The sequence below is a fragment of the Mauremys mutica genome, chromosome 2, assembly GCF_020497125.1.
Source record: "Mauremys mutica isolate MM-2020 ecotype Southern chromosome 2, ASM2049712v1, whole genome shotgun sequence".
NCBI classification, from domain to species: domain Eukaryota; kingdom Metazoa; phylum Chordata; order Testudines; family Geoemydidae; genus Mauremys; species Mauremys mutica.
The window spans coordinates 155,558,363-155,702,541 of NC_059073.1; the positions used below are offsets into that span (position 1 = coordinate 155,558,363).

Below are 144,179 nucleotides of genomic sequence, written 5' to 3' on the forward strand. Positions count from 1 at the left end.
TTTCTAATCCCAGTCTAAAAGGATTTAAGACCCTTGTTCCCCTTTCCTACCCCACTATACTTGTACCCTGCACTTATCCCAGAATATTCAACCCCTGCCTCTTCTACTATTTTTCAGACATGACGATGAGGTTAAATCTTTGCTTTAAATGGAGAACGCAACTCAACTTCATATACAGAGTCACGACCAACACCTCTATAATGGGTGTGTGCAGGGGCAGTGAAGGAGTGCAGGGGAACAAGGATTAATGTGGGTAGCTATGAGTGAGGATGACTGGGGCAGTGTGCAAGCATGTGAGGGAGTGGGTGTTCGGTGTATGTGTGAGGGGAGATGGAGGGGTAAATGTGAGGGGAGATAAAGGGTGGGTACAATGTGTGTTAGGGTGTGGAAGTGGTGAGTGGTTCAGATGGGGAAGGATACAAGGTGTGTGAGGGAGGTGGGGTGAGGGTAGGGATCTTGGGAGTATGAGTGTGAGGTGGAATGAAGTTCATGGTGAATGCAAACAAATAGGTGCTGGGTATGGAAGAGGGTGGTGGGCAATTAGGAGGGGTAGAGGTGTTTGGGTGATTGTATGGTGGGAGTGCAATGGTTGTTATGGATGGGGTGAGGGCAGATTGTTGGGGGACTGAGTTGGGTGTTAAGGATACGAATGTGAGAAGAGGTGGGGTTGAGCGCAGGGGTGACTGGGGTTGAATGTGGAGGGAGTTGGAGGGTGGCTGCAGGTTTCCTGTTGTGGTGAGTGCAGTGGGTGAGACCAGGGACTGAATGTGGTGGGGCTGGAGAGGGCAGGACACGTGGGGATGGAGGACAGAGTTGGGAGTGAGTGCAGAGGGACTGCGAGTGAGACTCAGGTGTGGATGCAGGGTGCGTGAGGGTGTGGGGTGAGGGTGAGATGAGGTGGAAGGGATAACATGGATGTGTTAGTTCGAGAGTGGTGAGTGAGTGGGCTGGGTTCAATGTGGTGGGGTTGGGCTTGAGTGCAGAGAATGAATGTGCAGGCTGGAAAGGAAATGTGCAGGGGCTGGATGTAGAATGGGAGAGAAGTGGGAGAGGGTAAGGGAGTGTGGAGGGTGCTGGAGACATGAGTAGAAAAAGGGACAGATGAGCGTGTGGTGGGGGTTGGGAGCAGAGTGAGTGTGGTGGGGTGAGTACAGGTTGTGAGTGTGAAGAAGTGGGGGGAGTGAGAGTGAGGGGTTTCAGGGTGTGGGGGAGGGCAGAGGGAGTGTTGGGCAGTAGGAAGTGCATGTAGATTATATAGAGAGGGCAGGGAATATGAGTGGGTGGGGAGTGTTGTGGGGATTGCAGGTACAGAGTGTCGGGTGGGAAGTGAATATGAAGGGGTGAATACAGTGGATGAGGGGGGTTGCTATTCAGTGCAGGGGAGAGTGTGGCAGGGAAAGGCAGGGAGTGTGAGACACAGAGGTAGGCATAGGGTGTATGAGGTGGTTGCTGTGAGTGGGGCTTGGGGGATATGAGTGTGAGGGGTGGAGTAAGTACATGGGTGGTGGGGTGGCTGTAGGGCAGTGGTGGGCAACCTGCGGCCCATCAGGGTAATCTGCTGGCGGGCCGTGAGACAGTTTGTTTACATCGACCATCTGCAGGCACGGCCCCTCACAGCTCCCATTGGCCACGGTTCGCTGTTCTCGGCCAATGGGAGCTGCAGGAAGCGGTGTGGGCCAGCCACCGTTTCCCGCAGATCCCATTGGCCAGGAATGGCGAACCACGGCCACTGGGAGCTATGGGTGGCCATGTCTGCAGATGGTCGATGTAAACAAACTGTCTTGCGGCCCACCAGTGGATTACCCTGATGGGCTGTGTGCGGCCCAGGTGTCACAGGTTGCCCACCAATGCTGTGAGGCTGAATGCAGGGAGTCAGTTTGCAGGGGTCTGTGGTGTTAGTGCCAGGGGTCAGTGTGCTGGGGTGGGTGCAGGATATGAATGGGGTTAGGGATGGGTGCAGTGTATGTGAGGAGGAGGTGTGAGTGGGGAATAAGTGTGGAGTGGTTGGGGTCAAGTGTAAAGGCTGAGTGATGGAGTGGGGGGTGAGTACATGGAGTGACTGTGGTGAGAGTGGGATTGCAGAGTGCGAGGGCATGAGTGCAAGTAAAGGGTGTGTAGGTATGGGTGTGAGGGGGTGAATGTGAGGGGCATTAGTATGGGTGTGAAGGGGGGCAGAGGATGAACATAGGGGTTGAGTGGGAGGGCTGGGAAAGTGAGTGCAGTGTAAGACAGACAGGGCAGATTTTCATAGATCTCAGCACCCATTAATTTTCCTTGGTCTCATTCCCCAATTAGGGGCTGTTCTGTGCTGTATCAATGTCACAAATTTCCCAGTACTCGGAGTTCTCAATAATTTATTTTCTCAGAATTTACCCCTAAGATGAAACTTTTTAGCAAAACACAAGTCCACAATCCATTAGAAAAAGCCATTCTCCTGTCTGACAAAGAGGGGCACAGTGACATTAAAAGGTGGGAAATTCCAAACCAGTAAAAGGAAATCTCTTTCCAGACAATGCACAATTAGCCTGTGGAACTCACTCCCATAGAACGGAGTGAACACCAAGAACTAAACAAGATTGAAAAAGGGATTGAACATTTATGGACATCCAGAATTATCATAGCTAATGATAGTTATAACAAAAATGTTCTGGAGGGATCAACAAACCTCCTGCTTCAGGGTTTAAATCAATCTCTCGATACCAGAGATCAGGATAAAACCTAAATTGGCAGGGAGGAGGCAGATTATCTCACATTAATCCTATCTACTATAGTCTGGGACATCTGGTACTGGCCACTGTTGGGAGATGGGATACTAAAGTAGATAGACTCAGATCTTTTCTGATTGGGCAATTCCTATGATCCTGAACAAACACAGAGCTTTAACTCCTACTTATTGTGTTTAAATGAACATTACATTATAGAGGTGTTGGTCGTGACTCTGTATATGAAGTTGAGTTGCGTTCTCCATTTAAAGCAAGGATTTAACCTCATCGTCATGTCTGAAAAATAGTGTATTCTCCCCCAAAGTACACCCCTTTGAGAATTTACAAGCAAATCTTAATGAATTTAGGAGCTACAATTATTTTAAAAGGGGTCTATTAAAATTGCATTTTTCTTTGCTCTGAATTATCTTAATGGAATAATGCAGACACTATAGACTTTCCATATAGTCAAAGTTAATTAAAATCTTGCATAGGCTGTGTTTAAAGAAATTCAGTTGTAATTAATCTGAAAGTATTGATTGTTGAATTTAATTATTATTATAAATGTTACAGAAAGTTCAGATCAGCAGCTCAGATAAAGTTTGGTTTTTGCTCTTACATCACCAATATTAATTGCCCCCAAACTTGATTAATGTGTAGTTAAGGTTGCCCTGTGCAGCCTCGTGTCCCTTCCAGAATGTGGAGAAGGGCTAATCTTGAACCTCAAAGTCAGGAAACATAAAGTGAAAGTACATACCACCTTAACAATGCAGTTCTGTCCCCTAGAGCTCACATGGAAATGGTTCAATAAGGGGGCTGCTTTAATAAGAACCAGGAATGTGTCACTGTTTGTTGTGTTCCACATATTTGAATTCCAGCATTTATCTGTGTACGCTCCACCTGTATTCGGTGTACTAGGTATGGCTGTACCGAATGGGGGAGGGATTAGTTGGAGCAGGTTCACAGAGCTGTCACTGTTCTATGACGAGATGCGCATGTGTACCCTGAAGGATCAAGTATGCCTTATCTCAGCACTAAGCTCTGTAGACTGTGTCAGTAGAGGTGCGCACGGGTGTCTTCTTCTCATGAGGATTGACAGCAGTCTGGTGTCTAGGGCTTAGCAAAGAATAATTTGCTGAGTATGCAAATGCATAGACACAGGAAGCCAGGAAGCAGTAGTCAGACATTTTGCAGAGATGAAAAGCAAGACGGTGCCAGCACACAATGCAGGATCAGCAACACAGCTACCACTAAAAGTTAAGTTACAACTGCTTAATAAAATCCTTTGTATAAAACTGTGTATACCTCATGAGGGGCAAAACAATACATGGTACCAGGAGTTGCCAGATGGGAGAGTGTTGCCTGGAGAACATTTAAAGGCAGCATGTAAAGGAGAGAGGAACTGTTTCAAGCAGCCATTACACCACAGAGCAGACCAGAGGAGCTTCCCTCCCTGATCCAGAAACACACACCATTTAACAACAAAACAACAGCATAAAGCCACCATTGGAACTGAAGTCAGTGGGGAATGTAGAGCAGGGCTGGATTACCCAATAGGCAGACTAAGCACATGCTTAGGGCACCAGCAATACAGCGGGCACCAAAAAAAAAAGATTTAAAACAATTTTTTTTTTGATATTTGATATTTCAAAAAAAGCATCGAAGTAGCAGCCATGGGAAAAATCAGAACTTTGTTAGACTTCCTTACACTCCACTACTCACTCTTCCCCCTTTTTCTGTTCTCTTTTTATTACTTATCCCCACCTAAACCAGGGGGGCGTTCTACTAATGTAGATCGAAATAATGTGAGGAAATCAGAGACTGTAACTGATGATCCTACTCCTGGTGGTAAAACAGACATTGTTCTTGAAGGTGTGGATGTGTCAGAGACTGAACCTGCTCGTGCTGTAAATAATAGGAGAAAAGATCTTGGTGTGTGGGTTGATTTCAGTACCGATGATGTAGCTTACTGGATAGATCGTGGACCAAATGACTGTCAATACCACACTGGGCCATTTAAAAACTCATGTCGGACTTTTACCAATGGCAAACAAACAAGGCAGAAAACATTGCAAACATTGCAAACAAGATGCAAGAATTAGAGTTTGTATTCATGTTGACCATGTGGAATGAAATTTTACAACACTTTTACCACACAAGTCAAGATCTCCAAGAAAAAGAATTGGATTTGAAAACATGTGCGGACCTCTGTCAATCATTAGCAGACCACTTACACACTTTGAGGAATGATTCTGAAAGATTTAAAAACATATAAAAAGATATCTTACCTGATACTAACTACAAAGAAGCCCAGTCCCACAAGCGAATCAGGAAAAAACAAGCAAATTATAGCAGTGCAACAGAAACAGCATTGAATCCTAGAGACAAATTTTGTGTATCTACTTACTATGCTATAATTGATATACTTGAAGCTCATATGAAGAGGACAGGTGATGTGTACAAAGAAGTATCAGGTAGATTTTCTTTTCTAAACAATATGGACTTATCTGATCAACAATATTCACAAGATTCCGAAAAGCTAGTTGACTCATACCCTGTTGACTTGAACGTGAATCTCTGTGGAGAAGTATGGCAGTTCCACTGTTATATGCGCTCAAAGTTTAATGAAACAGGAAAAATGAAATTCAGTCACATTGATCTTCATGACACAATATTGAAAGACGGAATACAATGTGTATTTCCAAATGTAGAAATCGCACTATGTATTTTTCTAACATTGATGATTACTAACTGCTCCGCAGAAAACTCTTTTTCTCAGCTGAAAAGAATTTAAAAAAAAAACCCAGAGAACAACAACGTGTCAGACTTGATTCACTTTCCCTGTTGTGTATGGAAGTGGACATGCTTCGTTGAGTCAGCTTTGATGAAATTATCCAGAATTTTGCAATCAGAAAATCTAGAAAGAAGCTATTTTAATTTCAGCATGCATGTAAGTTTTGTGTCATTTCAAAAAATAAAATTTTATTATATGGTATAGTATTGTTTTTATTTTGAATTACATATGGGGTGGGGGGACCACAATCTTTTCATTGCTTAGGGCCTCTAAATGCCCTGATGTAGAGGAATCCTGGAAGAGGTTTAAACAGTGTTTTTTTGCTATACATGGTGACAACAGATGAAGGCTCCTTTAGCAGGACCATAAAGTAGCCTTTACTGCTATCTGTAGTTGGCGGGGAAGCGCTCCCCGACAACAGTGAAGATTTTGATAAATTCTTAGCAATTTGAGACTCATTTCATCCCTAGAAAGACTGAAACTTATGAAAGGTTTATTTTCCACACAAGAGTGGAAAAGGACCACAAAGATGTTGAGTATTACATCACAGACTTGAAGCACAATACCCACTCTTGCAACTTTGTGCCCATAAGCAATTCCTTGATTAGAGAAAGGCTGGTGGTAGGCTGTAATGATGCAGAGGATGACAGGGACACTGTGCAGGAAGTCACTGCACAGCAAGACAAGAAGGAAATACACACAAGAAAGCAATACATGGATAACAGTCTATATAAGGAAGGGGAAAAATTGGGGAAAGCCAAGCCCAGACAACTGCGTGGGAAGCGTGGAACCAAACTTGCTTGTAGACAATGCCCAGCATTTGGACAAAAGTACAGCATGTGTCACAAGTACAACTATTTTGCAAACCAATGCAAACAACAGAGAACCCTGGACACAATCCAGAAATATGATGATAACTGCAATGAGGCGGTGGTATACGTTGATGACATAGAGCAACTGCTGTCAGTAGACAAGCACTGGTTCATTACTCTGAACACTAATGGCTCACAAATTACATATAATATAGAAATATGTGTTGACTGCAATATAATTATCAGCATGAGTGTGGCAAACTTTAAAATACGAGCCCCCGCTGGAGAAACAGGCAAGTGTACTGACAGGTTACAATGGACTCAGTATGTCTGTGGTGGCTCAGACTGACACATAAGAAAAGACTAAGTTTAGGAGAGAACACCTATTTTGGACCTGGAATCAAGTCAACAATTGGGACTGACATGCAAGCTGTTTAATATAGAACACAACTTGTTGCAAGGCATCAAAACTTTAGTAATGAACCATACAAACATCAGAAAAATAATCTGACATAGGTATTCACGTTATCATGGTAAAATATTCAGGACCCATTTCACCTTGCATGTGGGCATAGTTGAAAAGAGCTACAGAGGAGGATAAGATGCTGTAGTCCATGATTCACGCTTTATATTCGGGATGAGAAAAACAATTCATGCCTAAACAGTATGTTTCTTTCAGTGTCTATGGTTGATGGTGTCCTTCTCAAGCATAAGCATATTGTGATCCAGCTGAACTCAGAAACAAACATGCTAAAGACCATTCATGAAGGGCACATGGGTATAGAGAAGTTCTAAAGAAGGGCACAGAAAACAATCTATTTGCCAGGCATGAATGTCAACATCACTGCTATGTTAAATTCCTGTAGCACATCCAAATCTATAGGCCAGCCATACCCAAAGACCAACAAATAAATATGGATGTGATAGCTTAAGTTTAGGACACAGTGGGAGAAGATATTTTTACCATAGAGGACAGAGATTATTTGGATATATTTGATGTATACTTAAACTACTCAGAGATAGAAATATTGATGGAAGCCACATGAAACCAGGTCATCAGGAAACTCAAAGCTATTTTTTGCTAGATTTGGGATTCCAGAAGTAGTGAGGACCAAGAATGGACCTCAGTTTGCTAGTAGAGACTTCAAGATCTTTGCAGATGAATATGGATTTGAATATATTACTTCTAGTCCTAGGTATCCAGAGGGTAATGGGATTGCATATTGTGGTGTAAAACTGTTGAGACTTTTTTTAAAAGCAATACATGTGTGGAAGAAACGAACTCCACTCTCAGGTCAGAAGCAACAAAATCAGAGACAGCTTTATTCAGGACACGCAATTGCATGGGAAGAACGCAGCTTACAGAGAGCATCTCTGCCTCAGTTTCTCCAAAGTACAAGCAAAATCACACAAGCATTTATACCTCTTTGTGATGTGCATGAATTAAAAACATCTGTATTTTATTTAGGCTATTTGCTAGCTATTCCAGCATTTTCTCATTTTCTCTTCTCAAAACATCGTTATCTCACGGCTAGGTCACACTGAGTATTCTGCTGTTTTCCACTCACTTCTGATGTGAGCCCTGCTTCTACAGATCTCACGATATTAGGCTAACACTTGACAGAACAGTTGCTCTGTCTCTGACACTTAAATGGCTGCACTTAAACCCTCTCTTTCTTTCCCTGCTTCCACACATGTGATGGAGGACCCTGTTACTGCATTAGAAGGTGGCAAGTCACCTGTGGAGCTTCTGCTAGGGCATCAGATATGAACTAAACATCATCAGCTAGAGATCAGACAGGGTTTAACTCAGGCATAAATGGTTGCAGAAGGAAAGGAAAAGATGTAAAGAGGGAACTATACACTGGAGAATCTGTTAAAATTTAGAATAATGGTTCTTGAGAAGGTAAGACTGAGGTGATTCATCTGTTTGCTCCAAAATCATATGAGATCAAAACAAAATAAGAATTTTTGTTGAGATGGAATTGTAAGCATCTCTGTAATAAATGTCCCAGCTACCTTCACAGGTAATACAGGATTTACCAGTAAGACCACCTACACATCAAATTTGGGACATTACAGTAATAACACCAACACATACTGAAATGATACAGCCTGTTGAGACTACAAGGATTGTGGATCTATCAGACACAAGATCATCAGATACCCAGGTTGATTATCTGGGAATCACACCACCTCGACCACAAGAAACTGATGTTGTCTCAAAGCACCCAGTGGAAGAGACTTGTCTCAATGGCAGAATCATCAAAAGACTAACTGAAAGTTACTGAGCAGAAGTGAAATCATGTTTCACCTCTTCATGATTGAATAGGTTTTTGTTTTGTTCTTTGGTTGTTAAAAGAAGGATGTGCTGAGAATGCTAATATACTAATTCATATGCATAAGTAGGGTCATGAACCCAGGAAGCAGTAGTCAGACATGCTGTTTTCTAAACCTAACTTAAACCCAAGTTTTGCCTTGGGAAAGACTTTCTTCAGCTATACTCGTGTGTTCTGTTCCTGAAGTGTTCTGTAGTATCTGTAAAGACAGAATGCTAGTATGTGTGTTATTGATGTGTTGGGCATCACTAAAAGAGGGCAGCATCTCTTGAAATTGACTTTACAATTTCAAACAAAATTCAGACTGTGGAATATTGTAATAGGACTAGACACACACGCATCTTTAGCATGATATCCATTTTGGCAGAGGGACCACATGTGAGGAGCTCACAACCTGGTAACTGATTCTCTCTTCAGCAGCTTGGTGTAACTTTCTGCTAAGGATATCGTCAGGCGGATAGCTAGATTTTTGAAACCACCAAGAAGCAGGCATGATAACCTAAACTACCCTGACAAACACAATGTTAAAGTCCACTAAAAAGCCAGTAAGACATAAACTCCAGATTCTTCAACTCTTAATTTGTTCTTTTTTCTTGGAAAGGAAGGAGCAAAAAGAGATTAAATTGAGATGGGGAAGAGGAAGGACACACCTTTGTTTTATTATAAATCAAGCTCTCAGGAACTTCATCATGTTAAGATTCCTCCCACACCATTATCTTAGCCACACTGCATAGCATCTTATATATTCTATTCCTGTTTCCCTGTTAAATTTAAAATATAATGCACTGAATTATTGTTTGTTATTAATGTATACCATAAAATAGAGATGATCTGGAATGTGGTTGAGCTGGTTTTGCAGGAGAAATTCTAATGTTTATAATTTCCTGAGTGCTTGAGATCTCAATATTAATGATGCATTGGTGCTATGGTATTTTTGTCCTCTTTTTGCACTTGGCATAATATATTGTGGTGCATATACCTGCAATCCCAGAGCTAGGTAATATAAGCAGGCAGTATTGTGTAATAGCTAGAACAGGGGACTGGGCATCAGAAGTGCTGTGTTCTAGTTCTGGACTTGCCATTGACTCATTGTATAACTCTTGGCCACTTGCTTATTCTCTCTGTGCCTAAGGTTCCTTGTACTCAAAATGGGGATAATACTACCACCTCCGTAAAAAGCTGTGAACCCCTGATATAAGGTCTAATATAATATGATGATTTACTGATTGGTTGCAAGACATCTTGAGGGCAAGGGAATTCAAACAAACCATTCCAGACATGATTCACCAGAGCCCTGCACTTTGTATATAAAATGCTATCATTCTGAATGCATAGCCTTTGACAGGATGCAGGCTAACTGGACCATCAATGCCTAGGTACTACCAGGAAGAAAAGATATTAAACCACAGGTGGAAAAGATCAATGCCTTACAAATTACTTTTCCCAATTTATTTGTAATCCCAGGGTGAGAAAGGGTTACATATTTGATTTACGTCTTCCGTGGATGACACTTTTATTAAGTGGTCTTCTAGGTACAGGTACACATACAACCATGCCTTCTTAGGTATGCTGTCACTACAGACAGGCATTTTGTAAACACCCTGAATGCTATAGACAACCCAAAAGGGAGGACCTTGTACTGAAAGTGGTTCTCTCCTACCATGAAACCCAGATGTTTCCGATGACATTATCGTAATGAAATAAGGAAATATGTGTCTTTTACATGCAGAGCTGGAAACCAATCCTGAAGGGAAAGAGAAAGGATAATAGAAGTTAGAGATATGAAAAGAAATTTCATTTCATCATGTTAGGTGTTTAATTTCCTTAAATCCAATATAGGGCAAAGGCCACCATCTTTTTTTGACATTATATAATAACATGAATAAAAACTCCTCCCTCTGTGATTTCACAATCATAGGATAAGATGTAAGTTCCTCTTGTGGATCAGTAACTGGTTGAAAGACAGAAAACAAAGGGTAGAAATAAACGGTCAGTTTTCAGAAAGGAGAGAGGTGTAAATAGTGGTGTCCCCCAGGGTTCTGAACTGGGACCAGTGCTATTCAAAATATTCATAAATGATCTGGAAAAGGGGATATGCAGTGAGATGGCAAAATTTGCAGATGATACAGAATTACTCAAGATAGTTAAGTCCAAAGCAGACTGTGAAGAGTTACAAAGGAATCACACAAAACTGGATGACTGGGCAACAAAGTGGCAGATGAAACTCAACGTTGATAAATGCAAAGAAATGCACATTGGAAAACATAATCCTAGCTAAGCATAAAAATGAAGGGATCTAAATGAACTGTTACCACTCAAGAAAGAGATCTTGTAGTCATTGTGGATAGTTCTCTGTAAACACCTGCCCAGTGTGGAGTGGCTGTCAAAAAAGCAAACAGAATGATAGGAACCATTAGGAAGGGGATAGATAATAAAACAGTAAATATAATAATGCCTCTATATAAATCCATCGTATGCCCACACCTTGAATACTGCACACAGTTCTGGTCACACCATTTCAAAAAAAGATCTATTAGAATTGGAACAGGTACAGAGAAGGGCAACAAAAATGATTAGGGGAATGGAACAGCTTCTGTGTGAGAAGAGATTAAAAAGATCTGAATTTTTCATCTTGGAAAAGAGACTATTAAGAAGGGATATGATAGAGGTCTATAAAATCTTGACTGTTGTAGAGAAAGTGCATAAGGAAGTGTTCTTTACTCTTTCACATAACACGAGAACCAAGGGTCACTCAATGAAAGTAATAGGAAGAAGGTTTAAAACAAACAAAAGGAAGTATTTCTTCACACAATGCATTGTCAACCTGTGGAACGCATTCCCAAAGGATGATGTGAAGGCCAAAACTATAACAGGATTAAGAAAAGAACTAGATACGTTCATAGAGGATAGGTCCACCAATGGCTGTTAGCCAATATGGTCAGGGATTCAAACCCATGCTCTGAGTGTCCCTAGGCTCTCTTAGCCAGAAACTGAGAGTGGACAACAGGGGATGGATCACTTGATTGCCTGTTCTGTTCATTCCCTCTGAAGCATCTGGCCTTGGCCTCTGTTGGAAGACATGATACTGAGCTAGATGGACCATTGGTCTGACCCAGTACGGCCATTCTTATATCCATCTGATCATCCACTGCTCCAAAGTGCCTGGCTGAGTTATCGAAGGAACATAGTAAAAGTTGAGCAAATAAAACATTTTGGGGGAAAATGCCCCTCCCCTAAACATCTGATATCCTAATCAACTTAATTATAACTGAACTAAGTAATCCTATGCAAAACCGAGTCTCTAAAGCTTACCTAAACTATCTAACTAATATATGTCCAATGGGATCTTGAAGCAACTTCCTAACCATTCCACTGGTGACATTTGAAGGAACATACTAGGTTACTGTACCATTCTTAATTAGTCCTCAAATCAACATAATTTAATACAATTTGAATATCATTTCCCCCTTGCTTTATGCCTTTGCTATGCTTCCCTTTGTGTGTGTGTGTGTGTGTGTGTGTAAGTAACATGTTGAGCATCAGCATTGTTTGGAGATGACACATAAATTAAGTACGCAAAGAAAACAAAGACAGCTGCAAAAGAATCTCAGATCTGAATGGACCCAATCTTTGAGGAGATTTGGATTCATATTCTGATCCACATTTTTGTCTCCCTTCTATATGATGGACTGAACTGAAACCCCAGAAACTTTGGGAATGTTCAATTCCATCTCTATTATATTTATAATAGCTTGACCAGCTCAATGATATATGACTCACACTTCAAACCATCAAATCTGAGTCCCAGAGTCTTTTTAGTTTATGCTACAGAAAAAAATTTGCATTTTAAAATTATGTCTAAGCTGCTTCTTTACATTTAACAGGGCATGCACTAATGTCAGTATGGAGCTGCTAAAAAGGAATGATGTGCCTCACTATCAATAAAACAGTCACTCCTCCACATTCACTCCTCACTGTTTGTCACAGCATTACAGCTTGTTTTGCATGAATGATTTCTGTAATATTGACTCAATTTGTGTCAATCTGCATTTTCACACATCCTTGAACAGCTTGTACATTTTTTTCTAAACACTAGAGTGCTGTCAGTCTCATTTACTTTCCACAGAAAGCACTAGTTCTGCACATAAACTTCAGAGACAATAGCATAGAAGCTTATTTAAAATGTTTTTGTGAAAATTACCAAAGAAGTATATTTGTTTGAAGTTTTGAATGATCAATCATGAGCAATATAATAGACAATCACTTCCCAAATGACAGGAGTTTTAGTCACTTCTGGGAAAGCAACTGAGCATAACATGGTGGAGTGATATTGCCCTCGCAGTAAATATTTTCTGTCACAAGAAGTGCAGAGGTGAGGTGCTCATTAATTCATTCCTTTGCTCTTAAAAATTCCATCACCTTCTTCAAAGATTAAGGCAATTGGTTACTAGGGGCTAAATTTATCTAAATATCTAACCTGGTCTCAAAGGCAGCTGGGAAGGGGGCAAGTGGTGGTGCAGGAAATTGGCATCACATTCCTCAACAATGGCAGGTCAAACCACCTAAGTAGCCCATGTAAGCTAAGAAGGGGCTCAGCACATGCCCTCAGCATTCTCCCCAATAAGAGCTCCTATGGGACTCCAGGCCCCCTCCCCCCCCAAGCAGAAAACCCAAAGGGAGAGCAGTAGTGGAAATACCTTCTTTCCCTTGAGTGAAACTCACCAAAGCACAGGTGGCCTAATCAGTGAAGATGGAAAGTATATTTCCATCCACCACATTTAGTGAATCTGGCCCTAGAATTCTAATACATTGAAAGAGCCACAGAGATATCTCCAGCACAGGATTCCTTTTATTTCTTCTATCATTCCACATTCTTTATTAAAGCTAAAGCTATGAAAGTAGGTTTCTGCAGGGCGGGTGCAAGGATGTTTCGCGCCCTAAGTGAAACTTCCACCTTGTGCCCCCTCACCCCACCCTGTGGCAGCCCTCCGCCCTAAGGCACCCCCCCCTTAGCAGCTCCCCCCCCTCTGCCATGAGGTGGCTCCCCCTGCGGCAGCTCCCCCCGGCCCGAGGAGCCGTGTGGCAGCTCACCTCTGCTCCACCTCCTCCCCGAGCACGCCGTTGCCGCTCCACTTCTCCCACCTCCCAGGCTTGCAGCGCCAATCAGTCGTTTGGCGCTGCAAGCCTGGGAGGGAGAGAAGCAGAGCAGGGCTCAGAAGCTCAGAGGAGAAGGCGGAGCAGAGGTGAGCTGGGGCGGGGTGCGTTTCCCCTGCGTGCCGCGCCCCCTCTTACTTGCTGCAGGCGGCTCTCCCCGCGCCCCCTGCCCCAGGTCTCTTCGCCTAAATGTATTCATAAAATAATTGGGAATTTTCCAGATGGAGTCACCAGGAACCAGACCGACTATCTAAGTATTGGAAGGAAATGTAGGTCAACCATTCAGGAGGTCACAGCACACAGAGTAGCTGATGTTGGCAAGACTGGAGGTCAGACTCAAGAAAAATAACCCCTCCATGCCAAAAGACAGGGGAGAGAGCCATGAACAGAGGCAGCTAACAGGAGAGCTTCGGAGGGTGTAGTTGCAGACTTTGTGCTTGGAGATAGCTGGACTTGGTGAGTGGCATGTTTGGTCCATCTATGAGTTGTTTGTTTGACTGTTTGTTTGGTCTCTGTGTATGGGCTGCATGGCTGGGCCATGGTCCCCTGAGTAAGCACTCCAGGCAGGTCTGTTTATTGGTGCCTTGGAAAAGTCCACAAAGCTCTGGCCCTTGGAGCTTTGATCAACCCTACCTTTTGAAGTCTGAGTGGTTAATTACTCCCTGGTCCTGAGGGGCAAAGCTGAGCTGAACAGGGAGATTTGGTATAAAAAGTCAGTTGCTAGTTGAACTTGAGAGCTGTGAAGAGAGGCAGCTAACAGGAAAGTTATGGAGGGCACTGAGAGAGGGAGTGGGAGAGGTTTTCCTTTCTGGGTCACCTCTATGTGTAATTGCAAGGTGGCCAGCAATAGAACAATGGTGGTGATTTGCAACAGATGATGCCATGGTCTCTTTCCAGCCTGAAGCCTGAATGAATTTCCTCTGCTTGGATTTTGTTGTATGTACCGATATTGAGGTAATATGCGGATGTGCACCGCTAGTAAAAACAAAACAAAAAACCCTAGGTAAAAACTTTAAAAAAGTTACCAGAGGGATAATTACCCCAGTAAGGGTAGGTTAGGCATTCTAGAACTCACTACTCAAAGAATTAAATTTCAGCATACGAAAAAAAATAAATTATGAAATGCACAGAGCAGTCAAAAAACTAAAATAACAGCACTTTGAAAGAATAAAATTATAGAGAATATATGTGCATTGCAGGAAGTACCAAGAAGTAACAATAACAATAATACAAGTGTGTGTGTGTGTGTGTGTGTGTGTGTGTGCTGGGGGAGTGTATGAGAGACAGGCACTGCCCCTTTAAGTAGATCAGCATTCACCAGTCTGAATGCTCCTTGTGCTCTGTGGAGATGGGGTACATGGGCGGGAAGGGGTGGAAGGACAGGAACACCCTGACATTAGCCCCCCCATCCCTCTCCCCACTCTGCACAGCAAGCAGGAGGCTCCCAGAAGGAGCTGGCCAGGGGCTCCAAGGCAGAGGGCAGGAACAGTGCGGCAGTGGGGGGAGAGGTACCTGAATTGCCCGGCACTTGATTGACAGCTGAGTGGCTGTGCAGGCACGCAGCTTAGAGGGAACATTGATCAATACCCCAGGTTCAAGGAAGAAAGGAGCTGGCCACCACGGAGTTGGAGAGAGAGGAAGTCAGAGAGGAGGGCAGGCAGTTTGTAACCATCAGAGGCAGAAGATCATGGCAGAATTCTGCAAGCCTGCAGACAAATGAAGATGGGTAGTCTGTGGCCACTAGAGAAAAAAGGACAAGGAGGAATTCCAAACAACTAGAAGTTTCCAATCAATATCACCTTGTCAACATCAAAATTGTGAATGTTAACACTCAAGATCCATCTGGTTCAAGGGAATGGAGAAATGTATGGGAAACACCTGTAGATGGCAGCTTGGCCTAACATGTAAGAAAAATCAAACTGACCCACAAATTGTTCTCCAACTGTCCAAGGAAGACAGGCCATCTTTGTTGGGGATTCAATAGTCAGAAGAATTGAAAGAACATTCTTCAATGGCCAGGCAGACAACAGGACAGTGTTTTGCCTTCCCAGAGCCAAGACATGAGATAAGATTGGATATTTTTCTAAAGTTGACAAGCAAGATGCATTGGTGATGATTAGGTCCCTAGCAAATTCACGGCCATGAAAAACACATCAAAGACTGTGAAATCTGGTCTCGCTCCATGACATCTGGTCTTCTGTGTGCTTTTACCTTATACTATACAGATTTCATGGGGGAGACCAACATTTCTCAAATTGGAAGTACTGAACCAAAGGGGAGCACAGCAGAGGGGTCGCGATATTGTCACCCTCGCTTCTGCACTGCCTTCAGAGTTGGGTGGCCAGAGAGAGGCAGCTCTTGGCCGGTGCCCAGCTCTGCAGGCAGCACCCCGCCAGCAACAGCGCAGAAGTAAGGGTGGCAATACCATTCCAGGCCACCCTTACTTCTGCACTGCTGCCGTCAGAGCTGGGCGGCCGGAGAGTGACAGCTGCTGACTAAGGTACCAGCTCTGCACGCAGCAGCACAGAAGTAAGGGTGGCAATACCATACCATGCCATCCTTACTTCTGCGCTGATACTGGCAGCGGCTCTACCTTCAGAGCTGGGCTCCCGGCCAGCAGCCATCACTCTCCAGCTGCCCAGCTCTGAAGGCAGCACTGCCACCAGCAGCAGCGCAGAAGTAAGGGTAGCAATACCGCACAGCCCCTACAATAACCATCCGACCCCCCCCAAAGCTCCTTTTGGGTCAGGACCCCTACAATTACAACACCATGACATTTCAGATTTAAATAGCTGAAATAATAAAATTTATTATTTTTAAACTCCTATGACCATGAAATTGACCAAAATGGACAATGACTTTGGTAGGGCCCTAGTGATGATTCATATCTGCACTAATGACACTGCATTGAAGGATATGTCACAGATAATAGATGACTTCAAGGAAAGTGGAAGCATGCTGAACAGGAAGAATATTCAAACAGCGTTTTCTGAGATCCTCCCTGACCCACAAGCAAAGGAAGACAGAAGGCAGAAGATACTGGAAGTGAATTGCTGGTTAGGTAAGCGGAGTAGGTTTTGGTTTTGTGGAGGATTGGTCCACTTTCTGTGGACAGAAGGAGCTGTGTATTTTGGATGGTCTCCATCTCAGGAGAAAGAGAATCAATCTCCTCAAGGACAGGCTGCTTTGAGTAGTCTAAAGAGCGTTAAACTAACAAAAAGGGGAGGGTAAAAAGGAGATATGAGCATTACTGATACCTGGTGGGATGATTCACATAACAGGAATGTTAAAAGTCAACGGTTATAAACTATTTAAGAAGGATCAAGAGAGAAAAAGGGGTGGGGGAGTGGCACTCTATACAAAAATGGCATTAGCAGTTTTTGAGTCACTAATCATTCAAAAGAACAGGGTGTTGAATACTTACGGATCAATGTCCTAACAGATAAAGCATAAGTTGGGGTATGCTACAGACCACCAATTCACCATAAAGAACACATTCCTTTCGCTCCTATCTATATTGTGTAGGGAAAAAAAATTGTGAGATCCTGGGGGACTTCAATCAGACAGACTCACTGGAGGTCTAAATGGTGGAGTACTGAATCATCCTTGAAATGTCTAAATATTATAGACAATTTCCTAACTTAGAAAGTGTTTCATCCAACACTAGGAATTCTGTATTAGACTTTGTCTTGACAGATAAAGAAGAATTGAATACAGAACTAAAGAATAGTGGTAACTTAGATATAAGTGTTCTTGATGTAAGGATATCTGTAATGTGGAAACAGAATAAAGTCCAAACCAGTAATAAATATGCTTGCTGCTTTTAAAGGGCCAATTTCAAAAAGCTGAAAACAATTATGATTCAAATCAGCTTGGATGAACTTAATCAGAAAAATGTGATTATTTAAGAACATTTTACTAGGTGCCCCAAAAGCCACAATCAAGGAACAGAACTGTATTGGTTACAAAAATGACACACACAAAAACAAATGGAAGAAAGGGGAAGTTGATAGTAATACATGCAAATCAGAAACTAGGAACTGTAAGAAAATGATAAGGGGAGCAAAGGGGCACAAGGAGAAATCTATGGCAAGGAAAGTTAAGGAGGAGGAGGAGATTTTTAAGCAACAAAAAGAATCATAACTATGGTATTGGTCCATTACTAAATGGAAATGGTAGAATTATCAATAAGAATATGGAAAAGGCAGAAGTGCTCAATAAATATATCTGTTTTGTCTTTCAGAAAAACAGATGATGTAGTCATAACATCATCATATAATACTCTTTCAATTCCACAAGTATCTCAGGAGGATGTTAAACAGCAGCCACTAAAGTTAGACATTTTTAAATCAGCAGTCCAGAGAACTTGTATCCAAGAGTTTTAAAAGAGTTGACTCAGGAACTCACTGGACTGTTAATTCTGATTTTCAATAAGTCTTGGAACACTAGAGAAGTTCCAGGAGTCTGAAAGAAAGCTAATGGGCAATATACAAAAAGGGTAAATAGGATGACTTGGTTATTTTAAGTCTATCACTCTGACATCTATTAGGGGCAAGGGCTGACAAGGAACTCAATTAATAAAGAATTAAATGAGGCTAATATAATTAATGGCAATCAAAATTGGTTTATGGAAAATAGATCCTGCCAAACTAATTTGATCTCTTTTTATGAGCTTAAAAGTTTGGTTGATAAAAGTAATGGTGCTGATTAAATATACTTAGACTTCTGTAAGGCACTTGCCTTAGTACCACATGACGTTTTGATTAAAAAAATAAAATTATACAAAATTAACATGGCACACAAATAGATTAAAAGCTGGCTAGCTGATATCTCAAAATGTAATTGTATATGGGGAAGCATCATCAAATGCATTTCTACAGGAATTGGTTCTTGACCCTGCACTATTTAATATTTTTTCAGTGACCTGGAAAAAAAACTTAAATAATCACTGATAAAGTTTGAAGGTGACATAAAAATTGGGGGAATGGTAAATAATGAAGAGGACAGGTCATTGATACAGAGTGATCTGGATTGCTTGGTAATCTGAACAAACAAACAAACAATACGTGTTTTAATACAGCTAAATGTAAATGGATATATTTAGGAACAAAGAATGTAGACCATAGTTACAGGATAGGGGACTCTATCATGCGAATCCGGAACTCTGGAGAAGATTCGGGGTGATGGTGTATAATCAGCTCAACATGAACTCCCAGTGCAACACTGTGCACAAAAGAGTTGATGTGGTCATGGGATGCATAAACAGGGGAATCTTGAGTAGAAAAAATGAGGTTATTTTGCTTCTATATTTGGCCTGGATGCAACCACTGTTGGAATACTGTGTGCAGTTCTGTGTCCACAATTCAAGAAGGATGTTGATAAATTGGAAAGAGTTTAGAGAAGAGTCATGAAAATGAATAAATGATTCAAAAACGTGCCTTATAGTGATAGATTCAAAGTATTCAAACTATTCAGCTTTAAAAAGAAAAGTTTAAGGAGTAATTTGATTGCAGTCTGTAAGTACCCACATGGGGAATATTTGATAATGGGCTCTTCGGTCTAGCAGAGAAAGATATGACATGATCCAAAGGCTGGAAATTGAAGCTAGACAAGTTCAGACTGGAAATAAGGCATACATTTTTAATGGTGATGGTAATTAGCTATTGCAATAATTGACCAAGGGTTAAATCAACATTGGATTCATTCATGCACACGTCAGATCACCTGAAATGTCAATCTCCTGCCAATGTTACAGCCTACTGTATATTAAGGGTGAAGTGTTCAATGTTGGAAGCCACATCTCTCCAGCGTGTGCGGGGCCATCTGCATGGTGTTCTCCATCCAGCTTTTGTTGGATCAAACTAGTAAAGTTGGCATGCTGGTATAGACCCCAGTATACAGAGCAGATGGCCAAGTCACCAGAGCCTGCACTGAGTCACTTGGTAAGACACCGGAGGCTAGCTGGTCCACAGCATGACCTTCTAATTCATAACATGATGAAACTACCATGTGCCTTCAAAATGTCCTTACTGTTTCCTGCTGAAAGTGTCCAGCTGGCACAGTTGCATCTCTATGCTGGCCAAGATTTCATAGCCATATAAAGGGACAGAAGCTACTGCTTCCATTGGAATGTTTCCACTCCAATTCTATTCCAAGCAAACTCTTCATGCTGTTGCTTCTTGAGCTTATTAAGACATAAGGAATCTATGCTACCTACAGCAAGCTGGATTTTTCTCTTGACATTGAACCAGATTTTTAGCATTAGACAAATTATTGAAAAAGCCCAAGAGTTTGGATTCAGGAAAAATGCCTTAGACTCTGTTGATCACTGTTCCTTTTGGCTCTGCTTGCAATCTTCTGGTGTGTCTGGCAAGCTCCTCAACCTTTGCATAGAAATGTGTCGCCAAAGTGAGAGCTGTGTTTTCATAGGTAGAATCATAGAATATCAGGGTTGGAAGGGACATCAGGAGGTCATCTAGTCCAAACCCCTGCTCAAAGCAGGACCAATCCCCAAGTAAATCTCAGATACTAGGATGTCCAATGGGTTGTGCACAACCGTGGCAGCCGTTACAAGTGCATGGCTGCCTCTGATCTGTTCAACACCATTATTGGCCAAATGATGGAAGCCATGACAAGACACATACCAGAGGTGGTACTGCATGACTTCTATATAACAGAACTGGAATGTGTGGATGACCCAGCTATATCTGCATCCTCACAAACTAATCTCATCAATGGTCTCAATATATTTAAAGAAGTAAGTAAGTAAGCTCGTTCCTTAAGTCAACTGGAAGAAGACCAAACTGATGAAAGTGGCTGATGGCTCTTTACCCCTACCCATTGTAACTAATGGGCAAGAAGTTGGATTAGTCATCTCATTGTCCCCAAGGAGAGATGTTATCTTGCTGACATGAAAAACAATCAGCAAGGCTACAGGTGTTATGCACACTCTTTGGAAGTCTCTTTGGCATCAATGCCATATATATCAACTCAGACTAATGTGTATTTATCAAGACTGATTTTTTTTCTAAAATATATGTTCTAGGAATTAATTTGGGGAAGTTCTATGTCCTGTGTTATACAGCTGGTCAGGCTAAATGATCACAATTGGCCCTTCTGGCCTTGGAATCTACGAAAATGTATTAAGAAAATAGACAGTAAAAGGCTAATAAGCAACACATTACAACAGCAATTTCAAACTGAAGAACAGACTCCAGGTGCTATAAGACTTGGAGACAGTACAAGAAGCCATATTGATATATCATGGTCTTTTCTGGTTGACAATATCACATAACTGTAGCTGGTTTCCAGACAAGTGGACCTAAAGCCTGGATAAGTGAGGATACATGGAATTGTGTGAAACAAGGAAACAAGTCAAAGCAAACAACTCCTCTTCAAAAACAGCCCTGGAAAAAGAAGCAGCAAAACAATCTGTATAAAACAGAAATCAGAGCAATAAAAGCAGCATGTGAAGAGACAAGAAGAAGTACTTGGATTACATTGCCAAAGAAACTGAAGCAGCTGCTAAAAGATGTAACAATAAACTCTATCCATTCAACAAGCTCCTATCTGGAACGTTTACACCAGGTGCAGGTCCTGTCAGGGATAAACTAGGACAAACTTATCAACAGAAAAACAACAAAGAGTGATGCACAGAGCACTTCCAAAAAGAGCTACACAGATTAACACCAGAAGAAAATATTGATTTTCGAGAAAGAAATTAAAGACCCAAAATTAGACATCTTAACGTCTTACATAAAATCCACCAAAAGTGAAAAAGGCAGTAAAAACTTGGAAAAGCTGCAGGTAAAGAGTTAATCATTGGGGAAATGCTAAAAGTCTGTGATGATGAGACTTTTGATAAAATCACAGAACTCTTCAACAAACTATGGGAGCAGGAAAAGCTTCCAGAAAAATGGAAAATACCATTATATTCAAAAAAGAAAAAACCTGATCTAAATGATTGCAACAATTGGAAAGGTGTTACATTCCTTTCAGTGATAGGTAAAGTCTTCTGCAGTATCATCTTAAGGAGAATAAGAGAAGCAGTCAAGGCATGCCTAAATGAATAGCCGGATGGATTTTGAACCAGAAGATTATATGTCTACCAAATTTTCACAGTAAAAGTAAATAATGAAGAGAGCATTGAATGGTAGAACTCACCCATTATAACCTTCATATATTTCAATAATGCATTTGACAGCCTCCATTGTAATTCACTCGGGAGAATCTTGAAGTGTTATGGTATGCCTACAAAATTAATTAACATAATGCGGGCTTTATATCAAAGTGCAGCATACATAGTTAAAATAAATGAAGGCTAGAGTGAATGGTTCAACATAGATACCAACGTCAAACAAGAATGCATTCTGTTTCCTATCAGAGAAAACACAGATGGTACAATGCAGGCATTGACTGACTCAAACAAGAAAGTAGAAAATCTTAAATTTGTTGACAACATATTCTTAAGCGACAGCCCAACCAACATTCAAATAAAGACAAAAAAAAGAAAAAAGAAAAAAACAACAACCCTATCCAGCATTTAAAAAAAAAGATGGGGTCAATAATCATTTATGGAAAAACAAATCTAATGAAAATCCCAGCAACTGTCAACTCAAACATTACTTTAGAAGGCAAAGGAATAGAGAAAATGAGTCAATTCATATATTTTGGCAGTAACATGCAAGCCAATGGGGAAGCTCAGGAGAAAATAACATCATAAATTGGCAAAGCAGCAGCTGGATTTATCACCTTAAACAAGGCTTGGTCATAGAAAATCTACAACTTAAAGATCAAACTGCAAATCTTCAACTCAAATGTTATTTCTATCTTAACATATGGATGTGAACGTTGGAAATCCATCAAAAGTAAAGAGATGTTTAAATGTCTTTGAAAACCAATGCCTCAGGAAAATACTAGGTATTAAATGGAATGAATTTATAAAATAAAAAGATTTGTCAGAGAATTCAACAACTTCTTATCGCTAAGGATATCCAGAAAAGGAGATTGAACTACTTGGGACATGCACTAATAATGAAGCCAGAGCATCTGCCATAGCAGGTGTGCCATTGGGCAGCTAGAGGAAAATGCAAAGGGGAAAAACAAAAGAATTCCTCCATCAAACACTACTCAGAGACAGTAAACTTGTGGGACTTAGTCACATAACTGACATGCAAGAGTGGACCATGATGGAGAGGATGGTGAGCCTTGTTCACACCTTAAGCAATGTCTGATGGCACGAAAACAATTCAAATTTGACTTAATACAGCCAGCAGGAAGAAGTTATATTCATGGTTCACCTAAAAGGCCAACCCCTCTAATGGAAAGATCATTACACCCTGAGACAAATAATGTATCTTAACAAATGAATTCAGGGTACACTTCAAGGTGTACACTTCAACTTATGGACCTTATTTGCTCTTGAAAGCCATCTAGCCTTTTTGTATCACTCTGACTGTTCAAAGAGGCTGGAAATTGATTAGCACTTCCCAGCTGAGAATCTCCCCAGCATAAGGGAGTTGTCAGAAATCATAGAGCCAGCATAGCTGGCTCGAATGTCCCCTCTATTTCTTCCAGCCCTGGCCGAGGAGAGAGAGAAGACATACCCAAGTCCTGATGTTCTTTGCTAGTCACAGCTAGCAAAGGCCCTATGTAGGCTGTTACTAGATGGCACAGGCTAGAGTAGGACCAACTAAAACAGTTCAGAGTAGTCTAAACTCAAACCACTGCCATAGACCCAGCCTGTGAACCTGGAAATAACCATTGGCCCTGTACCCTGCAGCAGAAGAACTGGCCCTATCTCTCTACCTAAGAGGTGGTATAAACAGTATACTTGCCATATAATTGCAGTTTAACTGATGTGTCTAACTTCTACTAAAATCAGATGGAGTGTGTTCACCATAATGGTGTCACATCAAGATTCAGAATTCACTGAAAAAATATCAGTCAGTTGTATCATTACAGATGGCCTAGTATTGAAATTCCCAGTCCATTTTGGTACATACAAAATGCCTGTGGATTATCAGGTCATCTGAACCTCCTAGAAACTGAAAATGTAGAACATCTCTCCAGTGATCTGTATCTACAGTGAACGGGAGGGTGACCTCAGTCTCGCTGCTCTGGATATTACATTAAAAACAATGGCATCTAGACCTGGTATCTCATTTTATCTCCTCCTAAATCTGCCTACAGTATGTATCAGCATTTACTATATAAAGCTGATTGAAGCTTTTCACCTCAGATTCAAATAACTTCCTCTATTTCTGCAACCTGAGTACTCATTAACCATTATGACACTGCTTTTCTCATCTTAATTTTTATTCAGATTTGGAGACAGGGTTTGCGATTTCAGAATGTCATTCCTCATACATTGACTGTTTATCCTTACATTTCCCATCCCTGACTAAATAGTCATGAACCCACTCTAAGTATTAGAGGCATATTTCAAAATACATCTGTCTATTGCATCTTTGCCTACTACTATACATTTAATATCTGGAACTAGTGTCATGCACAAATAAGACACACTGCTATGATAGTGCCAATAAAAAATGAGACCCAAATTCTGGTCAAAATACCTAGGTACTCGAGTATACACTGTTCTGAATCAGGACCCTAGAATGCTACCATTTTCCCACAACCTCCAGTCCTCGTAGCTCAACAATGCTGTACGTTCCTGCACATTTTCATCTTATTACATTTGATTTTTAGTGAAAGACCCAGTCACCATATTTCATCTAGAAACACCTCCTCCCTAAGGGGAAATAACAGGGCTCTATTGATTTTACTGATATGCCACATGGGCTGATACAATTAACCTATAGGATCTCTTTGCTCAGGCTCACAGTAGTTTAGTACAGGATAATTGCTGTAAGTAAGCACACATGCAACATTAGATTTTTACAGCAGTGTCATTTCCCTGTGCCTAAAGACTTTAGCATAACTGGTGTATTAAGGACACATAATGCTTCTTTACTTACAGATTGGATTACTTATCAATGATAACCTATATAGCAGCTTTAGCATAGTTTGGCCTCTATGCTCAGCTTTTTGTTGAAAAATTGCCTGAATCAAATGTTTGTATACAGACATCCCCAAGCTTCCTGGAAACTGGATTATGACTTCAGATTCACATCCAAACTTCACAGGTAACTCCTGTCTCTGGAATAGGCTGTAGCAAAATCCCATTTCCACCACTGATTTATTAAGGATTTTGGATCTGGATCCAGTTCTAGTCTTTGTGGCTTGGGTTCCTCTCCTCTTTGTTTATAAAGTTGTCATAGCTCTGTGTGTTCCAAGAGCAGAAAGTGCGACTCAAACAAATCCTTCATTAACTGTTTAGTAGAGCAGCTAAGCAAACTCAGTGGTTGTGCCTTTTTTAGTTGCCATGTCAGCTCTTATATTCTCAATTTCATTTCAACAAAGACATGTTTAAAATGATAGTGATAAATACCAAATGATTTCTATGAAAAAAACAGATGATCTCCAGGACGTTTCCCAAAAATTTTCATACATGCAGTACTACAAAAGATATGTAGACTTTCATTTAGCAGTTTGATTGACTCAAAGCATGTATCTAGTGGAGATAGGACTGAGTGTATTTGTTACTTTAATGAAATGAGAAAATTGAGAAAATTCTGAAACAAGATTAAACATTTTTCTACATCACAATCAAATCAGTTAGTGTTGGTTTTTATTATTAAGTCAAAATGGCCCTGGTGCAGAAGATTAATGTTCTGAGTTATGTAGTTAGAAGATGAGTGCCTGTTAAGAATGACTAAATCTGCCAGCCAATGTTCTTTTTATATGTTGGTTTATAATGCTAGCGTGAATTTATATCAGTTTTTCAATTTCATGGGTCACATCATGTTATGTGCTTTTTTATTTAATATTTTTTTAATATCCGTTAGTTTATTGTTGTGTGCGCAGATTTCCCTGATTGGGTGACAGTGAGATATGACACTCAGGATTTCAAATTAAGCTAGAAAGCACTTCTAGGTGCTAGAGGAAACCCTAAGACAGACTTATATACATACAGTTCTGGAGAGTGCAGGAACTGTTTCTTTTCTACTGTCCTGGGCACCCTGCTCTGCAGACAGGACAGAAAGAAGGAAGGACTGAGGCAGGGCCAGCAAGGAAGAGACCATACAGCAGCAATGCTCTGTATTTTTTGTATTAAATTACATAAACATTGTTAACCAAAAATACCTAGGAGTTGCTAAATACGGTAACTCTTAATATTCTCAAATGTACAGTAGCTTTTAAAATAAAATATTTAGATATTGAAATCCAGACTGAATAACCACTTTCAAAATAATCCATGGGACAGAGTTAAGGTGTTCTGTGAGGTGACATACTATGCATTCCTTTGAAATCAGGGGCGGCTCTAGCCATTTCGCCGCCCCAAGCATGGCGGCACGCCACAGGGGGCATTCTGCCAGTCCCACAGCTCCAGTGGACCTCCCGCAGGCATGCCTGCGGATGCTCCACCAAAGCCGCGGGACCAACGGACCCTCCACAGGCACGTCTGCGGGAGGTCCACCGGAGCCGCCTGCCGCCCTCCCGGTGACCGACAGAGCACCCCCTGCAGCATGCCGCCCCAAGCACGCGCTTGGCGTGCTGGGACCTGGAGCCGCCCCTGTTTGAAATCATGTGCTTATGTTAGCTGTGTGAGCAGTATGATGCTGTGACTGAAGGCACTATTGTAATAAACTTTGTACCAAATATGCCTTGGGTGGTATCAATTAAAAACTAAACTCAAGGGCCAATAATATCATTGTGAAATATATGAAGCAACATTATATGTAAAGTTATAAATTCCCCCTGAATTATGTTGGCAGCACATGTTCAAACCCAGGTAGCCTCAATTAGGCTGAACTGCTCAAGCACATAAGCTAAGCACCCACCAGCAGCCCCACATCAGAACGTCTCCTTCCCCCTAGTGCCTCCCACCTGCCAGCAGACCTCATGGATCAGTGCCTCCTCCTCCCTCCCCACACCTCCTGCCCACTGCAAACAGCTGTTTCACAGCATACAGGAGGCTGGGAGGGAGACGGGAGGAGCAAGGACATGGTGTGCTCAGGGGTGGGGGGGCAGAACTGGGCAGGGGTAGAGCAGGGGTGGGAAGAGGTGGGGCGGGGCCTTGGGGGAACGGGTGGACTGGGGGTGGGACCTGGGGCAGAGCCAGGGGTTGAGCACCCTCCAGTACTTTTGAAAGTCGGCACCTGTGGTCAAGCAGGTCTTAAAGGAGTGTGTGTTTACCTGAATATATATATAAGTTGTAAACAGGGTCCTCAGCAAGAGGAGGAAGACAGGAGATAAGAAAAATCTGCATTTCAGGATAGAGAGATGAGAAGAAACAGCATGCAACCTCTTTCACTACCAGACCCCTGGCTCCATCCTCACAGGTGGAAGGAACTTTATCTAGGGGTAACCCTCAGGAAAATGCATTTCAAAGGGTAACTGAACTATAAGGGTGAGAGGCAAAAAACACACCAAATTGTCTTTGCCTACCTATCTCTCTATTTTAACCTAAGACAACAAAAAGCCATTGGAGCAAAGCCTGATCTGAAATTTGGTCAGCATGTGATATGAACTTCACTTTGAACGAAGGCTAGTTTGCTATGTTTCGGAAGTGTTTTATCTTTATTTCTCTTGTAACCATTTCTGACTTTACTGCCTTATACTGGTACTCATGTAAAACCTACCTCTTTGTATGTAAATAAACTTGTTTTATTCTTTAATTAAAACTAATCCAGTGTTGTCAACTGTTTGAGTAACTTCATTTAAGGTAGCAGACAGTTGTATATTAGTCCCTTTAGAGGAGCAATGGACCTGATATATTTAGACTGTCCAGAAGAGGGCTAGGCAGTGCAGAACACACATTTTTGGGGGTGGGGGGGTGAAATCCAGGACTGGTACTATGTTGGGGTCTCCCTGCAAGTAGTAACCAAGGCTACTGGAAACCATAGTGTGACTGGTGTGTTGCTGACAGGCTGCTGGACCAGGGCTGTGGCTATACACAAACACTCAGGGTGTGACCTTCATGCTGTTTGTTTGTTTGTGAGAAGCCCATGTTAGGAGCTACAACAACAAAGCATTGTAAGGCACCCCAAGTTATAGGGCAAGTGATGACAGCCCCTCACTGCTCTGGATTGCACCCTGGAATATCATAGATGCCCTAAACTATTCCTTTATTTATAACATCTGGAGCTTCTTTAATAATGTGATATGTTACTATATTGTTTTCACTTAGCAACCTGAACTGATTTTTTAAATGAAGTTCTATATGTTTGTTTTATATAAGTTGCAGTACTTTATGATTTTGACCTGATAACATCTATGTCCAAAGTATAGCAATATAATTGCAATGTTTATTTCCTTTAAATAAATGTACATTCCCTGATAATTTATTGTTATAGTGTGTATTAAACATTTCTGAAAATTAGAAAAAATAAAATTAATGATGTCCTCTAATATAAAAATCCAAAGATGGTTACAGTTTTGTGTGTGTGTGTGTGTGTGTGTGGGTGGGTGAGTTTTTAACAGAAGTCTCCGGTGATATCAATTGTCTCCTACCTTTAAAAAAATCATTGGCATAAATATGGCCTATGACTTTTAAAACCCACAGATTATGTAAGGCTTTACGTGTTTTAGTATGAGCAGTTAGTTATAGCTGAAATGATAAAAGATTTTACATTTCAGTGAGAATATAAAAAAGTGATATTTTATTCTGATTTGCCTACCTGCCTGCCTGCCTGCCTGCCTGCCTTCATTCTGGAAAGAATGGGCAATATTCCATTCTCAATTCTTATTCATATCAGTGTCAAACCAAAGCACATCTACTGAATTCACTAGAATTATTCTGCCGTTACATTACCCTAACAGAGACTAGAATCTGATCAAATATCTGTAACTCTTGCATACTGCAGCAACCTGGTAGAGAGGAATCAATTTATCGATCTGTTGGTATCAGAAAATTATCTGTCAACATCAGAGATTTAATGATTCATCAAGCAAAGAAAATTCATTTTAAAAACCAACGTGCACTTCTTAAGGTCATCTTCCAATCTGTTTTTAAAAGTATGAAGCTTTTTTCCCTAGTATGACGTTTTCCTTTCATTTATTACCTGCATCAAGTAGTATAGTGCATACTTTTAATAGTTTAATAAATAGTACAAATAATATGTTATGTTCACCTAATGAGGATAAGCTTGACGAATGAGCCACGGTTAGTATAACAGAAGATGATACATTTCTGAAACAATAGCTGCAAGTGTTGTTTTTTCCTATAATACAGTTAGACTTTATTGCTGCTGTGGATTTACTGTGAGTACTATATTCTTTAATTTGGGGAGTTGATGATAGCATAAAGCAAAAGCATTTTCCAAGTCCTTTCCATCTTTCTGCAACCTTGTTTGATCATTAATTCACAGACTCATCCAATATGTGATACTGCTCCACCAACATTTTATCAGTTCATCTGCTGATTGCTTTCCTAACACTTTGCCCTCTAGTAATACTTCCTTGGGATTGTCATCAGATCTTTTCACTAAAATAGAATAAGAGTTCTTGAGTTTCATCTCTTGGCTTTGTCTGAAGAATGCCTGCTGCACATCAGCTGTTGCAGTATCTTCTCACTAGCAGTTCCATATTCTGTCTATTACAAAAAAGAAAATATACACCAAAGATGATAATTTTGTTCCATTACTGTAGTTCATTTCTCTCTGTTATGTGAATCATGGACCAAGCCAATGCCCAGAGATATTTCAGTAAACCATTGTTCATATAGCTACTTTTGAAATGTAGTATTGTTTCCACACCTAATCACATAAAATCCCAGGTAATTTTGAGGTGTACATTTTCAAAGCAATACAAAGGAAGTTGCATCTTCTCCCCTCACTATTAGAGCTAGGTGAACTCATCAAACCATTTTTCTGTGGATATTCATGTAAATTAAGTTGATTCATGTTTGCACTGCTTTTGTTCCCTTTCAGCAACTGTTCATGCCAATAGAAAGCAATTTTATAAATATTTGAGGAAAGAAGTTTTGCAAGTAATGTGTGTGTAGTCTCTGAAAGAGAATATTAAATTTGCAAGCTCCAGTATTTGTGTTCAGCACTCATGCAGTCAGAAAAACAATAGCATATAACTAATTAGAAATGAACAGCTTAAAGACTGAAATTCACACCCAAGCAGGGATGGCCCATCCATATAGGTGAACTAGGCAGTCGCCTAGGGTGCCAAGTTAAATGGGACAAGGAAAAAAATCAAATTTTAAAAAAATGAAAAAGATAAAAAAAACAAATAAAATAATGAAGATTTCATTATTTCAATTCTCCCGCATGTACGGAGGAGATATGAATTATAATTTATTTATCTACATTTCTGAGAATGTATTAATATGTCAAATCTTTTATTTACTGCAAAAATAAATAATATTTCAGCGTTTTTTTTCCAATTTGTGACGTAGGGTCAAGACGACCCACTCCGCAATTTTGATAAGCAATAACTCAGCCACAATTAAACACATTTGCCAACGGCAAGATCTGCAATGCTAGTGACACCTAACTCAAATATACATCAAGGTCGCATAACCGGAAATCATTTTAACAGGTCCCAGGTAGATGATTAAGAATCAAGCTAATACTGTGGAAAATTGTGTTTCTTGGTGCCGAAGAATAAAGAATAACGTCCTTCAGCGTTATAAATCCAAAATGTGAGTATCTTTAAGTGTTATTAAACTTTAGTGTTATTATCGGGCTGTATAATTATTAACTTTTTTTTGTTATAACTGGTTCACATGGAATAAATAAGGTCTATAGGAGAAAAGTAACAGCGTTAACGCTTAATAGACTATGAAAGTGATGACATCACACTCCAAGTGGGTAACCATGAGGAAGGGGATTACTTTCCAAACAACGGGTGTTGGGTTATAATGATGAAAAAGACCATTTTGTTTCCATGTAAATGATGCAACTAACTGTTTTAATAGGCAAGCGAGTGTATGTTACTAATCATTGAACCTTTAAGCAGTGAAAAGATGTGTTGGGATGGCTGCAATGTGGTTTAGATCACCAACCATGTGATGGGCGTGTCAGCCATCCTTAATGCTATAATGCTTGCAGTCAGGAGCACAGTACATAACAATATCCAAATGTCCCATGGAAGAAAGAGGAAAAAGAAAATACACAGGAGCTGAGTATCGTAAACAAAAGGCTGAGAAGGAAAAGGCGGAAGCAAAACAGCAGGGATACTTCCTGAATGGAAGCAATTCACAGCATCCAGATGAAGGAATTTTATGTGAAGAGGAGGTTAGCTCACATCCACATGAAAGCAGTTTGGAACATCAAGATGAAGATATATTACTTCGAGATGAAGGTAGCTCATAACCACAAAAAAGCAGTTTGGAAACTCAAGATGATGGAAACTTATTTCTAGATGAAGGCAGCTCAAAGCATCAGACTGATATGGAAGTGGAGAAAATGTATTCACCTTCAGAGACACATGCAGAAATTGAAGTAAATGAAGTAGAAGGAAGAAAGGATGAGGAAGTTACAAACAAGTGACAGTATGGAGACCCAGCTTCATGGCCCAGATGTGATGACAGTGTGCGGCAAATTCTCATGGAACATGGACCCGAAAAAGTTCAGGAATTTCCCTTCCCTTAGGAAGGAAATAAAAGAAAATTCTCTGCTCAGCATTACAAGAGGAAACTCATTAATGGGGAAGAAATTCATCAACACTGGTTACAATATTCAGTGTCAAAGGACTCTGTTTTGCTTTTGCTGCAAGCTGCTTAGAAATCAAGCAATTCGTACATGACTTATTGAAAATGGTTCGAAGGACTGGAAAAACATATCTTCAATTCTCTCTTCACATGAAAGAAGTACAAAAAATTTGGAATGTTTTCAACATTGGAAAGAACTTGAATTATGATTGAAAAAAGGAAAAAACTATCGATGAAGAAAATTTACGTGTGATCAAGGAAAAAGAATATTGTCAACAAATATTAAAGCATCTGATTGCTTTAGTGAGAGTTCTCAGTGAGCAAAATTTAGCATTCTGTGGCCACGATAGAAATTAAAAATTATACACTACAGGTAACAGAAACTTTCTAAAATTTGTTGAATACCTAGCTTTGTTTGATGCAGTCATGAAGGAGCATCTACATAAAATAACTGATCATGAAACACACATTCATTACTTATGAAAAAATATGCAGAATGAACTGATTCAAATCCTAGGAAACGCCATTAAAAATGAAATTATAGAAGCCGCCCATTCTGCAAAATACATTTCAATAATACTGGACTGTACACCAGATGTGAGTCATGTTGAACAAATGATGATGATATGAAAAAGTGGATATGAAAAAGTATGCAGATGAAGATAATGTTGAAGTGCTCATAAAGGAACATTTTTGGGGTTTCTTACCACTGAAGGAGATGACTGGAGCATTTGTGACTCAAACTATCCTACAAGAGCTTGAAACAATGTCATTATCTGTTGAAAACTTATGTGGCCAAGGCTATGATAATGGAAGTAATATGAAAGGTAAAGATAATGGTGTGCAAAGGAAAATGATAAAAATCAATCCTAGGGCCTTTTTCATTCCTTGCAGTGCGCATTCTCTGAATTTGGTTGTCAATGATGCTATTAGATGCTGGTTTTAGGCAAGCAGTTTCTTTGACCTGGTGCAATGTGTTTGTGTGTTTTTCTCAGGCTCAACACGCCATTGGGAGATTCTGACTCACCATGTGAATTCTCTAACTATGAAACCACATAGTTAGACAAGATGGGAGAGTCACATTGATGCTTTGAAGACTCTTCGCTATGAACTTGGAAACATTTATGATGCCCTAATTGAAATTTCTGATGATATTACCTTTACTGGATGATCTAGCAACATGGCACGTTCAGATGCAGAAGCTCTTGAAAATGGCCTTTCCAAGTTCAAATTTGTGACTTCACTCATTTTGTGGTATGATTTCCTTTTCGAGATTATCCTCACTAGTAAGCAGCTTCAGGAAAAGAACTTGAACATACATTCTGCTATTCAAAAACTGCAGCAAACTAAAAATATTCTGGAGGAATTCAGAAGTGATTAAGGGTTCAAAAGAACACTGGTAGATTCTCTCTAGCTTGCTGAAGAAAAAGACTTTCCAACAAAATTTGAACCAGAGCCAGTTCACATTCGGCAAAAGAAACAGCAGCTTTCGTATGAAAGATGAGCCACACCCATTTAGAACCCAAAACAAAAATTCAAAGTGAATTTCTACTTTGCATTCCTTGATACAGGTATTCACTTGGTTGATGAAAGATTTCATTAGATGCAGCAGCTAGAGTCAGTATTTGGATTTCTATATGATATCCACACCTTGCAAAAGAAAACAGCAAAACAGATAAGAGAATTTTGTATAAAATTGGAGTAGGCATTAACTCATGAAAATTCAAGACATTGATGCTACATTTTTGTGTAGTGAGGTTCAGGCTTTTTCAAGACAACTTAAGAAACATTCCACTCCTGAAGAAGTACTGAAGTTTGTTTGTGAAAATAAACTCACAGACAGTTTTCCAACCCTTTTTATAGCGCTACACATTCTTTTAACTTTGCCAGTTTCCGTAGCTAGTAGGGAACAGCTTCTGGGACAGAATTTGTAGCTGAATGGATCCTCCTGCCACATGTGGAGCGCCACTGGCTGTTGTGCTGGTTAGTTTCTGTGATACTGTTCTGCCATCAATCTGCTGCTAGAAAGGGAAGATTTCCTTCCCATTTCCAAAGTATCTGTCAAACATTACATTCATAAATTATAAGGCCAGAAGGGACCACTGTGTCCATCTACTCTGACCCCCTTCATGATACAGGCCATAGGACTTCTCTGAACTAATTCCTGATTCAACTAGACCAGGGATCTCAAACTCAAAACACCAAGAGTGCCACATGAGGATTAGTACATTGGCCCGAGGGCCACAGCACTGACACCTTTTTCATATAAAGATACAAATGCCCCCCACCACACCTCTGGCCCCACCCCTACTCCATCCCTTCCATGAGGCCCCTCCCCGCCCCGCCTCTTCCCACTCCTTCCCCGACCCCATTCCAACCTCTCCCTCAAAGTACCCACCCCAACAGCACCCCCTCCCTTCCCCAAATCCCCGCCCCTGCCCTGCCTCTTCTCCGCCTCCTCCCCTGAGCGTGCAGCTCCCCGCTCCTCCCACCTCCCTCCTGGAAAACACTAAGCACCGCCAAACAGTTGTTTGGCAGTGGGAAGCGCCTGGAGATATGCAGAGGAGCGGGGACATGGTGCGCTGGGGGGGGCAGTGGGCAGCAGGGGAGGGGAGCTTGGCGGCCACAGGAAATAACTCTGCGGGCCACGTGTTTGAGACCCCTGAACTAGACCATATCTGTTAGAAAAACATCCAATCTTGATTGAAAAGTTTCCAGTGATGTAGAATCCACCTCAACCTTTGATAAGTTGTTCCAGTGGTTAATTACTATCACTGTTAATTATTTATATCTTATTCCATTCTGAATTTGTCTAACTACAACTTCCAGCCACTGGATTTTGTTACACCATTTGCTGCTAGATTGAATAGACCATTATGAAATATTTATTCCCCATGTAGAATACTTCTAGATAGTGATCAAGTCAGCACTTAAACTTCTATTTGTTAAATTAAGCACATTGAGCTCCTTGAATCTATTAGTCTAAGGGCATGTTTTCCAATCCTTTAATTATTCTTGTGTGGTCAGCTGATTATCCACCATGTCCCTCAAGTCCTTTTTCACTATCACTGCTTCCTGGGATAAAGGCACCCCCGCCTACTAGTCATGCCAGACTGAGCAGAGGATTTGTCCCTTTGTTTTTTAATTCCAGCTGGAAAAAATGCCACGCTCGTTGGTATATAAGAAGTGATGACATTCGCAGCTTTCCCAAGCTGTCAGTAGGTTGATTTCCCTTCAGATGGAAACTGACATTTTAATATTCAACATAATTACTGGAAGAGACAGAAACATGAAATGCCAGTATCTTACTGAAACATTTCATAAAGCCAGGACTGGCAGACAATGCTTGTTTACAAGGCATCATATCACAGGGAGAATAAACTGGTATGTTGTGGAGGCGAAATAGTTAAGCTTTTGTGAAGATTAAAGCAGGGATTAATTCTTTTTTACGTATGGCTAACATTTCAACACAAAGTATGTTCCTTTCATGTTTCTGCTGCTTTTCTTCCTGTCCATGATGTGAAGCGTTTACATAAATGAGATTTTGCCTTCTCAGGGTAACAAGCGTTATTGGCTCAAAGTAAGATACTGTTGAAACAGTAGCAAATGTCTATAGGTATCATACTGCTTATTTAATAAAGTAACATTATTTAAACACTATTTGAGGCAGTGCTTTCTGTTTGCATTGGGTGCCACAGCCTTTTATTTTTTAATCTTGTAAAAATATTGTTATGCAGGGGTCACCAGATGTGGTTACACAGTTTTGTAAATTGAGCTGGCTGGGAATTTTCTATCAAAATGTTCTTGACAGAAATTATGGTCTTTGCTAGATCTCTGTTACACAAGAAAATATTGCTTTTACCAGATTTTTTTTTTTAATTTTCTATGAGGTTAATTTTATAATAAACATTTTGTTTCAGCTCATGTCAACATTAATTTCCGTAGCCACCTGAGATGAAGTTCAGGTGCCTCATTTGCCCATTGTCATGATGTACTGTGATCATGAGGTGCCCACAATGCACTACAACAGCTCAGCCCAGCCAAAAGAAGACCCTACAATGCATTTTGGGATCCTGGGAGCCCAGCCTATATAGGAGAATGGGGACAAGAGAGCACATTACAACTTCCCATGTGGCACCATGGCAGATCAGGCAGACACGGAAACAATCTTTCAACATTCTAAATTCATTTTTTTCAGAACTTTTCACTCTACAAAAAGTGTTGATATATCAACTTTATCCTGTTTTAGGATGAAAATAAATGTTGAAATACTAGAATTTCCCAGCAGATTAGAAATTCCATTATCTGATCAGTTCTATGAACAATTTCTTTTTCTTAGCATCACAGCACTGTTCTATCTTTGAAGAAATGCAAAAGTAAATTATTAAGGCAGAATTGCTCCCTAAGAACACAGCATTAGGATTGGGGTAAGGTTTCTGAAAGAAGAGAGTGCCCTGCATGCTGTTTGACGAACTCTTTTCCAGAGCTGGTGTATATGTGGAAATAAAACAAGTTGCATTAAGAATACACCCATACTCCATGTAACTTATTTCTCCTCCAGAGAGAAACCAGCCTACAAGTCCTGAACACCGGCTACTACTTGGCAGAAGGCATGTAATAGAACAGGGGTCGGCAACCTCTGGTAAGCCGCTCGCCAGGGTAAGCAGGTTCGGCTGATCATGGTTCCCACCGGCCGTGGTTTGCTGCTCCAGGCCAATGGGAGTGGCGGGAAGACACGGCCAGTGCATCCCTCGGCCCGTGCCGCTTCCCGCCACCCCCATTGGCCTGGGATGGTGAACTGCAGCCAGTGGGAGCCACAATCGGCCTAACCTGCCGACACAGCAGGTAAACAAACTGGCCTGGCCCGCCAGGGTGCTTACCCTGGTGAGCCGTGTGCCAGAGGTTGCCAACCCCTGTAATAGAAGTTCTTGGTGTTGATAACCCTGATAAGGCAAGCCATAAGATAAGCATATAGAAGTTCATGGTTTTGATAAGGTAAGCAATTTTCACTATATAATAAATTTTAAATTATGTTTGAGTGGCATGGGACTACTCACAGTGTGCCAAGATTATCAAATACCTTATTCTTTACAGGATTGAGGCCTTAAATTGTTGGCAAAGCTCTGCAGAGAATTTTTCTATTTTAATGGAAGATGCATAGCTAAATCTATTACAAAACTGTGAAAATCTCAACCATATTGTTTGAATTATAGTTGTCATGACTTAATAACGCAACATTGGACAGAAGGAAGTAACACTGTATTGCAGTGTGATTTTCAGAGCTTTGTGTGGACTAAGGGAGAAGGTATTTTTCCCCCTATGTGAACAGAAACAATACCCTGTCACTTTGAATTGTTAGGCTGTGATGACAAGCATGTTCTCTGACATAGTGTAAGGAAAAAGATAGTACTCTCCCTTAAAAATATTACACCTGACTTCCAGGTGTTCATCAGCCATGAAAAAAACACAACTGAAGCAAATCTGACTCATCATAAATGAATAGGCCACACTCTCCGTCTTTCTTAGGGTTTTATACTGGCACCTATTAGCTTAGTATCTGAGCACTTTCTACATATAACCAATAGCAATCCCTAGTGGATTTCATGGAGTTTCCAACACCTCAAGGCAAGGTGGAGACAACACCCCTGCCGATTCTTTGAAGAGTTCCCTTTTTACAGCTAGCATCTCTTTGGTTCTACCTGGATCCAGCTTCAGCCAGCTGACTCGTCAACCAAGAGCTGATTTCTTGCAGGCACTCTCGTATTTCAGTAGAGGCTGTGGCTGCATCAGTTTAGAATGCAATATATATTTGAGTATGCAGTGTTGTTGTAGCCATCTCAGTCCCTGGAGTGACTTTGAGCAGACTGAGCTGCTGTTCCTCCTGTGGGACTTGTATATCTGGTCTGGGAGCCACCTGGCCAGACAATTCACAAGCCAGGTGCTGGAGCCTATCACAGAAGTGACTCCTCACCCCCACATGAAAAAGGCAACAGTTTGCCCTATTCAAGAAGTTTGGCATGTGTGCTTCTCTGAATGATGTGTGCTTCTCTAAATGATCTATGACAAGTTCAATTAGTTGTGGACACTTATTCTTTATTGGATTTTACCAGCTAGGAGGTGCATGGTCCATTTCACATGTTGCAGCTCAAATATTTTTCAGGGCTTCTTGATTTTCAACATATGTGGTGGGGCCAAACTCAGTCAGAAGTGGTGAGGTAGATAATTCAATCTGGTCAAGGTGGAATTTTCTTTCAGTTAGGAGCCATACATATTTGGTTAATCGTATCACCAAATACGCTAGCAACTCTTCACAGTGGTCATTGCTCGAGTGTGATGTCTGAGCTACATGCTGGTGTTTGGAATCCCTTTAAAAAAAAAACAGATATCAAGTGCCTTAATCATATTTGTTTTGTGACATTCCAAAAATAAAAGATTAGAATTTAGAAACTAGAAAACTCAAAAGTTACAGTCAAAATCAACAAATATGAATTTAAATTGTATACATGTTTTCCTCTAGTATGTCACATTTTCTAACTTGTTCTCTTCATGATGTTCTCAGTGGGTATTTCATCTTTCTCTGATTTAACCTTACCTCTGCTCCTAACACCTAGTGCAAATAAATAAAAATGTAACAATGAAAAAATGTATTACTAAAGTACTATTCAGTTGGTTATTCTGAAGTGTTTTGTCATCATGGGTGCAGATCCTGCAAACTCTTACTCATTCAAATAGTCTTATAGTGTCCATGGATAAAATCTTGAGCACCAGTGCGACTTAAGCTTTTAGTAACTATTTTTTTTTACTCATTGGCTCTAATAGGACTACTTGCAAGAGTGAAGGTTGGCAGAACCAGGCATGGAATTAAAGGAGCCTTGGGACAACCTGGTGGCATAGATGTTCTTTTTCTTATTTTTCCTGTTTGGGTGTGTTAAATAAATAATGTGACAGTTTGATATCATCCAAAAGCATACTAAGTGCTTCACAGGAATCAATAGAAAACAATTCCTGGCTCAAATAGCTTCCATTATGGGAGGCCATTGCCACAAACAATTATACATATGATTATCTTTACTCGGGTTAGTAGTTCAATGTAAGCTAACAGGCCTTTACTCACATATATAAATGATGGCAGAATTGGACCCTAAAGCCAGACATGACCTGTAAGGATCACCAGGCACAAACACTCACACATGGGACAATAGAACATTTATTTTCTGTGAACATTTTGGCAATAGAATTCAGTTGCTCAAATATTCACATAACAGAAAAGCGGGCAAACAGAACCAAAGCAAATTTATTTTTAATTCAAATCAATATTAATAGAAAAATATTTGTGCTCACCCAGATCCCATTCTACTTTTAAATTAAAATCAACCTGTAGAAACAAAGAAAATAGGAGGAAAAAGAGAAGGAAGGGAAATTTAAAAGGAAGGACAACTTAAATTTTATAGCCTATTCAAGGAAGAAAACAGAGTAAAGAATATGAAAATATTCAGTGAAGACGACTGCAAAGATAGTTATAAATAAATGATAAAATCAGTTTCCCAAAACTGAGGAAATGTTTCTCTATCCTAGAATGAAATGCTTTCACTTAACCCATAGAAATAGAAAAAACAGTCTTTAGAAATATCCAGGAGCTGATCAAAATTCTGCCTGTGATGATGATGGATTTCCCAAGACTGAGTGGCCTGAGAGACAAATATATATATGTTCATGGCTCCTCTGAAATAAAGACCCAAAACTTCTCAAATGTAATTTTTGGCCCCACATCTATAGCTGGTCAAACCTGATTTCTAGACTGATGTTGATTTAGGAAACACAAAGAAGCAGTGCCATTCTCCCCATTTCTTATGCTGATCAACAACTCTTTCAGGCTGAGATCAAAACTCTCTGTCCCCAGACAAGAAAGAGCAATCATAAACAGTCTGCTTTTGAAAGTTCATAGATCCAGCAAATTCCACGATTTCCATAGGTAACTCCATTCCAGTAAAACACCATGAAATAGAAGACCTAGTGAGTTATTAGGAATACTCATTAACTTCAGCCAGTGAGGTACTGGCATGGAAGTGTCTACTCTCTCCCTGTTGCACCCATAGATCTCTGCAAGTGTCTGACAGTCTATGACAGGAGCAGCAGAAAGGAAAGAAAATTAGTGTCAGTCTCACTTCTAGGAGCAAAGCCACATGCAAGAAATAGCTGTAACTGGTATAAAATACAGTAGCCTGTCACAAGTCACTATGAACACAAATCTACCTGAAAGATTGCATGTCCCTCCCACAAGAATTATGGTAATAGGATACGGAATAGCGGGAGCCTGGGACATTCAATTTAGGAGCTGGATTGTGGAACTCACTCCCAGATGAGGCAAGAATGGTTACAGGCCTCAAGACATTCAGAAATAAATCCAAAACTTATCTCCTTGACCTAGCTCTCATCTCTTTGACCTATCTTTCTCATGATAAATATTTCTCCCATATAAGGGAAAAAACAGATCTTTTTTAAACTCTTGGGAAGATGCATCACTTTATGGAGGCAAGTATAAGCACAGAGAGATTTTAGACTGCAAAACTGGGAGGTTAGGGTATGTGAGCATATATGAGCAACAGTGCATGATCAGGGAGGGTGCACTTTTGTAGGAAGCTATGTTTCTTATGCCTCTAGATGAATAATGTAAACCAGTATATTACAGTAAATTGGAATTAGATGAAAGACAGTTTCTACACATATTTAAAGGTGTCAGTCATTATTTCTGGGTGCTGTTATATACATTTAGATATAAATGTCCTCAACTAAGGGAACAAAAGCTCTCATATCCACTCGCATAGACTGGGGTCACATACTTAAGAGGAATCAAATCTACATGGTTTATTTCTTAGAGCATGTAGACAGCACCATAACAATATTTCCTTCTTCTACCATTTTATACTTTACTTCCACAAACTTCACACTGAAATTAGCCAGATATCTTTTCCACAGACATTCATAAAGAGATGGTGTCAAAACAAGACTTTTTACCAATGACAAGAATGCCAAAAATGCTTATCCACTGTATTTATTTTTACATCATTGCTATGAAATACATGGCCAAAAGACACTCCCTCAGTTACCTGGTGTGCTGTTCTGTGCTGTGCTGCCTGGCTTATTTGCAGGGTCTCTTATTCCCAACATACACACAGCCCGTTTCTTTTCCGGGGGTGTTCCTTTAATCTTTAGATGTCAAGCACTGCAGAACATAGCACAGGCGTGAGTTGGGAGGAACCTTCTACAGCTTTCTCCATCACACCCAACTCGTTCTAATCTCTCCCTTTACTTCTGGTTCCTGCCAATTAAATATCTTCCCTTTATTGAACTAACTACCTCATTAAGACAACCATTGTCCCCAGCAGTCAATAACGAGATTAATTGATTCCCACCATAACAAGATTAATTGATTCCTATTAAGACTGTAATCTTCTCTGTTATGCAATTACCTAAGTGACTAGGGTGCTGCTGCTAGGACTTTGTCATATGCACCTAATGCATGTTTACACAGCAATTTTCACCTTGATAATATGCAGATAATGGACTTTTTTAGTTACAAACAGAAAGCAAGTTGCATAACACCTTCAATTTCAAGCCATTCTTTATTGCTGAAGGAGTAGCCTGAACTATTTTTTTTTCAGTGCCTGAATGTTATTCAGTTATTTTTTCTTTCAAACACAAGTCACAATTTTGAAATGTAGGTGCTTAAGGAGATGAGTTGTGCCTAATATGGATTTTGGTGCCTAAACATAGAATTTAGTGTGCAACTTTAGGCTCAAAGTTTAAAAAGCTGGACACCATTTGGGTTAAAAAAGCTGTATTTTCCTTTTACATGCATCCGACGAAGTGGGTATTCACCCAGGAAAGCTCATGCGCCAATACGTCTGTTAGTCTATAAGGTGCCACAGGACTCTTTGCTGCTTTTACAGATCCAGACTAACAGGGCTACCCCTCTGATACTTCCTTTTATAGTGATGGATCCTTACATTAGTGATACAAACAAAAAAATTAGCCCTTTGCCATCTGAGACAGCAAAGATGACAGAATCTAGGTACGAGAGGGGAAACAAGAACTTGTAGCACTACATTTGAAAATTCTTGAGCTAATAAAAGCTTTTTCCTGATTCACTGTTATAGTTTTAATTTAAGAACTAAAACAGAAACAAAACATAGACAAGACAATGACATATCCTTTGTGGTTTTAAAGTGTTCCATAGCCACCTACATTTTTTTTTATTGTTTTGCAATTAATTTTTAACTGATATTACAGTCATCTGAGATTGTCAGTGGAAGTACATATTTCACATTAGTACAATGCATATAAATCAATTCATTTTATACCCTTCAGGTATACTATTGCCCATGGCACAATTTCTTTATTTTCCACTCAATATGACATCAGGCCTTTCAAGCCGGATCTCTTTTTGAACACAGCAGCTGTCACTTAGTATTTAGAATTTCAACTGAAATCATTTCACGTGCCAGCATTGTACCCAAACTTTCTAGTTCAAACTTGCAGCTGTATTAAACAAATTACAAGAAACCTCACTCATGGGGGGGGGAAGCAAAATGCAGGAATGTGAGGGTAGCATTCATATTTATTTTATTTGCTACAATGTTCTTTTTGCTTATTTGTTAGTAAGGTGCTTATTAATTCTGGAAATAATGGACTCTATTCCTTAAAGGTGCATTTTGATGTATTCTCTCCCCCCCCAAAAAATGCCTATACATGAAGAGGGAACAGTATAAAACTGCACCTATACAACAGATTTTAAATTGATTTTAAGAAAAAACTAAATTGTGCCCTTAAATATACCTGTGTATCTTCATTAACTTCAAGTATTACAGAGTGGAATTAGGACCAGATAATATTGTGTGTGTGTGTGTGTGTGTGCGCGCGCACACACACGCACACAAGTGTGTACATATTTGTTTGGGGTGGGAGGGATAAAGATGTGTTTTTCTATTTTTCAGTAGTCACTTTGCTTTCCAGCATGACATCTGGTGCATACAAGCAATTGTTCATGCCACTGTACTTGTAATTGGAGTCCTCTGTTTAAAAGGAAAAAAAAGAGAAAGCCTTTCCATCCTCTCATATTTATGGCCATAAATACTTCATCATGCTATCTCGTATTGCATATGCCTAATATATATTCAGTGTTAGAAAGCTGTCAAAAATTTACTAGCACTGGCACAAAATCTACTTTCCTGCCTTTTACCATATAACGGTTAAGCATAATACAATAATAACCTACCTATCTGACATATATACTTATAAAATAATTATCTTAGTAAGAAAGTGGGCAAGTAGAATTATGTCCGGTTCATATAAACAGCCTATATTTGCAAATGTCATGTCTAATTTCAATTTGTAGAGAGTGATGGGAGTACCTGGGTGCAGAGATAATGTTGCCCCTTTTAGCCCAAGCAGCTAGTCCAAGTTTGGCGTCCTAGGGGTGTTCCAGTTGGAAGCAGCAATTGGTGATAGGTATTTCTTTTATGCAGTTTTGCTTATGTACGAAGAATGTTTAACATCCTGTATCTCCAACTGTGGGAGGAACCAAGAACAAAACAAGCAGTTTCTTAGCTTACAGCCACCAAGCCTTCTTATCCAACACCAGACCCAGAAGCTTTTTCCCAGGGTCATACTGTGTTCATAGGCTACTACTTGGCTTTTCTTGCCTTGTTTCCTTTGCTTCTCTCCCTGTTCTTGTCCATGATCTCAGTATCCCTATGTTCTCTCATCTGCCTACATTCACCTAACCAAAACAATACTCAGCCCAAAAGCTCCTTCATGGCTTCACACACACCTTTTGTCTTAGGTAGAGCTTATGCAGAGCCATCCTTGGGTAGGGCGAATCAGGGCAACTGCCCTAAGCCCCGTGCTTTGTGGGGCCCCGCACTTTGATAAAATCAGGACTGTCCCAATATTTAGCCCTTTTTCCCGACCGATGTACGTTCGGGATGCCATTTGTCCCAATATTCAGATGAGGAGGTGGCGGGAAAGTGAGGCAGGATGCGTGCGGGTGAGTGGGGTGAGGAGGCAAACAGGGAGGCGAGTGGCAGGTGGGCAGGCAGGAGGAGGGTGAGGAAGCAGGTGGGTGGGCAGAGGGTGAAGATGAGAGCTGCAGTTGGTCAGACGGGGTGGGTGTGCCAGATGGACAGTGAGGAGACTAGCGTGCAGGCGAGGGGCAGCCAGGCGGATGGACGATAAGGAAGAGAGCAGTACGTGGATGAGTGGCGAGGAGACTAGCAGGGAGGCTGATTTGTCCCGGGCCCTGCACTCCCTTAGGGATGGCCCTGAGCTTATGTTTACAATTATGTTAATTGAAGGGTGTGTACACACCTATTGACTTCCAGGAGTCTTCTAACCCAACCCATAACAAAGTTCTACCCAGCTCATAATGACATAGAAAAAAATCAGTCCTTGCCCAAGTGTTTTTTTTTCAAAAATAAGTTTATATACACATACAGTACATGCCAGCCCATGTATTTCTACAAATGCATTCTTGTTGAAATTAAGACTTGTTACTTTAAAATGTTACTAGAGGCATAGCATCAAAATAGGTCATATAAATTCTTCAATGATACGAACAAAACCAGCAAATGTTTCATATAGCAGTGTCACCTTTTAATTGCTATGAAATGAATGTAGCGCATGTTAACATAGAAATGTCATCTTTTCAGTAATATTTTTTTCAGTCTATGAAAGTGTCGTGTCAGTTGTTTTTTCTATGAAGCATAATATCTGTTCTTAAATGGGGAAAAGAACCTCTATTTTTTTCTTAACATATACATTTCAGTTAGTGATAATACAGAATCATAACCAGGTTAGTCAAGCGAATGTCATCATTTGGAAAAGAGGGGGGAAATAACTCCTACCATTATATTCCCAAGAGTCTGTGTTAGAAATCCTTGTCTTAGCAACAGGGCTCCTTTTATTTGGTAAATTCTTTTCCTTTTTTCACATTTGGAATTTACTGGAAATAAATGGAAAAAAATTACTGGAAATAAATGGAAAGGTACAGATGATAAAAAATGTTTGATTCTTTGTAAATCTGACCCCTGACCCTTTATGCTCATATTACAAAGATTTGTTTTGTTTGTTTTATTTTTTTCCCCAAACGACTATTGGGATTACCATGGGACATGACTTCAAAAAGCAACTATACAGCAGCACAGGTTGCACTATATTGTATAAAGGATATACTTTTTACATTAATAGATTCATAAATTTTAAGGCCAGAAGGGAAAATTGTGATGATCCAGACTGACCTCCTGCATATCACAAGCCATAGTGATTGCTGAATGTAGACTTATATGCATTTCAGGGCCGCCCGGGAGAGGCGGGGGGAGGGCGTGGAAAGTGGGGCAATTTGCCTCAGGCCCCGGGCCCCACAGGGGCCCTGAGAGCTGCTCCGGGTTTGCGGCGGTACTTCGGCAGTGGGCCCTTCACTCACTCCAGGTCTTCAGCGGCGGGTCTTTCAGTGCAGCGGAAGACTCAGAGCGAGTGAAGGGCCCGCTACTGAACCGCTGCCGAAGCCTCAGAAGTGCTGCCCGATTATTAGAAGCACTGCAAATGGGGGCAGGGGGGGAAAGCCACGATCGGCGGCACTTAGGCTGCTCTACTGCCGTCGCTTCATTCTTTGGCAGCAATTCGGCGACGGGTCCTTCCCTCCGAGAGAGACCCGCGGCTGAATTGCCACCGAAGACCCAGCCCTGCCCCAGGCCCCCTAAATCCTCTGGGTGGCCCTGATGCATTTTCTGGTGCAAATGCAAGAGTGCCAGAACCTTTGTAGAAATGAGGGGGCAAGGCCAAAGTGCCCCCTCCTGCTCCATGGCTGACTGCTCCAGCAGTGAGCCAGCTGCCTTGTCTTCTGGTGCCACAGCAGCCCCTGGTGGTTGAAAGGTGTAATTGCAGCTCTTCCCCAATGATCTACTATTTGGTGGGGTGTGGGGTGGTGGGAGAGAATATGCAGGGGACATGAAATCTGCACTTATGTTTCCGTTTCTGGTAGCGGAGACTAAAAGCATGACTTTTTTAAAGACCTCCAAATTGATTTATAGACTTCAGTTTATTACAACTCTTGGTAATCTGCTCCAGGATTAAAAAAAATATTCTTATCTCCCTTCTACATTTTGCTGAGGTCAATTTCAAATCCATGATTTATCAGACATATCGGATACATCCTATGTAGGGGATTATAAGACTGAGATCAAGTCAGATCAATCTGCTCCTTGATGAACTATTTTGGTCTCATTTTAAGGTATTCTTTCAAGACCCTGAATCATTCTTGTAGCTCTTCTCTGAACCCTCAATGCTTTTTAAATATTATTTTTAAAGTATGGACACTATTAATTGCATTCTAGTAATGGTCATATGCCATATATATAGTGGTAATATCCCTTTCCAATTTCAAATCAATATTCCCCTATTAATACTTCCAAGTATTGTGTTAACCTTTTTTGCCACAGCATCACATTTCATTATAAACATAGTACACATTCAGTACAATAGCAGAAATAAGATGTGCAGTAAAAATGATTTTCATATTGAGCATCAAAAGAGGTCAGAAATAGGGAAACAAATCCATGAAGTCTAAAAGTGAGCAGCACCAGACAAGCAAGAACTTATCTAATCACTAGTCGGCAGATCACTATAATAAGCACTTCAAACACCATCCTGCCTCTACCATACATTCATTAATTTTTTTAATATTATTTGACCAGCCTAAGTTTTGATTCAGACTTGGACTGCCAAACTGACTGAAACACTTAATGGCCTTTCTGGGTGAGGTTGTATAAACTGACACTCAAGTAATCAGAATTTTCCAAAAATCAGACAAAAAATAGCTCATGCAAATAATACCTTTGTCAAAATGAGATACATATGGACAGCAGAAAAACAAGCAGTATAAACATTGAATCACTGTTGGTGCGAGAGACAAGCTACACAGAGCTCTTCTTCAGGTCACAGAACTCTGTGTAACTCAAAAGCTTGCCATCCACTTAGCCAAAGAACGTACACATGCCCTGATCCCTATGTTCCCCTCTCCTTGTTATTTAGCTACACTGCAGACATTTGTTCTATGTTCTGTTGTCAGGACATGATGAAAGCATCTATGAGCCAGAAATCTGCTGCTTCTGGAGCAATCTTCTTGCTGCTCCTGGCTTCCATTGCTTCCTCACTGTGGCCAATGCCGATTCTAACTACTGTGACTAGTGATCTCTGGCCTTCTGAGGGCTTGTCTTCACTAAAGAGCTAAATCGGTGCTGCAGCATCCGAGGCAGAAGCAATGTCAATGGGAGTTGACATAGCATAGTGTGGACCCCATGGTAAGTAGATCTAAGCTACGTTGACTTGAGTTACGCTACTAATGTCACTCAAATTGCATAGCTTAGATTAAGCAACTGTGGTAGTGTAGACCTGCCCTTAGTCTTGACACTCTCATCCAGAAAGCCATCATGTGGTGGACAAAGCATGATATCACTTTTTTGGTACAAATAACAGTAACCGAATATGTATAACCCTAATCACACAACAACATGATCACTCACAGATCAATAACCTCCTATTCATTGGAATAAAAACTCCTCCCCAAAAGGTTTGATAATCATAAAAGGGTCACTGCCCTGGACAAATAGTAGAACAAAATGGATTTAACAAATATGTTCACACATATTATTTCCCCAGCTTTATGATAGTTGAACACTAAAAATGTTCACTGCTGCAAGTACATGGGTTTTAGTTTTGAAAGTAAATGTCTTTAAATGTTTACAGTGGTAACTAGAAAATTCATAAAATAATGGATTTGTGGTCGTATTGTGTCACTGATTTTTATGCAGAACTCTTTATTGAACTCAGTGGATAATTCCATTTTAAAAAACAATGGCACAATGATGCTAGAATAATAAAAATAATACAAATGTAATCCTTCATTATCAAAACAACAAATAATTCAGGAAAACAAAGGATCTTTTAGTTTTACTATGAGAAAAAAAATCATTTGTTTGTTCAGTTCTAAATATTGCTTCTGTTGTATTAAACTTTTTTATGTGCACAGTTTGAGAAAGTTATGAACTATTGTAAGCATAGCCTGCTGTTGCATAAGGGCTAAATTCTCCTGTCATTGGCCTTGCTCTGGATTTATACTAGTGTAACTATGAAAAGAATTTTGTTCTGTATAATGAAACAGAGTTTTCTTTGGGATCTGAATAGGAATTAAACTAGCTGATGATTTACAGTTCTTTTGGTTAAATTATTTATGTGCTATCTTCTGACTATTGCAATCAAAACTGTAAATCTTAGATCACTGTTCACCAAGAATATTATAAGACATTGATTGTAAAACTAACATAACATATAATACAACATTGTGAAATATAATCTATCATGCAATTGAGGCACTGATGACAAAATTATACAAAAGGTGATAGATTCATGACTTAGCTGCTGAAGTAGGATTTCTTGAGTATAGTAAATATATCAGACAACCCAGTCTATTTTCATGTCACTTGTGATATTACCCTTCCTATTCTTCATAAATACAACCTACCATCATAAAGAAGAATAAGACACAAAATCAACTAAAAGCAGCATAAAAAATTTCTACTAAAATATATGGCTCTTCTCCTTATTCATTAGGAGTGGGGTAGAGGGTGTGCGAGAGACTTTAACCTGGTGGTTAGGGGACTCACCTGGGAGAGGGAATACCCAGGTTGCAGTCCCTGCTCCAATGTATAGTTTCAACACGAGAGAGAGTCAGAGAAACCCGCTCCAGAATACTCTATATCCTGGTGGTTAGGGCACTTACCTGTAATATAGAAAATCCATGTTCAAATCCCTACTTTGAATCAGGCAGTGTGGGGATTTGAATCTGGGTTTTCCACATCCAATGTGAATGCTCTAAACACAGGAGTATGGGGTAGGGGAAGCACCATCCCCAATGGTTTTGTGAAGGTTGCCTAGTAAGTCCCCGTGTGATATATATATATATATATATATATATATACACACACACACACACACACAGAGTCATAGTGTGACTGGTCTTTAAGGGGAGATATATCTTCCAAACTAGGGTCCCTACCTGGAAGCTCCCCTTAAAGACCAGTCACACTTTGACAGTCCTCCTCTACCCCACAACCTTGCCAGTCATGAGGAAAATTCTTGGTATCCACCAGATCCTTTGACTTCAGACAGTTTGCCTCTCTGCCCACAGTATTTGTAGCTCACCTTCTGACATTACTGGTTAACTGAACTCTTTATGGAAGGTGTTATGTCCTAGGGGCAGCCGGTGTAGGAAGCAATCACTTGAGGCCAGAGAGTAGACAGCTAACCAAAACCTCCATTTTATTTACAGGAACAGAGAGCTCACTCAGCCGGTTGAAACCAGCTGAGCTATCCCTTAATAGTCTAACTCAGTTGCCATAGTAACAAAACCCATGACAACCAAATACACAACATATTCCTCCCCCCCTAATAAGAACATCCCCAAAATAAAACACACACTAAACTAGAGAAGGAGGGTAGACTGCCTCCATTCCCGGCTAAACCCTGGGGATTATTTTGCCCCATAACCGTGGGTTCGCCCTAACTAAAGATCCAGCCGATGAGGAGGCCTTCTGTCTCTAGGTGGATTACGGCGAACTTCTGGTGTTGTTGCACCCGAAAGTACTAGGGGCTCAGGGTCCGCAGCACGAATAGGTGAGGAGGTGGTATCAGCTCGTGCTGGGCAAAGGGGTATCTCAGCTGCCGGCGGTAATGGAGGAGAACAGTCAGGAACAGGTGACTCATGATTCGGTGTCTCACCAGGAGGGGTGAAGTCAGACCCCTCAACTGCAGATGCGTCCTGAAGACTGGCATGACCTGGCAACAGCTGATCTACATGTCGCCGCCAGGTAAGATTCTCTGCAGTCCGGACTGTATAGGAAACAGGTCCTGTTTAAGTGATGACTGTGGCCGGGACCCATTTAGCTCTGGAAGTATAATTCTGAGCCAAAACTGGCTGTCCTGGGCTAAAGGTTCGGTCTTTTGCTCTGGGTGCCCATCTGATGACTTGATATTGCTGCTGACGTTGCACAGTTTGTCTGGGTTCAGAAGGTTTCAGCAGATCAAAGCAAGTGCGCAGCTGTCGTCCCATCATTAGAAAGGCTGGGGAAGCCTGGGTCGTAGCATGAGGTGTGTTTCTATAGGAAAGTAAGAAGGTATCCAGACGCTTTTGAATGGAGTGTTGTCCCTTTGCTGATTTCAAAGCGTTTTTCATTGTCTGCACAAATCTTTCAGCTAATCCGTTGGTGGACGGATGATATGGTGCTGACGTGATGTGGTGTATCCCATTTGCCTTCATAAAATTTTGAAACTCCTGAGAGACGAACTGCAGTCCGTTGTCGCTCACAAGTTGTTCTGGCAGACCAAAACGACTAAAGAGTCCTCGTAGTTTTTGAATAGTACTCTCTGCAGTAGTGGACTGCATTATAGAGACTTCTGGCCATTTAGAATGGGCATCTACTGCCACCAAGAACATGCTTCCTTCAAGGGGGCCAGCAAAGTCAACGTGAATACGTTGCCACGGGTTTTCAGGCCAGTCCCATGGGTGTAGGGGTGCCAACTGGGGCGCATTTCTTACACCCTGACATGACATACAAGCTTTTGCCTTCTCTTCAATAGCACTGTCCAATCTAGGCCACCAAAAATAGCTTCGTGCAATTTCCTTCATGCGCACTATTCCACAGTGACCGGAATGTAGCTGTTCTAACATCTGTGATCTCAGGGGTGGTGGAATAATGACACGCCTCCCCCACAACAAACAACCAGATTGGACCGATAACTCCGTCCGCCTGGACATATAGGGAACAAGGTCGGGTGAGACCGGAGAGGTTTGTCGAGATTTTCCATGCATCACCAGGTCCATAACTTGGGATAATACTGGGTCAACGTGGGTTGCCTTCTTTATCTGAGTAGCAGTGATGGGTGTATTCTCTACCTGTTCAAAGTAGAAGATTTCCTTTTGGGCACTATCTTGATGTTTGACCGGTAAAGGCAACCTTGAGAGGCCATCTGCATTGCCGTGCAGAGTGGATTTCCGATATTTGATTTCATATGTGTGTGCAGAAAGTATCAATGCCCAACGTTGCATACGACTAGCAGCTAATGGGGGAATGCCTGTGTAGGGTCCAAAAATTGATGTCAGAGGTCGATGGTCTGTAAGAAGAGTAAACTTTCGCCCAAACAGGTACTGATGAAACTTCCTAATTCCAAAAACAATTCCTAATGCCTCACGTTCGATTTGGGCGTAGTTAGTTTCTGCTTTGCTTAGAGTGCGTGAAGCAAAAGCAATAGGTCTTTCTTCTCCCGAAGGCATAATGTGTGACACGACCGCTCCCACTCCATAAGGGGAAGCATCGCAGGCCAATTGCAGGGGTAAGGATGGATCAAAGTGCGTTAGAACTTCAGAATTTAACAATGCATCCTTAGCTTTGTTAAATGCAACATCACAGGCTTCAGTCCACTTCCAGGCCTTGTTCTGCCCAAGGAGCTCATGAAGTGGTTTTAGCAGTGTGGCTAACTGTGAGATGAACTTTCCATAATAGTTCAGTAGTCCTAGAAATGAGCGCAGCTGGCTTACATTTCGAGGTGGGGGAGCCTCCACAATAGCTTTAACTTTTGCAGGGGCCTTATGAAGACCTGCAGAATCGATGATGTGTCCCAAATATTCAACAGAGGGCTTGAAGAATTCACACTTGTCTTTGCGAACTCGTAGGCCATACTCTTCCAGTCTTTGTAGGGTAGCCTCTAAATTCTTTAAGTGATCCTCTTCATTTCTTCCAGTGACCAGGATATCATCCAGATAGCACTGAACTCCTGACAAGCCACACAAGATCTGGTCCATAGCCCTCTGGAACAGGGCAGGAGCCGATGTGATTCCGAAGGGTAGGCGACAGTATCGATAAAGCCCCTTATGAGTCACAATAGTCAACAGCTCTTGGGACTTTTCATCGATGTGCATCTGTAAATATGCTTGACTCAGATCAATCTTACTGAACTTTTGTCCCCCAGCCAGGCCTGCGAAGAGGTCATCGATGCGGGGAAGCGGGTATTGCTCTGCACACAACACTGGGTTGACAGTGACTTTAAAATCACCGCAAATCTGGAGAGAGCCATCTTTCTTCACTATTGGAACGATAGGAGTGGCCCATGAGCTATGGGTAACTGGTATTAGGACTCCATTGGTGACCAGGCGCTCCAGGTCTGCTTCAACTTTTGGCCTGATGGCATATGGCACAGTTCGGGCTTTCAGATATTTTGGTGGACTGCCAGGTTTAATGTTCAATGTCACAGTGATTCCCTTCATACTTCCCAAATCATCTCCAAAAACAGCAGCATGTTTCCTTAGTATAGGGGTTAGACTGGTTTCTTCTTTAGTCATCCGGTGCACTTCTGCCCAGTTCAGCTGAACCTTCCCAAGCCAAGACCTACCCATTAAGGCTGGGTAGTTACCTCTCACCACAAACAGTGGCAATTTAGCTGCCTGTCCATTGAGCTCCACCTTAACATCAATAGTGCCCAACATGGGCACAGCTTCACCTGTATACGTCTTCAGAACAGTTTTTGTTGCCTTAAGCGGAAGATGCTGTAGCTTTTCCTTATACACAGTCTCAGGAACCAGCGAGACAGCTGCACCGGTGTCTAGTTCCATGCGTATAGGTTTGCCCTCCAATAAGGGGGTTACCCAGTATTCATGTGAGCCCGCTGCCAAAGACAAAACATGCAGTGGCACTTCCTCTTGTGAGGCGGTGTCACCTTGATCATCCTGGGTCTGCTCTAGGGTATGCAAGGTTCCTCTTTTTGTCGGCCAGACCACAGGCCTCTTTTTCTTTTGTTTACAGGCACACTCAATGTGTCCCTTTTTGCCACAGTGTCGACACACCAGGTCCTTACACCAGCATTCTGATGCCTGGTGTCCTGGCTTACCACAGCGGTAACATTCTTGACTCTGCACCGTTTTATGGGTCGGTTCTTGTGATACTTTTTGCACCCTAGGGGGTGCACCGATGTATTGTGCCTCCCTTGTAGCCAGTTCCATGGAGACAGCAATATCAACAGCCTTATGTAATGTAAGCTGAGCCTCTGTCAGTAGGCGCTTCCGTATAACTTCACTGCAGAGGCCACACACTAACCTGTCACGCAGGGCATCATTTAACATCTCTTTAAATTCACAGTGTTCTGCTAGCTTTTTTAAAATGGCTACAAATTGTACAACTGTTTCATCTTCCTTTTGGTCTCTTTTGTGGAACCTATATCTTTCAGCAATTACCAGTGGTTTTGGGGAGAAATGAGACCCCAGGATTTCCACAATGTCACTGTAAGATTTAGTCTCAGGCTTAACAGGGTGTAGTAAGCTGCGTAGCAGAGAGTAGGTTTTAGCCCCTACAACAGTTAAGAATATTGGCACCTTCTTCGCTTCTGTAATGTCATTTGCAATACCAAAAAGCTCAAAACGCTCAGTATACACATGCCACTGCTCTGTATTCTCATCAAAAGGCTCCAGGGGCCTGGTCAGAGTAGCCATGATTTTTAGTTTCACTTTCACAGTCAGTGCAAACAAGCAGCTTTTTTTCTTTGTTTGGTCTTTACCTTGACTTCTACTTCCTTCTGTTACTGGAGCAGCACCAGGATCCCACCCTCGTCGCCAGTGTTATGTCCTAGGGGCAGCCGGTGTAGGAAGCAATCACTTGAGGCCAGAGAGGAGACAGCTAACCAAAACCTCCATTTTATTTACAGGAACAGAGAGCTCACTCAGCCAGTTGAAACCGGCTGAGCTATCCCTTAATAGTGTAACTCAGTTGCCATAGTAACAAAACCCATGACAACCAAATACACAACAGAAGGCCTGCTGTCTGGCTTCTTCCAACACAGCAAATTCCTTCTGGCACCTATTTATCACTACAATCTGGCTGACCATAGCTATCTCCCCCTTTTTGGGGGGGCGGGTTACTTGTGCCGACAGGTTTAGCATGCACTATGTTTTGGAATGTACTGTTCATGCAGAAACATAAAACTGCTTTCAAGTTTTAGCAGTTTAAGCATGTTCCACTAGTTGGCGATAAATTATAGAATGACTGAAACTGTAGGTAGAGATAGTAGCAGCTGATTATTACTATTTTATTTTAATTATACAACTTTAATGTTTAAAATAAGAAATAAAATAGGAAATAATTGGAGGTATTTCACTTACTTTGTGGCAACTGCTGGTAAATGTTGACTTTTTAATGGTGACCACTGTACATTTGTTAGTTAATAATTTGTAGTTGTTTTTTGATAGTTTACTCTTTCCTGACACAAGAAGGTGAATAGAGCTCACAGTTAAGTTTCTTCCTAAACTGAATAACTGAAACGTACACTCCTTAATTTTTGATATTTTTGTACTTTATACATGGAAAATGTGCATAGAATTCGCTCAGTTAGAGCTATCTATGAATTTTTGTTTGCTGTCTTCCCTGTCCTAGCAGGATGAGCACTCCCCACAACCATACAAAATGCAAACAAAGATCCAGAGGATATTTGAATAGCCAAGCATGATGACATGTGTATATATTTATTGTGTTAATTTATTTCAAGTTATTTCCATGGTAGAAGGTTATCTTCTCTTATTTGAATCATGCCAAAAGCTGACACGTATGCAGTGTTATAGCCATGTTGGTCCCAGAATATTGGAGAGACAAGGCGGGTGAGGTGATAGCTCTTATTGTACCAACTTCTATTGGTGAGAGAGACAAGCTTTCGAACTTACACAGAGTTCTTCTTCAGTGCTGGAAAATGTATTCCGAGAGACGCAGCTAAATACAAGGTGGAACAGATTGTTCAGCATAAGTAGCTAACACATATTTCAAGTGTCCATTCAAGGCTAAATGGCCAGCTAACACCTCCACCAGTCATAGAGAGGAAAGGAGAAAAAAGAGCTGGGGATGGGGGATAATGACTGTTGTAATATGTTATAAATCCAGTATCTCTATTCAGTCCGTGATTTTTAGTGTCTAGCAAAGTTATGAATTTAAGCTCCCAGGCTTGTATTTTGAAGATGTTATGCAAGTTTCCATTGAGGGTGAGGACTGAGAGGTCAGATATAGTGATCACTTTGTGAAAAGTGCTCACTCACAGGTGATATGGTGTTTTTGTCTTTTATAACTTTTCTGTGTGAGTTCATGTGAGAGCATAGTGATATCTCATTTCACCCACATAACTTTTATTGGGGCATTTTGTACAGTGGTTCTCAACCAGGGGTGCACATAGTCCAGGGGTACGCAGAAGTCTTTCAGAGGGTACGTCAATTCATCTAGATAGTATCTTTGTTTTATAACAGGCAACATAAGAAACACTAATGAAGTCAGTACAAGCTAAAATTTCATAGAGATGACTCATTATACTGCTGTATATACTATATCCAGAAAGGTAAGTATAATATTTATATTCCAATTGATTTATTTTATAATTATACAGGTAAATGAGAAAGTATGCAATTTTTCAGTAATAATGCGCTGTGACACTTTTGCATTTTTATGTCTGATTTTGTAAGCAAGTAGTTTTTAAGTGAGGTGAAACTTGGGAGTACACAAGACAAATCAGAATCCTGAAAAGTTGAGAGCCATTGCTTTAGTGCACTGTATGAGGTACACCACATGTTGCAATAGGCATGGGTGAAGACCCATTTCTCTTGAAAGGTGTGTTGGGGAGGGGGAGCAGTTGAGCAACATAGCAATGGAGATATGTTAGGATATGCACAGAGTATCATATAATGATAAGAGAACAGGGGGCATTAAAGTACATTTTGGCATATATTTTAGCTTAGAATTAAGCAAAGCTACTTCACACATTGCCATCAGCAAAATCAGGAAATTCCCTTTCCAGAGAAATAGCCTAAACATTTAACCTAGATGTCTCTTCATCATTCTCTTTCCCAGAATATTTTAAGAATTTTTTGAAGTACATCTCTTTGGAAAATTTAGATTCCTATTTTGAGAAGTTAGTTGTATACCACCTTTTATCCCAAGGCGGCTATTATTACAATGAAATATCCTTCTGCCTTTTCTGTACAACTCCTATAGATTTGAAGTTATCAGTTATATGAATTTTTTCCTTCTTCCTCTCTATCAAGTACAGTATGATAGCCAGCCATATCTGTCAGATACAGTATATAACAATTCATTTTTCCTATTGCAGCGTGATGGAAGCAACAGTATAATCAGCTATACAAACATACAATTACATTCTATTATCTGCAATTAGATAGCAGGCACATTCTAACAGCTCTATTTAAACTTGATTAATTAGCAATTTTCAACTACTATTAACATAAAGAATGCTGCTTTACACACTATCAGTTCTTTTTTGCCTTAAACATAAACCTAATTGTTTAAAAAAATATATTATTGGAGATTTGATTTTTAGACCGCACAAATAAGTGTATCAAAACTATGGCCTGAATCCTGCAATGAGCTCAGATGATGTTCACAGGATCTCTATATACTTGCAGTTCATTGCTGGAACAGGGCCAACATTCTACCAGCCAAGCTATTGCTGAGATATGGCTTTACAAAACAACATTTCAAGGCTTCAGCAGAAGGTAAAAATACTTCAATTTTCACAAATGCCATATCACAAAAAACATCTTGCTCATTTAACTTCCAGCTTTGGATCAAATATTTTCCTCTGGCAGGCAACCAAAGGTATATAATTCCAGGTGAAAAGCATTTTTAATAAAAGCATTTTGGTTTTGAAGGGTGTCTGCATCAGGCTTAAAATGGAAAACATGTTACAAACTTAATGATGTAGTGTTCTGGCTCTATTAAAAGCAATTATAAGCAATGGCTGACTTCAGGGTATTTTTTTATTACTTTTGCAAATTTAAATCAATTTAGTCTGAAGGTTGGAGAATAAGAACAGTTGCTGAGCATTTTATATTTTTGAAGACATCTGAAAGAAAAATGTCTGAGTTCATAAAAAGGCCTGCCAAAATCTTTGTTACTCACAGGGCAAAAATAAATGAGAAGTAAAGTACCCTTAAAACTATTTTCTCAATTAGGAGGCCTCTGTAGTTATTAAAAGAACATATCATAAACTGAACTTTTCATGGGAAATACATTGAGTAACATGGATTGTATATTAAATAGTATCTAAAATGGGGAAGGCACTCAAACTTATACATGTACAGCAAAATCTGACAAGTTATTGGCCGAGCAAAGCAAGGCCCTACATTCAACTTGATAACATTTCTCTGTTTACCTGTCTGTAAAAGAACACCTAGTACTTACTAACTAGAAGAGCGAAATCTGCAACAGATAGCTTCAAAGTAGCCATTTTAGGGTTGCAGCTGTGTGTCTCTGCCAAATGTATAGGTTCAGCCCTTAGAAATGCATGATAGGTGGAAAAAATCCTATAAGAGGGCCTTCCTCCTCTAAGGAAAGTCAATAGCTGTGACACAGTTCTGAAAGGTGCCTTGGTGGAGGGGGAAAAGGGTTATTTCTACATTCTTAGTGTGTGAAGTAAGATCAAAGCCATTTTGCAGCTAATTACTGCTTACTAATTTCTTTCTCTTTAGCTATTCAGTTTCTATTATTTATGTTTGGTGCTGTGTGAATAACTGATTGTGTTGGCAGATCTGAAAAATGAAAGAAATTTGTTTGGAGTTTACCCAAAACAAAAGTTGAATTTTTTTGGCAAGCTGGGGGGTGTGCGGGGAGGAAGGTCATACAGATTTTGTTTCTAGCAAAGCAAGATGTTTTGTTTGTGTTAATGGCTTTTTAAAGAAAACTGAAAAAAGATTTTAAAAGTCACTTTGAATGGAAAAATCAAAGATGTTCTGATTTACTTTGATCTGCCAAAAAAAAAAGTGAATTTGACAGAAATTTGCAAAATATTTCAGTTCACCCGAATCTGCGTTTTTGGACAATTTTTTGTTTGTTTGAAAATTTCCCCCCAGCTTTAAATATATTGTTCCAAATAGGAACATACATGAATTGCTCATGGCAGCATCAACGGTACCTAGAACACCTAGCACTAGGTGGCTAAATATGGATATAGTGATATCTGACTGCTGCTTTAACTTAAAGCTATTGTAACATAATGAGGGAACTGTTCTGAATTGTTCTTAAAATAGGTATACATAAGAATACTGTCTGGGGACATGTGACTGTTTAAGGATCAGAACAAAGAGTTGCTTCTAACAGTAAATATCAACACTTCTAAGAATAAAGATTACAATACTGTCCCTAATCCCACTTTTGCTCTTTGCTTAACTGTAGAGTTTCTCCCTGGAATCTTTCTTAGCTGTGTCCTGCCAAGCTTCCCACTTTAATAAATATAATACATAGTCCTACACAATATTACTGATATTGTTGTAGTGCCTACGAGCCCTAGTCATGGGCTAGGACCTGACTGTGCCAGACACTGTACGAACGCTGCACCAAACAGCTTAAAATCTAAGTATGAGACAGCAGATGGACAAAGGGATGTTATTTTGGCCTTCAGACAATGCCCCAACATCTCCAAACTCATAATCAGAATCAAGCCCCCTCCCCCAGACTAGGACACACCAACTGAAAGCGGCACCAGACCCTGCCGGAGCAGATGCAAAATTTGCAGACGTATCTCCACAGCTACAATGATCAACAACACCTCTCACAAGACACCTTTCAAGATCCAGGGATCCTATACCTCCCTATCACAACATGTTGTGTACCTCACCCAGAGCACTGAATGCCCAAGCAATAACTGTGTGTGAAACCAGACAATCACTACACACACACAAACTCACACAGGAAAATGATAAAAGACAATATATATATCAGCTGTGAGTGAGCACATGAAGCGAACACTATATCTGACCTATCAGTCCTCATCCTCAAAGGAAACCTGCACAAAAACCTTCAAATGATAACGCTGGAAGCTTGAATTCATAACTTTGCTAGACACTAAAAATCATGAATGAATAGAGACACTGGATTTATGACTTATTACATCAATCTATAACCCACTAAAACCACCCCAGCAGCTACCCACCCCACCACCTCCACTTTGCCCCCTGTGACTGGAAGGATGGTAACAGGCCACATCACCTCGAATGGCTCCTTGAAATTTGTGTTAAACTATTTATGCTAAACAATCTGCTCCACCTTGTAGTTAGCTATGACTCTAAGTAAGTGTCCCAGAGCTCACAAAGAGCTCTGTGTAAGCTCAGAAGCTTGTTTCTCTCTCTCTCTCTCACACCACAGAAGTTGGTCCAATGAAAGATATTACTCACTCATCTTGCCAGAAAGTGGTCTATTGTAAATTTATGTGAGTTTAATAAATAAAGAAAGCATGTTGTGATAAATGAAGGGGGGGCTCACTTTTATAGACACCCCGCCAGCTAGTTAGCTATAAAGTCCTTCTTGATGGCTGTTTGTTCATCCTTTACAGGTAAAGCAAGCAGCAAAGTCTCCCAGGTAAAGGAAAGGGAGTGGGCACCTGACCAAAAGAGCCAATGGGAAGGCTAGAACTTTTTAAAATGGGGAAAAAATGTCCCCTTTGTCTCTATTGTTTCTCCAGGAAAGAGGGAAACAGGGAGCAAGTTATGCTATGAGAAGCTTTAAGCCAGGTGTAGCGGCCTAGTAAAGGGCAAAGAGGTACTGGGGGTTGCAAGGGACAACCCAGGGGTAGGACAAAGCAGCAGGTCCAAACCCCTTTTGCCTGTGATGAGTGGGCTGATACTGCAGTCTGCCCCAGGGTGTGGGGCTAGACCATGACTGTCAGTGGCCACTACTGAGGCGAAGTGGGGATAGTAGGGTGGGGGTTCCCCTGGGAGGGGGAGACCCAATTATAGTTAAAGGGGCACCGGGTCCTGGGAGGGACACGGGGCCGATAGGAAAAAGGGGGATCACCGGCCTGCAGAGGGCGCCCCGGGCTGAAAGAGAGCTAATTCCCTGGAAAAACCAGCAGGAGGCGCCACGGCGGTGAGTAGCGCGTTTACACCAGGTATGATCATAAATCATCAGATCATACCTAGAACTACTTATTTGGAACCCTAAATGTGTAAGTAGATCAGGAATATTTAGAAAGATGCAATTAGGTTTATTTCTGTTTCTTTCTTATGGCTAGTGGATTCCCGTGTGATAATCCCAGATACTTTTGTTTGCTTGTAATCTTTAAGCTGAATGCCCAAGAAAGCTATTTGGGGTGCTTAAATTTTGGAATTGATCTTTTAAAATCTAGCAAAAGCCTAAGTTCCAGATGTATTTTCTTTTTTGTTTTTAATAAAGTTTACCTTTTTTTAAGAAGAGGATTGGATTTTTGATGTCCTAAGAGGCGTACATATATTGTTTGTTTAGCTGGTGGCAACAGCTAATTGCCTTTGTTTTCTTTCTCAGCTCTTCCCGGGGTGTGTGTGTGTGTGAAAGGGCTTGATGGTACCCCTACAGGAAGTAATTCCCAAGTGTGTCTTTCTGGGTTACAAAAGGGGTTTTACATTTGGGTGGTGGCAGTGTTTACCAAGTCAAGGTAAGAGAAAAGCTTTAACCTTGGGTGTTTAATATAAGTCTGGAGTGGCCAGAATTAATTTTTAGAATCCTTGCGGGCCCCCACCTTCTGCACTCAAAGTGCCAGAGTGGGGAATCAGCTTTGACACATGTAAACTACATTTTGACAGTCAAACAACTTGCAACATAAAAGTAACAGAGGTCTCCAATTCCTTATAGCCAAATTATTAATTGCACTTGGAAAAAAAGAGAATGATATACGTTGGAGAATAATCCTGCTCATGTACAGCAATTTTACCGTGTCAGATTACCATTGAAACTGGTGCAGTCTGCCTGTTTCATATATTTATCTTTGTGTAAACACCAGGCATTGCTCGAACATCTTAAGTTCAAAACATGTCAATATCTCTCAGATTCTTACCGGTCCAGTTGCAACATCGGGATTTGTTAGCATCAGATTAAGTACAGTATGGTTACATAGATTCAGAAGTAGATTGTTGGAGTTTTCCTCGGTTTTTAGCATACTGAACTGTAAGTTGTTTATGGTATTGTAACAAGTATACATATTGTACTGGAATGTCTATAATTTGGAATTCTATCTTAAATGCAAACTATATACAAGTGCCAAGTATTACTTATATCCCTGATAGTAATAAGAACATAACAATGGTCATACTGGGTCAGACCAAAGGTCCATCCAGCCCAGTATCCTGTCTACCGACAGTGGCCAATGCCAGGTGCCCCAGAGGGAGTGAACCTAACAGGTAATAATCAAGTGATCTCTCTCCTGCCATCCACCTCCACCCTATGACAAACAGAAGATAGGGACACCATCCCTTACCCATCATGGCCATTAATGGACTTAACCTCCATGAATTTATCCGGTTCTCTTTTAAACCCTGTTATAGTCCTAGCCTTCACAACCTCCTCAGGCAAGGGGTTCCATGGGTTGACTGTACACTGTGTGAAGAAGAACTTCCTTTTATTTGTTTTAAACCTGCTGCCCATTACTTTCATTGGTGGCCTCTAGTTCTTATATTATGGGAACAAGTAAATAACTTTTCCTTATTCACTTTCTCCACACCATTCATGATTTTATATACCTCTATCATATCCCCCCTTAGTCTCCTGTTTCCAAGCTGAAAAGTCCTAGTCTTTTTAATCTCTCCTCATATGGGACCCGTTCTAAACCCCTAATCATTTTAGTTGCCCTTCTCTGAACCTTTTCTAATGCCAATAGATCTTTTTTGAGATGAGGAGACCACATCTGTATGCAGTATTCAAGATGTGAGTGTACCATGGATTTATATAAGGGAAATAAGATATTGTCCATCTTATTCTCTATCCCTTTTTTAATGATTCCTAACATCCTGTTTGCTTTTTTGACTGCCACTGCACACTGCCTGGATGTCTTCAGAGAACTATCCATGATGATTCCAAGATCTCTTTCCTGATTAGTTGTAGCTAAATTAGCCCCCATCATATTGTATGTATAGTTGGGCTTATTTTTCCAATGTCCATTACTTTACATTTATCCACATTAAATTTCATTTGCCATTTTGTTGCCCAATCACTTAGTTTTGTGAGATCTTTTTGAAGTTCTTCACAGTCTGCTTTGGTCTTAACTATCTTGAGCAGTTTAGTATCATCTGCAAACTTTGCCACCTCACTGTTTACCTCTTTCTCCAGATCATTTATGAATAAGTTGAATAGGATTGGTCCTAGGACTGACCTTTGGGGAACACCATTAGTTACTCCTCTCCATTCTGAAAATTTACCATTTATTCCATTCATAATAATATGAACAAACTTATTTTCAACTGATAAGCTTCTTATTTCCTTGTGGCAATCTTAACCTTCCTCCACGGTTCTATCAAGCCTGATCGTCATTCAATTTCTCATTTATACCTTCTGAAATCTAACTACGGTGTTTCAATTTCACTCCTTACAAGAGTGTTTCCAGTGAGAAAATACTTAACCAGCCCAGTGTACTTCCTGAGGCAATTTGTTCAAGACACTTTTAACATCTTTATTTAAAACTGAAATCCATTCTACCATTTGTTTTATGGCCTTTGTTCCTCTAAAATGTTCTTTTGATGGAGCCTTTCTATGGATTTCCCAGTGAGCACCTGAGTTATTCATGCTGAGTGATGATGCAGAACACACCTGAGCATAAGACTTGATCCTGCAACATGGATAGACCCCTGTAGATAATGAGTTCTTTTGATTATTTATTGATAGAGACATCAACTGGTCAAGCTCAGGTTTGCTTTCTATTAATCAAAGCCTAGGCATCTCAGAACAAACAGCACAAACAGAAAATGTTAACTCACCAATTCCGGGATACCAGGCCTGTCTTCCCACACTGGTGTGCATTACAACAGTTTCAATGGACTTTTGTAGACATGATGTTTATCCCCATATTATAATTTGTGGCTATTGACATGATTGTCATTTATCAGTGAAGAAATGGTACCAATCTAATTAGAAATGGCTGATATGTTCCATTTGTGCTAAATTTCCAGCATAAATGTAACTTGTGTGTACCCTTTTAACCCCAGAGCTTAGCATGTATTTAAAACAAAAGCGTTTTAAACAATTAAATATTAGTTACCTGTATAATCAATATTGCCCATTGTAGCGAGTCGGTGTGGCTTCCCTCCGGGCCAGCAGAGGGCGCTCCCTGCCAGACGCCCAAGTGGGCTGAGACACCACTTCCTGGTCCCGCCCCCCGGAAGTCAAGGGGCGGGACAGGAAGTATAAAGGGAGGGCGCCAGAGCTCAGTCAGGAGCCAGCAGCCGCCGGGAGCAGACGTGCCGGCGGGAGCTCCTGCCTGGGAGCCCCCTAGGAACCAAGGCAGCTGTCCCGACTGGCCCCCGGTTCCCCGCGCCCACTACGAGGAGGAACCACCAGGACTACCCCAGGACCGGTACTGGGACGAGCCGCCGGATCGCCCCTGCGCCCCCCCGAAGAGGAGCCGCCGGGGCCTCCCCGGGCCTACTACCCGGAGGAGCCGCCGGAGCAGACCGGGCCGGACTTCCCGGAGGTGCTACCAGACCTCCCACCAAGCCCGGACCCGGAGGAGCCGAGGACCTTTGACTGGCCCGAACCTGGTACAAGTGTGCAGGTAGGCCCTGAGGGGGATATGGAGTGTAGCCCGGGGATAGCCGACCCCTGTCAGGCTACGGACACTGAGGTCCCCATGTCAGTGTGTTGCGGTCAGGACCCCACTGACCAGCGGCCGTGAGAGCCGCTAATAGGGCCCCGGGCTGGAACACAGTGGAGTGGGCGGGCCTGTGTTCCCCCTGCCACCCCACTCGCGGGTGGCAGTTTCCCCCTCACATCAGCGCTCAGGCACAGAAGCCTGCGATATTGCCTTTGCTGTTGCCCAGCCCCTGCTCCAGAGGCCTGGGCCTATATTGACTTTGCTGTTGCCCAGCCCCTGCTCCAGAGGCCTGGGCCTATATTGACTTTGCTGTTGCCCAGCCCCTGCTCCAGAGGCCTGGGCTTATATTGACTTTGCTGTTGCCCAGCCCCTGCTCCAGAGGCCTGGGCTTATATTGACTTTGCTGTTGCCCAGCCCCTGCTCCGGGGGGCCTGGGCCGAATTGACTTTGCTGGTGCCCAGCTCCCGCTAGAAGGGTCTGGGCCCAAGGACTGCTGTCCTGCTGCCCGCCCTGACTGAGGGCCGGGGCGTATACTTATAGACTGTGTGCCTTGAGGTCAGCCCCTGCCTGAGGGTCTGAACCCCTGAAACCTTCGGGAGACTGATTGCCACCCGGCCCCTGGATCCAGAGGGCCCGAGGCGTAGGGTTGAGCTAACCCCTGATTCTTGTCGCCCATCATTTAGAGGGGACAAGGGGCGAGTCGGTGTGGCTCCCCTCCGGGTCTGCAGGAGGGTTGAGCCCCGACTCGCCAGCTTACACTGGTGCCTTCTCTGAGGACCGACGACCTCCTACCCTGTGAGTAAGGGTAATAAAGCAGAGGGGAGGGGTATACCTACCCCTCCGAGGACCAAGAATGGACATGGAGCGCCTGATTCAGCGCCTTGTGGAAAGCCAAGAGCGGCAGCAGGCTGCTCAGCTGCAACAGCAACAGCACCAGCAGGCCGCTCAGCATGAGCAACAGCAGCAACGGGATGCCGCCCACCTCCGGCTCACCCAGGAGCTACACGCGGCCCAGATGGAGCAGCAGCAGCAGTTGCTACAACAGCTGGGGACCCAGCTCCAACAGCTCTGGGTTACCCCCCCTCGCCCCACGGGAGGACCGGCTGGCGAGGGGCCAGGAGCCCCCCGGATGGCGGCTCCCCTCCGCTTGACTAAGATGGGCCCGGATGATGACCCCAAAGCTTTCCTGGTCACTTTCGAGCGCGTGGCCCTAGTCGCAGGGTGGGCCCGGGAGCATTGGGCCACACTGCTGGCCCCGTACCTGACCGGGGCGGCCCAGATGGCTTACCGAGACCTAGCGACTGAGGACGCGCGCGACTATGACCAGGTAAAAGCGGCTATCCTAGACGCACTGGACATCAGCCCCGAGACATTCCGGCAAAGATTCAGATGCCAGGCGTATCCACCGGGCGCCCGGCCGCGGGCAGTGGCACAGATGTTAAAGGAGGCCGGCCGCCGCTGGCTCCTCCCCGAGCTCCGGACCGCAGAACAAGTGACCGAACAAGTCATTTTAGAACAGTTTGTTAACATCCTGCCCTCCCGAGGAAGGGCCTGGGTGCTTCGCCATCGCCCGGCGACGCTCGGGGCGGCGGTGTCGCTTATGGAAGACTTCCTGGCCGCCGAGACAGCGACGGGGCCAACCCTTCCGCGACCCAGCACCAGGCCCGAAGCTGCCCACCCGGAGAAAAGGGGGAGCCCCGCGAGCGCCGTGCGACGTCCCGGCCGCGGGCTTGCCTCGCACCCAGAGTCTCGAACCCGGTCGCGGGAAGCCGAACCCCGAACAAGACCTGCCGGCCCCAGCCCCGGAACCCCGGGAGTCCGGCAAAGCCCGCCCCGGAGCCCAAGCCGAGGGACCGCTCGGAGTAACCGGCCTGAGCTCGGTCCGTGTTTTCGTTGCGGGAAGTTGGGGCACCTCCAGAGGGATTGCCCCGACATGGACTGCAGCTACGGACAAGTTTGGGCTGGACACAACCGGGCCCGGCCGGCCCTGCATCCCAAACTCACCGTCGCCGCGGTCGTTGGGGGCCGGAGCGTCGAGGCCCTGATCGACTCCGGCTGTGGCCAGACACTAGTCCGCCAGGGCTTGGGACCCCGAGCAGACCCCAGCTTGCAACCAATACACTTGCAGTGCATCCACGGGGATGTCCGCCCGTATCCCAGCGCCCGAGTCTCCCTGACGGTTGCGGGAGTCACCCGGAGCTTAACCGTCGGCCTTGCCCCCCACTTGGCGTATCCCGTTGTCCTCGGTCGGGACTGGACCGCCTTTGAAGAAGTCCTTCGAGCTACGCCAACTCTGGAAGCGGAACCCCGGGAGCCCCTACCCGAGTCCACCGGGGACACCATCGAGGGGGAACCCGCAGCCGCAGACGACGCGGAGAGGCCAACGGGACCCTCCCGGGACCCCCGCCTCTACACCGACTTCTGCCGCGACCAACGAGCCGACCCCACGCTCGGCCACTGTTATAAACAGCTCGCGGCGGTGGATGGGGCCATCCTGGACCCCCAACGGGCGGCCCAATGGCCCCACTTCGAGCTCCGCCGAGACCGACTCTATCGGATAGACCGAGACTCCCGCACTCGCGAACCCCAGGTTCAGCTATTAGTTCCCCAGTGCCACCGGCGGGCCGTACTGAAGTTGGCCCACGATGTGCCGGCCGCCGGGCATCTGGGGCAGGAGAAGACTTTGGCAAGGATCCTGGGGCGGTTCTTCTGGCCAGGGATCCATCCCGACGTCCAGAAGTACTGCAGCTCATGCCCACAATGCCAACTCGCCGCTCCACCAGGGGTACCTCGAGCGCCCCTAGTCCCTCTGCCACTCAATTCAAATGGAGCCCGGAAAGGTGGTCCGAGAGACAACCCGTCCGCTGCCCTACAGGATGCGGAAGGCCGTTGAGGAAGAGGTACAAGCGATGCTGGCTCTGGGGGTCATTGAGCCCTCCCTAAGCGAGTGGCGTAGCCCCATAGTCCTGGTGCCCAAGCCCGATGGCACCCGTCGGTTCTGCATCGACTTCCGGGGGGTGAATGCCATCTCCCGTTTCGATGCCTACCCGATGCCCCGAGTGGACGAGCTATTGGACCGACTGGGAGAGGCCCGATTTATTACCACCCTGGACCTCAGCAAGGGGTATTGGCAAATCCCCCTTGAGGAGACTTCTAAAGAGAAGACAGCCTTTGCCACCCCGACGGGACTGTACCAGTTCACCAGGATGCCCTTCGGTCTCCACGGGGCCCCCGCGACCTTCCAGAGGCTGATGGATCGCCTGCTTCAAACCCATCACGACTATGCTGCCGCGTACCTGGACGACTTGGTCGTCTATAGTCGTCGGTGGGAAGACCATCTGCCCCGGGTCGCGGCCGTCCTGAGGTCCCTAAGACAGGCGGGGTTGACGGCTAACCCCAAGAAGTGCCGGATCGCCTGGCAGGAGACTACATACCTAGGGTACACTGTTGGCAGGGGGCAGGTAAAACCCCTGGTGGGAAAGGTCCAGGCCCTAATGGAGTGCCCGACCCCAACCACCAAACGGCATGTCTGGCAGTTCTTAGGCCTGGTCGGGTATTACAGGAGGTTTGTTCCCCAGTTTGCCTCCATAGCGGCACCCCTCACCGGCCTACTAACAAAGGACAGTCCCCGGCAACTGAAGTGGACCCCAGAATGCGAGTCAGCCTTCCGGCGCCTCCAGGAATGCCTCTGTCGGGAACCGGTCCTGTATAGCCCGGACTTCGATCGAGGGTTCATCCTACAGACCGACGCCTCTGAGGTAGGACTGGGGGCCGTCCTGTCCCAGGAGGTGGAGGGACAGGACCACCCCGTGCTGTATTTAAGCCGTAAGCTGTTCCCCCGTGAGCGAAATTACGCAGTGGTGGAGAAGGAGGCGCTGGCCATAAAATGGGCCTGCGAAGCCCTCCGTTTCTACCTCTTGGGGGCGCCCTTCACCCTGGTCACAGACCATGCCCCCCTCACCTGGCTGACGTGGATGAAAGACAAGAATGCCCGCATCATGAGGTGGTACTTGGCCTTGCAGCCGTATGCTTTTACTATTCTGCATCGGGCTGGCAAGGACCATGCGAACGCCGACTTCATGTCTCGCATTGGGGGAATGGAAGGGCCTGGCCCCGATCAGCGGGAGCCAGACTTGAGGGGGGGGGGGGTGTAGCGAGTCAGTGTGGCTTCCCTCCGGGCCAGCAGAGGGCGCTCCCTGCCAGACGCCCAAGTGGGCTGAGACACCACTTCCTGGTCCCGCCCCCCGGAAGTCAAGGGGCGGGACAGGAAGTATAAAGGGAGGGCGCCAGAGCTCAGTCAGGAGCCAGCAGCTGCCGGGAGCAGACGTGCCGGCGGGAGCTCCTGCCTGGGAGCCCCCTAGGAACCAAGGCAGCTGTCCCGACTGGCCCCCGCTTCCCCGCGCCCACTACGAGGAGGAACCACCAGGACTACCCCAGGACCGGTACTGGGACGAGCCGCCGGATCGCCCCTGCGCCCCCCCGAAGAGGAGCCGCCGGGGCCTCCCCGGGCCTGCTACCCGGAGGAGCCGCCGGAGCAGACCGGGCCGGACTTCCCGGAGGTGCTACCAGACCTCCCACCAAGCCCGGACCCGGAGGAGCCGAGGACCTTTGACTGGCCCGAACCTGGTACAAGTGTGCAGGTAGGCCCCGAGGGGGATATGGAGTGTAGCCCGGGGATAGCCGACCCCTGTCAGGCTACAGACACTGAGGTCCCCATGTCAGTGTGTTGCGGTCAGGACCCCACTGACCAGCGGCCGTGAGAGCCGCTAATAGGGCCCCGGGCTGGAACACAGTGGAGTGGGCGGGCCTGTGTTCCCCCTGCCACCCCACTCGCGGGTGGCAGTTTCCCCCTCACATCAGCGCTCAGGCACAGAAGCCTGCGATATTGCCTTTGCTGTTGCCCAGCCCCTGCTCCAGAGGCCTGGGCTTATACTGACTTTGCTGTTGCCCAGCCCCTGCTCCAGAGGCCTGGGCCTATATTGACTTTGCTGTTGCCCAGCCCCTGCTCCAGAGGCCTGGGCCTATATTGACTTTGCTGTTGCCCAGCCCCTGCTCCAGAGGCCTGGGCCTATATTGACTTTGCTGTTGCCCAGCCCCTGCTCCAGAGGCCTGGGCTTATACTGACTTTGCTGTTGCCCAGCCCCTGCTCCAGAGGCCTGGGCTTATATTGACTCTGTTGTTGCCCAGCCCCTGCTCCGGGGAGCCTGGGCCGAATTGACTTTGCTGGTGCCCAGCTCCCGCTAGAAGGGTCTGGGCCCAAGGACTGCTGTCCTGCTGCCCGCCCTGACTGAGGGCCGGGGCGTATACTTATAGACTGTGTGCCTTGAGGTCAGCCCCTGCCTGAGGGTCTGAACCCCTGAAACCTTCGGGAGACTGATTGCCACCCGGCCCCTGGATCCAGAGGGCCCGAGGCGTAGGGTTGAGCTAACCCCTGATTCTTGTCGCCCATCATTTAGAGGGGACAAGGGGCGAGTCGGTGTGGCTCCCCTCCGGGTCTGCAGGAGGGTTGAGCCCCGACTCGCCAGCTTACACTGGTGCCTTCTCTGAGGACCGACGACCTCCTACCCTGTGAGTAAGGGTAATAAAGCAGAGGGGAGGGGTATACCTACCCCTCCGAGGACCAAGAATGGACATGGAGCGCCTGATTCAGCGCCTTGTGGAAAGCCAAGAGCGGCAGCAGGCTGCTCAGCTGCAACAGCAACAGCACCAGCAGGCCGCTCAGCATGAGCAACAGCAGCAACGGGATGCCGCCCACCTCCGGCTCACCCAGGAGCTACACGCGGCCCAGATGGAGCAGCAGCAGCAGTTGCTACAACAGCTGGGGACCCAGCTCCAACAGCTCTGGGTTACCCCCCCTCGCCCCACGGGAGGACCGGCTGGCGAGGGGCCAGGAGCCCCCCGGATGGCGGCTCCCCTCCGCTTGACTAAGATGGGCCCGGATGATGACCCCAAAGCTTTCCTGGTCACTTTCGAGCGCGTGGCCCTAGTCGCAGGGTGGGCCCGGGAGCATTGGGCCACACTGCTGGCCCCGTACCTGACCGGGGCGGCCCAGATGGCTTACCGAGACCTAGCGACTGAGGACGCGCGCGACTATGACCAGGTAAAAGCGGCTATCCTAGACGCACTGGACATCAGCCCCGAGACATTCCGGCAAAGATTCAGATGCCAGGCGTATCCACCGGGCGCCCGGCCGCGGGCAGTGGCACAGATGTTAAAGGAGGCCGGCCGCCGCTGGCTCCTCCCCGAGCTCCGGACCGCAGAACAAGTGACCGAACAAGTCATTTTAGAACAGTTTGTTAACATCCTGCCCTCCCGAGGAAGGGCCTGGGTGCTTCGCCATCGCCCGGCGACGCTCGGGGCGGCGGTGTCGCTTATGGAAGACTTCCTGGCCGCCGAGACAGCGACGGGGCCAACCCTTCCGCGACCCAGCACCAGGCCCGAAGCCGCCCACCCGGAGAAAAGGGGGAGCCCCGCGAGCGCCGTGCGACGTCCCGGCCGCGGGCTTGCCTCGCACCCAGAGTCTCGAACCCGGTCGCGGGAAGCCGAACCCCGAACAAGACCTGCCGGCCCCAGCCCCGGAACCCCGGGAGTCCGGCAAAGCCCGCCCCGGAGCCCAAGCCGAGGGACCGCTCGGAGTAACCGGCCTGAGCTCGGTCCGTGTTTTCGTTGCGGGAAGTTGGGGCACCTCCAGAGGGATTGCCCCGACATGGACTGCAGCTACGGACAAGTTTGGGCTGGACACAACCGGGCCCGGCCGGCCCTGCATCCCAAACTCACCGTCGCCGCGGTCGTTGGGGGCCGGAGCGTCGAGGCCCTGATCGACTCCGGCTGTGGCCAGACACTAGTCCGCCAGGGCTTGGGACCCCGAGCAGACCCCAGCTTGCAACCAATACACTTGCAGTGCATCCACGGGGATGTCCGCCCGTATCCCAGCGCCCGAGTCTCCCTGACGGTTGCGGGAGTCACCCGGAGCTTAACCGTCGGCCTTGCCCCCCACTTGGCGTATCCCGTTGTCCTCGGTCGGGACTGGACCGCCTTTGAAGAAGTCCTTCGAGCTACGCCAACTCTGGAAGCGGAACCCCGGGAGCCCCTACCCGAGTCCACCGGGGACACCATCGAGGGGGAACCCGCAGCCGCAGACGACGCGGAGAGGCCAACGGGACCCTCCCGGGACCCCCGCCTCTACACCGACTTCTGCCGCGACCAACGAGCCGACCCCACGCTCGGCCACTGTTATAAACAGCTCGCGGCGGTGGATGGGGCCATCCTGGACCCCCAACGGGCGGCCCAATGGCCCCACTTCGAGCTCCGCCGAGACCGACTCTATCGGATAGACCGAGACTCCCGCACTCGCGAACCCCAGGTTCAGCTATTAGTTCCCCAGTGCCACCGGCGGGCCGTACTGAAGTTGGCCCACGATGTGCCGGCCGCCGGGCATCTGGGGCAGGAGAAGACTTTGGCAAGGATCCTGGGGCGGTTCTTCTGGCCAGGGATCCATCCCGACGTCCAGAAGTACTGCAGCTCATGCCCACAATGCCAACTCGCCGCTCCACCAGGGGTACCTCGAGCGCCCCTAGTCCCTCTGCCACTCAATTCAAATGGAGCCCGGAAAGGTGGTCCGAGAGACAACCCGTCCGCTGCCCTACAGGATGCGGAAGGCCGTTGAGGAAGAGGTACAAGCGATGCTGGCTCTGGGGGTCATTGAGCCCTCCCTAAGCGAGTGGCGTAGCCCCATAGTCCTGGTGCCCAAGCCCGATGGCACCCGTCGGTTCTGCATCGACTTCCGGGGGTGAATGCCATCTCCCGTTTCGATGCCTACCCGATGCCCCGAGTGGACGAGCTATTGGACCGACTGGGAGAGGCCCGATTTATTACCACCCTGGACCTCAGCAAGGGGTATTGGCAAATCCCCCTTGAGGAGACTTCTAAAGAGAAGACAGCCTTTGCCACCCCGACGGGACTGTACCAGTTCACCAGGATGCCCTTCGGTCTCCACGGGGCCCCCGCGACCTTCCAGAGGCTGATGGATCGCCTGCTTCAAACCCATCACGACTATGCTGCCGCGTACCTGGACGACTTGGTCGTCTATAGTCGTCGGTGGGAAGACCATCTGCCCCGGGTCGCGGCCGTCCTGAGGTCCCTAAGACAGGCGGGGTTGACGGCTAACCCCAAGAAGTGCCGGATCGCCTGGCAGGAGACTACATACCTAGGGTACACTGTTGGCAGGGGGCAGGTAAAACCCCTGGTGGGAAAGGTCCAGGCCCTAATGGAGTGCCCGACCCCAACCACCAAACGGCATGTCTGGCAGTTCTTAGGCCTGGTCGGGTATTACAGGAGGTTTGTTCCCCAGTTTGCCTCCATAGCGGCACCCCTCACCGGCCTACTAACAAAGGACAGTCCCCGGCAACTGAAGTGGACCCCAGAATGCGAGTCAGCCTTCCGGCGCCTCCAGGAATGCCTCTGTCGGGAACCGGTCCTGTATAGCCCGGACTTCGATCGAGGGTTCATCCTACAGACCGACGCCTCTGAGGTAGGACTGGGGGCCGTCCTGTCCCAGGAGGTGGAGGGACAGGACCACCCCGTGCTGTATTTAAGCCGTAAGCTGTTCCCCCGTGAGCGAAATTACGCAGTGGTGGAGAAGGAGGCGCTGGCCATAAAATGGGCCTGCGAAGCCCTCCGTTTCTACCTCTTGGGGGCGCCCTTCACCCTGGTCACAGACCATGCCCCCCTCACCTGGCTGACGTGGATGAAAGACAAGAATGCCCGCATCATGAGGTGGTACTTGGCCTTGCAGCCGTATGCTTTTACTATTCTGCATCGGGCTGGCAAGGACCATGCGAACGCCGACTTCATGTCTCGCATTGGGGGAATGGAAGGGCCTGGCCCCGATCAGCGGGAGCCAGACTTGAGGGGGGGGGGGGGTGTAGCGAGTCAGTGTGGCTTCCCTCCGGGCCAGCAGAGGGCGCTCCCTGCCAGACGCCCAAGTGGGCTGAGACACCACTTCCTGGTCCCGCCCCCCGGAAGTCAAGGGGCGGGACAGGAAGTATAAAGGGAGGGCGCCAGAGCTCAGTCAGGAGCCAGCAGCTGCCGGGAGCAGACGTGCCGGCGGGAGCTCCTGCCTGGGAGCCCCCTAGGAACCAAGGCAGCTGTCCCGACTGGCCCCCGCTTCCCCGCGCCCACTACGAGGAGGAACCACCAGGACTACCCCAGGACCGGTACTGGGACGAGCCGCCGGATCGCCCCTGCGCCCCCCCGAAGAGGAGCCGCCGGGGCCTCCCCGGGCCTGCTACCCGGAGGAGCCGCCGGAGCAGACCGGGCCGGACTTCCCGGAGGTGCTACCAGACCTCCCACCAAGCCCGGACCCGGAGGAGCCGAGGACCTTTGACTGGCCCGAACCTGGTACAAGTGTGCAGGTAGGCCCCGAGGGGGATATGGAGTGTAGCCCGGGGATAGCCGACCCCTGTCAGGCTACAGACACTGAGGTCCCCATGTCAGTGTGTTGCGGTCAGGACCCCACTGACCAGCGGCCGTGAGAGCCGCTAATAGGGCCCCGGGCTGGAACACAGTGGAGTGGGCGGGCCTGTGTTCCCCCTGCCACCCCACTCGCGGGTGGCAGTTTCCCCCTCACATCAGCGCTCAGGCACAGAAGCCTGCGATATTGCCTTTGCTGTTGCCCAGCCCCTGCTCCAGAGGCCTGGGCTTATACTGACTTTGCTGTTGCCCAGCCCCTGCTCCAGAGGCCTGGGCCTATATTGACTTTGCTGTTGCCCAGCCCCTGCTCCAGAGGCCTGGGCCTATATTGACTTTGCTGTTGCCCAGCCCCTGCTCCAGAGGCCTGGGCCTATATTGACTTTGCTGTTGCCCAGCCCCTGCTCCAGAGGCCTGGGCTTATACTGACTTTGCTGTTGCCCAGCCCCTGCTCCAGAGGCCTGGGCTTATATTGACTCTGTTGTTGCCCAGCCCTGCTCCGGGGAGCCTGGGCCGAATTGACTTTGCTGGTGCCCAGCTCCCGCTAGAAGGGTCTGGGCCCAAGGACTGCTGTCCTGCTGCCCGCCCTGACTGAGGGCCGGGGCGTATACTTATAGACTGTGTGCCTTGAGGTCAGCCCCTGCCTGAGGGTCTGAACCCCTGAAACCTTCGGGAGACTGATTGCCACCCGGCCCCTGGATCCAGAGGGCCCGAGGCGTAGGGTTGAGCTAACCCCTGATTCTTGTCGCCCATCATTTAGAGGGGACAAGGGGCGAGTCGGTGTGGCTCCCCTCCGGGTCTGCAGGAGGGTTGAGCCCCGACTCGCCAGCTTACACTGGTGCCTTCTCTGAGGACCGACGACCTCCTACCCTGTGAGTAAGGGTAATAAAGCAGAGGGGAGGGGTATACCTACCCCTCCGAGGACCAAGAATGGACATGGAGCGCCTGATTCAGCGCCTTGTGGAAAGCCAAGAGCGGCAGCAGGCTGCTCAGCTGCAACAGCAACAGCACCAGCAGGCCGCTCAGCATGAGCAACAGCAGCAACGGGATGCCGCCCACCTCCGGCTCACCCAGGAGCTACACGCGGCCCAGATGGAGCAGCAGCAGCAGTTGCTACAACAGCTGGGGACCCAGCTCCAACAGCTCTGGGTTACCCCCCCTCGCCCCACGGGAGGACCGGCTGGCGAGGGGCCAGGAGCCCCCCGGATGGCGGCTCCCCTCCGCTTGACTAAGATGGGCCCGGATGATGACCCCAAAGCTTTCCTGGTCACTTTCGAGCGCGTGGCCCTAGTCGCAGGGTGGGCCCGGGAGCATTGGGCCACACTGCTGGCCCCGTACCTGACCGGGGCGGCCCAGATGGCTTACCGAGACCTAGCGACTGAGGACGCGCGCGACTATGACCAGGTAAAAGCGGCTATCCTAGACGCACTGGACATCAGCCCCGAGACATTCCGGCAAAGATTCAGATGCCAGGCGTATCCACCGGGCGCCCGGCCGCGGGCAGTGGCACAGATGTTAAAGGAGGCCGGCCGCCGCTGGCTCCTCCCCGAGCTCCGGACCGCAGAACAAGTGACCGAACAAGTCATTTTAGAACAGTTTGTTAACATCCTGCCCTCCCGAGGAAGGGCCTGGGTGCTTCGCCATCGCCCGGCGACGCTCGGGGCGGCGGTGTCGCTTATGGAAGACTTCCTGGCCGCCGAGACAGCGACGGGGCCAACCCTTCCGCGACCCAGCACCAGGCCCGAAGCCGCCCACCCGGAGAAAAGGGGGAGCCCCGCGAGCGCCGTGCGACGTCCCGGCCGCGGGCTTGCCTCGCACCCAGAGTCTCGAACCCGGTCGCGGGAAGCCGAACCCCGAACAAGACCTGCCGGCCCCAGCCCCGGAACCCCGGGAGTCCGGCAAAGCCCGCCCCGGAGCCCAAGCCGAGGGACCGCTCGGAGTAACCGGCCTGAGCTCGGTCCGTGTTTTCGTTGCGGGAAGTTGGGGCACCTCCAGAGGGATTGCCCCGACATGGACTGCAGCTACGGACAAGTTTGGGCTGGACACAACCGGGCCCGGCCGGCCCTGCATCCCAAACTCACCGTCGCCGCGGTCGTTGGGGGCCGGAGCGTCGAGGCCCTGATCGACTCCGGCTGTGGCCAGACACTAGTCCGCCAGGGCTTGGGACCCCGAGCAGACCCCAGCTTGCAACCAATACACTTGCAGTGCATCCACGGGGATGTCCGCCCGTATCCCAGCGCCCGAGTCTCCCTGACGGTTGCGGGAGTCACCCGGAGCTTAACCGTCGGCCTTGCCCCCCACTTGGCGTATCCCGTTGTCCTCGGTCGGGACTGGACCGCCTTTGAAGAAGTCCTTCGAGCTACGCCAACTCTGGAAGCGGAACCCCGGGAGCCCCTACCCGAGTCCACCGGGGACACCATCGAGGGGGAACCCGCAGCCGCAGACGACGCGGAGAGGCCAACGGGACCCTCCCGGGACCCCCGCCTCTACACCGACTTCTGCCGCGACCAACGAGCCGACCCCACGCTCGGCCACTGTTATAAACAGCTCGCGGCGGTGGATGGGGCCATCCTGGACCCCCAACGGGCGGCCCAATGGCCCCACTTCGAGCTCCGCCGAGACCGACTCTATCGGATAGACCGAGACTCCCGCACTCGCGAACCCCAGGTTCAGCTATTAGTTCCCCAGTGCCACCGGCGGGCCGTACTGAAGTTGGCCCACGATGTGCCGGCCGCCGGGCATCTGGGGCAGGAGAAGACTTTGGCAAGGATCCTGGGGCGGTTCTTCTGGCCAGGGATCCATCCCGACGTCCAGAAGTACTGCAGCTCATGCCCACAATGCCAACTCGCCGCTCCACCAGGGGTACCTCGAGCGCCCCTAGTCCCTCTGCCACTCAATTCAAATGGAGCCCGGAAAGGTGGTCCGAGAGACAACCCGTCCGCTGCCCTACAGGATGCGGAAGGCCGTTGAGGAAGAGGTACAAGCGATGCTGGCTCTGGGGGTCATTGAGCCCTCCCTAAGCGAGTGGCGTAGCCCCATAGTCCTGGTGCCCAAGCCCGATGGCACCCGTCGGTTCTGCATCGACTTCCGGGGGGTGAATGCCATCTCCCGTTTCGATGCCTACCCGATGCCCCGAGTGGACGAGCTATTGGACCGACTGGGAGAGGCCCGATTTATTACCACCCTGGACCTCAGCAAGGGGTATTGGCAAATCCCCCTTGAGGAGACTTCTAAAGAGAAGACAGCCTTTGCCACCCCGACGGGACTGTACCAGTTCACCAGGATGCCCTTCGGTCTCCACGGGGCCCCCGCGACCTTCCAGAGGCTGATGGATCGCCTGCTTCAAACCCATCACGACTATGCTGCCGCGTACCTGGACGACTTGGTCGTCTATAGTCGTCGGTGGGAAGACCATCTGCCCCGGGTCGCGGCCGTCCTGAGGTCCCTAAGACAGGCGGGGTTGACGGCTAACCCCAAGAAGTGCCGGATCGCCTGGCAGGAGACTACATACCTAGGGTACACTGTTGGCAGGGGGCAGGTAAAACCCCTGGTGGGAAAGGTCCAGGCCCTAATGGAGTGCCCGACCCCAACCACCAAACGGCATGTCTGGCAGTTCTTAGGCCTGGTCGGGTATTACAGGAGGTTTGTTCCCCAGTTTGCCTCCATAGCGGCACCCCTCACCGGCCTACTAACAAAGGACAGTCCCCGGCAACTGAAGTGGACCCCAGAATGCGAGTCAGCCTTCCGGCGCCTCCAGGAATGCCTCTGTCGGGAACCGGTCCTGTATAGCCCGGACTTCGATCGAGGGTTCATCCTACAGACCGACGCCTCTGAGGTAGGACTGGGGGCCGTCCTGTCCCAGGAGGTGGAGGGACAGGACCACCCCGTGCTGTATTTAAGCCGTAAGCTGTTCCCCCGTGAGCGAAATTACGCAGTGGTGGAGAAGGAGGCGCTGGCCATAAAATGGGCCTGCGAAGCCCTCCGTTTCTACCTCTTGGGGGCGCCCTTCACCCTGGTCACAGACCATGCCCCCCTCACCTGGCTGACGTGGATGAAAGACAAGAATGCCCGCATCATGAGGTGGTACTTGGCCTTGCAGCCGTATGCTTTTACTATTCTGCATCGGGCTGGCAAGGACCATGCGAACGCCGACTTCATGTCTCGCATTGGGGGAATGGAAGGGCCTGGCCCCGATCAGCGGGAGCCAGACTTGAGGGGGGGGGGGGGGTGTAGCGAGTCAGTGTGGCTTCCCTCCGGGCCAGCAGAGGGCGCTCCCTGCCAGACGCCCAAGTGGGCTGAGACACCACTTCCTGGTCCCGCCCCCCGGAAGTCAAGGGGCGGGACAGGAAGTATAAAGGGAGGGCGCCAGAGCTCAGTCAGGAGCCAGCAGCTGCCGGGAGCAGACGTGCCGGCGGGAGCTCCTGCCTGGGAGCCCCCTAGGAACCAAGGCAGCTGTCCCGACTGGCCCCCGCTTCCCCGCGCCCACTACGAGGAGGAACCACCAGGACTACCCCAGGACCGGTACTGGGACGAGCCGCCGGATCGCCCCTGCGCCCCCCCGAAGAGGAGCCGCCGGGGCCTCCCCGGGCCTGCTACCCGGAGGAGCCGCCGGAGCAGACCGGGCCGGACTTCCCGGAGGTGCTACCAGACCTCCCACCAAGCCCGGACCCGGAGGAGCCGAGGACCTTTGACTGGCCCGAACCTGGTACAAGTGTGCAGGTAGGCCCCGAGGGGGATATGGAGTGTAGCCCGGGGATAGCCGACCCCTGTCAGGCTACAGACACTGAGGTCCCCATGTCAGTGTGTTGCGGTCAGGACCCCACTGACCAGCGGCCGTGAGAGCCGCTAATAGGGCCCCGGGCTGGAACACAGTGGAGTGGGCGGGCCTGTGTTCCCCCTGCCACCCCACTCGCGGGTGGCAGTTTCCCCCTCACATCAGCGCTCAGGCACAGAAGCCTGCGATATTGCCTTTGCTGTTGCCCAGCCCCTGCTCCAGAGGCCTGGGCTTATACTGACTTTGCTGTTGCCCAGCCCCTGCTCCAGAGGCCTGGGCCTATATTGACTTTGCTGTTGCCCAGCCCCTGCTCCAGAGGCCTGGGCCTATATTGACTTTGCTGTTGCCCAGCCCCTGCTCCAGAGGCCTGGGCCTATATTGACTTTGCTGTTGCCCAGCCCCTGCTCCAGAGGCCTGGGCTTATACTGACTTTGCTGTTGCCCAGCCCCTGCTCCAGAGGCCTGGGCTTATATTGACTCTGTTGTTGCCCAGCCCCTGCTCCGGGGAGCCTGGGCCGAATTGACTTTGCTGGTGCCCAGCTCCCGCTAGAAGGGTCTGGGCCCAAGGACTGCTGTCCTGCTGCCCGCCCTGACTGAGGGCCGGGGCGTATACTTATAGACTGTGTGCCTTGAGGTCAGCCCCTGCCTGAGGGTCTGAACCCCTGAAACCTTCGGGAGACTGATTGCCACCCGGCCCCTGGATCCAGAGGGCCCGAGGCGTAGGGTTGAGCTAACCCCTGATTCTTGTCGCCCATCATTTAGAGGGGACAAGGGGCGAGTCGGTGTGGCTCCCCTCCGGGTCTGCAGGAGGGTTGAGCCCCGACTCGCCAGCTTACACCCATGCACTTGTGAGATGAGCTATGTTTCCCATATACTCCTTTCTTGCCATTTCATTTATTATCAGAGTTAAGCACAAACATGTTTTTTGGCAAGGCACAACCAATCAGAAATCACAAAACAATTTTAAACAGCTTTAAGAAATAGGCTGTAACCCCTTGCTATATTTTCTCTTCTATAAGAGTATAAAATCTGCTTGATAACAATTCTTTTTCTCTTAGCCTAACTTTCCAAAGCTTCTTGGTGAGTGTTGCTGTATAATTCTTTAGCATAGCCATGAGAAAGGCTTCGGTTTAGGTCTATCTGGCAACACCCCTACTGCAGTATTGCCACTCCCGAATGTTTGAAAATTATTGAATTTTAGGAAAGGGCAAGGAATGTGCCCATTTGGTTCTTTTCCCAGGACTGGAGCCCAAGTTTTCATGAAATGATTCAATAAAATGCTGAACTTCACCCTCCTGTCTCAATATTTTAGTTTATCTGAATTACATTCTCCAAAATAAAGCTAAAAATATATAATGTTAAGTGTAGATTGAATCTGAAATAACCAAATCCTTCTGGGTTCCTAAACTATCTTCCAGTTGAAAAAGGCTACATTGTGATGTTTTTCCTAGAAATATAATTGGGTTGGCCACTGAAACTAACTACCTCACCCAAAAGATGTTTTGTTCGGCAGCAAATGCAGAGCTCAGAAATGGTTCAAGTGATCTTATTTTCTAAAATTGTCTTGGTTGTGACCAAGCATGGAAATTTCCAACCCAAAGGATTACTTCTGAAGTCTGAGGGCAAAAAAACCAAGGATATAAAAAGAGTGGCTTTATTAATTGTAGCAAAGAAACCAGAATTTCAGCTGCTCAGATGTCTCATTCTTATGAAGCGTTTATCAAATTAATGTGCAGCACCAATTATATTTTACACAACCAAACACTGTACTTTTTCCTTTTCAAGTATTTTTACAAACAAGTTTCCAATTTTAAGCAAAAACTTTGCAGTTGACCTTTGTTGGATCATTGGGACCTCCCCTGAAATATTTTGAACTACAAAAAGGCATATTTCAAACAAAACTTAATCACAGCATGACAACAAAACAGCATGAGATCTTTTAGGGGAATTTGATGATAAAGCTCTGAATGTAATCTGCATAAAATATTTTTAAAAATCAACAATGACAAAGTACGTGATGAAAATGGCTGTGTAAAATTGTGCCTTTAAATATATCACTGGGATAAACATCAATGGAATAATTGACTTTTCTCTGAGATACATTTAAGCTATGAAAGAATAGTTTCTAAAATCTGGCAAGAACTAGATTTGATTTTAATACCCTTTATCCTTGAGAAATCCCCAAACACTTTACAAATCAAATGAGGTAGGTATTAGTAATTAAGTGAATACATAGGAAAATGAAGCAGCCATTACATGTTCAGCAATAGCTCAAAACAGAACTTTGAACATTGCCGCTTATTTTATTTTTGAAAGAATTGATATCAAGGTTTGTCCTGACTTTCTGAAAAATGCAAAATCACTTTTAAAGTGCATTTCTACTCTGAAAATTGTAAAATGGCTTTATGGGTTCCATATTGTTTCACTGTCTTTCAGATCAAATCTGCTCTATTTTCCAAGTGGTGGGGATTTTTGTTTTTGACAGCTCTCCAAGCTCATTTTGAATCTCAAAACATTAGATTCTTTCTTTGAGAGGTATCTTCCTGAACTGCCAGGTTTTAAGGGACAATCTTGATCTAGCTAAAGCAGAATAGAATATTCTGAATAGTATTGATAATGCCTGAGCTTAAGTAAAAAATCTCCATGCATAAAAGACAAGATTCTGCAAGCAAAACATATTCTGTTAATGGTGCACAACTTAAACCAGTTTTCTCTGAGCCACAGTGCCAAGAAGTCTAAAATGCAGTGAATGTATTTTAGTCAGTAGGGTATCTGATTGGATCTCCAGTCCTAAAAAGACTACTGAGTAAAGAGAAGATTCTTTTTTATAGTTGCTCTTCAAAACAGAACTACACTTTGACATTCACCTGAAGAGCTACCAGAAATTAGTCAGACTTAACAACAGTCTTCCATATATTTTCTTTTGCCTAATGTACTCAATCTGCTTTAACAGACCTCTGCTGTCACCACTGAAACTGGACTGGCAGTCCCAGTTTCTTATATAAATCAGTATATTGGGTTGTCACTCATTTCTCTGTCTCAGGAAAGAAATCAAGAGAGACTTTTCCCAGAGACAGACAGCCAATACTCCTCAAATGCTAGTAATGGCAGTAACTTCACCATTTAATAGCTATTTATTATATCATTTACACAATGGGAAAATATACAAAGAAGGCCCAAATTATATGACATAAGTCCATGCAAAGTATTGGGAATCTTGCATATCTAAAATAGTTGATTAAACATAATCTGTAAAACTGTATAGCCAAATACATTGTTATAAATAAAAACTGTAAATTCAGATTTCAGTGGTGCTTTCTCAGTGTAACGGAGAGGACATTTTGGCCCCCTCACTAAAAGTTCCTTTCTTAGATTCAGCAAGTCACTCACTTCTCAAAATGCAGAATCAATCTGGTCTGAGACTTGTTTTGTTAACAGTTCTACCACCTTTTCTTCTGAAGGACACTGCCTAGGAACATATCTCTGCATTGCAGAAGCAGAAACATACTGTGCAAGATTAGCTTCAAGAAACCTGTTCAGTTTTAACAATTTGTCTGGTAGGTTTAGTAGATTCAACAACAAGGTAATTACTTCCAGATTTAGGGCCCATTCTGAGAATTTTTACTTGGGGTTACGAGCATTATTCAGACTGCAGGCTTTAGCCCAAAATCAGATCACAGTTGCTGTTCTTAGAAAGGAGAATGGTCAGAAACTAGGGGCACAAACCTAGAACTACACAGCTTAAACTCTGGTTTAGCTAGATCAGGACTGTCAATAAAATGCGGCAGAGATGATATCTCTCAAACACATGCAGATATTTGTGACCTTTTTTATTTGATTGCTACACCACACCTTATTTGAAATGGGAACCACAAACACTGGAAGCTCTGGCTGCTGCAGAAGTAACACAGATTATTATGACCACTGCACCAGCTCCCTGTCAAATAGATTAATTTTAAGAGCTTGATCTTCAATTGGCTAGAAGCAGGGTCATCAACAAAAATACTAAATATTGCACTCAGACTCTTTTCAGTATCTAAATTGGTTTAGAATAGCATGCCACACTGAGAAATACTGTTGGAGAGACAGTGAGCATTTGCAGTAAATTTCTAGTGTATTATGATTCTAATTGCAAAGACATACACTATTTTTTACCTTGCATAGATTTCAATAATATATGAAATTTTCTAAGATATCTTGTTTTTATTTTTAGTGACCAGTAAACTATTTCTTGAATTGTAGACTACTATATCTTCATAGTCGCCTGATGTATGTGTTTCATGGGGACCATTGCATTTAAATGGCATTTCAATTTACCCTTTTTGTATGAAAATCAAGAGTATTTATGGCATAATTTAAGGAGAAAAAACACTAAGGACTTCCTAGTTCACACTGTTATAACAGGAAAGCTCAAAAGAGTCAACACAATGATTTGTTAAATGTCCACTGTTAACAGCTTCATAATGCATATTCATATAATACATTATGTCGGAAAGAATCATGTTCATTTACAGATATATTATATGCAATTACAAGATACACCATAAAAAAAATTTGCATCCATAGTGTTTCATTGAAGACATTGACATGATGCATTGTCACAAACATCTCTGCTGGAGTTGTTTGAAGGATGCATTTAAGCTTTTCCCACTTTAACGCAGCTCAAAGCAGAATAACATGTGCCTGGGAAATGGAGTGATAAAATACTATTTTTCTTTTGCATCAACTTTTTCTTACTAATTGAAGATTATTTCATATAGCCAATAGACATGAACCAGAAGCCTAGGGTTAACTGAAAGCTGAGGGAAAAGAACTCAGAGCTAAAAATATCTTTAATTTAGGATCTCTCACTAAATACATACCTCATCTTGATGGCCTGAGGAACCATTAGGTCAGAGAAAATGAATGATCTCATGGAAGGCATACAGACTGCTTCAATATTTAGGCACAATGGGATCACTTAACAATGAAGTGAGAACTTTCAGCTGGAAATGTCTCACTTATGAGGCTTGGAGGCTGGCTTTCAAGATAATTTTGACATTGATTTGAAAGCTTACGGAAAGTGTTGGGGGAGAGGGAAAGTAGGGATGGAAATTAAGATCCTGTCTCCATCAAAGATGCAGAATCTCCCTTTATGGGGGAAAAAAATCTAATATTAAGAATGAGTGAACTAGCTAGAATAAAATAACTCCCAACCTCACATTTTTAATTTTGAAAACTAAGATCAAACTTTTAAAGCATTTTTTTCCACTTTTGTGATAGGTTTTCACTTCCAGGTTCTGAATGGGGAAAAATAAATGTCAATAAATGTCTCCAAGAATGTATCAGGACAATTTAGCTATTGTTACCCTGGAAGAACCAAGGTCAACAAACAATAATCATGTAGGAGTATGGAAGGTTAAGAAGGGTTAAGTGACTAAGGACTAAATACAAGTGGGACTCATTATATTAGAGCACAGCTGATTACAAAGGGAATAGCTGGGAGGGGAAGGAAAGCCTATCCTGTTCCCAGTATCATGACTTCACAAAAGTATTTTTACCGTTTTTCTAGCCTGCACTATAAGTGGGAATGCCAAAATACCCCACAGGCTGTTCTTGCAACACTTCTAAAACGCATATAAATGCCAAATGCATTTGGAGTTTAGTAAGAAATTTCTGTCCCAGTTTGACAGATTCAAGACTTAGGCTTTATACATCAAGCTTTGGAAGGTCAGAGTTAACTCTTAGGGCTTATCTATACATAGTTGTTCCTAACCAACGTCATGTGTGGACATTCTTATTCTGAATCAACGGGCTTGGCTATACTTGCAAGTTGCAGCGCTAGTAGAGGCTTTCCAGCGCTGCAATTAGTAACCGTCCACACCTGCAAGGCACATCCAGCGCTGCAACTCCCTGGCTGCAGCGCTGGCTGTACACCTGGCCAGGTTGGGGTGTAGCGAATGCAGCGCTGGTGATCCAGCGCTGCTTATCAAGTGTGGACACACACCAGCGCTTTTATTGGCCTCCAGGGAATAAGGAGATATCCCAGAAAGCTTTTAACTAAATTACTCTTTGTTTTGTTATGCAGCCTCTCTTTGTTTTGTTGTGAACTCCGATCGGAGCTCCGTTGAACTGCTTATCTAAAAAACAAACACTGATCACAGCAAACAGGAGCTATCTGTACCTGGCTGTGAACGATCAAATGAGAGGCAGGGAGTGAATGTTTGCTTGACAGAGAAACAGCGTTGGAGGCAGGCTGTTTGCAATTAAGACCAAGGGTTCGTGAACATTTTGTGATTTTTCAGTCCAGGAAGCTAAACTGTTGGCTTCAAAAATCCACTCTCTCTCTCTTCCCCGCTCCCTGTCACAGTACACCACAGGGAGTGAGTGAAACAGCGGGGAGTCCGTGTTCGAGGCAGGCTGTTTGCAATTAAGAGTTAAGACTAAGGGTTCGCGAACATTTTGTGATTTTTCAATCCAGGAAACTAACACACAGTGTTGGCTCCAAAAATCCACTCTCTCTCTCTTCCCCGCTCCCTGTCACAGTACACCACCCTCCACCCCCCTCTTTTGAAAAGCACGTTGTTGCCACTTGAATGCTGGGATAGCTGCCCATAATGCAGCACTCCCAACAGTGCTGCAAATGTGGCCACACACCAGCACTGGTAGCTGTGAGTGTGGCCACACACCAGCGCTGCTCCTACACAGCTGGACGACCAGCGCTGCAAACCGTAAGTGTAGCCAAGCCCAACAGTGCTTTATCCAGAGGTTAAGCTAAAGAGGAACACGGCAGTCTTGTTCCAAAGTAATAATGTCTACATGTGGGGGTGGTCAGGAGCAACTATTGCACTTTAAATTCATGTGCTACCCTAAGCTGCTTTAAAGTTCAAGTAAAGTAAACCCTTAGTTTAGCAATAGCAAGCCTTTCCCTGAACCCAACTTCTAGCAGGCTCCAGGTGTATGTTTCTGGAAAGCAAGGCTCTTCTGGGTTGGAGCTACAGCAGAACAATAATGTTGTGGTTGCACTACAATTCAGTGTATATCATACTGAGCTCACAATAGTCAGGGTAGGTTTGGGAGAATTGGGTAAAGTGGTTTCAATTCACACCCAACCCTTCCTTACCCTTACTGTAAACAAATTGACTCAGACTGGCTTACATGGAACATTCCCAATGTTATTAACTGGAGATTATGGCTTATGGGAGAATTAGTCTTTAAAGTATTATATTTAGAGAATCAGAAATTTTACAGAGCTTCATTTTTTCCCATTGGAAAAAGTAATGGCATAAGGACACAAAATTACTTTAATTCTTAGAGCAGCCAGCCTACTCTGGTCAGTCAAGAACATTGGGAAGATAGTAAAAAGTAGCCAAGCATAAGGGAAAACATCAGATTTCTTAACTGTCAGTCCGTTCATGACCCCACATGTTAACAAAAGAAGTTTTGAAAAGGGAAAAAAACCCTTTCCCTCTTTTTCATTTAATCTGACCTTTAAAGTTTAGGCTTCTTTTTTTCATTTTGAAAAGGGGAAAAATAGTATTTGGGAGACTTCAAATTCTGTTTTTTCCTGTGTAGCACTCAAACTCATATTCTCAAATACCCTGAATGCTTTTAACTGTGTTGTATCTGAATTTGTTGGCAGATTTCAGAAGAGCAAATTTAGGTGCTGAAATAAGAACATGCTGGTGCAGGAGGTGGTGGTAAATATTGAGCTTTTATAAAACTTGACCTTCGTGTGGGCTAAAAACTTCTTATGTTGTCCCTCAGTGTAAAAAAAAAAAATGCTTGGGGAGCAAACTAAAATGGATGCAATTTAAAATCATAAGTGTTTTTTTGAATCATTTAAGAAAAATGTATGTATTCTCATACCTTTTTGGAGCATGAGTGGTCTCACTGACTTTATTGGCACTACTCACATACTTAAAATTGTGCATATGTATAAGTACCCCACTGAGCAAGGGCTTACACAAACACAGAATGAATTACTCTGCTGCAGGTGGTTCTTCCACACCGTGGTTCAGCTTAATCCCCTGGTAGTTGGGGCAATCTAGTAAAATTTACAGGGTTAACACACCCATGCTTGATCTGTGGATGGGATAAAACAGAAGGTGGAAGCCCCCATAGCTGTCATTCTGGCATTCACAAGTCCCCAGGATTCAAACAGGCTGGCATTCACAAGAACCATATGTTCTAAAGTAATATTTTAATCAATTAGAATATTCAAAAAAGTATTCCAAGAAGCAAACTTTATAACTATCAACACAAAAACAATAACTAACACTTACTGATGTGTCAGTGAAGTTCCTCTCATTCCAGGCTAAGCAGTAGCCTCTTATAAATTATTTACCTCTCTGAATATTAAGGCTCAGTCCTTGATTTCCAGGTTCCCTTCCTCCCCATATTTGTCTTTTAATGTAAGGCCAGTAACAGGGCTTAGCAGTAGGGCAGCACTAGAGTGACATCTACAGTTCAGAAAAATAAAATCAGGGAAAGCAGAAATTGTAAGTCTCCATCCTGCTTTAAAATAGGAAACAATTGTCTGCTAATGAATTGATGGACTGCATGTAGCTATGAAAAAGGAAAGTACTGTTCTACTGTTCTCAAAGTGTAAGCGTCCAGCAAGTAGCATTACCATTTCCAATAGCTTTTAACCAACCCATCGCCTCTCCTTCCACCCTTCCTCACTCCAGTAGCCCCTGGAGTGGGAGGGAAGGAGAACTCAGTCTTGCAGTGGAAAGATGAGTGGGTCCCAGAGCAGTCAAACCGGAGGTGGAGGTATCAGCTGAAATTCTGTGAGCAGGGAGAAGGAAGTTTCGGGAAAATCTATTTATCCTGGGCTGGTCACACACTATCATCTATCTTTCTAGGGGATGTGGTAGGGAGTAAGGGGAAGAGTGTGGACATAGATCTGATTGATTATTTCATATAATACAAGGATATTGAATCAGACTTTGAATTACTGATGCACCTATAATTCCATCAAAGTTCTGCTGACTGTACAAACAATAATATTTGTTTTCATTGTGATGGATAGCTCTAGAATTCTATGATAGAAATATAGCCCCATAATGCAGAGCTCTCTTTATATTCTAAATGAGCCATACTGCCTGAATACTTTAAAGATACTTATATTTTAGGGTGATTTCTCAATTTTCAATACAGAATGAAGATATGAACATGAAGCCTAAAAGTTAGCAGACATTACTGAAAAGAGAGAACATTTAATACTTATATAAATTATTCTGACTTGCTTTCTGCATTTTGAGCCTTTAGAGTTCATGTGTCAAACTTCTCTCTACACTCATAAGGGCTAACTATTTTTTCTAAATGAAAGCGCAGAGGGTCATGTAATCACATGACTCCAGAAGCTATGGAATTATGAAAAAAGAAATACCCTGAGACTTGTTGGCATTGGCAACATTGTTACACCTCTTTGTCAAAGAGCTGGAAGGCCTCCTAGAACTCTTCAATTGTAATAATTTGTGCCTCCTTATTTGTATATCTCTAAGGTAAACATATTCTCCCTGCCCCAGCACAGCTAGCCAGCTCTGTATGGCTCTACCTGCTTGCCTCCTGCCCCTTTTCTGTTAGTCCTGGCATTTCTGTGTCTTACTATAGGCTATGTGGACAGGGGAGGAGGGGAAAGGGAGGTTTTTACAATCTAGCCCTTTGTAATCTGCCATAAATAGCATAATAAAGCATAATAAAGGGTTGCAGGTCTATATTTTTATATAGGATCACTATAGATTACAAAGTGCTTTCAAATGGGTTTAATATTCAATTAGCAGTCAAAGTAAAAAGGCAACCCCATCACCCACTATCCACATCTAAGTGCTATTGTAGTGACATTTGACTATTTGCTTTAAAAAAGGGAGCAACCCAAGAATATTTCAATTGGTATTTTCAATAATCATCTAGATTAGGAGTATTCTATGAGGCGGTACTTCTGGGAATGGCATGGAAGAATGTCTTCACAAACAGGTACAAATGCTAAGCAAAGGTGTTCCAACTGAAATAAGTGCCAGACGCTTTGAAAAATGCTGAACCCTTTAGCTCCTGTTGATTTCAATAGGATATGTGACTCCTCAACACCAAAGTTCATCAGTTTTGTTTATGATGTATTACTCAGCAACATTCCCACAAGCGTGACATCCAACACAAACTCTCTATCCAGGGAAAGTTGAATGTGTTACAGAGACTCATAAGGCTGATATCTACTTTATATAGCCGAATCCAATAGAGAAATGCTTCCTCAAAATACAGAGAACCCTGCATGGCTGAATAACTGAAGAGGCTTTTTAAGACTCCATTGAGGTAATTCTGAGCTCAACAGACATAACTGAATTTACCTTGGAATCTTACAAGCCAGAGGCAGCTTTACATTTTAGTAATGGTGAAAAAATATAGCGTATGTACCATAACCACCACACTGTTGGTCATTCTGGGTTCTCTCATAGTTTTCATGGACTCCCCCCCGCCCCCACCAAAAAAAATAAAAGGCCTCATTTTTTTCTAGTGAGGAATGAAAACAAATTTTGAAACCTCAATCTTTCACAAATTAGAATTCTTATTTTCTGGGCAGCCCTATACCTGACTCCTTTTCTCCCCTCCAATGTTAACTAACCCATTTGCCTTAGAGAGGTAGGTGGGCCAAAAGCTAAAGCGGAATATAGGTAAAGTTGACTGTTGCATGTGAAGCTAAAACTCCCTATGAGAGGTTCATAAAACATGAAGACAATTGTTCTCCAGCTGAATTGATGTCAGAGACATTAAAAACTTCATTATGGGAATGGCTGTTAAGGTAGAATTTAGGGTTGCATTCTGAACTGTGGCTTCTAGTTGAGTGCTTTGTTTTTAGAATGCTTGGGCCCTAGGAAGAAGATGGAGCAGAGTCCTTAGCTACCTTGTTTCCTAGGAGATCTATTATCCCAGTTGGAAGCAGACAATATATTGGAGTATTCATACTCTGCTGTTTCAATTGGTCAGAGAAAGAAGAGATTATCAACAGCCTTGGTTATGACATGGCATTTAATTCCAAGGTGTAAGCTAGGCTAGAGATCTCTGCCAAAGATGTGTATGTGTTTGTTTTTAAATGTAGCATTGATCCAGCGCTTCAAAATTTTGTCCCATGTGGGGACCCATGACATACGGGGTCAGTCTATAGCAAAGCTTGCTTGAAGAATGCAGATGGTTTTCCTGTAGTATCTCCTCTGTCTCTCATGCCACTTGATGTACTCAACCAACCAGTTGTATGTCCCTCCTACTATTGAAACAACTGCCAAGTCCTGTAAGCAGTCTTTATATTTCCTTTTGAGTTAAGGGGTCTTTAGATTTTATTTTATTTAAATTTATTTTCATTTAAAGGTGACTCTCATGGTACCCCTATGTGTAGTCAAATGAGCTTTTCCCCAGTGGATACCTAGTGGTAAATACTACTGACTTTTCCTGCAGACTTGCTTTCCATGGTCTCAGGCAAAGCTGGTGTTGTGACTACAGCTAGACAAATAACTGATTTTTTTATTTCAGTGGGCAAACCAAACATATAAAAAAATCATTTTGGATAAAACAAATGAAAAGTTTTCAGTTTTTGTCAGTGAAACAAAAACATATCATTAATTATAAAGTTTAGTCTAGAAATTCATAGCTAACTAGCACAGCCTTCAGTGGAGCCAGAGAAGACTTCACAAGAACTATTAAAAGCAAGCTAGAAAATTCCCTGATAGAGGGTATACAGCCAAGCCCCTTGGTGAGCTGTATACTTCAGATGTTCCGCACAATGGTTTTAGGCGTATGACTTGAGATAGCAGAGGAACATGGAGAGAAGAGTTCAGAATTCCCTCCCACTTGCCTTTGGCATTTTCAGTAGGAGCTCTCTTTTTTCGTACAACATAAAAGATAAAATGGCAAAGAAGAAATATAAATTGAGAAGGCTTCCTCTGCTTTAGTATTACCAGTGTCCATGTTCATTCAGCTTAATGCCAAGCACTAGCACCCATCCTCCTGTTTCCCTTACCTTAAAATGCATTCTTTACCATTTTAAAGCACATAGAGTTGAATGATCAGAAATCAAACCCTTCACCAGTCTACAGCTATGATTTTGTTGAGTGGGTTCATGGTCCTTTTCACAATTATATTCAAAAGTGCAACTTGCTACTAATGTCCTCAAAGTGAGTTTTGAGTTCCTGCAAAAAAAAGCATTTAGTACAATATGCACTGATTCTGCAAGGTTCTGAGCACCTCCTGTGATGTGCTGTGATCATTAGGAAGACAATATATTTGAAATGGGATACAGATCCAAATGTTATGGCCTGGGACTAAAAGAGCCTCAAACATTGGGGGTGTTTAAAATCTGGGACTTGGGCTCAGGCAAATATACCTAAAAAGCCAACTTGATACTTGGCTTTTACTAAGGCCTAACATACCTCCTAACCTCAAATAGAAGTGTGGATTGGCATTATAAAATAAAAACAACTCTTATAAACTGCCCCATCCAAGGAGCTCTGAGTAATTCATAATTAAATCATAAAATGATTTAACTGTTAGCAAAATAAATGGATATATAGGCAATCATATACAGAAAGGGAAGGATTCTAAATATTAGTTTACTACTGTAGTACCAAAACAGTTCAGAGGACACTTTTCAAATTTAAAGGGAGGGGAAGGGATGGGATGGTACAGAGATGCAGGGTAGTGAATTTTACTATGTAGGCGGTCACCAAAGAAAAAGCACAATCTCCTGCCAACTGCAGTTTAATAGAATTCCTAAAAGGTGTGTGTATGGGGAGGGAGTATAGACACGCATAAAAGTAAACATCAGGGAGTTCTTGAGCTGTCAGTCCCTTGGTTGAAATAGTATTGGCTCAGGCTATGGGTCTGGCTACATTCAAATGCCTTTGTTGGTCACAACTGTCCTTGTATCATCCATGGAGAAGAGTAATCCTCTTTTGTTGCAAGATGATCATGGATATAGATAAGGGAGCAGCCTGACCAAACATGCAACTGTGGGGGAAAATGCTTTTTTATCATGTCAGATGAGCACTTCCACTGAAAAGCAATATCAGAACTGATGTCAACAGTTGTCACCTGGCTCATGACCTCCAACCTAGTCTCCATTGGAAGTAGTAAGTCAGACAAGGAAAGACTAGAACCTCCAATAACTGAAGGCAGTTTCTTTCCATGGCTTCTTCAGGATATCCTATCTCATAATTAACCAACCTCTTTGTGCTGGTGCACAGGAAGCTGCTATACAGCTGAGCTGTGCAACACACCTGTCTTGCCTCTGGTCCCTTTGCACAACTGAACCTCACCATGGAAACCTATGGCAGGGCAGGGACTTACCCAGCAATGAGATTAATTCTATTATCAGATACAGCTAAAAAGCTAAACCCTACTGCTATACGTGTGCACTTCGGAGGGATGACGGCCCTGTGATTAAGTTGCTAGCCTGGGATTTGGCAATCAGTTTAATTCCTGGTGCTGCCACAGACAGGACCGGCTCCAGACCCCAGTGCGCCAAGCGCGCGCTTGCGGCGGCGTCCCGCGGGAGGGCAGCAGGCGGCTCCGGTGGACCTCCCGCAGACGTGCCTGCGGAGGGTCCACCGGTCCCGTGGCTCCGGCGGAGCATCCGCAGGCACGTCTGCGGGAGGTCCACTGGAGCCGCAGGACCGGCGACCGCCAGAGCGCCCCCCGCGGCATGCTGCCCTGCTTGGGGCGGCACAAATCCTAGAGCCGCCCCTGGCCACAGACATTGTGTGACCTTGGGCAAATCACTTAATATGGCCCAAATTCCCATCTGTATAAAAGGGAATAATGCCTGGGGAAAAAAAGAACAGGTAAAGAGTATAAGTTCTTCATGGACAGGACTCCCTCACTATGTTTATACAATGACTAGTGCAATGGGGCCCTGATCTTGGTTGTGACATCTAGTTGCTCCCATGATATAACAGAGTAACCAAAGACATAGTGGATTTTACAAGATACCTGTGCTCAGTGGTGCATGATTGCTGTTTATTTGCTGTGCCACCTATGCATAGAGTGAAATCCAACAGACTTAATTCTTAGGCAAAACGTCCATTGATTCGAATGGGAGAGTCTTGCCTGAATAAAGACTGATGTGATTAACACTAACTGGAAGCAGAACTGAGCAATTTAAAGAGAGCAGGCATAAGTTCCTTTGTGTTTTTTGCTAATGATTTCAGGTAGCAGTTGTGCATGATAGCCACAGGATGGTAGTCTTGCTTTAAAAGTCACAAGAAAATGCTAATGAAAACTTCATAACCCATTATTAAAACATAGTGGTTTAGGGATTGGCTGGCTTTTCTACATCATCACCGCCCATCAGCTCCCACCCCATTTACAATACTCTTCTGAGCATGAATTCTCTTGTTTTTGCTTTCTTTGATTATAGCTTTGTTCCCCTCACTTTTATCATTAAAGCATTACATACTTTTAGAAAACTGAAGAAAATGCATAATATATTGGTAGTAACTTTAAAAATTCCAGAATATAGATAGCTCATAATATGACATTATTTATATTTTTAAAGTCTCAATCCTGATCTCTTAAAATACACAAAGTGATTTTAACTTGTCTATTAAAAAACAACAAAAACAACAACAACAACAAAACAGTAGAAATAATGAACTATTGAGGCTTCTAGACTTTATAAAGACCAAAAACATATTGGCCCTTGACCAATACTTAAGAATCCAGGTTGAAGCTTTGTAATTGTAGTGTGCCTTTGGTGACTAACTCTGCCAAAGTTGAGTGGGGGTTTCTGAAAGTCTCCCCCCCAACACTGTACACCCTTATTCATCCAAGCAGTTCTTCATACAAAGCTGGTGGAGGAAAACAATGTGCAGCCTGTAGGCACTAGATGCCTCAGTTTTCTATGAAGAAGGATATTTTAAAATATACCAAGTAGCTCTTCAACTTGTAAACTCAATCTCCACTCTTGGCCATCTTCAAATCTGGATCCTAATTTATAACACCACAAAGTTGGATGTAGGGTGAGGGTTTGTTTTGGGGTTTTAGGTGTTTGTTTTTGTTTTAGTTTTTTTTTAAACTAAAAGTACCACGAAACTTGAATTTGGGTACGGATTCTAAATCCCACAGCCATAGCTAAGTGGGAGTTTCTGAGTCTCTCTTCATCCCTATCTAAAAAAGGGACTTTGTTCTGCCACTTTTTTTAAGAAACAGAACGTATTCTGGGGTTATAAAATAATATGACAAAGGTGGAGTTGAGAGAGAATAAATAGCCCCCACCAGTCTTGCAATACTGATTTTGGCATGAACGTGCGTAACCTTTCTCTCAGCTACTTTGCTAAAGCAACTCCTTCTCAACTTCTAATTGGCAAATCCAGTTTTGTAACCATTATGGTCATGTTGAAATGACACAGGGGAAAGAGCTCTCTCTCTCTCTCTCTCTCTCTCCTGTCCATGTATTCTCTCCCTATCCAATTGCATGGTGGGCCTCACCTGGAGTGACCAGTGCTTCATCCTTTCCAAAAGAAAATCAGGATCCCCTCTAAATTTTCAGGTAGACCTGAGTGAATCTTAGAAATAAAAGTCAAGTTTACAGGAGAAACTACCAGCAGGTAGGTGAAGGGTTCCACTGGGGGGTGGGCAGAGAACAAACAGACTCCAGGGAGAAGAAGAAAGCCAGCAGCCTTGTAAGCACAGTGTGACCCTGGGAGAAACCTAGAGGTAACATCTGGGTCCAGTGCTGGCTAAGGACGCTTGGGTTTGTAAGGAAAGGAGTTATCCCCATTTTCTGTTCATACTGTATTCAAAGAGCTAGGACTTTGAACATTCCTTGTTAATAAACAAGATTACATCAAAGAAAATTCTACACTCCATCATCAATTTCTACCCTCAATTGGAGCACCATGAAGGCTCCAAACTTTGGCTAGCTACTTGGGTAAAAAGGGATCACTATGATTTGGAATTCCATAGTTTCCAGAATTGCTCTTCCATCTTTGTATAGACAGAGGTTGGAAGAGCAGAGTTTCCATTTGTTTCTTTCCTTAGATTTTTTTTTTGCCTTTAGCAAAAATTCCAGCATTAATTTGTTAATCTTTTGTAATGCTCTTTGCAACCTATAGGTGAAGGGAGCTGTTCTACTGAAGACTGTGGGTTGAGACTGAGGTCTATGAATGCAGTACCTCAGCCAGGGTACTACTATTTAATTTTGTCTTGAGACAGGCAAAACCCTAAAATCAAAATTCCCTTAAAGCAAAAGTCACTACCCTACAAGAGACAGCATTTTTAAGGGGCCATAGCTGGGCCCATAGCTGCCGAAAGTGTTTGGCAGAGGGGAGAGGCAGAAAAAGCACACAATTTATTTATAGGACTTTTTGTAGTACTCGTGTAATCAAAATGCTTCATATACACTAACTTCATAGCCTGCCTGGGAGGGGGAGCTGAGGCACTGACAGCAAGTTATTGATGGAAGGTCATACATGGTGTCTGTGACAGATGAAAACTGGATCCTGGTCCCCTGAATCCAACTTCAGTGTCCTAACCACAAGACAATCTAACCTCTCATTGGCAGTTTCTCATATTTCTCTAAGCTGGGTTTGTTTCTGGTATCCTTCACAGAGTCAGAGTGCAGGCAGCCCTTACAAGTACAGAAGTAGCCAGGGACTATACTGAAACACTGGTTGAAAAGGATGCTTCTGACTGAAAGTGCATCAGATCATCATTATAGACCAGGTAAAATGAGCTGTACATTTGCCTATGGTCATAGTTAATCTTTTCTTTACTATTCTGTGGCACAGCTACTCAAATCCAATAGAGTTAGAGGAAAGGGGGATGAAGATGAGGGGGATGATCAACAAAAAGAAAAGGAGAGCATCGGAGTGTGGTGGTGCTAACTTTAGTCCCTGTTGTGAGCCCTCAGGGCATAGGTGCTGGAACTAGGAGTGAGGGGGGTGCTGCAGCACCCCCTGGTTTGAAGTGGTTTCTATTGTATACAGGGTTTACAGTTTGGTTCAGTGGCTCTCAGCACCCCCATCATACAAATTGTTAAAGCACCCCTACCTCAGGGTCCCTTGCCTAGTGGCGCATGATCACGAGTGAGTTCTCCCAGACCTGTCAAATCTATTAAGTCCAAGCTGCAAGATCCAACATGAAACAAAGCCCCAAATTGAGGATGACAGTTATTCATGCAGAAATCTTAAAATATTATTGCATCCATTCCTTTGGTGTAAACTCTAGAATCCCCATTTTGTGATTGTTTTTATCAAAGTCATTTTCACCACCAAACATCGTTTTGTGAACCAGATGTGTGTGAAATACAGGTAACTTTGGAATTCAAATGAGTGGCATCCCTTGAAATGACAAATTTCAGAGGCAATAGTTCTCCAGATATCAAAACCAAAATGGCATGCTGGATTGTTAAATTACAGTTGAGTAGGCGTATCTCTTAACCACAGACAATGTCAGTGTGAGACGGTGGTAATTCAAAGGTCCAATTATTGAAGAATTTCATGACAGGTAGATCTCTTCTCCCTCTCCAGAAGATCTTTACTGGGGAGGTGGAAAGACAGCAGGCCTAACTTGCTGGATCCCCCAGAAGACAGAGCAATCAGGAAGTGGGTCAGCTAGATTTCCCCTAATGAGTTTGTAAAGGGGGAGTATGCCATGAGAGAGACATCCAAACTCCTTGAGAGCAAGGGAGCATGTGAACTCCAGACATCTCCAAGAAGACTCCAAGAAGTAAGGAGGAAGTCCCTGCTTTTTGTGGAGAGGAGGAGAACCTAGCTTATAGTTCCAGAGAAACTCTACAGCAGGGATCGGCAACCTTTGGCATGCGGCTTGCCAGGGGAAGCACCCTGGCAGGCTGGGACAGTTTGTTTACCTGCCGCATCCACAGGTTCAGCCGATCGCGGCTCACACTGGCCGCGGTTCATTGGTCCAGGCCAATGGGGACTGCGGGAAGTGTCGCAGGACAAGGGATGTGCTGGCCACCCTTCCCACAGCCCCCATTGGCCTGGAGTGGTGAACCGCGGACAGTGGAAGCCACGATCGGCCAAATCTGCGGACATGGCAGGTAAACAAACTGGCCCAGGTGCTTACCCTGGTGAGCCGCATGCCAAGGGTTGCCGATCCCTGCTCTACAGTTTTGTATGCTTTCAGCTTCCATTTCTAAACCAAGCAAAAAACATAGTTTGGCCTGGGTTGCATTTCAGGTTTGAGTTCATTCAAACAGGACTAAATGAATCTTGTATGAAACAAGAGAAATGAATGCTTCCAGAAACTAATCACCCCTATCTTGGGAAGCCTTCCTTTGTCCCAAATCTAGTTAACTCAAGTTGTGCTCACTCTTTTTGCTCCAGTTAATATCATGCACTCTTTCTCAGCTACTTATAATTTCTGCAGCCAAATGCACTGTTGTAATAGTATTAAAAAAATGTCCCAGGTTTTGACATCTCATACACTGGTGTTTATGCCCTCTGAAATGTTGGTTTACATATACCACTGCTAGTTCTGCTTGTCTGTTTAATCCTTTTTAAAACTGAACAATTCTGCCAGGGTAAGCCCTGTTCCTGGATTTCTCATTACTTAATTGATAGCAGGTTTAGCACATTCCTTACTTATGACTTCAAACATATTGCTAGAACGCTAAAATCTCAGCACCTTAGGGCCTTTTTATAAGACTTAAAAAAAACTTTAAAGATTTTAAAGATAAAACTTTGTAATGAGGACGGAGCATGCCAGTTCCAGAGGGCTAACTTGCCACGTGAATCTAAAAGGGAACTCATTATTTCTAATGTGTTTCTGAAAGTGCATTTAAACCATTCATTTTGGCTGCTTTTAGCACAGTTTTCACATATTTCATAGTGCAGTTTCCACAGCAAAATGGAACAGCGGGTCTTCAGTTTCACACAACTGGTAGTGTCTATTGTATGAGGTGTGTGGAAGTTGGGCAGATTTTTCTCTCTCAATTTGCAATTATGTAAAGGAAATGAAAAACTTACTACTGAACAGAAGCTTCAGAACAATCAGTTCAGTCTACTCCTTTTTCCCGTCTCTTAAGGCCTGATCCAGAAATCCTGGTCCTAGAGAAGTTACTGGGAGGTCCAGATGCAAAGTAGTTCTCGGGATCAGGCCCTTTAAAACTGAATTTCTGTGCAAGTTCTTGTGCCTAAGGAATGTGGCCTTGTTTGGGGTATAAAGAAACAAACAAAGTCTAAAGCATGTTGATTAAGTGACTTCCTATTACTTACCTGCCAATACTTGCAGATATAACACCGGACAGTGGTTCCAGCTGCAATCCTGTTCAGACAGAGCAACAAAGTCATGAATAAAGACACAAGACTGTTTCAGTATAACAGAGTGGAGAGAGGCACACTGTATCCATTCACTGAGGAAATACCATGGGGCGCTGAGGGATTTCATGAGCGTTTGAATCCTGGTTCCTGTGAAGCCAACCAATTCTGCAACAGACTGAACTTCGGGGGTAGGAAACATACTTTATTAGATAGGAAAGGTAAATAGTAACTGAAGGCCCTAATTTGCATGTATGATTTTCTTTTGTATTGTAACCATTTGTTTCTATCTATTGTTTCCAGTGGAATCTCTATTTTCTCAAATAAACCTTCTTTTGTTTTATTATAAGTGCTCAAAAGTGCTGTGTGTGTTATACAGGAGTGGAGTTTTAAGGTAAAAAATAGTAAATTGGTGTATACTGCTCCTTTAGGGACAGAGCATCTGGGACTTCTGTGAGTAGCCAGTGTCAGGGCCTGCATATGACAGAAGAACTTTCAAAAGGGACTTGGGGCCTGGGGTGCACCTATTGTTAATTTGCAAGGCAGAGACAGGGCTGGCATAGCCCAAAGGAGAATGCTTGAGTGGCTGAAAGGTTAGTGCTGTAGCAGGAGCTAACACCCAGCTATCACAAGCAAGACTCCCTCTGGCTGGAGGCAGTAATAATGGGGACTCTCAGTCCTCGGTATCCTGAGAACCATAACAGCTGCTATTCTGCTATTATAGTGGTGTGACAGAGAACATTTATGATTATATCATATGTTAATATTTTGAAACATTCACCATGGCTGGGTCAAAGGGAGGTAGGTGCCATTAGGCCTCCACTGAAAATTCCAGCCTATAATACTTGTATAATAATTCACATCTTTAAAGCACCATGCTTACATTGGCTAGTTACCCCAGTGCCCTGTGAGGAAGAAAGGTAAGTATAGTAAAACATACTGAACATGTTGCTGTTGGTTCATTTGGGATCTATTTAATTTAATTTTATTTGCTTATTTTAGAACCTCCTTTTCCTAAGACAGTTTTCAAGGGGAGTTGAGAAAAAAGAAAAAACTAGTAACACAGAAGCTTGGACTGAAGATATAAATTGAATTTATATTATCACTGCCTCCAGTAGTTTCACATATGAAAGAACATAAGTTGAGGCAGGGGAAAAAAAGATTTGACAGCTACAGGGAAAGATTATTTAACATGAAGGTATAAGCACAATGATTTGTGCAGGAGGAGGGCAAGGGTCTTGCCACTGCTTCTGTAAGGATAGTTTCTGGTACTGGGCTGGCCAGTCTCGCCTCCTTTTACTGAGCTAGGTGGGATCCCTGCTGCTGAGTGAGCCCTTGTTTGCAAGGGAGGGTGGATTTTACCTCAGAGACTCAGCATGTGGCAGAGAAGGAGAGGCTGTTGCAGGGTGGCTGAGCTCACCAGACCCCTATTCTCTGTGAGGTACCCCCTGGAGCAAGGAGCCAGCCACAGGCTGTCAGGTCCCTCCACAGCCAAAGCCTCCCTTCACACCCAGAAGTATGTGATTAACACCATTAATTAACAATACATTAATTTTGTTTTCAGTTAATCACAGGCATTAACTGTGATTAATTGACAGCCCTAATATATACATTTGTTCCAGAAGTAGGTGACAGCAGACCAATTGAAAACCTCTTGGTGAAGAAGAAATGGGGGGAGGGAACACAGGGGTCACATCATGGTAGGGGGTCTACTATGGAACATAAAATCAGGAGGAAGAGGAGGCATCAGCATTTCTAGAACAAAAACCAGGAATATCCAGAATACAAGACTGGGTAGTAATGGGGGATTTTGATTACCCAGATATCTGTTGGAAAAGTAATATAGCAAAACACAAGACATCCAGTAAATTCTTGGAATGTATTTCACATATTTTTTGTTTCAGAAGGTGGAGGAAGTAACCACCAGAGAGCCATTTTAGACTTGATTCTCACTAACAGATCATGAAATGGCAGAATTCAAGATATCTAAGGAAAAGAAAGAGCGAAAGCAGCAGAATAAGAATAATAGCCATCAAAATATTTGGAATTGGTAGACAATCCCATTGAAAGAAAATGTAAGTGGAAAAGGAGTTCATCAGAATTGTATGCAGCGTTGTTTTAACTGTGTTGGTCCCAGGATATTGGAGAGACAAGGTGGCTGAGGTAATATCTTTTATTGGATAACTCCTCTTGGTGAGAGAGAGAGAGAAGCTTTTGAACTACACAGAGCTCTTCTCCAGGTCTGGAAAAGATACTGAGAGCATCACAGCTAAATACAAGACTGAACAGATAGCTATCACATGCTTTAAGGGAACATTCAAAGTGAAGGGGCCTGTTAACAACTTTGTAGTCTTGAGGGGAAATAAATTGGGGAAGGGGGTTTGTTAATGGGTTATAGATTGCTGTAATAAGCCATAAATCCAGTGTCTTTATTAAGATCATGATTTTTAGTGTCTAGCAAAGTTATGAATTTAAGCTCTTAGGCTTATCTTTTGAACATGTTGTGAAGGTTTCCTTTGAGGATGAGGACTGAGAGGTCAGATATAGATTGATTGCTTTGTGAAAGTATTCACTTACAGGTGATATGGTGTTTTGTCTTTTACCATTTTCTTGTGTGAGTTCATTCGAGGGCATAGTGATTGCCTGATTTCACCCACATAGTTGCTATTGGGGCATCTGGACACTGAATGAGATAAATCACATGTTGTGACAGGCATGTGTAGGACCCATCGATTTTAAAAGGCGTGTTGTGGGGGGTGTTGATCATTGTAGCAGTGGAGATATGTCTGCAGTTTTTGCACCTGTTTTTCTGGCAGGGTCTGGTACTGCTGTGAGTTGTTGTGTCCTGGTCTCTGGGGATGTCATAGGTCTTCTCCCCCACTTGGAGCTTTTGGGTTCCAAGATGGGGACCTGCATGGGCTCCTCTAAACTAATCCTAGTCTATATCCGGTTCTGCTGCCACCAGTTAAGTTTAAAGTGGGTAACACACTGCCTGTCCCCCAAACTTCCCCTGGGGAACCCAGATTCAAACCCCTTGAATCTAACCAGAGAGAGAGAAACAGCCAGTTCCCCTCCCCCCCTTCCCTCTCTCCAGCCTACTCCGGAGAGATACACACCGAGTCAAATCCTCGACTCAACACAAAGAGGGACTCACCTCCCCCTCCCCTTCCCTTGAAAATGCAAACAAGAGAAGAATCAATCAAGTCCTAAAAAGAAAAGAATTTATTTAAAAAGAAAGTACACTATCTCTGTAATACCAGGATGGAACAATACACAAAGTCTAACCTATAAACCTGGAGAGAATTCCCCCTCCCCCTTTCTTTCTCAGTAAAAGCAAAGTAACAGCAATAGAAATAAAGAGATTCCTTCAGCAAAACACACAATTGCAAATGTAGAAATAAACTTATAATACTAGTACGCCTTTCTAATACTCACTAGACTGAATAGATGAAAAATACTGCAGAAACCTGGGAGGACTTGATTAAGATGTCTGGACTCCCTTAGCTCCAAAGAGAGACTCTCCTCAAAACAAAGAACACAGAAAAAAACTTCCCTCCACAGAGATTTGAAATTATCTTGTCCCTGATTGGTCCTCTGGTCAGGTGTTCATCAGGTACTGCTTGTTAACCCTTTACAGGTAAAAGAGACCTTAACCCTTAACTAACTGTTTATGACAGGGGAGCTTGCTTCTGATGAGATTGGAGGGTTGTTTGAGTCTAGAAGAGGGGTTCAAGAAAGATTTATTTCAGGATGGGGTCCCCATGGAGTATGGATTGTAGCTGTTTGATAATAGATACCACATACGGGTTCCAGTGTGGGGTTGTAGGTGACCTAGAAATTTCTGAATCAGGCATGACAAAAAACTATCCTGATGTGAAGGAAAGGTAGGAAGAATAGTATGAGACCAATATGCCTCCATCAGGAGCTCTTTAATGACCTGAAAAAATAAAAAAAAGGAATCTTACAGAAAGTGGAAACAGACAAATTGCTACGGATAAGTGCAAAAGAATAGCTCAAGCATGTAGGGACAAAAATCAGAAAGACTAAGGCACAAAATCAGTTATACCAAACAAAGGACACAGAATGTAATAAGGAGAGTGTCTATAAAATACATTAGGAGCAAGAGAAAGATGAAGGAAAGTGTGGGACCACTACTTAGTGGGGTAGGGAGAGCACATGATAACAAGACCAAGAACTCTGAGCTGCTTAAAATCAATTTTACTTCAATCTCCAATAAAAAGGTTAATTTTGACTAGATGCTTAAGATAATTAATATTAAACAACAAGGGGACAGAATGCAAGCCAGAACAAGGAGAGAACAGGTTACAGAATATGTAGTTAAATTAGATGTACACAACTTATCAGGGCAGATTAAATTCACCTCAGGATATTGAAAGAACTAGCTGAAGTAATCTCAGAACCACTAGTGATAATCTTTGAAAACTCATGGAGGACGTCTCAAGTCCTGAAGTAATGGAGAAGGGCAAACATAGTACCTATCTTTGAAAGGGAGAACAAAGAGGACCCCAGTCAGCCTAATTTAGATACCTGGAAAGATATTGGAACAAATTATTAGACAATCAGTTTGTAAGCATGAGAGCATAATAGGATTATAAGGAACAACCACCATGGATTTGTCAAGAACAAATCAAGACAGAGCAATCTAATTTCTTTCTTTGACAGAATCACTGGCCCAGTGGATAGCACAGAAGCAATATTTGTGGTATTTAGATTATAGATGCCAGTTTCAAGAAGCTGTCTCTGCAGCATTGTTAAATTCACCTTACAAAGAAGGTGTGCTCCCAAAGTTACACATTTCAGCTGGTAGTATTTATAGGATGATTTTACAAAGTTACACAATTATTTACATATCATTAAAATCCAACTCAGTTTGTCTCCATTCCTTAACTTGTTGTTCTGTACCACCCCTTGTCTGTTTTGGATACTAGCATTCCAGGTACTGGTCTCTGAAGGTACCTCCCCAGCTTGTATCAGGACAGAACATTAATGTATTTTATTCTTCATAAATTTCTTACTTCCTAATGCCAAAGCTGAATTGTACTAGTGCAGCGTATTGTGGGATATAGCTTATCATGAGTGAACAGAACTCTGGGAAAAACAGGCTGGTTCAGCTTTTATATCTGCTAGGCATTTGTATAATCTGGTATATATTGGTTTACCATACATATGTTGACTAACAATTGTCAAACTGGGAGGACATATCTAGACCCCTGTAGGGGTCTGTCCTGGGTCTGGTACTATTTAATATTTTTATTAAGGATCTTAGATAATGGAGTGGAGTGTATGCTTATAACATTTGTAGATGATAAACAAGCACTTTAGAGGCCAGGATTAAAATTCAAAAGGATCTTGGTAAATTGGAGAATTGGTATGAAAACAACAAGATGAAATTCAATAAAGAGAAATGCAAAGTACTACACTTGGGAAGGATAAATAATTAAATGCACAAATACAAAGTGGAGAACAACTGGCTAGTCAGCAGTCTGAAGAGGATCTAGGGTTATAGCTGATCATGAATTAAATGCAAGTCAATAGTGAGATATAATTGCAAAAAGGCTAACAACATTCTGAGGTGTTACCCTGATATCTTACATACAACACTCCAGTTAATGGTCCTACATTTCTATGATTGTCACTAGTGATTCCAAAATCAATGCTTCTAATTTTATCCACAATGAAACATGATAATCACCTTACAACCACCACCAATTTCTTTCTTTCATAGGGAAAATGCTAGCTTCTCAGAGTTGATTATGTCATTAGTTTAATATAGAGCAGGGGTCAGCAACCTCAGGCACATGGCTCGCCAGGGTAAGCATCCTGGCGGGCCGGGACAGTTTGTTTACCTGCCGCATCCGCAGGTTCGGCTGATCGCGGCTCCCACTGGCTGTGGTTTGCCACTCCAAACCAATGGGAGCGGCGGGAAGCCACGGCCAGCTCATCCCACGGCCCGCACCACTTCCCGCTGCCCCCATTGGCCTGGGAAGGCGAACCGCAGCCAGTGGTAAACAAACTGGCCCGGCCCGCCAGGGTGCTTACCCTGGCGAGCCGCATGCCAGAGGTTGCCGACCGCTGATATAGAAAAATTACACCACTTTCTACTGTTCAATCTCAAAGTATTGCTAAATATTTTAGGACCTAATACTGCAGTGTAAATTGTAAAATCTTCCAAGCAGGGGCTACATCTTCATATCCGTGTGGAGTATGTAATATGTTATCTGCAATAGGGTAGAACTCTCATTTAAGTCAATGCATGTTTTTTTTTCCCTCTGTTTCGCTGCCCATTCTGTATCCTGTACTTTGACCTTTTCTTTTATGACTCGCTCACTGAGGACTGTTTCATGCCATAGAAGTTTAGGCTGAATTCTCCACTGAAATTGAGTTCTGCTTAAAAAATAATGGCATGACTTGGCCCTGTGTCAGTTTGTATTCAATGCACTGTTTCACCCATTTGTCTCTTATTGGATATGTTATAAAAATATTGTTAAAATAGGTTCATCCAACAGAATTTAAATCTCATTGGGCTGCCATTAGACTGCTGAAAGCTAACTTACTGTATACCCAGGACTTTAGGAGGTTCAAGATTAAAAGATCAGTTACATTTTATCCAAAAGTTAAAGCTTCTGTTTTGAAGCTGCAAATTTTCTAAATTCATGGCTTGCAACAGAGCTATGTTTTGTATAACCTTTCTTTGCCTTTTGTCATGAGGGTTGCAAAGATGGATTTTCAATGCTTCTACATTATGGTAGCAAAATGATAAACCTTTCAAACCTAAAGCCCTCCCAAATAAGCATCTTATGTGTTACAGCAAAACAAAATGGGCCAAACTCTCTCATTTGCACTGGTGCAAATCCAGAGTAGAGTCCACACACACCTTACAGTGTTATGACTTAAGGGAATTGTTTTCTCTTTAAGAACCATTACTCTGATACTGCATTCTTTATGCACTTAATATCTCACTGATTTAGGGTTCAATCCAAAGCTGGATCCATTAACACAGGCCTGTGGATCTTATTGCATGGGATGCAGTGATGGATAAAATTGCAGAATTGGAGTCTTAAACTGAAGTTGTGGGGGGTGCAAAGAATACAAAACTGTCCTTCCGTTTAAAGACCAAGAAATCCAAAATGCAGACCTAGACCAAGAAATTTATACCAAGAAAAGCTTAGAATGCTAAGCAAGGTGCAATAAAGGGTACTATTTGGGGGTTCAATAGCACAGACAAATGGGGAGCTCCTTGTAAGAAATTTGATTCCTGTGGCTTACTGAATAGTTTTGAATAGTGCTAACACTCACAGCTTAACAGTTTTATTTTGGCCTTTGTGTATATTCATTTAGCTCTCAATAAAGCTTGAAGCATTTGAAAAGGGAAGGGCTAGAAGTCTAAGATTTATTTTTAAAAAATCCTGCTTGTTTTTGAAATACCATTATTCACTTTGGTAAGTATTTCCATGTTTAAATATTTAAGCTATTTTAATAATGCAGAATTTAACTCTGTAATCTTTCCAATGCTATTTTATAAGCTTTTATGACAAATCAGTAATAAGGTAATATTTTACATTACCCATAAAAGGTTCATCTACACTGCAGCCAGGGGTGCAAAGGACAGCTCATGTAGACATACACACAAGATGTAATCTATGTAGCTCACTAAAAATAGAAGGATGCCACAGTGCAGGCTGCAAAAGCCCACCTGATCCTTTGGATATATACTCACTTGTGCAGCCTGTGCTGAAACCATGGTAACCTCACTTTTGTGTAGTGAGCTAGCTAGATTACAGCTCATGGTGGTACATGTACATGAATTGCCATTCACATGCCCAGCTGCAAAGCAGCTATACTCTTGCACTGTAAGTTCTCCAGGGCAGGTATTATTTACTAGTCTGTGCTTATACAGTGCCTAGCATAGTAGGGCCCGTTCTTGATGGATGCCTGGTACTAGGGTAATAAACATGATTGTTTTTATTCCTATAGTTAAATGTGAGGAACATAGCATAGTGACGGTATAATATTTGTGTTTTCCCAACTTTGCAGTTAATTACAGCTTCTAAATTAAATTGATTTGGAAACAAAGTTGCCAGAGTAAAAGGTTAATATTGCTGAATCATGGTAATTTACTGTTAGCAAAAGGGTTATGGAGAGAGATGCTAATATGTGGATTTTAGAGTGGGATGATTATTAAAATCTGCTTCTTCTTGGAGGGAGGTGGAGGAACTTTATCTGAGAAACCCCCTTAATCAAATGATCCCAGTTTACACAGCTAACTAACCCTGGCTTTAATGTGGCACAGCAATATTGTGATGGGTAGAGCTGGTTGGGAATTTTCTGATTAGAGTTTTTTGTAGGAAAATGCTTATTCATGAAAACAAAGAAGTTTTGCAGACACGGTTCAGTTTCAACTATCTTCCTTCTAAACAGGCCTGGAGCCGCCCCTGCTTATTGCAGAGGGAGGTTGGCAGGGGAGCCTGGGCCCTCCCACTCCATCAGGCTCCAACCCAGGGCCTTGTGAGGGTTAGCAATGGCCAGGTACCCAAATATGCCTTATAGCTGCCCTTACTGGACCACTTCCTGCTCCTCACTCTATGGTCCAAGCTTTGCTGTGTGTAGCATAAGGTACTGAAGAAAAGGTATCAACTGCACCTTTAGTCTGTCTGACCCTAGCCAGTAGGCTCCTCCCCCTCCCCCCCCGGAGGAGCTACTGCAGCGTCCCTTCTCAAGAGCTCCCAGGGCAGGTCTTTATCCCTACCTTATTAACTCCCTTCTGAGTGATCTGGCTACCTTTTGAGCTCCACTTCTCTCTGGGGCATGCTCTTCAGGTGCTGCTAGGTGGGATCATCTGGGCCCAGAATTGCTGTTTAATCCCATCAGTCCTAGTGCAGGGTTTATACTCCCAATTACACTGAGATCAAATCAAAGTGGTGATATCAGTACAGCTGAGGTAATTGATTTTTTGATTGTTTGGTGGTTGAACCAAGAAATCCTTCCCCAAATTTTGGTTAGTTTGGAATCAAAATGGATTTTTTTTTTAATTTTTGCTTTTTCTCTGCAAAACAATAAAATAATGAAAATTATATTCATGTCAAACAAAATATTCTGAAAATGTCAATTCAAAATGAAGGTCAAACCAGCTCATTTAGAAAATGCCCCAAAGGTTCATTTTTGACACTTCCATTTTTTGATTAAATTATTCTCTTAATTCAACCCAATTACATTAATAGTTTAAGTGCTCTGAAAAATGCATTCTTTAGGAAATTTACTATTAGCTGAAAAATCATAATTCAGAGCCATAGTTTGAGCCCAAGCATGTACAAAAATTGTAAGAACCATAATATTTTGGTGTTGTGATTTTTTTTTTTTTAGGGAGGCATTGTATCTGTGGAACCCCTTGCTCAAACATCTCAAATTTGGACCACTTACCTTACCCTGCAACCCATGAGGAAAAGTAATTTTCAAGACAATCTGAATAATCACATGCTTTTTAGAGCACTTAGAAAAAATGGCTATTTAATAGGGAGACTGTTTTACTGTTTGAAGGATTATAATGAGGCTAAAGCATCACTACAGTCATGTAGAGCATTACTTACTACAAACTGAAACACATTTAGACACTTAGGCCTTGTCTACACTACCGGGGGAGATCGATCTCAGTTACGCAACTTCAGCTACATGAAGAATGAAGTCGACATACTTAGATTTACTTACCATGGGGTCCACAATACACAATGTCAACTGGAGACTCTCTCCTGTCGACCCCCCTTGACCTCATTCAGGTGGAATACATTAGTCAACGGGAGACCAATTGGTGGTCGATTTAGCGGGTCTTCACTAGACCCGCTAAATCGACCGCTGATGCATCGATCGCAGCACGTTGAATCCCTGGTAAGAGTAGACAAGTCCTTAGATCAGTGGTCAGCAACCTGCAGCCTGTGGGCCACATGCGGCCCATCACGGTAATCTGCTGGCGGGCTGCGAGACAGTGTTTACATTGACCATCCACAGGCATGGCTGCCCACAGTTCCCAGTGGCCACAGTTCGCCATTCCCAGCCAATGGGAGCTGCAGGAAGAGGCAGCCAGCACCTCCCTGCAGCCTGCGCTGCTTCCCAGAGCTCTCATTGGCTGGGAATCTGCACCGCAGTCACTGGGAGTTGCGGGCAGCTGTGCCTGCAGACGGTCAAGGTAAACACTGCTTCCCAGCTCGCCAGTGGATTACCCTCATAGGCCACAGGTTGCTCACCACTGCCTTAGATGCTGATGCCATGATGTGTATTAAGTCGTAGAACTTATTAGTTTGGTCTAATCACTTCTCTCACCTTTCTATTACAGATGTGAGCACATAAGCGAAATATAAAATCAAGACAGTATATTCAAATTTTAAAATGTTCTAATAAAATCTGATAAACTAAACAAATAATCAGGCAGTAATAATTATGGTTAATTCCAATCCTGGAAGACAATTTTGTTTAACAATATACTTTACACCACATACATATTACCAACAACAAAACTATTCAGTAGCTCAATTTAATATAAAACTTTATGGATAGAAACTCACCATTTATACTGACAATGTCAGCTGTTCCATTTTAAAATTTAACCAGTATACTATTATTTAGGGCCATATTGTTCCACTGAGTGGATTACTCCCACAGAGGGGATGGAAATTCCATAAAATGAGACTCGTGATGTATCCCTAGCATTCTTCTACTGGGGATGTGGGTTAGATTGGCTTCTGATTGGTGTTTCCACTCTCCACACATGTAGGGTGACCAGACAGCAAATGTGAAAAATCGGGACGGGGTAATAGGAGCCTATATAAGAAAAAGACCCCAAAATTGGGACCGCCCCTATAAAATCAGGACATCTGATCACCTACACACGTGAATTGCCCCTTTCACATTTGGATACTGGACAGGATGATCTTCACCTCATCAGGGTAAAACTCTCAAGATCTGGCCAGGGTTTGCACGGTGATTGTAGGAAGTGAAAATAAACTATTGTGGAGCCATACTTGTGACAAGTTCCCTGGATATATTGATATATGAAGTGGCAGAAAATACAGTGTTGCAAAGGTGAAATTTTTCAGTACTGCCCTTTCCCCAAGCAAATGCAGAGGGCTTTAAAGCAGTGAAAAACATATTTCTCACCGATTCAATTAAATTGGAAGCTAATCTAGTTTTAGCTAAACTTTTGAAAAAGTCAGAGTGAAGATCTCATGAAATTTGAGAATAACAGAAAATGCCTGTACACAAATGGGAAAAATATCATCTGTAGAAACACAAATGGAGGAAAGATGAAAGCAGTCAAACAAGCATCAAAGATATGGTCTCAGAGGAAGTATTGCTTATAAAAATGAAGGAATTCCTCGGTTTCTTAGCTGACATAATTATCTGCACAGAAAAAGCTAATAAAAAGATGAAAAGATAAAGTTAGCATCAAAAGCAGCTGAATGACATTTAGAAATAGAAGGAATGGAATAGAATGCACATTTAAAATGCTTAAAAGTAACAACCAGTATTTCCTTTGTACAGTTCACAGTAGTATTTAAAAAAAATGTATAAAATCCACTGAAGAATAAGTCAAATTCTCCCCTACACATATTAAATACATGATACTATCTATTCGAGATGCCTTTCTAAATAAATGTCTCTGAATACTTTAGAAAATAGGACTGATGTCGTCCCTGTCCTACTTCCCCTGACCAATGCTACTGTTTTAGGAAAATTAATAAGCAGGAGATCACTGTAAAGATCTTGATTGAAGGATTATAAGTGAGATTTCAAAGAAATTGCTGGTGTTGTATCTTATATGTGAATTTTACTGTCCAGATTCACATTACTGCTTAAACCTCAGAAAATCGTAAATTTGCATGCAAATTATTTTCTAGATATTAAGTATTGGCTATTATTCCATATATTTTAGATACCACTAGTAATATTAGATACTAATTTTATAGAGGCTTTTATGTGGAAGTGCTGCAACTTCTGAAGGTTATTTTAATATAAAGCTACTATAATCTGTATAAACACTTTTATAGCTATAATCAATAATGCAATTCACATGTGCCATTTCACTGTTTTAAGTATCAAATAAAAGCATCCACCTTCTGCCTCAGACAACTTCACTGAAATAAGCAAGGAGCACTTTTTGGCCATGAATTCCTTAACCCCTCTCCCCCAACACACAAAATAAATCAGTGACCCGGGTGTGTGTTTGACCTTGGTTAACCCTCCCATGATGTATTAAAGCACAGGTGAAAAATCATGCCTTTATGCAATTGTTCTTTACTATACTTCATAATAAAAACTGAAATGAAGCCAAGAGAAGGACTGAGCAATAGTGATGAGCATCTTTAGGCTATCATCAGAAATTAAGGGCTTGTTCACATAAGAAAGTTGCACTGGTTTAACCTAAGGAGTGTATTTAGTTAAATCAGTGCATCTCCAATGAGGACTTTCTTATTTGGCATAGGAGTGGTTTATATTGGATTAATCATCTGCAAGCTAAATCAGAAAGAACTGAAAAATGAATATTCACACAAGGATTTCCAGTGGCTTCACCAAAACAAAATTAAAACCGAAAAAGGGTTCATTTTTCCCTGGTGGGCAAGGACTAAGTCAATGAAACATAAAAAGAGCCTAAGATGTTGTGGCCATATGTACAGAAAATAAAACCTATTCATATGACCTATAGTTCTCTGGGATTTTTTTCATGTTTCAATTTCCTTCTGTGAAGTTTCTTTCCTCTGAGTCTTCATCTCAGGGGACCCTTTTGTAATCAGATATGACTGAAAACCTTTTAGGCTGCAACACAGGTCTAAGCTGGAGATCAGAACACAATATAAGAGAAGGCAATTGCAGGAGTCTAAACTACTCATAGTTATTTTTCTTTGTTTGTTTTTCCTTTAATTTTGTGGCTAATTAATATTTACCTCAGGCTTATTTAAAGAAACAATTTTCCCCCTCTTTAAATTTTGGAGTCATGTTTGTACTCAGCAGAAGGGCCAGAGAATGTCAGCTCTTGCCTCTGCTTGTTATTTGCGATGGCTGCAGTCAACAATACTGCATCACATCCATCAACATACTCAGCTGATGGCTGCTTTAGGTCTTGTATTCACTCACATTTTTTAACTGAGTGGGTAAAGAGTTACTCGTATATTTGACACTAAACATTGATTTTTTGCACATGATGCAACTGCTAGCTAACTGTGTTTAATTGCCAAATACCTATGCAAAGTTGTCTTCCTTTAGCAAATTCATCACACTTTTTTTTCCAGTGTGGACAGGATAGCTTAAGCATGTTTGCATAACCTGAATAGGAGTTCATAGAAGCAACCCCATTTGGGACTTAAACTTCTTTCCCTGGCTTTACAAACCCAAAGAGTCCATACACAGTGAAGAAACATGCATTTGAGGTCAATTTCCTAATGCCTTTAGTGTTAATGCTTAATTAATTTTATTGAATGATCAATTATTGCTGTAGCAATTCAATTTAAAAAAAAATCTTCCTTTCTTTGCACTACAAGATAAATTTTGGTAGTTTCAATGTAAGCATCTCCTTTCTTCACTCCTATTCCTTTTCTCTAGGAGACAGAACTTCCTAAACTTCTGTGAGCAGAGGAGAGGTAGTCTGCTAGTGGATAGGTGGAACAGGTGCCACAGTTCCCCCATCATTTTCCATCCTTCCCTGTTTCCACTATCCCCTGGAAGGCCTTTTGTGTGAGCTTCATAAGGATCAGTCTCCACGGGTGGCGAGAAGATGGACTGGAAGATCTGTGGAGACCAATTCTCCTACAAACAAACTGTGCCCCACTCAGGGAACAATCTACAATGCCACTCTCACTCATGGCATTTGCTGATCTGGTCTAAGATGAGTTTTTCCTCTTCTCTTTACATTTCCTTCTGACAGTTCCCAGCCCACGTTAGCTTTCCCAAACAAGTGTTAGGTTGTCTCGAAGCAGAAATTCTTGAGGTGGAAGTTATTGGTTTGCCTCATTATATTTGTCCTACACATTGTCTATTGAGCTATTAATTGTTAAATTAGCTTACCTAGGAATTTGAAAGTTTTCTCCCAACTTACTGGTATACATACATACATTATCTCAAAGTAAAAGAATGAAAACCACGGTTTTCCAATTGTTATGTCACTTAGAGGTTCAGAAAGTTAAACGCTCATGGGAAGATTTCCAAAGGCCCAAAAGGGATTTTAGGCACCCAACTCCCATTGACTTTCATTTGGGACCAATGTCAAGCTAGTCGGCCTATAGTTATCTGGGTAATTCTGTTTACCTTTTAAAAATATTGGCACAATATTAGCTGTTTTTCCCAGTCCTCTAGCACTTCCCCAGTATTCTAAGACTTGTTAAATGTCAACATCAGTGACTCGAGTTCCTCAGTTAATCCTTTAATAATCTTGGGTTTAAGTTATCTGACCCCGTAGATTTGAAGACTTAACAGTTGCTGTTTAACATCCTCCCTGGTTGCTGTCGGAATAGAAAGTATTTCATTATCAGTGTGAGCTGTGAATGTCATCCAGCTTCTTCCTGAATATCAAAAAGAAATATTTACTGAATACTTCTGATTTTTCTGCACCCACTACTGACAATTTCACTGTTTCTCTCTCTCTAATAACAGTCCTATGCTATGACAGATTTCTTTTGTTCCCATTATATTTTTTAAAAGTTCCTTTTTTTTTTATTAATGCTACTGGCCATAGATTTCTCTTAAAACCTTTTAGCTTTTCTCATCAAAAAATGGCATTTCATGACTTATATTCATTGTTATCAACTTTCCCCTTTTCCACATATATATAATTATTCTGTTTTCACTTCCTTCCTCAATCATGATGGGTTTTTAACTAATAAAGCCTGCTTTTGTGATTGTGGAATTGCAGTGCCTTGAGTTTCTAGTAAAGTTTTTTTAAACATCTCCCAATTACCATTCACATTATTTTGTTTATTTTTTTCTCATCCAATCAGTTTTGCTCATAAACTGTATTCAGGTTTGGGAAATTGTCCCTTTTAAGATGCCTATATATAAACTAATTGGGACTATATTCTGTTTGCACATAAATGTAATTGGGTCATGATCACTTTAGTTCAGTATCAATTCATCTTTGTATGTCAGAATGAGGTCTAACAGAGAATTATCTGGAGTAGAGTGTAGTACTTTTTGTGCTAGAAAATCATCATAAACAACTTTTAGAAATTCAAGGGAAGTTTTACTAGTGACAGCATGAGACTTCCAGCATATGTCCACTGGGCTGAAATCCTGCACAAGTTTTTCCTTCCACATGTTGATAGATGTTTCAAGAGCTGTTCATAGTGTTCTGTCATCTGATTTAGTGGTCTAAAACAGACTCCCACTACTACTACAAATTACTGTATCTTGTTAGTTGTCACTTAAAATGTTGATCCATTCACATTGTTGATCCAATCTTTCTGAATTGTCAATTACTCTAAGGCAAGTAATTGTATCTTGGGTATCATGACACCTTCCTCCTTCCTGCCCACGCCACCCTTCCTCTGTAGGGTGTGTTCAGTGATTTTAACACTGCAGTCTTGTAAATCCTTTCATATGATGACCTCCTGGGAATGCTACAAAAACTATTTGACAGGGTTTTGGGGGGAAGATTAGAGTTATGTTCCTGGTGGATGGAAAGATTATCTGTTGCTTTGATTTGCTGGCTGAGTTAAATTTGATTGTTTAATGCTAGTTGTGGGTTGAATTTGTGTTATCCATATATGATTATTCAATGCTGCTAAGTGGTAATTAAAAAAAAAATGTACTGAGTACCTAGAGCTTTTTGTATGGCACCACTACAATATTTGCATTTCTTTTTAGTGTATCTTGTTTTTCATAGTTGTTTCACTGCCTTTGTGACCTCTTACCCTTGGGATGAAATTCACCCCCATTTAGGGATGCTGTGCAACACTAAAGTTTCACCTCAGTGTTAGGTTAAGAGCCTAAGCCCCACATCAGTGGTCATAGATCTTGTGATGGCCCTTTGTGCGGGGGGTGAAGAAAGTGAAATGTTTCATTTGTTGAAATTAATGAAACAAACTTAACATAAGCATGAAAGAGTCTACAAAGAAGATGATCTGTAGCGCTTCACGGCCTTTTTTGTTCTTGATGCTGTTTCTTCTCTTCCTTAGTGGTTATCTAAGGCCTGGTTTACACTAGGAAAATTAAGTCTACATAACTAGGCCACTCAGGAATGTGAAAAATCCACACCCTTGAGTGAGGAAGTTAAGTGAACATAAGTTGCCATATAGACAGCACTAGGTCAACAAAACACTTTTTTCTGTCAACCTAGGCACCAGCTCTTGGAGAGGTGGATTACCTACACCAGTGGAAGAACCCCTCCCATGGGTGCAGGTAGCATCTAAACTGAAGCACTACAGCTTTCCAAGTGTAGACAAGCTTTACTAGAAAATGAAAATTACTTACCAGTAACCAATGGACCCTGCATATTCACACTCTTGGGATATATGCTAACTGATGCCATTGAATGATACAGGCTTCTATCAGTAGTGCCTATTAGAGCACTTATGTACCCCCTTCTAACTCTTCGCCCCAGAGTCCATACACATCTATCTCAGAGGACCCTGGTTACAAGTATATAATCTTTCTTTTTTAATTTGAGTATCTTCTGCATAGTCCCACTCTTGGGACAGTTCACTCAGCAGTGTATATATCTCAGATGATATGGATGGTAGCTGTGATATCTAATGCTTAGTAAACATTTGTATTGAACTCTATGTGGCTGCTTTACAAATGTCAATTACTGGAACAAGCCCTAAACATGTTACAGAAGCAGCCATCACTCTAGTGGGATGAGCTGAGCAGGGGGAGATTATGAGGCACTTTTTTAACTTTCTACTATTCATAATCTGACCCATCTAGATAGTGTTTGAGCAGAAATGGGATTTATTTTACAGTTAGCTGCATATGAACCAAACCATTTGCATGAAGATCTAAAATCCTTGGGCCTATCCAGAAAGAAACACCCTTCTAACATCCAAACAATGTAACAGACTCATTCTCATGTAAATGTAAAGGTCTGAGGGGAAAAAAAACTGGTAGAGTAATGGATTGATTGACATGGAATTAGTAATTAGAAAATACTTTTGGTATAAGTTGAGGAAAAAGAGCTACTTTATCTTTATGAAAAATTGTAAAAGGAGGGTCAGTCACTAAGGCATGAAGTTCATGAACACGCCAGGCTGACACGATTGCTATAATAAATGCCATCTTAATCAAAAGCTGAAACTGAGGCCAAGATAAAGGTACAAAGGGTGAAGACACAAGCTGTGATAGCACTAAGTTTAAATTCATTGAGGGAATAGGTTCTCACAAGGGGATAAACATTTTGTAAACCTTTCAGAAACCTCCTAATACTACCATGCAAGAATATAGATTTACCATCCATCAGTTTATGAAATCCACAGTTGCAGCTATATGCTCTGAGTGATGTAATAGATAAACCCTTATTCTTCAGAAACAGCAAATAGTTTAATATGGATCGAATAGGAGCTGACCCAGGATCAATACCCTTATTAGATATTGATGTGAAAATCTTTTGCATTTTAAATCGTAACATTTCTTAATTGATTATCTTCTAGCATTAATAAAAACATGTACATCTATAGATAAAGATTTCTCTAATTCAGTTAGAGTCCTGTTGCCTGCAGGGTCAGATGCAACAAAAGTGTATCTGGATGATACACTTTTCCTTGCTGCTGTGACAGAAGGTCTGGTGACACACACATCTGTTATTCCCTTTGGAAAAAAGAAGCAAGTCCATGTACCACTGTTGTCTTGGCCATGGCTGAGTTATGTCTGGCCTTCTTCACAACCTTCAACATTAAAGGGAATGGTGGAAAAGCACACATTAGATCTGCTAGCAAGCAAGCATCCATTCCTGCCCTTGAATTATGATCTATCTGGAAAGTATCAGAGGGAGAGCTGTGTTAGTCTGTATACACAAAAACAATGAGGAGTCTGGTGGCACCTTAAAAACTAACAGGTTTATTTATGCATAAGCTTTTGTGGGTAAAAAGACCCACTTCTTCAGATGCATATAGTGAAAATTACAGATTCAGGCATAAGTATACTGGCACATGAAGAGAAGGGAGTTACCTTACAAGTGGAGAACCAGTGTTGAGAAGGCTAATTCAGTCAGGGTGGATGTGGTCCGCTCCCAATAATTGATGAGGAGGTGTCAATTCCAGGAGAGGGAAAATTGCTTTTGTAGTGAGCCAGCCACTTCCAGTCCCTATTCAAGCCCAAACTAATGGTGTTAAGTTTGCAAATGAACCTGCACATCTACTAATGTGATGTATGCCATCATGTGTCCCTCTGTCATGTACAGTGGCCAAACCGGACAGTCTCTATGTAAAAGAATAAATAGACACATCAGGAATGGTAACATACAAAAGCCAATAGGAGAACATTTCAATCTCCCTGAACATTCAATAACAGATTTAAAAGTAGCCATCCTTCAACCAAAAAACCTTCAAAAACAGACTTTAAAGAGAAACTGCATGGCTACAATTGGTGACCACACTCTGAGGCCATCAAAAAAAAAATTGTGAGAACCCCTGACCTAACATAAGGAGATAGAGTTGTTAGGGGCTTTCCCATCACCCCTCCCCTGATTCTTGCTATGCAGACAGAAAGCAGAAGACCAGAAATCTGAAGTGAAGGCAATTCAGTGTTTATTGAGGTTATTTTCCAGCAAGTATATCCATAGCTCTGATGCCACATAGCCTTTTCCCCCAGTGTTCCTGTTTCCACTTCCTCTTTCTTAGAAGGCATAAATTATACCTGTAGTGCATGTCCTTGGTCCCACCCTTATAATTTGTGGTCGTGTTCTGTTTTGGAGGGTCATGAGTTTTGTATCCCATGGGAGCGATAGGGAGTGAGGTTGGTTACTGGCCAAGGCCAGGCTTTGTTTTGGGGTGGGTTTTCCTCCAGGTTGCAGTCATTTTTTTATCATCAAAATGATATCATTTCAGATAAACTGCCCATAATACAAGTATTTGTGGCTGTATCTGAAGATGTTGATAAGTATGCATAAGTGTCAGTATGCTGAAATTATGCAATTAATTCCTTTGGAAAACACTAATGTAGTTGGAGACATGATTAAAGATATAAAAGCTGTGCTATTAGACTAAGGTTGACTAACTGACCAATGCCATGAGTGTCAGAATTAGTGCTGCTACTTTGCCTTTAAGCCTCTCTATGTACTGTTGGTATTGCACAACTAATACACAGCAAAATCAGGACACAACCAGCTGAATGAAAAATCTGCTACTGTGCTTTCATCGTATATGTAATAGTAAGATCTGGAGTGGACCTTACATCATTCCAATATAAATATTCCCACAGCCTCGGTCCCACGCCATATGCAACCCAGATGATTGGGTCTTAAACACACTGAAGAACAAGCCTTTCTCTGAGGTTCTTGCTATTTCAAAATCTGCTTTTGTTCTATTTCAGAGTACGGCTACACATCAAATAGGAGATGTAATTCCCAGCTCAAGGAAACATAGCCCAAGCTAGCTCTGATTGAGCTAGCATGCTAAAAATAGAATGTAGCCACAGCAGTGCTAGCAGTGGGAGGTGCTAGCCATTCTGAGTACATGCCTATTGTCTTGAATGGTGTGATTGGGCACTCCACTCACTGCTAGGATGGCACCTCCTCCCAGTCACTCTGGGAAATAGCTCATCAGATCAATGCCCCTTTCCTATGGTTGCATGCTCTCTCTCCACCTCTCTCACTCCATGAGCTGCTGCTGCCTCATTGTGACCTTCCCTCTGGCCAGGTCACTGTACACATTTCCCCCTTCTGGGGTACCAAAGTCTTCCTTTAGCAGCCCTAGGCATTCATTGCCTTGTAGTGCCACTCCTTCAGTAGCTGGCAGGGGAACTCAGACTCACCCTCTACTCCAGGTTCTGGCTCACAGTCCCTCTAATCAACAGTCAAGGTCTGTTCCCTATTAGACCTTACTGCCTTTCCCTGAGCCCTGCCCTACCTTTCAAGCTCTGGCTGCTCCTCCTGGGTTTGCCAGCCCAAACACACCTCTCGTCTCCCGGAGAGTGGTTGAAAACTTTCCCACCAGTCCCTGTTTACTGCCAATTTCTTGCCTTTATAATCCCAGCCCAGCTTGTTTCTCCTCAGATGGGCTACCTCAGCCAATCAGGGGATTGCTTACCCACCTGATTCCTCTCAGCTGTGGCCCGTTGGGTTAATTAGCTCCCTTCTCAGTCTGCATTAATCCTTTCAGGGCAAGTGTGGAGTGAATACCCCACCACAGATAGGTATGTACTTGGCATGAGTAGCCCTTCCTTCTGCTCAGAGCCGGCTCCAGACCCCAGCGCGCCAAGCGCGCGCGTAGGGTGGCATTTTGCCAGCAGGGCGGCAGGCGGCTCTGGCGGACCTTCTGCAGTCATGCCTGCGGGAGGTCCACCAGAGCCCCTGGACCAGCGGACCTCCCGCAGGCATGACTGCGGAGGGTGCGCTGGTCCCGCGGGCTCCGGTGGACCTGCCGCAGGCATGACTGCGGAGGGTTCGCTGGTCCCGTGGCTCAGCTGGACCTCCCGCAGGCATGACTGCGGATGCTCCACCGGAGCCGCGGGACCAGCAGACCCTCCACAGGCACGTCTGCAAGAGGTCCCCCGGAGCCGCTTGGGGCGGCCAAAATCCTAGAGCCGCCCCTGCTTCTGCTCATGCTGCCACAGCTATATTTAGTGCACTAGCACAATCAGAACTACTGAGGGTATGTCTCCTTGAAGAGGGAATCACACCCTCAGTTCAACATATACACACAGAGTCCGCATAATAGGCTGGCTGCCCTGGAGCCACAGACCCTGAAAGCCCTAGAGTCCCTGACTCTGAGGTAATCCACATGGCTGATTGTTCCAAATTGTCTGCCCTCATTGTCCTGGGGCCATGGTCCCCCATAGACCACCAGGCAGGCTGCTAAGTAGCCAGATGGCAGGAGACCAGGGAGGTTTCCAAAACTGCCTGGCAGGCAGGATTCCATCAAAACTCTGCTGGTTTGTCGAGGAACTTCATCAACATTAAACCATCTCCAGAAAATGTTGATTCTAACAAATGGATAAATTCTGATGAAAAATGGTTTTATCTATTTTTTCTACTCAGTCGTCATTGTCATGTATGTTGCTGTTTGTTTACTTCATGACAAATATTTAACTCATTATGTTTTGAGATGTCTTGATTATATGAAATCATACTCCATTCTTTATTCACAAGATATCACATATCTTTTAGGATTATGGGGTCAGCATTTGAAATTGAACTTCTTTATGACATGACAAAGACAGCAGCGGAAAGCCTGCCATTCAGTTGTGAAGTATGAAATCAAATCATGTTGTGATTACCCACTTACAGGTATTTGTGGCACATCAAAGAGCAGAAGAATCTGCCAAGCTCACTTTTTCAGTTCTCTTTTTTTCCCACTGAGCTAAAATGAGCCATTCAGCATTTCCTGTTGGCACCAGAAAGCCCAGACAACCTATTTGGGGCTGAATGGTTTTGCTTGTTTATAGGCCCTGAACATGACATGCTGTACTAGCTTTAGCTTTAAGTTTGTTTTATACTTCTATTATGTGAGGGGGTAAATAACACCCTCCTATTCATCATAGAATCATAGAATCATAGAATCTCAGGGTTGGAAGGGACCTCAGGAGGTCATCTAGTCCAACCCCCTGCTCAAAGCAGGACCAAACCCAACTAAATCATCCCAGCCAGGGCTTTGTCAAGCCTGACCTTAAAAACCTCTAAGGAAGGAGATTCCACTACCTCCCTAGGTAACCCATTCCAGTTCTTCACCACCCTACTAGTGAAAAAGTTTTTCCTAATATCCAACCTAAACCTCCCCCTCTGCAACTTGAGACCATTACTCCTTGTTCTGTCATCTTCTACCACTGAGAACAGTCTAGATCCATCCTCTTTGGAACCCCCTTTCAGGTAGTTGAAAGCAGCTATCAAATCCCCCCTCATTCTTCTCTTCTGCAGACTAAACAATCCCAGTTCCCTCAGCCTCTCCTCATAAGTCATGTGCTCCAGCCCCCTAATCATTTTTGTTGCCCTCCGCTGGACTCTCTCCAATTTATCCACATCCTTCTTGTAGTGTGGGGCCCAAAACTGGACACAGTACTCCAAATGAGGCCTCACCAGTGCTGAGTAGAGGGGGATGATCACATCCCTTGATCTGCTGGAAATGCCCCTACTTATACAACCCAAAATGCCATTAGCCTTCTTGGCAACAAGGGCACACTGTTGACTCATATTCAGCTTTTCGTCCACCGTAACCCCTAGGTCCTTTTCTGCAGAACTGCTACCCAGCCATTCGGTCCCTAGTCTGTAGCAGTGCATGGGATTCTTCCGTCCTAAGTGCAGGACTCTGCACTTGTCCTTGTTGAACCTCATCATATTTCTTTTGGCCCAATCCTCTAATTTGTCTAGGTCCCTCTGTATCCTATCCCTACCCTCCAGCGTATCAACCACTCCTCCCAGTTTAGTGTCATCTGCAAACTTGCTAAGGGTGCAGTCCACACCATCCATGATTCACTTTGTCCACACTATTCATGATTTTATAGATCTCTATCATATCACCTCCCTTAGCTGTCTCCTTCTAATCTATCTCAGATAGAATCTGTTCCATACCCCTAATCATTTTTGTTTCCCTTCTCTAACTTTTCCAATTCTAACATATCTTTTTTGAGACAGGGGAACTAGAATTCAAGATATGAGCATACCATGTGCCCTATTTTTTCCCTTAATGATTATCATTTATTAACTGCCAATAGCATGCTTAACCCTTTACAAAACAAGCTGAGTGGTTATTGCTAGTGCTAGAAGTATCCCAATTCCAAGGGTAAAGTCGGCTAAGCCTCAGATATTTCCCCTCATTTCTAATGGAAAATGAATATAAATTGCTATAATTTATAGCATTCATATAATTGTTATTAAACACTTATTTTTTTAAGATGAACAGGTGCTTTTTAGTGCTGAATGCCCCTCATTGCAAGTCTTTTTATTCAATATCAGTTATTTGGAATAAGGTTATAGACAGACAGGATTTTTGTCTTTTAACTGCAGTAATTACAATGCTCTGATCTTGGATATGCGATTAGTACTTGGGTTTTTCCTTTGCCTTCATGTGATTGCCATTCTATCCAGGTTAGCATACCGCACCCATGACTTTGGAGTCATGTCTACATTTTTTTTCTTAATTACATTCAGATATCACAGTCCTCTCAATCTTAAGTGTTTGTGTTCTCTTGATAAGAACCCAGGAAAAAGAATAAAGACATTATTTATTTTAATAAACTACCTAGTTAACAAGCTTCGTAGACAGGCTGATAATTACTACAGCCCCTTTAAAAGAAATAAGCTGACACCATCAACTAAAACTGTATAACACGTGTCCTTTTACTTGTTTGTTCCATTTACATCCTTCTTAAATAACATTAGAATCCCTCAACACATGCATGTGGAGGAGCGCATAGTGACGGTGCAGATAGCAAAATAAATAAAAAAATCTGATTTAAAATTTTGATGGCTTCTCTATCCTTTCTATAGCTGTTAAAGTCCCTCTGAGTAGTTGCACTGAGGAGGTCTTAGTCTATGGGGAGAGGGAAATTCAACTGGAAACTAAGCTTACAGTTCAATAGGCTGCAAGAAAAGCTCACAAAAGATGCATTGTAAATGGATGCAAATTAAATAAACCTGAAGCAGAAACTCCAACAAAATATACTGCTGACTTCCAGAGTGTGTATGATTCCTGGGATATAATAAACACATATGAAATACCTATATGCCTGCCTCCTGAAACATCTCGACCAGCTGTAAAGCACCAGCATTGCTCCTAGATGTGATTTCTGGGCATACCTATATCTGGCTGCATACTTCCAAACTAGTTTCCCTGTCAAGAAACAATACCTGCTCTTTCGGTCTCTGGCTGTTTCCTCTCAGTGTCTTACCATCCCCACCCTTCCTGATGATCATCTTTTTTACTGTCTCCTCCCCTCCTACCCTGTGTTTGCTTAGAAGGAATAAGGAAGCCTATTCCCCAAACTGAGCCTTTTCTGAAATATGAAAAAGTTTGGTTCCCTCATCCCTTCACCCCACCCCTTTTGTATTTCTCTGAACTTCCTAGTTCTAACTGGGAAAGAGCTAGAATTCCCCTAAAATGGTTCCTGAGATGGTGATTTCAGTCTGAATAAAAAGGAGTGTCACAGGTGCATTGGACCATTTAAGAGAGAACTGGTCCCAGCCCCACTGTGCCTCATTAACAGGCAGCTGCCCTCTATAAAGAGCCATAGGACAGCAGGACAGGATGTTCTGGCAGAGAATAAAAATGGCTGCTGCAGGGAAGGCGCCTGAGACACCAGGGGAGTTTTGAGGTAGTACCTCAGGACAGAACGGCTGTGGCCAGCTTAAGGCTGGGAGAAAACTGTTTATTTGTCAAGAATCTAAATCTCAAGCATAGGTATTATTTAACAGAAGCCTTCTTGAAAGTTATTGAGGTGCCCCAGTCACCCATAGCTCTACTATTTACTCATTGAACTACCATGAGTATGTGTACGCTAGCTGGTGAAATCACACCTCTAGCCTGTCTGTACGGGGACCCTATGTTGACTCTACACCTGGCGATTCATCTGACACTAAGCTTTACTCACCCAAAGGTTTCCTAAAGGGTATGCCCTGTGTCTTCAGTAATTTAACTGAATCAGGAGTTTCCCCTAGCTCTATAATAAGGATGTGTGGGTATGGGTGTGAGTATCTCGTATACCAATGTTATGACTCCAGAGAAACAGTATTTTTGTTTGGGACATGCTGAGCAAGTATGAAGATGTTTCCCTATGCCAAAAAGGTTAATTTTAGCATTCATTTGTGAATTGACTATTTTGTTCTTGTAAGACTGGTGTCCAAAACCAGGATGTGTCCACAAAAGATGGACAGCTAAATGTAGTAAATGATGCAAGCAAAAACTGGAACCATACTCTATACCAAGGATACCTGAGTTATAGTGGGCCAAATTGCCACACTGATACTCTGTGTTGTATACCCCATTGACTAATAGGCCTGTGTTGGTGTAAATCAGGGCTGAATTTGGCCTAGTATATTTAAGAACATGTTCCTAAAGATACTGACGCATGCAGTTTACTTACTCAAAAGAAACAAAGAGCTGGAAACTGAAGACACGGGGCCAGTTTTCCACTTCCAAAGGTGTAAATCAAGAGCATCAATGGAGTTACGTCACTATAAAACTACTGTGAGATAAGCCCACCTAGAATTTTTACTCTCAATATACATATAAATGGATGTGCAGTCCATACCTCTCTCTCCCTACAGCCCATGAAGATCCATGCTGTGAGGAGAGATAAGACTGACTTCAGGTAAAAATGTTTTTACTTCACTTTAGCTTTGCCTTGAACTCTTCCATCGTTTACACCTACATGCCTCTTAAAGATTGGTTTAAACTACTATGGTCCACCAAACTGCCCCGAAAGTCATTCCACATAAAATGGGTTCAATCTGATCCATCATATCAAAGGTAAAAGGTCAATGTTTCATGTACTAAGCCACTAGCCTCTGGCATTGTTATTTACAAATATCATGCTGAAATTACGTTCTGAAATTCATGCCTCAAGTCATTAACAACAAGAGGGACATTAGAATTTTATGACCATATGTTACACCCAATTAAGATTTTGCCTAAAAGACAAGGCTTGTCTCTTGGGCACCTAGAGACAAATCCTACCTACTGTGACTGAGGCGGGTCCTGCCTGCTGTGAAACTTATACAGTTCTGCAGTCCCAGGTGAGCAAATGCTGAGATCCCACCCAGTGAGTGCATAGCCCATTTGCATCACACAGCTGCACTAACGGGGAGAGGGGGATGTGATCACACCTGGCACAGTCAGTTTGGGTGCCAGGGGAGAAAAAGCCAAGGTGGGGCTGGTGGATCTGAAGCTATATGAAAACACTGACCACTTCCCCTCACTCATTCTAAGCCGGTATGAAAGTGCCATAGGCACAACTGCAGTTTCATTAACGCTTTGGAGACATGGAGGATTCAGTCTTCTTCTCCTCTCCTCTCCCTCCTGTTGGACCCTGCATTTGCCAAGCTCAGTGCAGGAAATATGTTTTTACTCAAGCTTGTCGAGGGGAAAAGATAGGATTTACCCATATACTGAATAGATTAGTTTAATACTAGCTCCGTAACTGAAGTATAGTTTGACTATTAAGTTCTTGCATATACAAAAGTTACAGTTTTATATGAACCTAAGATAATTTTATTCTGCTTGTTTTTTTAAACTTCTTCTTCTTCCACAACATTATCTGTTTTAGGTGAGAAACCTTTCCCCAGGACTCAAACCAGTAGAATTAATGCACAGATGAAAGATTGCCATGTGGACTGATAAAAGAGTACAGTGCTGTATCATTCTCAACTTAATTTAGACAACCAAAAGTTTGGGCTAATTTTATAATAATAGAGAAAGCAGACTGGATGGCAAGCGAACATGAGGGCGTGTGTTAAAAGTACTTAATAGTAAAGATGTCTTGTGTTTTTAATGTTTTAGACAGGAAATCCATTTTAATTTTAAATTCCATTTAAGGCAGTTCATAACATATGACTAGGGGTAGTGTGTATTCAACAGAATAAATAGCATGAGTGCAAGGGAAATTTCCATTGTGACTGATAAGCCATATTTGCAAAATTCACAATTTCATCAAATCATAGGACTGGAAGGGACCTCCAGAGATCATCTAGTCCAGTCCCCTGCACTCATGGCAGGACTAAGACCTTACCTACACTACAGGGGAAATTTGATCTAAGCTACGCAATTTGAGTTACATGAATAGCATAACTCAAATCAACATAGCTTAGATCTACTTACTGTGGGGTCCGCACTATGCGATGTCGATGGGAGACGCTCTAGCAGATTTTAGGCAGTTTGCCAGAGATTGGGATTTTCATCATAAAACCTCAAATTCATATTACCCTCAATCAGATGGACTTGTAGAAAGGTCTATACACACAGTAAAGACCCTTATGAAAAAGACTTTTGACAGTGGGGATGATTTGCATAAAGCTTTATTGGTTTACCAAAGTATATCTTTGGAGAATGGCTTTTCTCCAGCTCAGCTGTTAATGGGAAGAAGGATCAGATCTAATCTACCAGTTACTGATAACTTACTGAAATCTCATAACAATGAAACCATATGGAAGATGAAAGAAAATCAGAAGTGGAAGCAGAAATATTATTTTGACAAAAGGGCCTATGGTTTCCCATCTCTTAACCCAGGTGATAGAGTGTCCCTGAGGAATCATACCTCTAATACTTGGGGCCACGGGAGTACCATTGAAGAACAGTTGCATCCACAGTCTTATATAGTCCAGACAGACTGAGGGGACACATTTTGACACAGTTGAAGGGATTTAAGAGTAATCCCAAAAAGTTCCATTGACAGCTGATGTGGACTCCGGCATTTCCCATCTGACTGGTCCTGTATCATCAAAGCACAAAGGAGAAACTATCAAGGAACAAGAGAACAACTCAGACTCTAATGAAAGGCTGATACTGAGCAGCTCAGAGCTGGATATTAATGTCCTGAAAGACTCGGAGTGACTTGCTAACCTGCCTGGAGATGGGGTATTTGAGGAAAGTGAGTGATAAAGACTCACTCAAGAGTGATGTGCAAGTAACCTCTCCTCTCTAGGTAGTTGACACATTGGGTTTATAGAAATTTACTAGATGGGTTGAGAATTTAATGTATGTGTTATTGGAAAGTTGTTAATTGTTTATATATATGTATATGAGTTAATTTGTTTTTCTTTAAGAGGGAAGATATAAAGAGATTATTGTGATTTGGAGATGCTCTCTCATAAGAGACTGTGTTGTGAGTGTGGGAATTTGGAGAGGTGCCCTGGAGGCGAGGGTTGGGAAACACCACATGGCTGTGTGCAGCAGTTCACCAGAGATGCTATCAAGTTTGTTTTATTAGTTGTATTCCTTTCTCATTCACTGGTCTGTTATTCGATGAACCCCAAAATCATTACAGTCACCATCATTTTAACACTGCACAACTCCCTGCCTTACAGTGATGGCTCCAGCAAGCCAGAAAACCTAAAAGGCTAGCACCTGCTGTTTGCTCCCTCTCTGAGGGCTATGACCAGTGCATTGCCAGCAGTTATAAGTTACCACACAGTTCCTTCTAAGCAAGCACATTTATTCTTAAGGTAAAAGCATTACAGAGAAAATATTAAAAACAATAAAAGACCCTATGTGTATGCTAAAAAGCTTACCAGAGGTCACCCCCTCAGGCTTTGGTAGATTTCAGTCCTTCAAAACCCACAACTGCTTTTCCCCCATGATTACAAGTTCATCCATCTTAGATCCAGAATCAGAATGAAGGCTAGGCAGATCAGCCGTTTCTTTATACAACTCAGGCCTTTGATCTTGGGATTCTGTAACAAGTAATCAGCAGACAATGACCTTCTTCTTAGGCCACAGATTTAAGTAGCTTGGTTTTAGTGTAACTGGAGTTGGGGGATTTGTATTAACCTCTCTCTAGGGATTCTGAGATAAACAGAAAACATAAACCATGAGCTTGTACTTTGTTCCTTCACTTTTGAATCCATTAGGGTCTGTTTAGCAAGAGTTTGGAATGTGAGTTGTTCCACAGAGAGATTGTCATCTGGATGATATACAGAGATGAACAACCAAGAACCTTACAAACTGAAAATCACATTGCAGTTTTCACAGAAGTAAGATTATTGGCTGTGGGAATTGCCTTCCTCTGCAGGGTGTGGGTGGGGTCCCTTGCTAGTATTATCTGTGTATCTCTCACTTAAGTATTTCCCTGCCATTACAGGGGCTCAGGCATTGGTGCACCTCAGTCCCTCCTATTCTCTGCCTGTGGCACACAACAGTCCAGTCTCCTGTGGGCTGTAAAACTTTGGTCTCGTTTCAGCTGTGTTCCATGTGCAGGTGCTGAGTGGTGCTGGCGGCCTGGGATATAGAGGAGGCCAGACTAGATGATCTGGTCATTCCTTTTGGCCTTAAACTCTGTGACCATTAACTAAGATGTTCTGGCTGAGAGAAGCTAGGTGACTGCCCAATAGCTGCCCCTACATTCTTCATTTATTGAATTGGAGTTTCTAGAAATGCCCCCAGAGCCAGCGCTAGGCATAAACAGACTAAGCAATTGCTTAGGCCCCCAAGCAGCTCAAGGAGGCCCCCAATTGCTTTTTATTATTTTCATAAGAACCTGCCTGTTTAGTATTTTGCGGGGGGGCGTTTCCTGCTTAGGGCCCTAGTGGTCTAGCACCACCATTGAATGCCCCCAGCTTCTTTTGGAATGGAAAGCACTGTCTGGGACAAGATTGGGAGGAAGGTTATGCTGCGATTAAAAAATGTCACTGTGACAACCTCAAAGAATAGTAATCTATTAGTTTATATTTTCAAAGCAAACTTCACACTGAAAAGGGCTGGGAACTTACTTTGTTAAACACTTAGGTTAGCTGTGATATCTAAATTGTTAACCAGCAACACTGGTAAGTTCTATTGGGGTCTGACGGCCTTTAAAAGGTTCAGCTTTTCAGAGTGACTTTTAGTTTCTAAAATAAACCAGCCAAACTTTCTAAAAATACTCAAATGTCCTGACTATCATTGAAGACAACTGAATACAACCAATTTTTTAGATAACTTGCTACAAACAAACTAGATTTTTCAGATCTGAACTTCAATTTTACAGCTCAGGCTTATTTCCTCTTTCCAATACACTTTAGGTTTGGTGCCTGACAGGAGAAGGATACACTGCCTTGGCAGGAACTCATAGTGGCATTGTGCTGCAGGCAGGCACAATGTCCTCAAAGAGCAGATATGACTGATGCAGATTTTGTAAATTGCAAACAACCTTCAGAACTTCACAAGGGACAAGTTTATCTGTTAGAGCTTCCAACAGGAATAGATGATGTCAAGAAAGGATTTACTGTCTCGATAATTTTATATCTGCCGGAAATGTGAGAGATCAAAATGAGAGAGAACAGCTAAATAATCCTCCCTAATTGTAAATGAAATTCTCAATGTGGTCTCAGCCCTGCCCACTTCTATCATCTAAAATCAGCCAGCTCTGATTTTGTAAATGTTTATATATCTACTAGTACTTAAAAGCTTCTAGAGTAAGCTATGCAGTCCGTGCAATACAATTACAAATAAACAAATCAGTAAGAAAGATTAAAATAATTGTTGCTAAAGTCATATTCAATAACAATATCCTAACATGAGCAACAACAAATACTTTCTATGAATAAAAGGGATGATACCAACAGTAATGGTGATCAGTTCCATGGAGGAGTCTATCTTAGGAACCTAACTATTTATTTTGGTCTTCATAGTGGTGTTCTTTCTCATTTATTGTTGAATTCTAACATGATTGTTTATTTGTTTTGTGGTAACACCTACAATGGAATAAAGCTTTCTCCCATGGTGAACACTAAAGCTCAGTGAATGCTGCTCAAAAGAATCCATAAATATTTGCTTGAATTTTGATCTGTCATCACATTTTTCAGGTGTAAAGTTTAATATAAATATCAATTGAATGTGTTGTATTTCCAGCAACCTAATGTAAAATACACACAACTGTAGGTAATGAAAGTATATTTTTGCTCATCCAGCAGGAGAATAGAATAACTATAGGGTTTAATTGCTTGCTCACAACTAACAAGCAGCTCAAATAGCTAATCCAGAAATGCCTGTGATCAATCCACAGTTAAGGAAAAAAAGTATTTTTTAAAATAAATATATCTAACAAAAGTATCCATAAAGCACATTGTTCTGTAGAAGGATTGAATTAATCAGATTTATTATTTTTTCTTGTGGATAAGGCACTGACCTGGGACTCAGTCTTGGCTCTACCACAGTCTTGCTATGGGATGCTGGGCAAGTCAATTTATCTGGGTCTCAGTACTCCATCTGTAAAAGGGGTACAATAATTCCTTGGTCCCCACCCTTTTTCTTTTCTATTTGGAGCACAAGCTTTTTAGGGAAGGGACTGTGTCTTACCATGTGTATTAAAGCAGTTAGCATAATGGGATATGTATATCAGCTGAGGCGTCCAGGCATTACGATGATACAATACATAAATTAGAATCACAGCTATGCCCAAAATCTACGGTGTTAGGTGCTGTACATAGACTTAGAGGTCCTGCACCAAATAATGTACAAAAGTTGGGGATAAATAATTTGATTTGGAAAAATGGTGGGTTCAGAGATGTGGCTGAGCACGGCTGTCAATGCAGATTCCATTTTTAAGTAGAATTAGGAACCTTGAGTCCAGGAGACTGACATATTGCAGACTAGCACCAAACTGGGTGTTGTCATTACATTTCAAGTACCTCAGCCTTAAGGGTTGCCTTTTAGATTGGTCTGATAGTGGTACCTTATAAATTTTTATAAATAGGCTTCAAAATGATTGTGTTTAAGATTATTCATATATTCTAAAGCCAAAAAAGACTGCTGTGATCATCTAGACTGACCTCCTGTATAGCACAGGCCCTAGAACTTCACCAAAACAATAACTACAGCAGATCTTTTAGGGAAAAAAAACCAGCCAAACTTGATTGAAAAAATTGACAGTGATGGAGAATCTACCACTACCCTTGGTAAATTGTCCCAATTATTAATTACTCCCACTATTAAAAATGTACATCTTATTTCCTGTTTGAATTTGTCAGCCATTGGATCATGTTATACCTTTCCCTGTTAAATTGAAGAGTCCATTATTAAAATTCCCCATGTAGGTACTTACAGACTGTAATCAAGTCACCTCTTAATCTTCTCTTTGTTAAGCTAAATAGATTGAGCTTCTGCAGTCTGTCACTATATGGCATGTTTTCTCAGCTTTTAATCATTCTTGTGGCTCTTTTCTGATACTCCTGCAACTTATCAGCATCCTTCTTGAATAGTGGGCACCAGAACTGAGCTCGGTATTCAGTACTCACACCAGTGCCCAATACAGAGGTAAAATACACTCTATTCCTACTAAAGATTTCGCTGTTTATGCATCCCAGGATAACATTAACTTTTTGGGGCTCTGCATCACACTGGGAGCTCATGTTCAACTCATTATCCACGATACCCCCCCAAAAAAAACTTATTCAGAGTTATTGCTTCCCCAGATAGAATCCACCATCCTGTAAGTATGGCCTACATTCTTTGTTCACAGATGTATACATTTACATTTAGCCATATTCAAGCACATATTATTTGCTTATGTCCAGTTTACCCAGTGATCTACATTGCTCTGAATCAGTGACCTGTCCTCTTCAATATTTACCACTCCCCCAATTTTTGTGCCATCAGCAAATGTTGTCAGTCATGATTTTGTTTTCTTACAGGTCATTGGCAGAGGTGTTAAAAAGCACCAAGAACCAATCCCTCTAGGGCACCATGGAAAGCGACCAGCTCAATGATGATTCCCCATTTACAGTTACATTTTTAGATGAAGGAAGCTTGCAACACTAATGGCACAAATCAGTATTTTCCACACCTGTAGGTCTCTGTTACCTGTGATAATAACTTCTTCTCACTGTTTCAATAATGTGTTGCTATGGAAATGCAGCCACAAGGTAGCTGGTGTTAATTTAGTTATCGCTAGAAGAATATATGTGGTTCCTTATCTACTACATATAAACTACTTCTTCCCTTCCTTCAGAAAGGACCCTGGCTGCAGTAAAAGTGTGCAGCTCAGCTGTGCAGTTAGGGACAGAATCTGAGAAACCTGTGTAGGAAACGTTCAACTCCTGTGCATCACATAACTCATTACTGTGGGGGATTCCCTGTACATGGCCATGGAAAAAGATTTGGGGGTAGGGTCAAGAGATGCAATCCAAGCCAAAGCTCTTATAGTCCTAAAGCTGAGGACTGCAGAGTGACTCCATCAAGTGTTATGAAGTTTGGAAATAAAGAAAAACAAAACAAAACCCTCTCCTGAGCCACTGTGGGACAACTCTGAACCTAGCCCAGTTAGTAGTAGATAGACTTGATACAGGGAGAAGTGGAAAGGATTTTCCCTATAATTAATAAGCATATCTTTATCTAAGGGCATAGACTTCCCTAATTTAATATGCAGAGTAAGGATAAGGCTTTAATGCTTAATGTGTCCCTTTTATAAATGAACTACAGTCCACACATGATAATCGTGGCCTCTGTGCCCACAGCTGTCAAAGAATTTACTTGGATCACAAAACAAGATGTAGAAGGTTAATGGTAATGGGATGTATTTAAAGCAAAAACCTCTAATTGGTTTCACAGACATTTTAAGCATATTAAAAGCATTACTACATTAAACGTTAACATGTTCCCTTTCTAACTCCACTAAACTAGGATGGTGTGAGAAAAGACTATTTCAAAATATTATAGGAGTCAGATTAATAGAAGACTTTCAGTATTCTCCAGGAAAGAGGGGAAGAGGAGAAATTTTATGTGCACTGTTTTCATAAGATAAGTTGAGCTACAATAGGTAAATTTAGACCTCTCTTCCTGATGTTATGATGGCAAATCTGGTTTAAACTACTGTAGCATAATTGGTGACAATATAAAATCATAATCATTACTGAAATGAAAAACCATGTTGTGTCAAAGTATAAAAGAGACAGCCCTCTGATAACAGAGCTTTAAAAGAATCCAGGAGGTGGGCTTTGTGTCCACCCTTCATTTGTCAAGAATATTCATTCCTCATCCAGTGGCAGGTTGCTACATCGTATGTCCTCTCTGTCCAACTCTGTAATAAAAAAGAGATACAGAAGATTGAATAGCATATGTATTGTTTTTAATAATCCACACTCCATTATTGACTGTGTATAAAACTGGTTTACGAGTTGTATGCACCAGCATCTGATTTGCCTTTTGATAACAACAATATAACCTACCTATTTTGAAAAGATCAGAAGAGAGTTAGTGTGCACTAAAGAAAGGCACATGCCCTTATCCAGAGAGTTAAACATTCCTGCTGAACTGAGCCCAACATGATTGCTACAGAGCAGAACCAATTGTTTTTTAGAACTTTACAAGAGACTATATTAAAGTTATATGAGTACATAGCATTTCAAGAATTTCAACCATAAATGTGATAGATTTGATTTTAGTGAGGCTTTGAGACTGTCCTATATGACATTCTCATTAGCAAATTAGGAAAATGTGGACTAATGAAATTACTATAAAGTGGCTGCGTAACTGGATGAAAGACCATACTCAAAGAGTACTCAAACTAGTCTCTAGTAGGGTTCCACATGGGTCTGTTCTCGGTCTGAGACTATTCAACATTTTCGTTAGTGACTTGGATAACGGGGCACACTAATAAAATTTACAAATGACAGCAAGCTGGGAGGAGTCACTTTAGAGGACAAGTTTAGAATTCAAAACTACCTTAATCTGAAATCAACAAGATGAAATTCAATAAAAAAAGTGCAAAGTATTACACTTAGGCAGGAAAAATCATATGCACACCTAGAAAATGGAGAATAACTGGCTAGGCAGTAGTACTGCTTAAAATGATCTGGGGCTTATAGTGGATCATACACTGAATATGAAGGTACAGTGTGGTGTAACAGCAAAAAGGCTAGTATGATTCTGGACAAAAGTGTCATATGTAAAACACACAAGGTAATTGTCCTGTTCTACTCAGCGCTGGTGAAGCCTCAGAGGGAGTATTGTGTCCAGTTTTGGTACCACACTTTAAGAAAGATGTAGACAAATCGGAAAGAGTCCAGAAGAGATCAAAATTATTAAAAAGTTTAGGAAACTTTACCTATGCAGAAAGGTTAAAAAACTGGATGTGTTTAGAAAAAGAAGACTGAGGGGGCACCTGATAACACACTTACAATATATTAAGGAAGGTCATAAAGAGGACAATGACCAATTATTCTCCATGTTCACTGAAGTTAGGACAAGAAGTAATGGGCTTAATCTGCAGCAAGGGAGATTTAAGTTAATAGCAGTAAAGCTCTTACTAGAAGAATAGCTAAGTACTGGAATAGGCTTCCAAGGGAGGTTTGGAAGCCCTGTCATTGGAGGTTTTTAAGAACAGGTTAAACATAAACCTGTCAGGGATGGTTTAGGTTTACTTGGTCCTGCCTCAGCATTGTGGGCTGCACTACATGACCTCTCCAGGCTCCTTCCAGACCAGCATTTCTATGATTCTGTGTCTGAGTAAATTAAAATTGATAAACAATGTGCCAAATTGATCCCTGGTGTGGATATGGCATAAAGAACAAAATGCTTGGAGCTTATGATAGTTTATTCATTCAGATTGTTCATATATCAACTATATGAGGCTAAATGCACCATGTGACCACAGAAAAATAAAATTTTAGAATGAGATAAATTGTTCTTATGAAATGAAAGATTTAGCTTACAGACTTACACACACACACACACACAAGAACCTCAGCTGAATAATTATTTTCTCATTAGTGTTGTGCTGAATCAAGCTTATAACCTTTTCTCTATGGAAAAGAAAAAAGTACCCTTGGTAAGTGGAATGAATGTCAAGATTCACTATTGTAAAATGGCTAACTTATTTTCTATTAGCCTTCATATTTAACATAGGAATTAAAACCTGGTGGGTATGATTATAATTTATACATTACATGGCCTTGTGGAATTTTAAACATATTTATTTATCTAGTCATCTTGTTGTGCCTTCAAACCATGCATTTGTATTAATCTGTTCATTCCTATTTGTGTCAACAAGATTGGAAGCTAATGACAAGGTTACTTCTGGAAGCTTTTCATAATTTGCAGCTGTTGACACCTAATATTCTCTATGTAAGACAGAAGCTTTTGACAGACTCTTCAAGAAGACTCGATAAGCAAATAAATTACATTGAGCTCCGTTTCTTTATCAGAATAAGATTGCGACAGTTAAGATAATAATGCCCCAAATGGGAGAACAGCCTCCAATGCTTTGCAATATTCTAAAAATGATACAAAACAATATAATTAGGCTAAAAACAGCCAACTGTGTGGGAAAGCATCAGTGATATTAGTGGAATGAAAATTAAAAATAACTCTTAGATAAAATGATTGCAATGGATATGCTGTAGTGTTATATACAAATCAAATAAACTTCAGTGTTCAAACCTTAATTTCACTAACATGGGAGAAAGAATGCTTAGAGTTCATGGAATTCATTATAAAGAGATCTCTGAAAATTTAAAACATCTCAGATAGTCACATCACAAAATTAAGGGAGGAGCAGAGGAGTGCTTTCCACTTGGGGCTGTCAAGATTACATAACCCCTATCGACATACAGCTAAGAGGATTTAAGTTAGTACAAAACTGTGTAATTCAAAAGTATGAAAACTGCAGTCATGCAGTCACAGGACTTGTATGAATTTTCTCAACCTCAAAAGAAGCCTAAAGAGCTTAAATCTTGGCATGAGCTTAACTCTCCCAAAATAGTGACGCATACAAAATATAACTCTGTCGTGTCGTTACTATGACATTCTACATTACAATAATTCCAAGATGAAACTAGTTAGTATTAATAGGAAAACTTGTGGTTGTTACTTGAACATTTTCCCTTCTTTGAAGGGCTAAGTCCAAAGTCCTCTTTGTGTAGGCTGTCACTATTCTGTCGCTGGCAGAATCAAAGTTGATTGGACATCTGATAAGAGAATATCCCCAACATTCTAAAGACTCCTTCAGTTTCAAGAAGCTTTCAAAGTTAATCCCTCCATAAAACAAAAAGCAAATCTCTTGTCCTGCATCAGCACCTTGCAAAAACAATAATCAATAAGAGTACACCATAAACAACAACAAAAAAATTAACGACTGCAGAGAACTTTAACCATAAGTTAAGCAGATCTCCCTTTTTCAGGGAGGGCTGGAACTATGGACCTATCCCTTAGAAGAACACAAGTTTTACAGGTAAACAACCACAAATTCTCCCATTCTCTCTCAGGGCTAGGTCCACAGATCCTCAGTGTAGGATTTTTTTCATCCATCACAAAAGTCCTAGGGAGGGAACAAACTAATGTCACTGAGATAATTGAGATAATTCCTTACTCTAAGCCCTGGTCTACACACAGCCCCTGGTTCGAACTAGGGTACGCGAATTCAGCTACGTGAATAACGTAGCTGAATTCGAACTACCCTAGTTCGAATGACTTACCGTCCAGACGCCGCGGAAGCGAACTCCGCGGCTCCAAGGTCGACTCCGGCAACTCCTCCTGCCACGGTGGAGTACCGGAGTCGACCGCGGCGCTTCCGGAGTTCGAACGATCGCGTCTAGATCAGACGCGATAGTTCGAACTCCGAGAAGTCGAACTCGCCGCGTCGACCCGGAGGGTAAGTATAGACGTGGCCTAAGGAATCACCATAGCATTCAGGATCCGCCTGTCAAAGGATGCATCAGCTGAAGACTATATCTTATAACATAGGAATGACCAAGTTGCAGTTTTACAGATTTCATCATAAGGGGTCTGCCTTTTGTCAGGCCTATGATGCCACTGTGACATTCTATACCTTGGGGGAGCATCCTATAACCCCCATATTCCTCATGTTTATATAATCATGATCTTACATATAAAGCATGCCTTGTAAGGTATCAAGGGAAAGGTTATGATCTGCTGAAAGTAATTTCTCTATCCATATATGTATATCATTAATGCATATGAAGTTATGAGAATTGTGTTGTATGGTTGTCACTAAAACATGCTGTAAACTGAGGAATCAGCCAGATCTTAGCTCCCTAGAGGCAACAGCAAGGAAAGTAACCAACACCTGGGCAGGATCTCAAAGAAACCATCAACAACCACTGTCCAGCAAAGGAGCCACAATTCAATGACTCACCTGCATGAGGCCACACAAGCAGGATTGATCAATCTTGCCTGGAGACTCAGCAATGCCCTGAGACATGCCTGGACTTGTGTTCTACAAGCACATGGACTGAGGGTATAAAACTGAACACAAGAGGCACAGGCTTGGCTTTTTCTCCTTCACCCACCTACACTGCAGCAGCAAGGACACTCTGAAGACTCCAAGTGAGAGGACTGGCCCTGATTTCAAGGTTGAAATCTGTATATTAAGAACTGCAATATTCCATGGGGTGAGAAAAACTGCTTAATCTAGATGTTGCCTGGTCTAATAGGATTGAGAGTTTAGACTGCATGCTTATATTTTATTTTATTTTGGTAACTAACTAACTTTTTGCCTATCACTTAATATCTATCTTTTGTAGTCAATACATTTGTTTTACTGTTTATCTTTACCAGTGAGTTTGCCTGAAGTGTATGGTAAAATCTGCTCAGGTTTTGCAAAGGCTGGTGTATGTCCACTTTCCATTGATGAGGTGGTGATCCAATTAATAAATCTGCACTGCCCATCTTGAGCAGTGCAAGATGGTATATTCCTGAGGTGCAGTGCTGGGAGCTGGGAGGATTTGGCTCTGGTACCTTTCTCTGTGTGATTCATGAGTGGCTCTGGGAGCATTCATGCAATCTAGCTGAGTGTGGGGTCTCCACATGCAGTTGTGCTGAGTGATAACAGCACCTGGAGGGGTTTGCTGCTGGTCACTAGCAAGGCATTGTGAGAGACAGCCCAGGCTGGAGAGGGTTAAGGGAGCACAGCGGTCCCAGAGTCCCAGGCTGAATCCCGGGGGTATCCCGTCACAGCCACCACCACTTGTTAGTGAGCTCTGGTGCTCATCGGAGGAATTAATCTTTTTGCACTATATGCCTCAGCAATGCAACAAGAAACTGATGATTTAGATGTCTTAGCACCTCTTTTTCCTGGATGACATAAGACCAATAAGGCTGTTTTTTTTCTTATGCTGTCAGTTCTTTTCAGATAAAATATTAAGGCTGGCCTTATATCCAGCAAATGCCTTGTCCTTTGGGTGGGAAGAATGTGGACAAAAAGAAGTCAATGAGATCTCTTGTGCTCAGTTAAAAATCCAATTTATTTTTGGAAAAAAGGTGGGACCATTGTCAAAACCATCTTATCTTTGTGAAAAATGTAGTAAGATGTATCAACTGAAAAAGGTCCCAACTCTGACACCTTTTTGCTGAACTGATAGTGATTAAAAACGTTTGATAAACAAGTAATATAATCAAACTGATTTTGTAGGTTCAAAGGGTGCTTTCATTAAGGCATTGGGCTCAGTGTTCAAATTCCAGTACGGAGCTCTATGCACCTTAAAAGGACACAATAGATCAGAGGTCGGCAACCTCTGGCACGTGGTTTGCCAGGGTAAGCACCCTGGCAGGCGGGACCTGTTTGTTTACCTGCTGCGTCGGCAGGTTCGACCGATCATGGCTCCCACTGGTTTGCCGTCCCAGGCCAATGGGGGCGGTGTGAAACCGCGGCCAGCACATCCCTAGCCTGCACCACTTCCCACAGCCCCCATTGGCCTGGGACGGCGAACCGCGGCCAGTGGGAGCTGCGATTGGCTGAACCTGCTGACGTGGCAGGTAAACAAACTGGCCCGGCCCACCAGGGTGCTTACCCTGGCAAGCTGCATGCCAGAGGTTGCTGACCCCTGCAATAGATTAACTGCTCTAATGAAGTGACATATGTCTTTATGGTGTGAAATGTAAAATTTTCTGTGCAGAAATATGGTATTTGTCTGCAACCCATGATCAAAACCATCTTGTAAAATCTTCAGAAAATGAAATGCTTTGATTACATATATATATATATATATATATATATATATCTTTCTACACCAAGCTTTGAATTTAGATCAGATACTTTGTAAGCTGTTTCTTGATTTTCTCCTATGTGGTAATATATCGCTGACCTCGGAACCAAAAGTAGGAGTGGGCTGATAAAGTTTGCGGATGACACAAAGTTGGGAGGTATTGCCAATTCGGAAAAGGATCAGGATATCCTCCAGGGAGATTTGGATGACCTTGTAAACTGGAGTATTAGTAACGGGATGAAATACAATAGTGAGAAGTGTAAGGTTATGCATTTAGGGATGACTAACAAGAATTTTAGTTATAAGCTGGGGACGCACCAGTTGGAAGTAATGGAGGAGGAGAAGGACCTAGGAGTCCTGGTTGATCGTAGGATGACTATGAGTAGGCAATGTGATGTGGCCGCTAAAAAAGCTAATGTGGTCTTGGGATGCATTAGGCGAGGTATTTCTAGTAGAGATAAGGAGGTGCTAGTCCCGTTATATAAGGCGTTGGTGAGACCTCATTTGGAGTATTGTGTGCAGTTTTGGTCTCCCATGTTTAAGAAGGATGAATTCAAACTGGAACGGGTACAAAGAAGGGCCACTAGAATGATCCGAGGAATGGAAAACCTGTCGTATGAAAGGAGACTTGAGGAGCTCGGTTTGTTTTCCTTAACCAAAAGAAGGATAAGAGGAGATATGATTGCACTCTTTAAATATATCAGAGGGATAAATACCAGGGAAGGAGAGGAATTATTTCAGCTCAGTGCTAATGTGGACACGAGGACAAACGGATATAAATTGTCAGTCAGGAAATTTAGGCTTGAAATTAGACGAAGGTTTCTAACCATCAGAGGAGTGCAATTCTGGAACAGCCTACCGAGGGAAACAGTGGGGGCGAAGGACCTCCATGACTTTAAGATTAAGCTAGATAAGTTTATGGAGGGGATGGTATGATAGGATAACGGGTTTAGTCAATAGGTCAATAACGTGCCACACTGGTAATTAGTACAAAGGGTCAATGTTGGGATATTGTTAGCCTTTTCCAGAGGGTCTGGCTGGAGAGTCTTTCCCACATGCTCGGGGTTCAGCTGATCGCCATATTTGAGGTCGGGAAGGAATTTTCCTCCAGGGTAGATTGGCAGTGGCCCTGGAGGTTTTTCGCCTTCCTCCGAAGCATGGGGCAGGGGTCGCTTGCTGGTGGATTATCTGCTACTTGAAGTCTTTAAATCATGATTTGGAGCATTCAACAGCAGAGTCAAGGGAGAGAATTATTTCAGGAGTGAGTGGATCGGCTTATGTGGCCTGCATCTTGCAGGAGGTCAGACTAGATGATCATAATGGTCCCTTCTGATCTTGAATTCTATGATTCTATGATTCTATGAATAGAGTTTCAATGAGACTAGAAAAGTAACCCTTTTTTACTAGAAACTTCGTTTCAAACATCAAGCTGCTAGATTTAACTTGTTTGGATCCTGGTGAAGAATTACACCCTGGCATAAAAAATCTGACCTTGGATTCAGGAATAATGGTGGCTCCATTGACATGTCCACAAAGTTGAGAAACTGAGGCCTGCTTACAACACTCCTGCTAAAACATCCCAAAATAACGTTCACTTTTTTTGTTACTGCATCACATTGTTCACTCATATTTAGTTTGTGATCCACTATAACCCACAGATCCTTTTCTGCATTACTTCTTCCTACGCAGTCATTTCCCATTTTATATGTGTGCAATTGATTATTCCTTTCTCAGTGTACTACTTTGTATTTGTCCTTATTTATTTCAGACCATTTCTCCAGTTTGTCAAGAACATTTTGAATTCTAATCCTGTCCTTCATAAAACGTGTAGCTCCTCCCAGCTCGATATTTATAAGTGTATCCACTGAAGAGTGTTTTGTTCCAAGTTTCTTGTCTGAATCATACTGTCCCAAGCCAGGAGTGCTGGGCTCAGCTTGGTCAAAGACAAAACTTCAAAGGCATTGACACCGCTATTGCCAGGTAAGTGCCTGTGATTTAGTCATCTAAAGCCACAGTCTGCTTTTCTGAATACCTAAAGTGAACTCCTGTAGGAATTAACCTCTAGCAAACAGCAGAATAATCAAAGGCATACATAATATTGATAATAGCTATATCCCAGATCCTTCACAGGAGGTATTATAAGAACCCAGCTACAGATGGAAAAATTGGGGTACAGAGGCAAAATGACATTCATCTGTCTCAGCCTGAGAAGCAGATATTGGAACAAAACCCCATACTTCCTGAGTCCCAGACAATAGCTGCAGGACTATTCTTCCTTGTCCTCCTAGAATTGTGAAATCCACAGGGACTTGTACAAATATTTTATGTGGTTTAAATCTACATAGGTTTGATTCTCACCTTTGTTTCTTTTGTTAGTGTTAGGCTCAAGCAAATCCAAAACCTCCAAAGCAAAATTCTGTGCAAACAGATGAGTTTCACCTTTTTTTACATGAAAATTATGAACAATTCTGCATCACTGATATAAAGCCATACATGTCCTCTTTCCCTTTAAAGCTGTCCGTGTTTGCTAATTGTACCATTTAAATTTAAATCAGTTTCATGTGATTCTATGTTGCACACCACTCTAACCAATCCAATACTTTATTTAAAAAACCAACCCTCACACTTCAAACATCTACCTGTTCTGTTTGTCATTACTTTTTCCTCTTTTATTTTTCTTTAGGCCCTCTGATTCTTCTTTTACAGTATCTCAGAGCTAGTACATGAGCCTAATAATATTTGAACTGAAATAAAAAACTTTCCAACACATAATATTAGAGCAATTTTAAACTCATGCAAAATAAGATTCACAGCTACATATCTCTTCTCATGCATTTTCCTTTTGAGTGGGCCTTTGCAGGCAGAGAGGTTAAAAACCCGATTAAACATTTTCCACAAACTTTTAAAGAAAATCTTTGCAATTTCATTTGGGGAAATTTTGTGACCTTAAATTTAGCATCGCTGCAAAATTGAAACTTCATGAGTCATCTTTCCACTCTTTTATCAAGCTAAAATTATTTTCATAAGTGGCCATTTTTCCAATGGATGAGCCCATTTTCAAGTTAGTAACAAAGTGAAAACCCAGATTTTTATTAGTTTTGTTTTTGTAAGTCTTTCAGTCTAAATAAAATCTATTAGAAGTCCAAAAAGGACACTCAGTGTTGCCAAGTCTCATAATTTTATCATGAGTCTTGAACTATTTAGGATTTTCCTTCAAGCCCCAATTCCTGGACTCATGTGAGCACAAAAGAAAGACAGCTTACTTACTGGTAACTGTTGTTGTTAGAGAGTGTCACCTCTGCATATTCACACTTGTGGGATATAGTTTACCTGGCATTAAACAGTGGATTTTTTTTTTTAGTGAACAGTGTCCATCAGGCCAGTTGCCCTGCCCTGCCCCACCCCACCCCACCTCACGCCTCCCTCATGGAGCATTCCAAGGATATAAAAGGGGGAATGATTCCAGTCATCCATCAGTTCATTCTTTAATTTCTGAATTCTTTACCTGGTACTCTGAAGAAATGGGGAAGAAGGATGGCGACCATGAATATAAAGAGGCAATACTCTAAAAGAACAACAGTGGCTAGTAATTAACTTCTCCTTCCTCAAGTGGCCTCAGCATATTCCCTCTGGTGGAAGACAAGGAGGACGCTCAGGTAGCCCAGTTTGGGTTAGTGGTGCCATCTGCTGTTGTACTGGGTGATAACAGGGCCTGGGTGAGGCTGGCTGTGTCCCCAAACCAGCTGTGTGTCGGAGAAGGGTGCCGCGGTTTCCACAGCTCCCAGACTGCACCCCAGAGGTGACAACCTGTCACACTATATGTTTATATTAGAGAAAAAGGTCAAATAAATGTATGCTGCTCTTAGAGTAGAAAGAGGTGAGGTTTGTGATCATTCCTGGAGGGAGTTCATTCCACAGACATGGACAGCCTCCAGAGACACATGTGTCTCCTGCACAGATGAGCTTTACTCTTATTTTTGAGAGTTCCATTGTACCAGAAGAATGCAGTTGTTGACCCTTCTTCCTGGAGCTCTAGGCGATCTTGGGTCCAGTTCATGAAACACTTTGAAGAAGATAAGGACTGAGACCTTGAATTTGATTTGAAATTCTATGGCAATCTCAGCACAGGATGATGAGAAGGTTCTCTTGGCCTGTAATTCTGCCTCAGGATAGGCACTGAGGAATTCATTATGTTTCATCCTGTCAGATTCAGGCTTTGTTTTCGGCCATTGGTGCTGGAGATTCTGCCCATCTCTCTTCATCTGGTGTAGGGAGTCAGAAAATCAATCAATTCTGTGTAGGTGATGGGAAGGAAGGGTCTGTTTTGGAGCCAACATGTCTATAACCAAGGCCCTGTAGAATTGCAGGTAATGATTCACTGGGTCCTCAGTGCTTCATCCTGAGGATGGGATGCTGTTGTCTTTTATCAGGTTTTGGAATTTGTCAGAGTCCATGAGTCTTAATGGTCAGATCAGCATTACTAGTCTTTCTTGTTGCCTGGGCACCGGAAGGTCTCTGACCATTGCCCTAATGAGGTGATGGTCTGTCCAAGACAATGACTGTATTGTGATGTATTCTATCTTGACATCTAAGGGGGAAGTCAGGCCCCGGGTGTGACTGACTGTGTGGATTGGACCAGAGTTGACCTGTGAAAGTCTTAGGGAGGCAAGTGACTAGATGAATTTTTGAGATTTTGCATCTTAGGCCTTATTGATATATATGTTGAAATTTACCAGTAAACTCCTGTATGAATCCTTTTGTCTATAACTGCCTAGAATTCTACTTTGTATTATAGATGGCACAGATTGTACCCCCTTTGTTGAGGCTGCCTCTCTCTTTCCACTAGAAAATTCTATTGTCCGTTGCTTATAACTTTCTGTAGCAGGGTGGACCCTGCTCCGGGGTTTTAAGGGGTTAAAAGTGGCCTGACAGAGCTGAGCTGATTGGGGAAGTGGCTACAGCTGGGGGCCACGCCCCAAACTGAGGAGCAGGGCCTTATAAAAGGCAGGGAAGCTAGGAGCCCAGACAGTCTCTCTTCTGCCTTCAGAGAGAGATGGGCCTAGCTGCTGGGAAAGAGAGACCAGGTACCTGAGTGCAGCAGGGCTGGGGAAGGCTGAGGAGCCGGGGAGCTCCAGCCTAGAAAGCCCCAGCTGCGGCCTAGGAGTGGGCCGATAGGTACTGTGGGTTGCAGAGGGCGGCCCAGGGGTAGGACAAAGCAGCAGGTCCAAACCCTCCTTGCCAGGGATGAGTTGGCTGAGACTGCAGTCTGCCCAGAGTGGGGGCTAGACAATGACTGGCAGTAGCCATACACTGAGGCAAGGTAGGGATAGAGGGTGAGGGTTACCTAAGGAGGGGAGACCCAGAGAGACGGGGGTTATGGTCAGGGGGCAGCACCCCAGAGAAAGGGGCACCGGGTCCAGGGAGGGACACGGGGGCCAGACGAACAGGTGGATCACTGGCCTGCAGAGGGCGCTCTGGCGCTGGACGGAGCTAATTCCATGAGTCACCAGCAGGAGGCGCCACAGGGGTGAGTACCACCCTGTTACACTTTCCCAAACTTAAACCAATTGGGATGAATTTTTCTATTTTCTATGATTCAGCCTCAGGCAGACCCTTTTTTTTAAAGCTTTAGCTAAAACAGTTTAGAAAATAAAATAGTAAAAAAAAAAACTTTTGCCAAAGTATATAAAAAAATGGTTGTACATACATTTTGTCCAGAAAATGTAGCATCTCCTTGCGTTAGTGAGATATGGAATGTTGCAGGAGTTTAATGGGTACCTTTAATTATGGCAGTTCTTAACTTGGTCCTTGACTTTGCAACTTTAATGTTCTTAACATAGTTTCTTGGATGCAATTATATTATATAATTTTAATTGACAAGGTCCATAATACACAAGGAGCAAACTAGGCCCCTATCCAACTCATACTGAAATTCATGAAAGTATGTCTCTTGTCTTTGTTGGAAGTTGGATCAGGCCTTTACAGATAAGCACAAGAAGACAGGGTTAAAATTTGATCTTTCAGTCTAATTTCTGAATTTCTTGGTTTGGGGGAATTTTATTTCACAACCTTAACACTGCATTTCTTGATATTTTAGTGCTTGTTTTCCCAAATTTAATTTTCCATTGTAAATTTTTTACATTAAATAACATGTACATAAAAACAGGAAGATTTTGTAACAGTGTTCTTGTCCAGCTTATCAATGCATACATCAAATATTGCTTACACCTGTCTTTGTCAGAGATTCATAGATTCTAAGTTGAGTAGAGACCACTGTGATTCTCTAGTCCGACTGTCTACATAACATAGGCCATAGAACTTCCCAAAAATAATTCCTATAACAATAGCATATCTTTTAGTATCTTAAGGAATTACTACTTCCCTCCCTTAGGCTGACTCTACTTAATTTATTTATTTCAGTTCTAGAAGGCTTTGCTTTTAAAACAAATCTTTTCAGCTGCAATTTTTAATTGACTGGAGGGTTTAGATATTGTAGCAGCTCCTGAATTATTTATAGATCAGCTCAGTCCCTCTAAGGCAAGGCTGCTAAAATCAAACCACATCTCTGCACACACAGGCACACACACACATGAGGTCATGTTCATCAGGTCATGGTCATGTAAAACATTCTTCACGTTCATTGTCTTTACATTTTCAAAGCTAAAACACCCTAAATTCATATTTGTTTCTCTTCTGTGAGATATGCTATTTTAATATAGTGGAAACCTATCTTAGCAAGCAGCGTCAGAACATAGCATACCTGCTGCTATAAGGCTGCAATTTTGTTAAATCTGGAGAAACTGAACAGAGTGCTAGTACACCAAACATGACTGAAATATGGAGGGTCAGTTTTTAAGAGACTTGAGCCTGTAACTAGGCAACCAAAATAAAGGGAGCCATGGATGTTACAAAAAGGGATTTTTTTAAAAACTAAGCCCAGTTTCCTGAATTTTAGAAATTTTTAGAATAAGATTTTAGGAAATAAAAAGAGAAATCATATACAATATATATGAAATTCTAGATGAACAGTTAACTATCTTCTATTAGGAGTCACAGTCAACTTAAAAATAACTCTTTGGTCTTTTATTTTTTACCTACCAAGATTTCAAGTCAGACCTAAGATTACTGTAACTGAAAGGAGATAGTAATAAACTGGGGGGAAATTCTCCATCCATTTGAAAACATATCAATTGACTGACTATCCAATTGGAAAAAGTGAAAGTCAATATGTACAACTTCCCCGACGGCTTGTGTAGACCCTTCTAATTCATAAAAAATATTTCTCTCCCCCTTGTTGGTATGCGAAAATGTGACTGTAAAACCACATTAACTAGTAAAAGGATGCACAGGCAAATACAGGACCTGAAACTACTGTAAGTCCTTTTTTGGAAAGTGTTTGATTCTTTAAATGCCATCAATACCCTGAGAATTCATCATACATGCACCAACGACCTTGGGCAATTCTGTACCAACAAGCAATCCTCTTTATCCTAGCCCCTCAATGAACTCAGACTCATAAATGTCTTTTCTTCATTAGAATCATTAAACTGACTGAGGCTATGGCTATACTTGCACTTCAAAGCGCTACCGGCAGCGCTGCCGCGGCAGCGCTTTGAAGCGCTAAGTGTAGTCAAAGCGCAAGCGCTGGGAGAGAGCTCTCCCAGCGCTGTCCGTACTCCACCTCCCTGTGGG

The 144,179-nt window shown here is 43.0% G+C and overlaps 2 long non-coding RNA genes across 5 annotated transcripts; one reads left to right on the forward strand and one right to left on the reverse strand.

Annotated features, from left to right (window-relative positions):
- Nucleotides 1-29,156: 29,156 nt before the first annotated feature.
- On the reverse strand, nt 29,157-82,418 carry LOC123364959. Of its 3 annotated transcripts, none has more exons than XR_006577375.1 (4): nt 82,331-82,418; nt 44,432-44,529; nt 42,941-43,097; nt 29,157-29,459 (listed from the first exon to the last, which is right to left on the reverse strand). It is a non-coding gene; the product is annotated as an uncharacterized LOC123364959 (long non-coding RNA). The 3 variants fall into 3 exon arrangements; XR_006577376.1 differs by lacking the exon at nt 29,157-29,459 and adding an exon at nt 41,940-42,601; XR_006577374.1 differs by lacking the exon at nt 29,157-29,459 and having other exon boundaries at nt 41,940-43,097.
- A 1,704-nt stretch (nt 82,419-84,122) lies between these two features.
- Nucleotides 84,123-96,955, forward strand: LOC123364958. 2 transcript variants are annotated; one of them, XR_006577373.1, is made up of 3 exons: nt 84,123-84,178; nt 94,047-94,160; nt 96,693-96,955. It is a non-coding gene; the product is annotated as an uncharacterized LOC123364958 (long non-coding RNA). The 2 variants fall into 2 exon arrangements; XR_006577372.1 differs by lacking the exon at nt 84,123-84,178 and adding an exon at nt 88,342-88,734.
- The last annotated feature ends 47,224 nt before the right edge of the window (nt 96,956-144,179 follow it).